The 141,068-nt window shown below is 53.3% G+C and overlaps 9 non-coding genes and 2 pseudogenes across 9 annotated transcripts; 4 read left to right on the top strand and 7 right to left on the bottom strand.

The window, feature by feature from the left end:
* The first annotated feature begins 6,119 nt into the window (after positions 1-6,119).
* On the top strand, positions 6,120-6,319 carry LOC142016225 (small nucleolar RNA U3; annotated as a pseudogene).
* Positions 6,320-9,775: 3,456 nt separating this feature from the next.
* On the top strand, positions 9,776-9,857 carry TRNAS-AGA (transfer RNA serine (anticodon AGA)). Its single transcript has one exon. It is a non-coding gene; the product is annotated as a tRNA-Ser (tRNA).
* Positions 9,858-21,240: 11,383 nt separating this feature from the next.
* On the bottom strand, positions 21,241-21,322 carry TRNAS-AGA (transfer RNA serine (anticodon AGA)). The gene has a single exon. It is a non-coding gene; the product is annotated as a tRNA-Ser (tRNA).
* A 4,190-nt stretch (positions 21,323-25,512) lies between these two features.
* Positions 25,513-25,712, bottom strand: LOC142016256 (small nucleolar RNA U3; annotated as a pseudogene).
* A 23,291-nt stretch (positions 25,713-49,003) lies between these two features.
* Positions 49,004-49,075, bottom strand: TRNAQ-UUG (transfer RNA glutamine (anticodon UUG)). The gene has a single exon. It is a non-coding gene; the product is annotated as a tRNA-Gln (tRNA).
* Positions 49,076-61,997: 12,922 nt separating this feature from the next.
* Positions 61,998-62,079, bottom strand: TRNAS-UGA (transfer RNA serine (anticodon UGA)). Its single transcript has one exon. It is a non-coding gene; the product is annotated as a tRNA-Ser (tRNA).
* Positions 62,080-82,261: 20,182 nt separating this feature from the next.
* TRNAF-GAA (transfer RNA phenylalanine (anticodon GAA)) lies at positions 82,262-82,334 on the bottom strand. Its single transcript has one exon. It is a non-coding gene; the product is annotated as a tRNA-Phe (tRNA).
* Positions 82,335-98,859: 16,525 nt separating this feature from the next.
* On the bottom strand, positions 98,860-98,933 carry TRNAK-UUU (transfer RNA lysine (anticodon UUU)). Its single transcript has one exon. It is a non-coding gene; the product is annotated as a tRNA-Lys (tRNA).
* Positions 98,934-109,666: 10,733 nt separating this feature from the next.
* On the bottom strand, positions 109,667-109,740 carry TRNAT-AGU (transfer RNA threonine (anticodon AGU)). The gene has a single exon. It is a non-coding gene; the product is annotated as a tRNA-Thr (tRNA).
* An 8,593-nt stretch (positions 109,741-118,333) lies between these two features.
* On the top strand, positions 118,334-118,406 carry TRNAK-CUU (transfer RNA lysine (anticodon CUU)). The gene has a single exon. It is a non-coding gene; the product is annotated as a tRNA-Lys (tRNA).
* Positions 118,407-139,285: 20,879 nt separating this feature from the next.
* TRNAL-UAA (transfer RNA leucine (anticodon UAA)) lies at positions 139,286-139,386 on the top strand. The gene is given in 2 exon segments: positions 139,286-139,323; positions 139,341-139,386. It is a non-coding gene; the product is annotated as a tRNA-Leu (tRNA).
* The last annotated feature ends 1,682 nt before the right edge of the window (positions 139,387-141,068 follow it).

The following is a 141,068-nucleotide window of genomic DNA, read 5'->3' as shown; positions in this document are numbered from 1 at the left end:
CAGAGAGACTGTGTGGCAGAGACACCTCCGGCCCAACAGGCAGCTGCAAACGTAGTGGAATTGCTCAGAGGGCTGAGTTTGCTGGCAGTGAAGGGAGCCGGAGGGGACGGGGTGTGTGGGGAGCACCAGGAGGCTCTGAAACTGTTCTGTGAAGAGGATCAAAGCCCCATCTGTGTGGTCTGTGACGGACCCTGGGCTCACCGCGCTCACACGGTGCTGCCCACAGAGGAGGCTGCCCAGGAGCACAAGGGCGGGAAATTCAGTCTTACATTTAAATCGAATCACTGGCTAATTTGATGGCACTTTCCTGACACACTCGTCATTCAGTCCGTGAAGCCTTCCTGGCACAGGAGAGGCTGGAAGGAAATAACGGATCTCTCAGTGCGGGAACAGAGGCAAACTCTGCAGTGTCAAAGGAGAGCTGGTGTGGGGCACTTCCTGTGAGGTACTAAACCCTTCTGCAGGGCAGCCCCCGCTGGGGAACTGGGGCCGCTTGGGACCGAGGGGAAGGGGTTAAGGGACAGTGAGGCTAAATCCTAAGGGCTGGGGTGTGGTTTACGCCAGAGAGCTGCCTTTGGGCTGGAGGAGAGGAAATTGGGAACTGGAGTTGCTATCAGTGATTTATATCATAGAATTGCCTGATATTACCTGTGTTTCCATCTCAGTAGTAGTGAGAGACACTGAGGAGATCTGAACTTTGTGCAACACACTTATACACACTTATACACATCTACACCTATACACCCTTGACTCCACCTGCTGGGGAGCAGAATGTGAGGTGTATTGGTGTCGTGATTGTGATCTGTGGTAGATGGTGGAAAGGCTTCTACCCCCCAGTGTCAGGGGTTCACATCACATCCCAGGCAGTTTCTTTCCTGCCTGGATATTGATTTTCTCAGCCAATACAGCAGTTCTCTCCCAGCTTGCACTGATGTCTTGGCCTTTGGTAGCACACGGCTGTTCTTGTTCTCCGATTTGGTGGAAGCAAAGACAGTACAAATGGATAATTCCATCCTCTTTGGAGTGTGGCAGAGGATTTTCTTCTCTTCATTTCTATCCTCCCCTGCCCAAGGAGGAGAGAAGAAAACTTTTCCCCAGCTGACTGTCCCCCTTCAGTGCTCTGCAGCTTCAGGGCTTTCTGCATTCGCTCCAGCTGTTCACTGGGCATGTACATGAGCTATGATTATCCAGGGGACGGTGAGAAATGTGGAGCTCGGTGCTCATCCGACTCACTTACACAAGGACAAGAGATGGAGAGTTCAAAAGTGTGATGGGAAAAGTGTCATTGAGAAGGGGAAGGTGATGGTTTGTGTTAAATAAACCTGGGGCCTGCCGGAGGGGAGGTGGCAGCCTGGCTGGGGTGTCTGTGGCTGTCTGCAGGGCAGGCATGATGGTAACCCCCTGAACAGTATGGAACATACATGCTATTGGGAGAAAGCTTTTGCACATGCTGGGGATAGGAGCGGAGCAGTCACTGAAGCAGGCAGCTTGTGCGCCATTACCTGTGCAGGGGCTCAGAGCTGGGGAGAGCAGTAAAGGTGGAACAAGCCTGCACTGCTGTGAGGAAAGGGACACTGAGGCAGTCCTACTGAGGAGTTTAAGTCAGATTGCAAGAGGCAGAGTCCTGAGCTCTGTGCTTTACACCAGAGGACCGGCTGCTTGTGTATAACTGACTCTTCTCTCCCCCAGCTTACATGCTGCACTCTGCCTTTATGGCTTGTTTCCATCTGCTCCCTCTCCTGGGCCTGGCAGGGCTGTGACTGTGCTGCTGGACCTCCTGTGCACTGGGGATGGAGCCTGGGAACACCATGTCTGCCTCTCCTAAGTGCTGTGGGTGCAACCAATGGCAAGAAGAGAATCCATTGAGGGTCTTGCATTTTGCTTTCCTGGTTTATTGAAGGGGTCCCTGGGTGGTGGCAGGAAACATTGAGCAGATATGAACATTGTTGGTTGGAAGGTTTGTTTCTGTTTCTCCTCCTTGTGAAAAAGGTAAATTGGAGAAGCTGTTGCACCACTGCTCTTGATGAAGTTTTTAGAAGTTCTTTGTGCCCTTTGCTTGCCCGTTCTTCGAAGGGAAACTTGCTGATGCACTAGCTCCTGTGAACACTTCATAAAAGCACCAAAACTCCAGTGTGTATTTTCTGCAGTGTCGTGGTTAGCACATTGGTTGAACTTGTAAATAATTGCTTGTTCTAAGCCAGGTAGAAACAGTCCTGCTACCTGTTCTGTGGGGCCAGCTCATTTCTGGAAGAATCCTTAAGAGCTCTGCCTTCTTCCTCATTGGTTATTTTTTTCCTTTCATGAAACTTTAATATCTAAGGATGGGGGAGAATATGAGCCAATAAGAGCTCCCATCACTTGGGTGCTTGGTTGCCACCTCCTAGCAAAGATGATGATAGAAGAATTCCAACCCTCAGGGTGGCAAACTGGCAGTTTCTCCTTCATCCATTTCTTTTCAGCTAAAGTCAAAGCACGTCCCAGCATTAGGTCAGGGTGACTGTGTATAAAAACCTGCTGTGCTGAAGAATGGCTGTTTGTTGTTGAAAGAGTTGTTCTACAGTTGTGTATGGAAACTGTCTGCCTGACTCATAAAATATTAAAGAAAATTAGTGGCTCAAGAGCATTCTTTCCAGCAGTGTCGGGATGGCTGCGTGGTCTAAGGTGCCAGATGTAAAATACTGTCTTTCCTTTCCCTGGATGTTCTGGCCTCCAGAAGGAAAGGTGGGTTCAAATCCATATCCTGAGGCGAGTGGCTTTCTCCACATGCTGAACTGGCCTTGATTCAATGCCTCACCGAACAGTGCACCAGTGGTTGCTTTGGATTTCTGTTAGAGCAGGGGCAAGACTGAGGCAGAATTCAGATATGAACCTCTCGGGAGAGTGAAGGTGAACCTCCCACTCTGGCAGTGTGACCACACAGTCAAGGGGCCAACACCCACCATCTGCACCAGGCTTCTCTTCTCTGCTCTGAGAACTGCATGAATACCAGCTCTGTAATGCAGCACAGGAGCTGTGTCACCAGCCCCACCGGGTAGCTGAGCCTTGGGTTAGTTGGCTGGTCTCAGCCTGTGGCCAGAATGATGCCACGGGAAGGGGAGGGAGACACACACCTGTCTGTGGTGCCTGCAACGCCCTGGGGGTGTGGAAGGGAAGGGAGAAAAGAAAACAGGCTCAGTCCCTCTCTGCTCACACAGGGGATGGGAACTGCTGTGGAGATTTCAATAGCATCAAGGGGCTCAGAAAGAGCCAAAGGCATTAACTTGATCCCATCAAACTCCCTTTTACACTTCCCTGTTTCCATCCCTCCCCTATTGCTCTGCCTGTGGCTTTTAAAGCTGCTCACCCAGCTCAGGCCTTCCCCCTCCTTAGCCACACAGGGGCAGGCTGAGCCTCAGGCTGCTCAAAGGCAACCAAGGGAACAAGGGATCAAACCCTCCCAGACACACAATCCCACCTGACACCATCACAGAAATCACCTGCAATCAGCATCAAACGGCAAACACCCAGCAAACTCACTTCACTCCCACCAAACCACAGTGCACCCACTGGCACCTCTCCAGCAGCGCCTTCTGCTGCTCCCCCTCTTACGCTCCCCTTTCTCAGGCCCCTGGCCAAGACTCCATGTTAAGTCACCACAATTGTTCTGTCCCAAATCAGGCCTAGTTGGCAGACAAACGACTGGGGGGTCCCAGCCACCTTTCCCTTTTTGCTGCCTTACAAAAAGAGACATGGGGAGAAAAATCACCTACTTGAGCAAGTTCCATCTTTGTGCTGCAGTCGCCGTCGGTGTTCCCTGTAAGCTGTGGGCTCGTGCGAGTGCTCAGCAGAGTTTCCAATGCTCCCCAGCCCGTTAGCAGAGCATCCCCAGCTCGGTTTCTTGTTTCTACTGATGGTGCACATTTGCTCAGTCACGAGTGTGCATAAAATGCATTCCACACCTGGATGGAAAAGGTCAGAGGGAACATTGACCCCCAACTCCTGGGACCCGACACCATTTTCATCCCAGCCCTGAAAAATGTCCTCATCAGATTGGGTTGGGCCAGAAAGAGCCGGATCATCGCTTAGTAAATAATATTTGCAGCCCGAGGCAAAGGGCACAGACCAGGCTTTCACCATTTGGGGCCGGAAGACCATGAGCATCAGGATGCCTGAGCTGGGTCCACAAGAGCCTAAAAGATGAGTTGCCTTGATTTTAGCCAAATATGACCACCACCACCAGCTTCGGCTGAATTGGAAACACCACCTGGGAAGTGAGACAAAGACCTTGTCTATATTACACCATTAGGTTAACGTCAGCTGCCCTGCACTGACCTAGCTGTGGAAGTGACAACGATTCCTCAGCTCTCATCCCCTATTAGCCCTCCTCTACTTAAGATACCTTGATGACATTATTATGATTTGGATTCATGGTATAGAGATTCTAGAAGAATTTCACAGAGACTTTTACAATCTCCACCCCACCATCAACTTATGCCTCGATTACTCCGCGCAAGAGATACATTTCCTGGACACTGCAGTACTAATCAAGGATGGTCTGATCAGTACCACACTGTACCGGAAACCCACTGATCGCTATACTTACCTACATGCTTCTAGCTTCCATCCTGCACACATAACGAGATCCATTGTTTCCAGTCAAGCCCTTAGATATAATCGCATTTGCTCTTATCCAACTGACAGAGACCAAAAACTACAAGATCTCTACAAAATATTCATAAACTTGAATTTCCCACCAGGAGAAATAAAAAAAAACAACTTGACAGGACCAGACGAATACCCAGAGACCAGCAACTCCAAGACAGGCCCAAAAAAGCCAAGAACAGAACACCACTGGTCATCACGTACAGCCCCCAACTCAAACCACTGCAATGCATTGTCAAAGACTTACAACCTCTCCTTAATCGGGATGCCACACTCCAGAAGGCCCTTGGTGACAGGCCTGTTCTCTTCTCCAGACAACTTCCCAACCTTACGAGGATTCTGACCAATATCTAGAGTCTATCCCGCAGGAACACCAGTTCTGGGACTTTTCCTTGCAACAAAGCCCACTACCAGCTTTACCCACATATCTATTCTGGAGATACCATCACTGGACCTAACCAGAGTATTCACAGAATCACAGGCACATTCTCATGTTCCTCTGCTAACATCATTTATGCCATCATGTGCCAACAATGCCCGGGTGCTTTGTATATTGGACAGACTTCAAACTCTCTGCGACAAAGAGTTAATGGGAACAAAACAGACATCAAAACACTCCTGATCCACAAAACAGTTAGTCTACATTTTAATGGAGTGGGCCATTCTGTTAATGACGGAAGAGTTTGCGTCTTATTGAAAAAGAATTTTCAGTCTGCTTTGGAAAGAGAAACTGCTGAACTCTCTTTCATATTCTAATTCCACACAGTAACACTTGGTTTCAACCAGGATGCGAATTTTCTGGGACATTATAGGGGCTCTTTTGCATACTTGGTTTAATCTAATTCTTGACCCTCACCCCGCCCTGCCACTCTGCTCTCTTATTTGCTCACATTGATAGTTTTTTTCTGATTTGTCAACCTTGATTACTGTTTTTGGTTCTCTGTGTCTAAAATATTGAGTCTGTTCTGGGCTGGCTCTGGTCTGAAGAAGTGGGTCTGTCCCACCAAAGCTCACCTCATAAATTCTTTTGCTAGTCTTTAAAATGCTACTTGACTGCTTTTTTGTTTTCATTTCAATTGGTGCCTGTTGATTTCAGTGCCTCTCTACTTTCCTTTTACATCACCTGCACAGCTGGCAAGAAGGAACTAACCTGTCAGAGTCCTCTGTGCCTGATACCTGTCACATGAGAGCCTGTAAGAAAAGTGGCAGATTGGGGAAGTAAAAGGGAGAGGGTTTGATTGACTCCAAAGGGCGCTGTATGCTAATCAGGAGGGGTGTGTCTGCAAACAGCCACATGCGACCACCTCTGATACACTGCGTCCCAAAGCAGGTGAATTGGGCTTCAGCGAAAGGGGTGGTTGATTTTAGACTTTTGTCCCTTAGTTGGAGGAGGGTGGAAGCAGCTGTTTGAAAACGTTCCCCATGGGCAGGAATCTTGTGCCTGTTCTGCTGGGTGTGCAGCTGAGGAGTATGTGTTTAAGACTGTACTTTTAGGGATCATTTCTGTAGTGTGTAGCTAGAGAAGTGCATGTGGGTGTTCTTGGTCTTACCAACCATGATGATGAATTGACGTGTTCTCTTTGGAGCATGAGGTAAACAAGCAGTGCTGCTGTTTGTTCTTGATGATTGTTCTTGTTTTCTTTTGGAAGCAAGAAGAAGAGAACCTAGTCTGAGTGGTTGGTTTTTATTGTAAAGTTTAAAAGAAATTTTTAGTGTGGGGAGAATTGCGTTAGCTGCTTTTGCATGAAATGTTCAGGAGCAGAAAGAGTGAAAATGGTGTTTAAAAGTTTGTTTCTTAGTTGTTAAAAGAATTTTATCCTTTTTTGATATACACACACATTTCCTTTGTTACACTATGCTGCAATTTTCACGTGGGGACCTGGTTCTGCTTTTCTACCCTTTTCTCTGTGGCTGGCTGAATCTGAACCACAGAGTGATGTCAAAAGGCAAACTTTCCAAAGCCACCTTCTGACAGATCAGCTTTTGAAAGCGAGCGTCCGCACGCACCACCATGGGGAGGAGGGCTACCAGGGAAGGGGGACCCTCAGAGACAGGGGAGAGGGACAGGGTGGGGTGGCTGGGACCTGGTGGGGGGAGGGGAAGGGGATGCATGGAGCACCCCACCACGCACACATGGACATGTTCTCCCCACACACCATTCAGGTCTTCTGGGCAATCAAAAACAACCTACTTTACTGGGTTGTCCGTGTCTGGGATCTGCAAGTCACCCTAATGGGGGCTCAGAAGCTGGACTTCCCCAAGTGCTTCAGAGCTCTGGATGGGACCCACATTACTATCCAGGCCCCAGAATGCAGCACAGGCATCTTCATCAATTGCAAGGGGTACCATTTTGGAGTGCTCCAGACCTGCGTGGACACCAAGGGACGATTTATGGCATTCTGGGTGGGTTTGTCTGGGTGAGTCCACAATGCCCGTATCTTCCAACTCATGGCTCTGCTGCAGCATGCAGGAGAAGACATCCATCCCAACCTGGGAGCTACCAAATGGGGACACCACTAGCCCCCCGATATAATGCCCAATGCCATTTACCCCTTGCATCAGTGGCTGAGTTGGCCCTACAGGGGACACACTGAGCCCAGCCAGGACATTTTTATTTAGTTCCTAAACTGGGCTTGCAATATTAGGTGGCTGGAGGGCACTTTCAGGTCCCCCTCAGGATACTGGAGGTCATCCCGTGCAATGTACCAGATGTGGTGGGTACATGCTGCTCCCTCCACAACACCGTGGAGGTAAAGCAAGAGCCGTTCATGCAGGGGTGGGTTTTGGGTCTGGCCACGGCTCCAAGCAGCTGGCTGCTTTGCCATGCTGTCAGGCACAGAGGGTCAGGGTGCAGGTCAGGAAGTTCCTCTGGGAGGCCTTTGTGCGGGGGCCCATGTGACCCCCCAACATCCAGCCACCACCACAACTCCCTTCCCACGCACCCAACTCTCGCTATCAACCCCACCCCCCAACACTCCCATACCCTCCCGGCCTCCCAATAGACACCAGGGACAGGGAGTGTTGCTAAGGAAAGTATTTCATGAAACTCTGGCAATGGATTCCAAACTGCATAAACAGAAGTGTAAACGATTAACAAGAGGGATGGGGGACTATAGACAATTGGGGTCCTGGGGTGGGCAGTGGGGGCAATGGAACTTAGAGGAAGTCTTGGAGAGGGGGTGGGGTAACAGAACTCAGAAAGGGCTCTGGGGAGCGGGTGGGAGGCCACAGTCCATATTCTCACAAGGGCTGGGATGGAGCTTGGACCACCAGGAGGTAGGGACAAGGAAGGGGTCCAGTGGGCTCAGGCTTGGGCTCACTGGGGGCTACAGGAAGGGAGGGAGGGGATGGAGGAAGGTTGGGGGGAGCAGGGCACCAATGTCAGGGACTGTGGGTGGATGGGTGGGGGGAACTGTGGGACACTGTGAGGGACATGTGCAGGGAGGAGCTACAGGGGCTGTGGGAGGGACTTGTGATGGGGTGGGAGGCTGAGCCAGGCACGTGGGCACAGCCTGTGTGAGGGTGTCCAGGCTGCCTGCCACCCAATCCCAGGCCTCCTGCTCCATCACCAGCCTCTCCTGCATGACAGCAGTCACGTCCTGCAGGGTGGTGGTGTGAGCACTGACAGCAGCAGCTTCCTCCTCCCCACAGTGGCACCAGCACATGCCCCAGCACTGGCCCTATGTGGGCGCTCTTAGGGGTGCAGTTCCAGCCCCCTCGCCCTCTGGTGTGGGCCTTTCTGGCTTGTGTACAGGCCTTGTCTGGCCCCTGGATGGTGCAGCTCTGGAGACAGAAGGGGACCCAGGGAAAGGCCATCAGTACCATGACCTGGCCCTGGGGGCTGTGTGCCCCACTCCACCTTGTCCCCCCATCTGGCCCGTGGTCCCTGAGGGATCTGTGTGGCTGGGGGGTCCCTGCGAGGGTGGGACATATGCGGTGTAGGTCAGCCTCCCTCCCTGGGCATGCAGCCTGTGGTGCTGTCCACGGGGCCAGGTGCTGAGTGTTGCATGAGGCCCCCACTGAGGCTCAGGGAGCACAGCCATGTGGGGTGCATCCAGACTGGAGCTGGTGGCTGTGTGAGTGGGCCACTGCTGGCCTCCCCTCCCCTTGTGCCAGGCATCCAACATGCACGAAACCGACCTTGGTGTCCCTAGAGGAACTGAAGGGAGGCCCAGGTGGAGGGGGCCCAGATGGAGACCTCTCAGGACACAGAGATGATGAGGGCCCCATTGCTGGAACCCCTGTCATGGCTCTGGGCTTCTGTTCCTGTGCCTGTTGGGTGGGAGCTGCTGCCTGCTACTGGTCCTGACACCTCCTGCAGCCCCCTGGCAAGCGCCATCTGAGCTGGTGGTTTGTAGGACGTGGGTGGTCAGTGCTGCCTCCTTGGGTCCCAGGCGGCCGTTGAGCTCCTGGAAGTGGGGCAGGTAGCGGCCACTGCCCCTCGAGTGGCTGACGTCATCCTGGGCCTGGTAGTTGGCCTGCCACAGTTCCTTCACTTTTCTCCCCAGTAGTTCAGCTGTTCAGGTGGGGTGACCCTCAGAGCTCAGGCCAGAGAACAGGTGGCTGAAGGCTGCAGCATCCTGGCACCAGCCAGTCATGTGGAGCAGCAGCTCCTCATTCCCCAGTGTCAGAGGTCCTTAAACTCAGTCTCACTCCAGGAGGGGCCCTCGTCTGCGTCCCCTGGCTGGGCTCCTGACACACCTCAGATGGGTTGAAGGGGGGTCTGGGGGATACAGGGCTGTGGTCAATGGCCATGGATTGCCCCATGGAACTTTCACTGGGGCAGAATGATCCCCCTCCCCCACCATCTGCTGCCCGAGGGCCACAGGTCCCTCGAATGCTCCCTGGAGACGTAGAATACATTTTGCTGTGTGCACCAAGGCCTGGGCAGATGTGCACCTCCAAGAGAAACACCGGCTGCTGCCTGTGGGGCTCTGCTAATTAGCCGGGCAGCACCTGCATCTCTCCTGAGCAGCCGCCCAAGCACACAGCTTCCAGGGACACTGCCGGGGCCGGGGCTGAGGAAAGGGGAGGGCAGCAAACCCCACCAGCTGTCTGGCAGTGTTCCTGACCAGCCTCGGCCCACCGAGCATTCACCAGGGCCTCTGGCCTGGGGGGCAGAGACAGTCTCACAGCTGTGATGGCCGAGTGGTTAAGGCGTTGAACTAGAAATCCAATAGGGTTTCCCTGCGCAGGTTCAATTTCTGCTCACAGCGAGGCCTGTGTTTTAGCCACATCCTGGAACCAGGACAATACAGCAGTACACACCCTGAGACACTGCCCAGGGGCTGTCTGTGACCAGTGTGTGGAAGAGGCCAGGGGAGTCTGTGCCTGGGGGAAATGCTGACCCTGGGGCGTGGTCACTGCTCTGGCTGCTGCTGGTCCCAGCCTGTCTCCTACGTCAGCCTGACAGTGTGACACTCACCTGTTTAATGCCCTGGCAAGGACTGGGCAGCCCTGGTTCATCTGCAGCCAGAGATAGGGCAGCTGCCTCTAAGGGAAGGGCCTGTTCCCAAGGCTGGCTCAGGGGCTCTGGTCTCTCCCAGCTCCTAAGCTGTGCAGTACACAGCTGGGAAAGGGACAGACACTTGCCCAAGGGGAATGAAAGTCACAATCTCCTCTCTGCCCCAACAGCAATAGGCTGATCTACAGAACCAGACACAGGCCAGTCTCCCTTCCTATGGTTCTCCCACAGGTTGTGGGGACCAGCTTAGTGCAGGGCCAAAAAGGGGGCACAGCATAAAAACTGTCATCACCCCTTTTCTGGGGCAGCCACCATAGCTGGGAGACCCCGGCTCCTCGGCTCTGTGGGGCAGACTCAGTGATGCTCCTTTACTCCTGGAGCCCCTGGTTCTGGGGCTGAAATTTGGCTGGAAGCACCTCTGGGTAATGGACTGCACAAAGGGGAGGCTTTGCGAGTTGTCTGTGGGGGCACTGTGATGTGAGAAGAACTTGCTTTCCCCCAGCTCCAGCTCCTTCAGTGGGTTTGGTGTGTAATTTCTTGCTTTTTTTTTTTTTTTTTTCTTCTCTCTCTCTCTCTCATCTGTTTGAAAAAATGTCTCTGCAAAGAGGCGTGTGAGAATTTTTACCTGGTTTGTGTTTCATGTGTGTTAACAATTTGAGTTTTATGTATATGCTCTTGAATGTTTCATGCCGTTTTTTCCAAATGTATTTGATGTGCTGTGTGGATGAATCTGTGATTTTATTGAATTTTTTGTGTGCTGCATAATTTTTGCCCTTTTAAGGTGTGGGTCGCTGTCTTCTGGAGCAGCAGGGTGGATAGGTTGTAGGCTGAGGGCTCTATAGCCGTGTCTACACATGCATGCTACTTCGAAGTAGCGGCACTAACTTCGAAATAGCGCCTGTCACAGCTACACGCGTCGGGCGCTATTTCGAAGTTATCTTGGATGTTAGGCGGCGAGACGTCGAACTCGCTAACCTCATGAGGGGATCGGAATAGCGCCCTACTTCGACGTTCAACGTTGAAGTAGGGACCGTGTAGTCATTGCGCGTCCCGCAACTTCAAAATAGTGGGGTCCGCCGTGGCGGCCATCAGCTGAGGGGTTGAGAGACGCTCTCTCCAGCCCCTGCGGGGCTCTATGGTCACCGTGTGCAGCAGCCCTTAGACCAGGGCTTCTGGCTGCTGCTGCTGCAGCTGGGGATCCATGCTGCAGGCACAGGGTCTGCAACCAGTTGTCGGCTCTGTGGATCTTGTGTTGTTTAGTGCAACAGTGTCTGGGAGGGGCCCTTTAAGGGAGCAGCTTGCTGTTGAGTCAGCCCTGTGACCCTGTCTGCAGCTGTGCCTGGCACCCTTATTTCAATGTGTGGTACTTTGGCGTGTAGATGTTCCCTCGCAACGCGTATTTCAATGTGGTGCCGCGCAACGTCGAAGTTGAACATGGACGTTGCCAGCCCTGGAGGACGTGTAGACGTTATTCATCGAAATAGCCTATTTCGATGTTGCTACATCGAAATAAGCTACTTCGATGTAGGCTTCACGTGTAGACGTAGCCTATCTGTGTCAAAAGAGACACATTGTAAAAGAAGCTAGAGGGTTCTTTCTTTTCAGGAGAATGAGGCACTTTCTTGCACAGAGAACAGCTGTTATGTAAAAGTACAACAAAAGACAGAACCATCTGCTTCCCACCTGAGGCAACTCCCCCAGCCTTTTCCAATGTGGTCTTCTTGAACATTTTACATTCCTCTAATGCTGCCCTGACTGCACTTGTATCGAGGGCCAAAAGGAAAAGCCCATTTTACCAGCAGAATTTGGATGACCATCAGGCTCTTAATCTGGCAGTGCCGGGCTCAAGTCCTTCTCTGGGCAGCTGGCTGTTAATTTGCTTTGTGCCCTGGAGCCCAAAGAGTCCTGCCTACAGCTGGAGCAGTGGTCCAGGCTCCAGACTGGGGGGTGATGCCCTAGAAAGGAAAACTCACTGGAAATCTTCCATCGTTGTACCGTGCTGAGTACTCTGCACTGTAGCTGCAGAAACCTTGGTTCAAATCCAAGTCATGACAGTAAGAGCACAGGGCTGGTACCGCTTTTATTTTCCCCTAAAGGGCGGTGAAGCACTGCAATGCGTTACCTGAAGAGGTGGTGAAATCTCCATCCCTGGAGGTTTTTAAGCCCTGGCTTGACAAAGCCCTGGCTGGCGTGATTTAGTTGGGGTTGCTCCTGCTTTGGGGAGGAGGCTGAACTCAATGATCTCCTCAGGTCCCTTCCAGCCCCGGGTTTCTGTGGTTCTAAGCCCATAGCCACAGGAATGGGCCTTGAAAACACAGGGTCTGTCTGGTGGAAGCTTTGTGGAGCCAGGTGCTGAGAAAGCCCCGGGCAGAGAGAGGGAGACCTGGGAGACACAGGATCTGCAGAGAAGCAATAAGGACACAGTCCATGCTGCCAGCTGAGGGTGAGAGGTGTCCAGAGGGCAATGCCAGCCGGCCCCAAAGGGTAAGGGGCCAGTGGGGAGGTCTGGAGCCATTGTTCAGGGCTCTGCTTCCTGCAGTCTGAGTTCAATGTCAGAAGCACCTCCTGGGGCTGCCTTACTGAGGCACAGCCCTAAAGCTCTCTGAGCTGCTTCCCTCTCCTGTCCTGCACGAGAGTGAGTGGGGTGACTGGCGCCTGGTGGAGCCAGGTCTTTCGCCCAGCCAGATGGAAGGGTTCAGGCGATCGGTTGGTGCGCTGGAACTTGGCAGTGTGCCCAGAGCTCCCTGGAGTCCTGATGCTGGTGTGATCTTGTGAGCCTGGGGCAGCCCTCCCTGGAAATGCCGTGTCTCTCCTGATGAAGGCTCTGGTGCAGAGAAGTGATTTAAACTCCCCACTCGCATGTACACAGCGCTCTTCTGACCCCAATAGGCCCCATGCCGCCCATCCCTGCAGTGTGGGAAACAAAAGTTTGTGACCAAGAGAAAACAAAGGAACAGGACGGGAGGTGTTACAAGGCAGGTCACAGGCATACAAAGCTTTCAGAAGCCTTCTTCCATGCCGTGCTGGGGAGTTTGCAGGCCTGAAAGTCCCTCTGCAACACACCCCCATCTGGGGTGGGTCATTCAGTGCTTTTCTCAGAGCTCTGATTGTACAAAGGTGACCCCAGAGGGAAGAAGCAGAAACCTGGGATAGATGCAGCCTCCCTCTGACCTTCCTGGTGCCACGTGGCTTGTGTTTCCTCTGTCCCAGCCACAAGCTGCCCAGCGTGTAGCCTGGAAGCCTCAGGGTTATGTGCATGGACATGGCCAAACCGACCTGCTGAGCCTTCAGCTGTACCCTTGTTTTCCCAATGGGCCAACAAGATAGCAGGCGGTACAGGATGAGCCATCAAGCAGGCCAGGCAGCCTTCCAGGCCAAGCCACCTGAGCCATTGGCTGCCCAAGCCCCACCCTGCTGGGGCCAGCCACCCACCCTCTAGCCTGAGCTGCCCGAGCCCCACACTGCCAGTAAGTTTCCCACCCTGTCAGAATGGTCCTTCTTTTGCTCCTATATGTGTGACCTTCAATTGGGCTGTACAGAAACACATATTTCATTGCACTTTGTTCATCAAGGTGTCCAGATTGGTTTGGGTTAGTGACCTGTCTGTACCCTTCATTGTTTACTGCTCCCGCAGTCTTTGCCTGCGTCTACACTACAAAAATAACCATGAAGTTAAGTATGGACACACACCAGACAGCGAAGCTGGGCACTTCTCCATCCCCAGGAATAGAGTAAAGACTTCGACGTTAGCTCCCAAAGGGCAAATGTGTGTAGACTCTCTGCTGCCTACTTCGAAGTCGTGCCTAACTTGGAAGTTAACTCTGAAGTTAGTTTCTAGTGCAGATTCACCCTTTGTGTCCTCTCTCAACTTGGTCCATAATAACTTGATGTTGCCTTCCAGGTCACTCCTAAAAATGTTACATAGCGGTGAGTCAAGAGTCCCTGTAACGCCTCATGAGAAACACCCTCAGCTTGAGTAGGACTCCCTGTTTACACTTACATTTTGAAACCAATTGGTGAGACAGTTCTTTTAATCCATGTCGTCTGTGTTATGTTTATATTGGATCATTCTCGGTTCTTAATCAAAATGTTGTGTGGTACCAAGGCAAGTGCTTTACACCAGAATAAGTCAATTGTATCAACTCTATGATGTTATTCAACCAGCTTTGTAATCTGGTGAAAATCTCAGGTTAGCTTCACAGGAGCTGTTCTCCACAAACCCATGTGATTAGCATTATCTTCCTTTCATTTTTTTATCAAGTCCCATACCAGAAGCTCCATTATTTTTCCTGAAATCAGGTTCTGGCAAACAGGCCTATAACTACCCAGTTCAGTCTGTTTTCCCTGTTTAAACATTGGCACATTCACTTTCTTCCAGTTCCTCACAATCAACATTCATAGTTCAGCAGACTCCTTGGCTAGCTCTTTTAAAACTCTTGGATCCTTTCAGATTTGCTGCATTTAAAATGTCTAAACTTAGTAGCAACAAGGTGGGCAAAGTAAGAGCTTTTATTGAATGAATGTATGCTCCTGTCATGAGTGCAGGGGACTGGACTAGCTGTCCTCTCGAGGTTCCCTTCAGTTCTGTGATTCTGTGTAGGTGAAAGAGACAAGCTTACGCACAAAACTTCATGTTTTTCTCCATTTCAATCTAGTAATAGACCAATACTGATTCTTTTTTATCCTAAAATGCTTAAATAACTCCCTCTTATTGTCCTTAAATTTGCTGCCCATAGAGTTTTCTCCTGTGTCCTTTTGCTTCTATTATCAATTTTCTATCATTCTGCCATCTGATTTCTATTTATTGCTATCAGTTCTTCTCCAGGCGGTTGCTCGTGTCCATTCAGTGGAGATGTGTGTGCGCTTGCTGCATGCGCAGGTGCAGCTGGTGTACTGAAGGTAGCTGGCCCGTGCAGGAGGTGCCCCTCCACAGAAATGTCAAAGCGTTACAGGTGGTTCACAGGGCGTGCGAGATCTTCCGCCCTCACCTTGCAGGTAAAGTGGTTTGGGTCTTCATGGACAATACAGCCATGATGTTTTATGTCAAGCACCAAGGGGGAGCTCAGTCCAGAGGGCTCCGTCAGGAGGCCGTCCGTCTCTGAGCCTGCTGCTCCCAGCACGGCGGTCACTGGGAAGCCGGCCATCTCCGGGTGCGAGGAGTTCCTTGGCTGACCCGCTGGCAGACAGTTCTCCTCTCCTGGGCTCTGAGATGGCCCTATTGTTCTGGACTGTCTGAGGTCACCGCCTCCCCACCGCCTTTAACCAATCAGCTAAGGTCCTTCAACAGGCCCTTGTGATGTCACTGCCACACCCACCCCTGCCCTGCAGGGCTCATGTCCTGCCCCTGGCAGCCCCTTGTGTAAACACCCCCTAAGGATCTGGAGCAAAAAAGGCACATAAGAAACCCAACAACTCCTCCCATCCTCAGTGCCCTCTGGGCTGCAACTCCGGCTCCCCTTACGTCTGTGCTGGGGAGCTGGAAGGTGTTGCTATGGGCAGCCCATGTTGGTCAGCCCCACCAAAGCTCATCACTTCATCAATTATTTCACTCGTCTTTAAAGTGCCATAGGGCTGTTTTTTGGTTTAGGATACAGACTAACACAGCGACTTCCAGTCACCAAAGAGAACTCCTGAGAGAGGGGCGCCCTGGCTTAGCTGATTCCTCTCCATGGTACAGAGACTCTAGAAGAATTCCACAGAGACTTTAACAATCTGTACCCCACCATCAACTTATGCCTTGATTACAACATGCAAGAGATACATTTCCTGCACACTACAGTACTAATCAAGGATGGCCTGATCGGTACCACACTGTACCGAAAACCTGCTGATCGCTCTACTTACCTACACGCTTCTAGTTTCCATCCTGCACACGTGACTAGATCCATTGTTTGCAGTCAGGGACAATCGCATTTGCTCTGATCCAGCTGACAGAGACCAAAAACTACAAGAACTTTACCAAATGTTCATAAACCTGAATTACCCACCAGGAGAAGTAAAAAAACAAGTTGACAGGGCCAGACAAATACCCAGAGACCAGCTACTCCAAGATCGGCCCAAAAAAGCCAAGAACAGAACACCACTGGTCATCACCTACAGCCCCCATCTCAGACCACTGCAACGCATTATTAAAGACCTACAACCTATCCTTAATCAGGATGCTACACTCCAGAAGGCCCTGGGTGACAGGCCTGTTCTCTCCTACAGACAACCTCCCAACCTCATGAGGATCCTCACTAACAGCCACAGTCTATACCCCAGGAACACCAGTCCTGGAACCTTTCCCTGCAACAAAGCCCGCTGCCAGCTTTCTCCACATATCTTCTCTGGAAATACCATCACTGGACGTAACCAGGTTACTCACAGAATCACAGGCACTTTCTCATGCTCCTCTACTAACATCATCTACGCCATCATGTGCCAACAATGCCCAGGTGCTTTGTATATTGGACAGACTTCTAACTCCCTTAGACAAAGGGTCAGTGGGCACAAAACAGACAACAAAGCACTCCAGACCCACAAACCAGTTAGTCAACATTTGAGTGGAATGGGGCATTCTGTCAATGACCTCAAGGTATGTGTGTTACTGAAGAGACATTATCGCTCCGTTTTGGAAAGAGAAACATCCGAGCTGGCTTTTATATTCAAATTCGGCACATTAACACATGGTTTAAATCGTGATGGGAACTTTCTGAGTCACTATAGGGGCTCGTCTGCATACTTGGCTCAATCTAATTCTTGACCTTCCCCCTCACCCCTCTACTCTCTGATTTGGTCACCTTCATTATCTTTTTCCGATTGGTCCTCCTTGCTTACTGTTTTTGGTTCTCTGTGCCTTAAATATTGAGTCTGTTCTGGTCTGAAGAAGTGGGTCTGTCCCACGAAAGCTCACCTAATAAACCATTTTGCTAGTCTTTAAAGTGCTACTTGACTGCTTTTGGTTTTGATAGTGTATAGCGTAGCATGACTTCCTCTTTGTTACTATTTGAGTGTACAAAAATCTTCAAAACAAATTATACAAACTGAAGAAAAACCAAAGCATACCCCCTCTTCTCACCCACCCCCCATCCCCATGAGGGAGCTGGCAGGGAAAAAGCAAGTTCTTCTCACATCACAGGGCCCCCACAGACAACCTGCAAAGCCTCCCCTTTGTGCAGCCCATTGCCCAGAGGTGCTTCCAGCCGAATTTCAGCACCAGAACCAGAACCAGAGGCTCCAGGAGCAAAGGCAGCTCGTGGATGAGGGACTCTGGACACACCACGCAATGCAAAGGAGCATCACTGACTCTGTCCCAGAGAGCAGAGGAGCCGGGGTCTCCCAGCTGTGGTGGCTGCCCCAGAACAGGGGTGATGACAGTTTTTATGCTGTGCCCCCTTTTTGGCCCTGCACTGAGCTGCTCCCCACAACCTGTGGGAGAACCATAGGAAGGGATGCTGGGGGGGCGTGTGCTGGTGGGGGCTCAGGTGCTGGGCCAGCAGTGGCTCCTCTCTGGGGAAGGGGGAAGCGCTATGAAGCCAGGCTGCCTGCAGTGCCCCTGGGGGACCCTGTGCACCCCACTGGGGCACCTGCCAGCCAGGAACCAGCCGCCTCAGCCCAGCAGCAGGGAAGTTGTCACAGGTGCACCTGCCTCCTCCCCCTGCTTGGCCCATCACAAACAGCTCCCATCCCCCAGCTTCCGCTCTGTCCCCTGCGCTCTGGTGCAGAGGCTGAGATTTGGCGACACAGCAGTAGCTGCGGGGGGAGGGGACAGGGGATCGTGCTGAGCCCTGGGCTGGTCGGGTCACAGTTATGCCAATGCACATCAACCCAGCAAACCTGTCCCTCGGCTGAGATCTGGGTACAGAGGGGAAGTGACAGTTGCTACTCATATTGAATAGGAACAGAGAGAAAGCCGGGCTAGTCTGTGTGCTATCAAAGCCAAAAAGCAGTCCAGGAGCACGTCAAAGACTGACACAATAATTGATTAGGTGCTGAGCTTTCACGGGAAACAAAAGCTCTTCACCTCGTAAATTATCTTGTGCACCTTTAAAGTGCGACTGAACTGCTTTTTTCTCAAAATCATAGAATGATACAATACTAAGATTGGAAGGGACCTCGAGAGGCCATCGAGTCCAGCCCCCTGCCCTCATGGCAGGGCCAAGTACTGTCTAGACCATCCCTGACAGACATTAGTAACCTGATCTTAAATATCTCCAGAGATGGAGATTCTACAACCTCCCCAGGCAATTTATTCCAGTGTCTGACCACCCTGACACTTCGGAACTTTTTCCTAATGTCCAACCTAAACCTCCCTTGCTGCAGTTTAAGCCCATTGCCTCTTGTTCTATCATTAGAGGCCAAGAAGAACAAGTTTTCTCCCTCCTCTTTATGACACCCTTTTGCATAACTTAAAACTGGTCTCATGTCCCTCTCAATCTTCTCTTTTCTAAACTAAACAAGCCAAATTCTTTCAGCCGTCCTTCATAGTTCATATTCTCTAGATCCTTGATAATACTTGTTGCTCTTTTCTGGTCCCTCTCCAATTTCTCCACATCTTTATTGAAATGTGGCTCCCAGAACCGGACACAATACACGAGCTGAGGCCGAAGCAACACAGAGTAAAGCGGAAGAATGACTTCTGCCTTGTTCACAACACACCTGTTAATGCATCCAAGAATCATGTTTGCTTTTTTTGCAAAAGCATCACACTGTTGACTCATATTTAGCTTGTGGTCCACTATAACCTCTACATCCCTTTCTGCTGTAGTCATTCCGAGACAGTTTCTCCCTATTCTTTGGTGTGAAACTGATTGTTCCTTCTCAAACGGAGCACTTTGCATTTGTCTTCATTAAACTTCATCCTGTTACCTCACACCATTTCTCCAATTTGTCCAGATCATTTTGAATTTTGACCCTATCCTCCAAAGCAGTTGCAACCCCCACTCCCCAGCTTGGTATCATCTGCAAACATAATAAGCGTACTTTCAATGACAATATCTAAATCCTTGATGAATATATTGAACAGAACAGGTTTTAGTTTTGGCCCTCATATGAGAAATTTGAGTATTATTTTTAGATGTAAGGAGTGTGCCAGCAGGAGCTCGGTATTGCTGAAGGGTTTGGGGAATGTGTCCTTTAGAGAGCGTCTGCATGAAAATGCAAAGGTGTGCTTATGTAATGCCTTGGAAACAAAGCCTGAATGGAACAGGCAAAGCAATGAGCCTTTGTCTATTGTAAACAACATGTTGTTGTAAAGTCACAATCTAGGCAATCACCCAGTGTAAGAACTGAGGAGTCTCATCAATGCTTGAAGTTGTTGTGAGGGTACAGGGCAGTCGTCACTGCTGTGTAAGATATGGATTGCGCAGGGCTCCCTCCATGGAAGCATTGTGAGGTAAAATCCAGGGAGAGAAAGGGGATCTTGGAAAAGGCAGCAGGGCAGGTTCTTGAAGCAGTCGGCAAACACACTTGAGGGGCCTCATTTCTGCCCACTCTGTCAGTGTTGCTCCTGCAGTTGTTTCTTCTTTTGTGTTTGGGCTGTCATTTCTGTCAGTCACTCTACTCCCAGGGAGATCTTCTGTGGGGCAGCTGCCTCAGCCCTTGGCATGCTGCTACTCAGGGAGACAGCCTCTGCTATGGGGCGTCTTCTCCATGGGGCAGCTGTCTCTTGGTCAGGACCTCTGCTGTGAGGTGGCTGCTGGGAGACTTCACAACCCTTGTTTTCAGCACATTCTGTACCTAGAGGGTACAACCATCCTCCACTCCCCTTTGTCTCTGCTGCGTCACCTCCATCTCTGGTGCCTCACTGTGAGTCACCAACACGGCATCGACGAGGAGCCCTGAGACAGGACAGCAGCTCCCCCACCCTAGAGATTGGTGTCTGGTATTTGCCATAGTTCAAATCTCAGGGGGACCTGGTGGTGCTCTACTGTAAATCTCATCTTCTCCAAGGGCTGGGCTATTTTGTCCCCAGGGGTACCTGAGTGAGGTCTTTTTCCTCCTGCTGCATGAATGAGGCCCACTGGAGCCAGGTCTTGGGTTGGGCTGGCTCGTCAACCTGGGTGCAAAAGGTTGGGGCCCCAGAACTCAGCAGCGTGTGTAGAGATAGATGTGGGCTGAGGATGTGTTTCTCATGGCTTCTCCTGATGCCCTCACAAGTGGTCCTGGAGCTGCCAGGCTATTCCCATTGCACACATGGCACTTAAATGAAGGAGCATCAAGACCAGGCTAAAAATTCAAGGGACAGAAGGGGAGAGGAGGAGTCCCAGGCTGGAGCCCAGCTCACCTGTCCTCCTCTAGGCACCTGGAGGTGGGGCAGCTGGTACTGACACCTCGAGGGGAAGGCTGAAAAGCCACAGAGGGCAGTGCAAGAGGAGGGGAGGACCATGACTGCATGTGGCCTGAGAATCTTCATAACATCTCTGAGCCAGGCTGCTCCCCACCACCAACCCCTCACTAAGGACACCCCCAAGCAGCACGTGGTCTGCAGCCATCGTCACAGTGTGGGAGAAAATCAGCCACTCCCTCAGTGGGGCCTCATATCTGTGGGGCTCATTTCAGCTGTGGGGCAGGAGGTGTGTCCTGAAGAGGCTCTGCCCCAGCTGGAGACAAGCACAAAACAAGCCAGAGCTTGCACAGGGTTTGGCACAGTCACATGGAGACCTGCCCCAGCCCCTGTGTCTGGTTCTGCAGATCTGTCTATTGCTGTTGGGGCAGAGAGGAGATTGTGACTTTCATTCCCCCTTGGGCAAGTGTCTGTCCCTTTCCCAGCTGTGTACTGCACAGCTCAGGAGCTGGGAGAGACCAGAGCCCCTGAGCCAACCTTGGGAACAGGCCCTTCCCTCAGAGGCAGCTGCCCACGTCCCACTCTGCAGCTGAGCCAGGGCTGCCCCCTGGCTGTGTTTCAGGTCCTGTTCAGCCCAGGCAGAAGCACTGCAGGGGACACAGGTGCATGTAGGACTCTTGGGCTGACAAAGGAGACAGGATGGGCCCAGCAGCAGCCAGAGCAGTGACCATGCCCCAGGATCAGCATTTCCCCCAGGCACAGACTCCCCTGACCTCTTACACACACTGGTCACAGACAGCCCCTGAGCAGTGTCTCAGGGCCTGTGCTGCTGTATTGTCCTGGTTCCAGGATGTGGCTAAAGCGAAGCCCTCGCTGTGAGCAGGATTTGAACCTGCGCAGGGAAACCCTATTGGATTTCTAGTCCAACGCCTTAACCACTCGGCCATCACAGCTGTGAGACTTTTTCCACCCCCCAGGCCAGAGGCCCTGGTGAATGCTCGGTGGGCCGAGGCTGGTCAGGAACACTGCCAGACAGCTGGTGGGGTTTGCTGCCCTCCCCTTTCCTCAGCCCCGACCCCGGCAGTGTCCCTGGAAGCTGTGTGCTTGGGCGGCTGCTCAGGAGAGATGCAGGTGCTGCCTGGCTAATTAGCAGAGCCCCACAGGCAGCAGCCGGTGTTTCTCTTGGAGGTGCACATCTGCCCAGGCCTTGGTGCACAGAGCAAAATGTTTTCTATGTCCCCAGGGAACATTCGAGGGAACTGTGGCCCTGGGGCAGCAGATGGTGGGGGAGGGGGATCATTCTGCCAGGTGAAAGTTCCATGGGGCAATCCATGGCCAGTGACCACAGCCCTGTATCCCCCAGACCCCCCTTCAACCCATCTGAGGTGTGTCAGGAGCCCAGCCAGGGGACGCAGACGAGGGCCCCTCCTGGAGTGAGACTGAGTTTAAGGACTTCTGACACTCTGGGGAATGAGGACCTGCTTCTCCACATGACTGGCTGGTGCCAGGATGCTGCAGCCTTCAGCCACCTGTTCTCTGGCCTGAGCTCCGAGGGTCACCCCACCTGAGCAGCTGAACTACTGGGGAGAAAAGTGAAGGAACTGTGGCAGGCCGACTGCCAGGCCCAGGATGAGGCCAGCCACTCGAGGGGCAGTGGACGCTACCTGCCCCACTTCCAGGAGCTCAACGGCCTCCTAGGAGGCAGCACTGACCCCCCACGTCCTACACACGACCAGGTCAGATGGAGCTTGCCAGGGGGCTGCAGGAGGTGTCAGGACCAGTATCAGGCAGCAGCTCCCACCCAACAGGCACAGGAACAGAAGCCCAGAGCCATGACAGGGGTTCCAGCAATGGGGTCCTCATCATCTCTGTGTCCTCAGAGGTCTCCATCTGGGCCCCCTCCACCTGGGCCTCCGTTGAGTTCCTCTAACCACCAAGGTAGGTTTCGTGCATGTTGGATGCCTGGCACAAGGGGAGGGGAGGCCAGCAGTGGGCCACTCACACAGCCACCAGCTCCAGTCTGGATGCACCCCACATGGCTGTGCTCCCTGAGCCTCAATGGGGGCCTCATGCAACACTCAGCACCTGCCCCTGTGGACAGCACCACGGGCTGCATGCCCAGGGAGGGAGGCTGAGCTACACTGCATATGTCCCACCCACGCAGGGACCCCCCAGCCACACAGATCCCTCAGGGACCCCAGGCCAGATGGGGGGACAAGGTGGAGGGGGGCACACAGCCCCCAGGGCCAGGTCATGGTACTGATGGCCTTTCCCTGGGTCCCCTTCTGTCTCCAGAGCTGCACCATCCAGGGGCCAGACAAGGCCTGTACACAAGCCAGAAAGGCCCACACCAGAGGGCGAGGGGGCTGGAACTGCACCCCTAAGAGCGCCCACATGGGGCCAGTGCTAGGGCATGTGCTGGTGCCACTGTGGGGAGGAGGAAGCTGCTGCTGTCACTGCTCACACCACCCCCCTGCAGGACGTGACTGCTGTCACGCAGGAGAGGCTGGTGATGGAGCAGGAGGCCTGGGGTTGGGTGGCAGGCAGCCTGGACACCCTCACACAGGGTGTGCCCAAGTGCCTGGCTCAGACTCCCACCCCATCACCAGTCCCTCCCACAGCCCCTGCAGCTCCTCCCTCCACACGTCCCTCACAGTGTCCCACAGTTCCCCCCACCCCTCCACCCACAGTCACTGACATTGCTGCCCTGCTCCCCCCAACCTTCCCCCATCCCCTCCCTCCCTTCCTGTAGCCCCCAGTGAGCCCAAGCCTGAGCCCACTGGACCCCTTCCTTGTCCCCACCTCCTGATGGTCCCAACCCCATCCCAGACCTTGTGAGAATATGGACTGTGGCCTCCCACCCGCTCCCCAGAGCCCTTTCTGACTTCTGTTACCCCACCCCCTCTCCAAGACCTCCTCTAAGTTCCATTGCCCCCACTGCCCACCCCAGGACCCCATTGTCTATAGTTCCCCATCCCTCTTGTCAATCGTTTACACTTCTGTTTATGCAGTTTGGAATCCATTGCCAGAGTTTCATGAAATACTTTCTTTAGCAACACTCCCTGTCCCTGGTGTCTATTGGGAGGCCAGGAGGGTATGGGAGTGTGGGAGGGGGTTGATAGTGAGAGGTGGGTGCATGGGAAGGGAGTTGTGGTGGTGGCTGTATGTTGGGGGGTCACATGGGCCCCCGGACAAAGGCCTCCCAAAGGAACTTACTGACCTGCACCCTGACCCTCTGTGCCTGACAGCACGGGAAAGCAGCCAGCTGCTTGGAGCCGTGGCCAGACCCAAAACCTACCCCTGCATGAACGGCTCTTGCTTTACCTCCACGGTGTTGTGGAGGGAGCAGCATGTACCCACCACATCTGGTACATTGCGTGGGATGACCTCCAGTATTCTGAGGGGGCCCTGAACGTGCCCTTCAGCCACCTAATATTGCAAGCCCAGTTTAGGAACTAAATAAAAACGTCCTGGCTGGGCTCAGTATGTCCCATGTAGGGCCACATCAGCCATTCATGCAAGGGGTAAATGGCACTGGGCATTATATAGGGGGGCTAGTGGTGTCCCCATTTGGTAGCTCCCAGGTTGGGATGGATGTCTTCTCCTGCATGCTGCAGCAGAGCCATGAGTTGGAAGATACCTGCATTGTGGGCTCACCCAGACAAACCCACACAGAATGCCATAAATTGCCCCTTGGTGTCCACGCGGGTCTGGAGCACCCCAAAATGGTACCCCTTGCAATTGATGACGATGCCTGTGCTGCACTCTGGGGCCCGGATAGCAATGTGGGTCCCGTCCAGAGCTCTGAAGCACTTGGGGAAGTCCAGCTTCTCAGCCCCCATTAGGGTGACTTGCAGATCCCAGACATGGACAACCCAGTAAAGTAGGTTGTTTTTGATTGCCCAGAAGACCTGAATGGTGTGTGGGGAGAACATGTCCATGTGTGAGTGGTGGGGTGCTCCATGCATCCCCTTCCTCTCCCCCCACCGGGCCCCAGCCACCCCACCCTGTCCCTCTCCCCTGTCTCTGAGGGTGCCGCTTGCCTGGTAGCCCTCCTCCCCGTGGTGGGGAGGTGCCCCAAGCATGCCCTACCTCCAGCAGAACAGCCGCACTGGTGGCCCTGCCCACCCCCAATTGGTGGCCAAATGACTGGTGGCTGTCCAGGGTAGTGAGTCTCCACACAGCAATGGCTACCCCCTTGTGCAAGGGGAGTGTGGGCTGCACCTGTGTGTCATGGTGCTGGGGGGCCGGGGAGGGCCAATGACTTAGCTCCAGCAATAGCCACTTTGTCATACTGAAGTTGTGGGGCCAGCGGGTGTCATTCCAGTCCCCCAGAACCAGCCTGTCCCATCACGCGCTGCTGGAGGGCTCGTCCCACAGGGCCGGACAACCCAGGGGAGGGAGAACAAGCGTCGCCCCAGGGCAGTGGCCTGTGCCAGGGCAGCCATTAGGCTAGAGCCCTGGAGCTGCTGGAGGGCGGCAGCTCGGAGCAGTGCCTACAGGCTGACCATGGCCTGGATGGGTCGGGCATCAGGGAGTCTCTGGGGGCCATTGTGTGCCACCAAGTGGCTTCTCCATGTGGTTGAGTTCTTGGTGCTCTGTGTACAAGCCAGCCCTTGGCATATGCAGAATGAGTGTGTTTTGGAGGAGCCCTTTAAAGTAGCACCAGGCTGCAGCCCCCAGAAGGGCTTATCTGCCTTGCTAGCGCAGCCACGGCATTTTCTGGCCCTTTTCTCCCAAAAGAGCACCCTGAGACATGTGGCTGCTTCCTGGCAAACCAAGGGCCTGGTCTTTTCAAAGAGCGGCTCACAGTCTCCTTTCGCTTGGGGCGTGTGGACGCTCACTTTCGAACGCTGATCTGTCAGAAGGGGGCTTTGGAAAGTTTGCCTTTTGACATCACACTGTGGTGTAGACTCAGCCAGCCACGGAGAAAAGGGTAGAAGAGCAGAACCAGGTCCCCACGTGAAGATTGCAGCATAGTGTAACAAAGGAAATGTGTGTGTACATCAAAAAAAGATAAAATTCTTTTAACAACCAGGAAACAGAAACCTTTAAACACCATTTATATTCCCTCTGTTTCTGAACATTTCATGTAAAAGCAGCTAAAGCAATTCACACTCTAAAAACTCCACAATAAGAACCACCCACTCAGACTAGGTTCTCTTCTTCTTGCTTCCAAGAGAAAACAAAAACAATCATTGAGAGCAAACAGCAGCAGTGCCTGCTTACTTCATGCTCCGAAGAGAACTCTTCAAATCATCACCCGGGTTAACAAGACCAAGAACACCCACATGCACTTCTCTAACTACAACCTACAGAAATGATTCCTAAAAGTACAATCATAACCGCATGCTCCTCAGCTGCACACCCAGCAGAACAGGCACAAGCTTCCTGCCCATGGGGAACGTTTTCAAACAGCTGCTTCCACCCTCCTTGAACTAAGGGACAAAAGTCTAAAACCAACCACCCCTTTCGCTGAAGCCCAATTCACCCGCATTGGGACGCAGTGTATCAGAGGTGGTCGCACGTGGCTGTTTGCAGACACACCCCTCCTGATTAGCATACAGCACCCTTTGGAGTCAATCAAACCCTCTCCCTTTTACTTCCCCAATCTGCCACTTTTCTTACAGGCTCTCATGTGACAGGTATCAGGCACAGAGGACTCTGACAGGTTAGTTCCTTCTTGCCAGCTGTGCAGGTGATGTAAAAGGAAAGTAGAGAGGCACTGAAATCAACAGCCACCAATGGAAATGAAAACAAAAAAGCAGTCAAGTAGCACTTTAAAGACTAACAAAAGAATTTATGAGGTGAGCTTTGGTGGGACAGACCCACTTCTTCAGACCGCAGCCAGACTAGAACAGACTCAATATTTTAGACACAGAGAACCAAAAACAGTAATCAAGGTTGACAAATCAGAAAAAAATTATCAAGGTGAGCAAATCAGAGAGCAGAGGGGCAGGGCGGGGTGAGGGTCAAGAATTAGATTAAACCAAGTATGCAAAAGAGCCCCTATAATGTCCCAGCAAATTCACATCCTCGTTGAAACCAAGTGTTACTGTGTGGAATCTGAATATGAAAGAGAGTTCAGCAGTTTCTCTTTCCAAAGCAGACTGAAAATTCTTCGTCAATAAGACGCAAACTCTTCACTCATTAACAGAATGGCCCACTCCATTAAAATGTAGACTAACTGGTTTGTGGATCAGGAGTGTTTTGATGTCTGTTTTGTGCCCATTAACTCTTTGTCGCAGAGAGTTTGAAGTCTGTCCAATATACAAAGCACCCGGGCATCGTTGGCACATGATGCCATAAATGATGTTAGCAGAGGAAAATGAGAATGTGCCTGTGATTCTGTGAATAATCTGGTTAGGTCCAGTGATGGTATCTCCAGAATAGATATGTGGATAAAGCTGGTAGTGGGCTTTGTTGCAAGGAAAAGTCCCAGAACTGGTGTTCCTGCGGGCTAGACTGTAGATATTGGTCAGAATCCTCGTCAGGTTGGGAAGTTGTCTGGAGAAGAGAACAGGCCAGTTACCAAGGGCCTTCTGGAGTGCGGCATCCTGATTAAGGATAGGTTGTAGGTCTTTAATAATTCGTTGCAGTGGTTTGACTTGGGGGCTGTAGGTGATGACCAGTGGTGTTCTGTTCTTGGCTTTTTTGGGCCTCTCTTGGAGTTGCTGGTCTCTGGGTATTCGTCTGGCCCTGTCAATTCGTTTTTTTTATTTCTCCTGGTGGGTAATTCAAGTTTATGATTATTTTGTAGAGATCTTGTAGTTTTTGGTCTCTGTCAGTTGGATCAGAGCAAATGCAATTGTATCTAAGGGCTTGACCGTAAACAATGGCTCTCGTTATGTGTGCAGGATGGAAGCTAGAAGCGTGTAGGTAAGTATAGCGATCGGTGGGTTTCCGGTACAGTGTGGTACTGATCAGACCATCCTTGATTAGTACTGTAGAGTCCAGGAAATGTATCTCTTGCTTGGAGTAATCGAGGCATAAGTTGATGGTGGGGTGCAGATTGTAAAAGTCTCTGTGGAATTCTTCTAGCGTCTCTATACCATGAGTCCAAATCATAAAGATGTCATCAAGGTATCTTAAGTGGAGGAGGGCTAATAGGGGATGAGAGCTGAGGAATCGTTGTCACTTCCACAGCTCGGTCAGTGCAGGGCAGCTGACGTTAACCTAATGGTGTAATATAGACAAGGTCTTAGTCTCACTTCCCAGGTGGTGTTTCCAATTCAGCCAAAGCTGGTGGTGGTGGTCGTATTTGGCTAAAATCAAGGCAACTCATCTTTTAGGCTCTTGTAGACCCAGCTCAGGCATCCTGATGCTCATGGTCTTCCAGCCCCAAATGGTGAAAGCCTGGTCTGTGCCCTTTGCCTTGGGCTATAAATATTATTTACTAAGCGATGATCCGGCTCTTTCTGGCCCAACCCAATCTGATGAGAACATTTTTCAGGGCTGGGATGAAAATGGTGTCGGGTCCCAGGAGTTGGGGGTCAATGTTCCCTCTGACCTTTTCCATGCAGGTGTGGAATGCATTTTATGCACACTCGGGTGTGAGCAAATGTGCACCATCAGTAGAAACAAGAAACCGAGCTGGGGATGCTCTGCTAACGGGCTGGGGAGCATTGGAAACTCTGCTGAGCACTCGCAGGAGCCCACAGCTTACAGGGAACACCGACGGCGTCTGCAGCACAAAGATGGAACTTGTTCAAGTAGGTGATTTTTCTCCCCAAGTCTCTTTTTGTAAGGCACCAAAAAGGGAACGGTGGCTGGGACCCCCCAGTCGTTTGTCTACCAACTAGGCCTGATTTGGGACAGAACAATTTAGGTGACTTAACATGGAGTCTTAGGCAGGGGTTTGCTGTTTGATGATGTTGAACATCGACGTTGCCAGCCCTGGAGGACGTGTAGACGTTATTCATCGAAATAGCCTATTTCAATGTCGCCACATCGAAATAGGCTACTTCGATGTAGGCTTCACGTGTAGACGTAGCCATTGGCTCCTATTCTCCCCCATCCTTAGATATTAAAGTTTTATGAAAGGAAAAAAAAAACCAATGAGGAAGAAGGCAGAGCTCTTAAGGATTCTTCCAGAAATGAGTTGGCCCCACAGAAGAGGAAGCAGGACTGTTTCTACCTGGCTTAGAACAAGCGACTAGTTACAAGTTTGACCCATGTGCTAACCACGACACTGCAGAAAATACACACTGACATTTTGGTGCTTTTCTGAAGTGTTCACAGGAGCCAGTGCATCAGCAAGTTTCCCTTCGAAGAACGGGCAAGCAAAGGGCACGAAGAACTTCTAAATACTTCATCAGTAGCAGTGGTGCAACAGCTTCTCCAATTCGCCTTTCTCACAAGGAGGAGAAACAGAGACAAACCTTCCAACCAACAATGTTCATATCTGCTCAATGTTTCCTGCCACCGCCCAGGGACCCCTTCAACAAACCAGGACAGCAAAATGCAAGACCCTCAATGGATTCTCTTCTTGCCATTGGTTGCACCCACAGCACTTAGGAGAGGCAGACGTGGTGTTCCCAGGCTCCATCCCCAGTGCACAGGAGGTCCAGCAGCACAGTCACAGCCCTGCCAGGCCCAGGAGAGGGAGCAGATGCAAACAAGCCCTAAAGGCAGAGTGCAGCGTGTAAGCTGGGGGAGAGAAGAGTCAGTGATACACAAGCAGCCGGTCCTCTGGTGTAAAGCACAGAGCTCAGGACTCTGCCTCTTGCAATCTGAGTTAAACTCCTCAGTAGGACTGCCTCAGTGTCCCTTCCTCACAGCAGTGCAGGCTTGTTCCACCTTTACTGCTCTACCCAGCTCTGAGCCCCTGCACAGGTAATGGCGCACAAGCTGCCTGCTTCAGTGACTGCTCCGCTCCTGTCCCCAGCATGTGCAAAAGCTTTCTCCCAATAGCATGTATGTTCCATACTGTTCAGGGGGTCACCGTCATGCCTGCCCTGCAGACAGCCACAGACACCCCAGCCAGGCTGCCACCTCCCCTCCGGCAGCCCCAGGTTTATTTAACACAAACCATCACCTTCCCCTTCTCAATGACACTTTTCCCATCACACTTTTGAACTCTCCATCTCTTGTCCTTGTGTAAGTGAGTCGGATGAGCACCGAGCTCCACATTTCTCACCGTCCCCTGGGTAATCATAGCTCATGTACATGCCCAGTGCACAGCTGGAGCGAATGCAGAAAGCCCTGAAGCTGCAGAGCACTGAAGGGGGACAGTCAGCTGGGGAAAAGTTTTCTTCTCTCCTCCTTGGGCAGGTGAGGATAGAAATGAAGAGAAGAAAATCCTCTGCCACACTCCAAAGAGGATGGAATTATCCATTTGCACTGTCTTTGCTTCGACCAAATCGGAGAACAAGAACAGCCGTGTGCTACCAAAGGCCAAGACACCAGTGCAAGCTGGGAGATACCTGCTGTATTGGCTGAGAGAATCAATATCGATGCAAGAAAGAAACTGCCTAGGATGGGATGTGAGCCCATGACACTGGGGGTTAGAAGCCTTTCCACCACCTACCACAGGTCACAATCACTACACCAATTCACCTCACATTTTGCTGCCCAGCAGATGGAGTTAAGGGTGTATAAGTGTAGGTGTGTATAAGTGTATAAGTGTGTTGCACAAAGTCCAGGTCTCCTCAGGGTCTCTCACAACTACTGAGATGGAAACACAGGTAATATCAGGAAATTCTATGATATAAATCACTGATAGCAACTCCAGTTCCCAATTTCCTCTCCTCCGGCCCAAAGTGTCAATCAAATTAGCCAGTGATTCGATTGAAATGTAAGACTGAATTTCCTGACCTTGTGCTCCTGGGCAGCCTCCTCTGTGGGCAGCACCGTGTGAGCGCGGTGAGCCCAGGGTCCGTCCCAGACCACACAGATGGGGCTTTGATCCTCTTCACAGAACAGTTTCAGAGCCTCCTGGTGCTCCCCACACACCCCGTCCCCTCCGGCTCCCTTCACTGCCAGCAAACTCAGCCCTCTGAGCAGTTCCACTACGTTTGCAGCTGCCTGTTGGGCCGGAGGTGTCTCTGCCACACAGTCTCTCTGCACTGAGGGCAGGAGGGGGCTGGATCGTCCCCCCCAAGCACTGGCTGAGGCAGGCTGGGCAGAAGTTGTACCCATGCTCTGTAATCACGGGGTCCTTGAAATGCTCCAGACAGACGGGACACGTCGCTTCCTCCTGGAGACTTTTCACAGGGCTCACTGCAGCCCTGGCTCCCTCTGGGCTGGGGAACAGGGCTAGTTTCAGCTTCCTCAGTTCAGACTAGGCCCGGCCTGCAGAAAATACTGGGCATTCCCCTTCCCGGAACTGACTCGGCTCTTGGCTGGAGTGGGCAGAGCCAGCTGGTGTCATTGTAGCCCTGGGGGCTTTGGGGAAAAGCCGACCACACTTGGGCGCCCAGACTGCAATCTGCCACTTGTGCTGCTGTGGCAGGTCACTGGGGCTGAACGTGGACACCAGAATCCCCCACTCCTGATAAGCTGCCAGAACTGGGTGTGTCTAAGGGGTGATATTCAGCCCTAGGCAGAATTCAGTGAATTTAATATATAGTTCTGACAGAATTAATATTTATAGTATTTTACGTTTATCTCCTGACACGCTCCCAGCTGCAAAGGTTTTATCCATTTCAATGGGCAGAGCCGTGGGAAGCTCTGCATGGTAGGAGGTGAGACAATACGGTGCTCAGACAGTAATTACTGAACGGCAGCAGACACCCACTCCAAACTCCAAACTTTGTAACCGTTAAAACCAAAACTGTCAAGAGCACATCTGGAACCCTCAGAACTCCACAGCCTGAAATCCAACTCTGCCAAGGGCTCCCGTCGCCTCATTCCTCTGGGCCCTGTCTGTGCCCTTCAGTAATTCCAAACCGGAATTTCAGTTTCTGGAGTGAAATGCATATTTACTGGCATCTACTGATCACAGAATCATAGAGTGCTAGGACAGGAAGAGACCCTGAGAGGTCATTGAGTCCAGCCCCCTGCCCTCATGGCAGGACCAAGTACTGTCTAGACCGTCCCTGATGACACTTATCTAACCTGTTCTTAAATATCTCCAGAGATGGGGATTACGCAACCTCCCTTGGCAATTTATTTCAGTGTTTGACCACCCTGACAGTGAGGAACTTTTTCCTAATGTCCAACCTAGACCTCCCTTGCTGCAGTTTAAGCCCATTGCTTCTTGTTCTATCCTCAGAGGTTAACAAGTACAAGTTTTGTCCCTCCTCCTTATAACATCCTTTTAGATACCTGAAAACCGCTATCATGTTCCCCCTTAATCTTCTTTTTTCCAAACTAAACAAGCCCAATTCTTTCAGCCTTTCTTCATAGCTCATGTTCTCTAGACCTTTGGTCATTCTTGTTGCTCTCCTCTGGACCCTCTCCAATTTCTCCACATCCTTCCTGAACTGCGGTGCCCACAACTGGACACAATACTCCAGCTGAGGCCTAACCAGCGCAGAGCAGAGGAACAGAATGACTTCTCGTGCCTTGTTCACAACACACCTGCTCACACATCCCAGAATCATGTGCGTTTTTTTTTGCAACTGCATCACACTGTTGACTCATATTTTGCTTGTGGTCCACTAGAACCCCTAGATCCCCTGTCTGCTGTAGTCGTTCCCAGACAGTCTCTCCCCATTCTGTGTGTATGACACTGATTGTTCCTTCAAAAGTGGAGCACTTTGCATTTGTCCTTATTTAACTTCATCCTGTTTACCTCAGACCATTTCTCCATTTTATCCAGATCATTTTGAATTATGACCCTATCCTCCAAAGCAGCTGCAACCCCTCCCAGCTCGGTATCATCTGCAAACTTAATAAGCGTACTTTCTGTGCCAATGTCTAAATCATTGATGAAGATATTGAACAGAACCGGTCCTAGGACAGACCCCTGCGGAACCCCACTTGTTATACTTTTCCAGCAGGACTGAGAACCATTAAGAACTACTCTCTGAGTACGATTATCCAGCCAGTTATGCACCCACCTTATAGTAGCCTCATCAAAGTTGTATTTGCCCAGTTTTTTGATAAGAATATCATGTGAGACCATATCAAATGCTTTACTAAAATCTAGGTAGACCACATCTACCACTTCTCCCCTACCCACAAAGCTCATTATCCTATCAAAGAAAGCTATCAGATTGGTTTGACGTGATTTGTTGTCTACAAATCCACACTGACTGTTTCCTATCACCTTACCACCTTCCAAGTGCTTGCAGATGATTTCTTTAATTTCCTGCTCCATTATCTTTCCTGGCATTGAAGTTAAGCTGACTGGCCTGTGGTTTCCTGGGTTATTCTTATTCCCCTTTTTATAGATGGGCACTATATTTACCCTTTCCCAGTCTTCTGGACTCTTTCCTGTCTCCCATAATTTTTCCAAAGATGATAGCTAAAGGTCAGATACCTCCTCTATCAGCTCCTTGAGTATTCTAGGGTGCATTTCATCAGGCCCTGGTGACTTGCAGACATCTCCTTTTTGAAGTGATTTTTAATTTGTTCTTTTTATATTTCAACTTCTAACCCTAGTCCTTTCCCACTAGCATTCACTATGTTTGGCAATCCTTCCTCAGACTTGTCAGTGAAGACCGAAACAAAGAAGTCATCCACCCTGAGACTCCGGAACAATAAAGGAACATAAAAAATAATAGCTGTCTGTCTGTCTGTCTGTCTCTTGAAAATTTTAGGCCCTGCATGGCTCAATCTCATTTTTGAATTGTTTTCCTAAATTCTGGGGTCTCAGAGGTGTGTCACTGTGCTGTGAAGGGCACAACCCCAGCTGGGTGCACAAAAGAATGAGCTAAGTCCCCAGAGGAGAGGTGCGTTGATGGCTCTTAGCCAGGACTGTCAGGGAGGAGACCCCATATACTGGGTGCCCCTGGCGTCTGAATGCCAGAGGAGAGGATGTGCTGTATAGCACACAGGGCTCTGTGGTGCAATGGAAAACAAGTTGGACTGCTAAGCTGCCATGGCTGTGTGGAGTTAAGGCCAGTCATTCAAAGGCTGTGGGTTGAAATGCCACCAGAGTCACTGTAATGCGCATTGCCTGTTGGGAGTGCTGGGGAAGATGGAAGGGCAGGTCCTTCACACAGCAGGGATCTACTCTCCAGAGACCTCAGCTCTGTCCACTCCCTCACTGGTGCTGCCACAGTTGTCACATGTTTAGGCTGTTATTTCCGCCCGTCACTCTGCTGCCAGGAAACTCCTCCATGGGACAGCTGCCTCATTCACCCGCATGTCACAACTCAGGGGGCAGCTCCTGCTATGGGGAATCTCCTCCACGGGACAGCTGCACCTTTACCCAACATGACAGCCCCACTGCGAGGGACCCCTGCCATGGGGCGGCTGCTGCATTCCCTGGCCTCCCTCCTGGGAGGTTTCATGGCCCCTATTCTCAGCACACACGCCCACTGTGGATCCCCCATTCTCTGCTCCCCTTCTTCTCACTGTGGTACATCCATCTCTGGGGCCTCATCATAAGGCAGCAGCCCCCTATCACGGAAAAGCCCTGACACATGAGAGCAGCTCCCCTATCCCCAGAGACTGGTGCCTAGTGTTTGCCATAGGGCCATGTGGTCACTGTCTGGAGTTCCCTTTCTACATTGTCCCAGTTTCCCTCTACTCCGTCTCCGGGGAGTCCAAACTGCCCACCCTTAGATGGAACCACTTCTCCAGCGTGACACCAACTTCCGCACACTGAGACCTTTAATCCCTCCCAACGCCAGTTCCCTAAGTGCCAGGTTGCAACCCTCACACACCAGGGAGTAAACACCTGCTCCGATGAAAGGCTTCAAGTCCCAGCACTGCTACTTTGGGGCTCACCAGAGACGTCTTCCACCCACTTCCCAAAGATCTCAGTTCAGCTCCAGTCTTGTCACTGACGTGTCTTTACTTGTCACCTCTCACACGGCCAGTGTTCCCCAATCGGTGTTCCCCAAAGTGACAGTCAGGGTTCCCCGGTCGGAGTCAGCAACCTGTGGCTCCAGAGCTGCACGGGGCTTAAGGAGTCATTTGCAGGTCTGGATGCTGCCACTGCTGACTCCTCTGCCACTGCTGGAATGGGAGTCAGGCAGGTTCTGCGTTGTCCTACGTCGGGCCCTCCGGACTAGAGTTGGAGGAGCAGAGGTACATTCAAGCCTCAGATTGGGTGAGGTATTTGGGAGCGTTTGGAGCTTAGAGAGGTTAAGCCTGGGGATGAGGGTGTCAGATTTGTGCTGAGAGAGGTTAAGCTTGGGGATGGGGGGGCAGATTTGGGGCTGAGAGGGGTTTAGGGGTTATTAGGGATTCTGTAAAATTCTTTCAAGTTTAAAAGGGTTCTGTGGCCAAGTAAAATTGGGAAACACTGACCCAGGCACTCACACACAGCCGGCGTCCTCTGTCTCCCCCGCCAGCCCCCCTGTGCTCAACAAGGGAGCGCAGCTCATCCCTTCCAGGGTGGGGGTCTCCGCTGATAGCAGGGAGAAAAAGTGGGTGCTGATGTCGAACGTTTGCTCCTGCCTGATGTAAACCATCAGAACAGCCCTTAGGGGTCACAGAACAGGATCAGAAAGGCAAGTGGCCTGATAGTGGCCAAAGCCAAGTGCAGCAAAGCCCAACACCCAGGCAATCGTGGGAGTGGAACGTAGGGTCTCCTCTTTACAAGGCACCTGCTTTAACCAGCTAATTCATAGAGCCTGTCATCATCAACAACAGCCATGAGCTCAGCGCCCATTGCTGCCCGACACCTCCCTCACAATTTCCTTCCATCTTTCCCTGTTCCGTGTGGAGTGGCTCAGTTTGCGTAACGACCTCTGCACCCATCTACTGCGTCATCTCCCCAGTCTCTGTGGGCTCTGCCTCTCCTACAGAAATAGTCTGTTACTGCAAATACCAGGGGCGTGACTGCTGGTTCATCGTTCATTCTGCAGATCCACCCAAACAGCTGTAACTTCCGTTGTGTAACCTCCTGGAGCAGGGTCTCTTGGGGGTATTTTCCTGTATAATTTCTGGAAATGTTCCTGTGTTTTTCTCCCACACTGTGTCGTTTGTGAACTGTCCAGAGTGTGAAGTTGGTTTCTTGCTTCAGGACTGTGAAGAGAACTTGGGAATGCCCTTGGAAAGGTGAATTTGGGAGCAGCACTTAGATGAGCACTGGCTGTTTGCTCAAATCCAGGTGTGGAAGAGGCCTTTCCAGGGTGGCTTGTTGGTCTAGGGGTATGATTCTCCCTTCAGCTGGGAGAGGGCCTGGGTTCAAGTTGCAGACAAGCCCATTTTCTGCCTTTCTCTGATAACTTACATGGGCAACTGGGGCCCCAAATCCTCACACGCATCTTTCTTCTTCCTTTGCTCAGTGCAATGGATCAGCTGCTTGTCACTGGATGGCTCAGCTCTGTCAAGATGAGGCTCTGCCAGTGACTCCACCCTTCATGCCAGAGTCACAAACAGGGCACATCTCCACGACTCCCTCCCTTTGGAAGGGGCAGGACAATGAGGGATTTTGGCAGATGCTAATGAGGCGCTGACATGAATATGCAGAGCCTCATTAGCATAATGGTGGACATGCAGTTTGTGAAAGTGACGCTTTGGACGTGCAGGCTGCACACGCAGACTGGGGCCCCCCAGGCTCCCAAAGCCCCTCTTCACAAACAGCTGCTGCCAGTGCTGGAAGCTCCCGAGAAGTGGAACCTTCATTTGAGCACTTGGAGCTCTGTAGGAGTCGGGGGGGGGTGTCACTGGTTTGCTCACTGGGCCCCGTCCCCTCCACACTCCTCGCTCGGCCTCCTCCCTCTGAGGCCCCACCTGTGCTCTCCCCTCACTCCCGGTTCACCTCCTCCCATCCCTGCTCTGCCTCTTCCACTGCAGTCTGCCTGCTGCTCCCACCTCTCCTCCCACCGGCCCACCCATCTGCTGCTCTCTCCCCTATCCCCCCCAGGCCTCCCCACCTGCTGCTCATGGCTCTCCCTGCCCTACTCCAGGGGCTGCCCACTGCCCAGGGAAGCCCCAACATTACATGGCGAAGGACCCCTGTTTAGCCTCTCCCTTTGGAGAGCGGTGGGTGCCGCTCGTTCACAGGTCGTACCCCTCAGCCCGGGTGGGTGCTGCTCGGTCATTGGTCGTACCCCTCAGCCCGGGTGGGTGCGTTCAAACAGCTCTGGCTCGTGAACACACCCGGATGGGGCACTCCCCGAACAGCTCCACAAATAAATCACAGACATGGCCAGTAATTAAAAGCATAAAAATCTGCCCCAGAGCCCCAATGTGAACCCCTCCTCCCACAGACACTGACTGTCCACCATCTCCTCTGCAGCTGCTCTCAGAAATGAAGCGTCTGCCAAAGCAGCGCGTGCTACAGACCTCTGCAGTTCACAGAGCCACCCCTATAGCATGTCCATCACCTGCCCAGGCAGCTCAATGAAAGTCTGAGCCCAGGGAGGTGATACAGGCAGCGGAACCTGGTCAGAGGACACCAGGCTCTGCAAAGCCAGGCTGCCAGGCACCAGCACCCCCAGGCAGTGGCACTGTGATGCAGGCAGGGACTCCCTTACAGCCCTCCCACAAGACTGGACCTGCACAGCTCCCTGTGCCTGCTGGAACCTCCCCATCCATAGCAGCCAGGCCACTTAGTCAAGATGCCCCAAGGGCTCACCTAGAGCTTGAAACCGCCACCGTGGCCTTGTTAGCAGCTGTGTCTAAAGAGCTCAGCCAGCTGATAGGAACTGGTTTTACAAGTGTCTTCTTAAGAAAGGAGCCAGGGGAGCGGCAGGGACAGATGGACTCAACAATGAGGTGACTGGGGAAGAGCTTCTGCTTGTCCTGTGGGGAATTAGCTCAGATGGCAGAGCGCTTGCTTTGCGTGCAAGTGGTAGTGGGATCAATACCCCCATTTTCCACCGAAAGTTGCTTTTCTGCAGCCTTTTCTTCCAAGGCAATGTGAGACCAGGCCCCCTTTCTCTTCCTGCTTGGCTGCTCCTCAGGAAGCTCTCAATGTAGAGGGGGCATTTGGAGCTGTCTCTGCTTGGCTGTGTGCAATGGCACAAAAGAGTGTTCGAACATCTCCTCTCCCACCTGCTGAGAAGAACAGCTCTGACCTGGAGGCTGAATTTGAAGGAGGAAGCCATGGCCATGGGCTGCCTCAGGTGAGAGAAAGTGGTGATGCACATGTGAGCCATGTAACTAATATGGTGATGCCCCAGAGCGGGTGGCAGTGAGTTGTAGGTCAGTCATTCTGGTGGGCAGGTTCAGCACTGCACATGCAGAAGGTTCTGGAGTTGGGGTGACAGCTGTGGGGTCTGCTCCTCTGGGCTCTGTGCCTGTGGGTAGGAGAGCAGACAGGACAGCTGCTGGTGCAAGGCCATGTGCTCTGGGTGAGCTGGAGCAGCTGAACTCAGGAGCAGGCAGAATGCTGGGGTCCCTCCATGGGAAGGACGTTGCAGCAGCGGGTGATGGTGTTACCCTCTGCCAGGGAACATGGGGCATGTTAATCTCGTGATCAAGGCAGCGGAGGGAGGGGATAGGCAGGGTCTGTGGGGACATCTGGCAGGGGCCTAGGACAGGGGGTGAGGGGCAGCAGGGTCAGAGGGAATTCCCAGCCAGGGCTCAGGGTAGTGGGGACTGCGAGACAGAGTGTGAGGGGGGGATGCCAGGTTGGGGTTCAGGGTGGTGGGGGAGGGGCAGAGGGGATGCCCAGTTGGGATTCTGAGCAGTGGGGGAGGGGTAGCAAGCTAATTCCAGAGCCCCCGTGACCCTGCAGCTGCCTCTTGCTCCTTTCTGAAAGGGCCCTTGTGAGCTGTCACTGTGCAGGCCGGCTCGCTCAGTTGCTCATTCCTATGAGCAGATGGGAACAAGGGGACTTCGAAGTAGGCAGGGTCCTGTCGAAAAGCAGCCCCGTCGGGACGAGACGTGCGGCAGTGAGACGCGTCAATTTCGAAGTGCCGCGGCCGCCTGCATGCTAATGAGGGGTTGAATATGTATTTCAGCGCTTCATTAGTAAACTTTGAAATGGCCACTTTTTGGCTAGTGTAGACACGGCCATAGAGACGCTCCAGTTTGGTCAATGTAAATCGCAGTGAGGCGTTGCTGGTGCATGATGGCATATATTATATTAGTAGATGTGCAGATAAAGGAGCCGCTGATGGTGTGGTTGCTGTTCGGTCCTGTGATGATATTTATGGTGTAGATTTGCGAGCACAACTGGCAGCAAGGTTTGTTGCAGGGCTTGGTTCCCAGTTTAGAGTTACTCTGTTGTGCCCTATAGTTGCTGGTGAGGATTTGTTTCAGGTCGGCAGGCTGTCTGTAGGCAAGGACAGACCTGCCTCTCAAGGGCTGTGGGAGTGAGGGATCATTGTCCAAGATGGTTTGCAGATCACAATTGATACATTGGAGAGGCCTTAGGTAGTGGCTCTATGTGACGGCCAGTGGTGGTCTCTTGTTTTCTTTGCGAGGCCTGTCTTGAGGCAGGTGGCTTCTGGGTACCCGTCTGGCTCTGTCAATCTGCTTCCTCACTTCCTCAGGTGGGTCTTGTAGTTTGAGGAAAGCTTGGTAAAGGTCTTGTAGATGTTTGTCTCTGATGGAGCAGAGCAAATATGGTTGTACCTTAGTGCCTGGGTGTGCGCAATGCATCGTGTAGTCTGCTCTGAATGGAATCTGGAGGCGTGTAGATAAGCATAGAGGTCTGTGGGTTTTCGGTATCGGGTGGTATTTATGTGACCGTCGCTTATCTGCACAGTAGTGTGCAGGAAGTGGATCTCTTGTGTGAACTGGTCCAGACTAAGGCTGATGGTGGGGTGGAAACTGTTGAAATCCTGGTGGAACTCTTCAACAGCCTCCTTCCCAACCAATGAAGCAGTTGTAGATGTCCTTGTGCTTTCAGCGAGTGTTCTCTGCTATTAATCTTAGTGTCTGAATATGCTGTATGGTACTTTTATCTTTCCCAAATCCCACTTACTTGCCTGTTGAATGTTCCTTTATCTTTGATCTCAATCTCTCCATCAGTATCAGCAGCAGCAGCTTGCGTCGGTGACTTGTTAGGGAATCCTTCTGTGCACTTCCCTTCTTGTGTATCGTCACCAGCGCGGATGTTGTCCTTTCCTTACTGGACTTTCCTTCCTTCCATGCTACGTTACATAGTCGGTGTATTTCCTGACTCATACTTTCTCTGCTGTATTTGATCATCTCTCCCATGATCTTATCATTTCTAGGGCATTTGTTTTTCTTTAGTCGTACCACTAATCTTTCTACCTCTTTCCTCAAAATATCAGATAAAGCTCTGCTGTCTGCCCACACCTGACCCCCTGCCAGCCCCAACATTTGGGGCTGCCCAGCTTTGATGGTGTTTAGATCTTATAAGGCACCGGAGGAAGCTCAGCTTGTGCTGGGTGGAGTCACACAGACCAGGCAGAGCTGTGAATGACTGAGCCCAGTAGCACCAGCCCCCCTGCAGATCATGAATCTCCATCCAGGCAGGAGGAAGTGTGGGGAAGGCTTTGGCAAAGAGAAGTCAAGTGCAGCTGGTGTGTGTGTGGGAGGGGGGTGGTTGGTTTGGCCTTTGTCTAAAACTGTGACATGTGATAGCCATCTGTGGACCTAACCTCCAAATATTTATTGAGCTCTTTTTTCAACTCTGTTAGAGTCCTGGCCTTCACAGCGTCCTCTGGCAAGGAGTTCCACAGGTTGACTGTGCGCTGTGTGAAGAAAAACTTTCTTTTATTAGTTTTGAACCTGCTACCCATTAATTTCATTTGGTGTCCTCTAGTTCTTATATTATGGGAACAAGTAAATAACTTCTCTGTGTTCACTTTCTCCACACCATTCATGATTTTATAGACCTCTATCATATCGCCCCTCAGTCTCTTCTTTTCGAGACTGAAAAGTCCCAGTCTCTCTAGCCTTTCCCCATATGGGACGCGTTCCAAACCCCTAATCATCCTAGTTGCCCTTTTCTGAACCTTTTCTAATGCCAATATATCTTTTTTGAGGTGAAGAGACCACGTCTGCATGCAGTACTCAAGATGTGGGCATACCACAGTTTTATATAGGGGAAGTAAGATATTCTTCATCTTATTTTCTATCCCTTTTTTAATTATTCCTTACATCCTGTTTGCTTTACTGACTGCCGCTGCACACTGCGTGGATGTTTTCAGAGAACTATTCACTATAATTCCAAGATCCCTTTCCTAATCTGTTGTAGCTAAATTTGCCCCCATCATGTTGTATGTATAATTGGGGTTATTTTTCCCAATGTGCGTTACCTTACACTTACCCACATGAAATTTCATTTGCCATTTTGCTGCCCAAGCACTCAGTTTGCTGAGATCTTTTTGAAGTTCTTCATGGTCTGCTTTGGTTTTGACTGTCCTCAACAGTTTGGTGTCATCTGCAAACTTTGCCACCTCACTGCTTACCCCTTTCTCTAGATCACTGACGAAGAAGTTGAACAAGATTGGTCCCAGGACTGACCCTTGGGGAACGCCACTAGTTATTCTCTTCCATTGTGAAAATTTACCATGTAGTCCTACCCTTTGTCTCCTGTCTTTTAACCAGTTCCCAATCCATGAAAGGATCTTTTCTCCTATCCCATGACCACCTAATTTACATTAGAGTCTTTGGTGAGAGACTGGTTCAAAGGCTTTCTGGAAATCTAAGTATACTACGTCTACTGGATCCCCCCTGTCCAAATGCTTGTTGACCCCTTCAAAGAACTCTAATAGACTGGTAAGACAGGACTTCCCTTTACAGAAACCATGTTGCCTTTTGCTCAACAAATCATGTTCTTCTGCGTCTCTGACAATTTTAATCTTTACTATTGTTTGTACGAATTTGCCCGGTACTGACGTTAGACTTACCAGTCTGTAATTGCTAGAGACTCCTTTAGAGCCCTTTTTAAATATCGGTGTTATATTAGCTGTCTTCCAATCGTTGGGTACAGAAGCTGATTTAAAGGGTAGGTTACAAACCACCGTTAATAGTTCTGCAATTTCACATTTGAGTTCTTTCAGAACCCTTGGGTCAGTACCATCCAGTCCCAGAGACTTGTGACTGTTTAGCTTATCAGTTAGTTCCAAAACCTCCTCTAATGACACTTCAATCTGGGACAGTTCCTCAGATTTGTCACCTAGAAAGGACGGCTCAGATTTGGGAATCTCTCTAACATCCTCAGCTGTGAAGACTGAAGCAAAGAAATCATTTAGTTTTTCTGCAATGGCATTATCTTCCTTGATTGCTCCTTTTATGTCCCTGTCGCCCAGGCTCTTTTAGCAGGCTTTCTGCTTCTAATGTACTTACAGAACACTTTACTATTGTTTTTTGAATTTTTGTCTAACTGTTCCTCAAAATCTTTTTTGTCTTTTCTTATGACATTTTTACGTTTAATTTGGCAGTGTTTATGTTCCTTTCTATTTTTGTCACTAGGAGTTGACTTACACTTTTTAAAAGATGCCTTTTTATCTCTCACTGCCTCTTTTACATGGTTGTTAAGCCACGGTGGCTCTTTTTTAGGTCTCTTACTGTGTTTTTTAATTTGGGGTATACATTGAAGTTGGGCCTCTAATGTGGTGTCTTTGAAAAGTTTCCATGCAGCACACAGGGATTTTACTCTAGTTACTCTACCTTTTAATTTCTATTTAACTAACCTCCTTATTTTTGTGAAATTCCCCTGTTTGAAATTAAATACCAGAGTGTTGGACTGTTGCGGTGTTCTTCCCAACACAGGAATATTAAATGTTTGTATGTTATGGTCACTATTTCCAAGCTGTCCTTTAATAGTTACCTCTTGGACCAGATCCTGTGTTCCACTCAGCACTAAATCAAGAATTTCCTCTCCCCTTGTGGGTTCCTGTACCAGCTGCTCCAAGAAGCAGTCATTTAAGCCATCAAGAAATTTTCTCTCTAAATCCCTTCCTGAGGTGACATGTACCCAGTCAATATGGGGATAATTGAAATCCCCCATTATTAGTGAATTTTTTATTTTGATATCCTCTCTAATCTCCCCTAGCATTTCAGCATCACTATCACTGTCCCGGTCAGGTGGTCGATAATATATCCCTAGTGCTATATTCCCATCAGAGGAAGGCATTGCTAGCCATAGTGATTCCATAGAACATTTTGATTCATTTAGGATTTTTATTTCATTTGATTCTATATTATCTTTCACATACAGTACCACTCCGCCACCCGCTGGGCCCATTCTGTCCTTCCGATATATTTTATATCCCGGTATGATCGTGTCCCACTGATTGTCCTTATTCCACCAGGTTTCCATGATGCCTATTATGTCAAACTCCTCCTTTCATATGAGGTACGCTAATTCCCCCATCTTATTGGACAAACTTCGAGCATTTGTCCAAAAGCACTTTAAAAAACTACCACTATTCATATGCCTGCCCTTCCCTGATGTATTGGATTCTTTTACATGTGATTGTTTCTCATCTGATCTGGCCCATACTCTATCATCTCCCTTCTTCTCTTTCTGACTGAATTCTAGTGAATCTCTATCAATGGAGTCTCGCCTAAGAGAAGTCTCCGTCCGATCTATGTGCTTCTCTGCACCAATCGGCTTTCCTCCATCTCATAGTTTAACCACTCCTCTACGACCTATTTAATGTTTAATGGCAGCAGCCTGGATCCACCTTGGTTTAGGTGGAGCCCATCCTTCCTGTATAGGCTCCACCTACCCCAAAAGTGTCCCCAGTTCCTAATAAATCTAAACCCGTCTTCCCTACACCATCGTCTCATCCACTCATTGAGACTCTGAAGTTCTGCCTGCTACCTGGCCCTGTGCGTGGAACTGGAAGCATTTCTGAGAATGCCACCATTGAGATCCTGGATTTCAGTCTCCTTCCACCAACCTAAATTTGGCCTTCAGGACATCTCTCCTGCCCTTCCTTATGTCATTGGTACTTTCATGTACCACGACAACTGGCTTCTCCCCACTACTGCATATAAGTCTGTCGAGATGCCTCGAAAGATCTGCAACCTTTACACCAGGCAGGCAAGTCACCATACGGTTCTCCCGGTCATCACAAACCCAACTATCTATATTTCTAATGATCGAATCACCCACTACTAACACCTGCCTCTTCCTAACAACTGGCGTTCCCTCCCCTGGAGAGATGTCCTCGGCACGAGAGGATACCATAGCACCCTCTGGAAGGAGGGTCCCAACTATGGGATGGTTTTCCTCTGCCCCCATTGACTGCTCTCCTCCCCTGAGCCTTTCATCCTCCTTAATAGCATCGGGGCTGTCAGATTGGAGATGGGACAGCCCTACTACATCCCAGAAAGCCTCATCAACATAGCTCTCTGCCTCTCTTATCTCCTCCAGTTCAGCCACCCTGGTCTCCAAAGCCCGCACTCGGTCTCTGAGGGCCAGGAGCCCCTTGCATTGAGTGCACACATAAGCCACTCACCCACAGTGTAGGTAATCATACATATTACACTCGACGCAATAAACAGGATAGCCCCCGTTCTGCCGCTGGTCTTCTGCCTCCATTTCCTCCTCTGATTTAATTTAATGCCATATGGGGTTCTTAAGTAAAAGTTGCAGATGGGGATGTTATAAAAGATTTTAGGACATTAGAAGCAACTAGCTCCCTCTAAGCTCCCCCTCTAAACTCCCCTCTCAAAACTCCCTCCTGTTAGCAGTTGGCCTGTTTGCAAGAGCCCTGGTCGCATGCGCCCTGGTAGTTTACCAGCGGGGTTTAAAAGGCTGTGTCCTTCCTGATATCCCCTCCCTCTGGCTACAGCTCAGCCAATCAGCACAGAGGTTTAGTTTTCAAACCTAATCAAGGCTCACAGCTTCCAACTGCCAGCCTGAGCACACGGCCTTTCAAACAGACAGCCCAGCACTCCAAACAAACAGACAAACACAAGCCCAGAACCCCCAAACACAAACACCCATACACTCTAGACAGCCACTTACCTCAAGGTGCTGTAGTTTGCTCCCTCCTTCGCTATGAGAGCCCCTCTCAAAAATCCCACCTGTTAGCAGTCGGCCTGTTTGCAAGAGCCCCAGTCTGAAGGTCTTGTGCTCCAACCCCTTCACCATTTTTGTTGCTCTTCACTGAACCTGCTCCAGCAAATCCACATCCTTTTTATACTGGGGGGGCCAAAATTGGACACAATATTCCAGATGTGGCCTCACCAGTGCCGAATAAAGAGGAATAACTATTTCACAGAATCGCAGAATCATAGGGCTGGAAGGGAACTCAGGAGGTCATCTAGTCCAGCCCCCTGCTTCAAGCAGGATCAACCCCTACTAAGTCATCCCAGCCAGGACCTTGTCCAGCCGGGACTTAAAATCCTCAAGGGATGGAGAATCCACCACCTCTCTAGGCAACTCATTCCAATGCTTCACCACCCGCCTGGTGAAGAAAGTTTTCCTAATATCTAACCTACACCATTCCCTCTTCAACTTCTGACCATTACACCTTGTTCTGCCATCTGATACCACTGAGAACAGTTTCTCATCCTCCTCTTTAGAGCTCCCCTTCAGGAAGTTGAAGGCTGCTATTAAATCACCTCTAAGTCTTCTTTTCTGGAAACTAAACAAGCCCAAATCCCTCAGCCTATCCTCATAGGTCTTGTGCTCCAGACCCTTAATCATTTTTGATGCCCTTCGCTGAACCTCCTCTAGCAAATCCACATCCTTTTTATACTGGGTGGCCCAAAACTGGACACAATATTCCAGATGTGGCCTCACCAGTGCCGAATAAAGAGGAATAACTACTTCTCTAGTTCTGCTCAAAATGCTCCTCCTAATGCACCCCAGTGTGCCGTTAGCTTTCTTGGCTACACGGGCACACTGTTTACTCATATCCAGCCTTTCATCCACCATAAACCCTAGGTCCCTTTCCATCATACTGCTGCTGAGCCAGTCAGTCCCCAGACTGTAACAATGTTTGGGATTCTTCCCCAGCAGGTGCAGGACTCTACACTTCTCCTTATTGAACCGCATCAGATTTCTTTTGGCCCAGTCCTCCAATTTATCCAGGTCCCTCTGGATTCTCTCTCTACCCTCCAACGTATCTACCTCTCCCCCTAGTTTTGTGTCATCCACAAACTTGCTGAGGGTGCCACCCAGTCCCTCATCCAGGTCCTTAATAAAGATGTTGAATAACACTGTCCCCAGAACCGAGCCTTGCGGCACTCTGCTTCAAACAGACCGCCATCCAGATATTGAGCCATTGACCTGATCATCAAGCCAGCTTTCTATCCATCTTATAGTCCAACGATCCAATCCGTATTTCCTTAACTTATGGACAAGAATGTTGTGGGAGACCGGATCAAAAGCCTTGCCGAAGTCAAGGTATATCACATCCACTGACTTCCTCATGTCCACAGAGCTTGTTACCTCGTCATAGAAGCTGATCATATGGTGAGGCAGGACTTGCCCCTGGTGAATCCATGTTGTCTCCTTTTGATCACTTTCCCCTCTTCCAAGTGCTCCAAAATGGATTCCTTAAGGAGGCCCTCCATTATGTTCCCAGGGATTGAAATAAGGCTGGCGAGTCTATAGTTCCCTGGATTGTCCTTCTTTCCTTTTTTAAAGATGGGCACTACGTTTGCCTTCTTCCATTCATCTGGTATCTCCCCTGACCTCCAAGAGTCTTCAAGGATAATGGCCAAAGGTTCAGCAATGACCTCTGCCAATTCCCTCAGTACCCTGGGGTGCATTAAATCCAGACCCATGGACTTGTGCACATCTAGTTTTTCTAGATAGCTCAGAACTTGTTTCTTCCCACAAATGGCTGCCGTCCACCTTCCCATACTGCATCATCTAGGACCGTCCTGGGGAAGTTGACTTTGTCCGTGAAGACTGAGGCAAAAAAAGCGTTGAGTACTTCAGCTTTTCCTGCATCATCTGTCACTAGGTTACCTCCGTCACCCAGCAATGGCGCCACACCTTCTCTGATAACCTGTTTATTGTTCACATGCCTGTAGAAACCCTTCTTGTTACTCTTCACATCCCTTGCCAGCTGCAGTTCCAATTGTGCTTTCGCTTTCCTGATTAATGCCTGGCATTCTCCAGCCATATGTTTATACTCCTCCTTAGTCAACTGTCCATGTTTCCATTTCTTGTATGCATCCTTTTTGAGTTTAAGCCGACTAAGGATTTCCCTGTTAAGCCAAGCCGGTTGCCTACCATGTTTCCATTTCTTACTATGTAGCTGGATGGTTTGTTCCTGTGCCTTCAGTAAGACTTCTTTAAAGTACTGCCAGTTCTCTTCAGCTCATTTCCCCTTCATCTTCATTTCCCAAGGGATCCTGCTCATCCAGTCTCTCAGGGAGTCAAAGTCTGCTCTTCTGAAATCAAGGGTCTGTATGTTACCCATCACCTTTCTTACTTTTGTCCAGATCATGAAATCTACTATCTCATGGTCGCTGCAGCCCAGGTTCCCGCCCACTTCTATTTCTTCTTTTAGTTCTTCCCTCTTTGTGAGCAGCAGGTCAAGTTGCGCACGACCCCTAGTCGGTTCCTTCAGCACTTGTACAAAGAAGTTATCTCCAACGTTCTCCAAAAACTTCCTGGATTGTCTGTGTGCTGATGCATTCGTCTCCCAACAAATGTCCAGATGATTAAAGTCTCCCATGAGAACCAAGGCCTGTGATTTGGAAGCTTCACTTAGCTGCCTGAAGAAAGCCTCATCTATCTCATCTCCCTGATCTGGTGGTCTATAACAGACACCAACTACAACATCACCTCTGGTACTTCCACCTCTAAGCTTCACCCAAAGACACCCAACTGGATTTTCTCCTTCCTCATACGGGAGCTCTGAGCAATCACACTGCTCCCTCACATAGAGCGCAACTCCTCCTCCTTTTCTCCCCTGTCTGTCCTTCCTAAACAATTTATAATCTTCCACGACTGTGCTCCGGTTTTCTGAATCATCCCACCAAGTCTCCATTATTCCAACCATCTCATACTTGTTTGACTGTGCCAGGGCCTTTAATTCTTCTTGTTTGTTCCCTAGGCTTCTGGCATTAGTGTACAAGCATCTTAGAGAAGGGGCCAATTGCTCCACTTTCTCCTCTTCACCCAGGAAGCCCACTTGATTGTTTCCTCCTCCTTCCCCACTTACCTCAGGGATTGTGTCACCTTCCCCCGACAAACCAAGTTTAAAGCCCTCCTCACTAGGTTTGCAAGCCTGTCCGCAAAGACGCTCTTTCCTCTTTTAGTGAGGTGGATCCCGTCTCTTCTCAGCAATCCCTGTTCATGAAACAGAATCCCATGGTCAAAGAAACCAAATCCTTCCCTGATACACCACCTATGCAACCACGCATTTACCTCTGTGATTCAACGATCCCAATGCGGACCCCCTTGCTTCCACAGGGAGGATAGATGAGAAGACCACTTGTGCTCCGTATTCCTTGATCTTCCTTCCTAGGGTTACGTAATCTGCTGCGATCTCATCAAAGTTGTTCTTGTCTGTATCATTGGTTCCTACATGAAGAGATCCCTTATTTGTTTCTAGTGCCGCCTTGAAGGGCACAAGAGAAACACCATGTAAGAAGGTAAAAACAGGTATAGGGCTCCTCCTGAAGGCGAACCCTCAGACAAACTCCCTGTTAGTTGCTCCTGTTCGCTGCTCACAGGGGGTCACTGGGGCTGCCTTCTTGTAGAGCTGCTAGCTGGTTAGGCCTGGCTCAAAGCCTTTGCCTCCAATCTGATCAGCCCTTGAAGGCCCACCTGGAAGAAAGCTCTACCAATTCGCACCTTGCAAACACGCCAAACTGCCAAACACGCCAAACTGCCAAACACGCTTTCCAACTGCCCCTCTCTGCAAAACAAAACAAATGCACAGACACCACAGACAGAAATTCAACCCACCAGCTCACAACGCAGCCCCCCAAATGCCATACTCACCTGAGCTCCTCTAGGATGCTCTCCCAGGCAAACTCCCTGTTTGCTGCTCCTGTTCCATGTGACTGTGCCTAATCCTGTGCAAGCTCTGGCTTGTTTTGTGCTTGTCTCCAGCTGGGGAACAGCCTCTTCAGGACACATCTCCTGCCCCACAGCTAAAATGAGCCCCACAGTTATGAGAGCCCACTGAGGGACTGGCTGATTTTCTCCCACCTTGTGACGCTGGCTGCAGACCACATGTTGCTTTGGGGTGTCCTTAGTGAGGGTTTGGTGGAGGGGAGCAGCCTGGCTCAGAGACGTTATGAAGATTCTCAGGCCACATGCAGTCATGGTCCTCCCCCCCTCCTGCACTGCCCTCTGTGGCTTTTGAGACTTCCCCTAGAGGTGTCAGTACCAGCTGCCGCACCGCCAGGTGCCCAGAGAAGGACAGGTGAGCTGTGCTCCAGCCTGGGACTCCTCCTCTCTCCTGCTGTCCCATGATTTTTTAGCCTGGTCTTAAGTGCCATACCTGCAATAGGAATAGCCTGGCAGCTCCAGGACCAGTTGTGAGGGCCTCAGGAGAAGCCATGAGAAACACAACCTCAGACTGCATCTTCATGCACTGGTGAGTTCTTGGGCCCCAAAACATCGCAGCCAGATTGGTGAGTCAGCACAACCAGACACCTGGCTCCAATGGGACTCATTCATGCAGCTGGAGGAAAAAGGACTCACTCAGGTACTTCTCAGGATAAGATAGCCCACTCCTTGGAGTAGACAAGGTCTACTGTCAGAAACACCCAGGTCCCACTGAGATTTGAACTCAGATTGCAGGATTCAAAGTCCTGAGTGCTGCCCCTTACACCATGGGACCCATAAGCAAAAGTGCTTTCTGAGCACCCATGACTCTTTCCTGGCTGGTGTTGTGGAACCCCGTTCCCCTGGGGTACAGTGTCCCCCAAAGGTCTGAGGCTGGAGGTCAAAGCAGTGAGGTAAGAGTGAGATCTAAAAGGAAACTTTATGATGCGTGCATGCAGGTTGCCAGCTTCCAGAGAAGTGCGAGCCCTGAGGACCACTTCCAAGGACTCTTTATCCAGTTTGTTTTGACAGTTTAGTCATTAATTGTCTTTTTTAACATATGAAAGTCTCGGCAGAATTGCCCTGAGCCCTGTCTGTAAGCACCAGCTGTGCTTGAGGCCAGTTTACACTACAAAGGTACATGATAACCCAGACAGAGGAGCCTACAGTCTCCAGGGGACAAAGTAGGGACTTCAAAGAAGTGCAGATGACCCCCTGGTATCCTCTTCCAGAGTGAGGCCTCCTTGGTGTGAAAAAAACTCTTTGAGCCCTTAGGGCAGTTTTTCCCCCACAGTGCAGAAAGAGGAGTTGTGGCAATGATTTGTCTCTTCATCTGACACTCTAGTAACATCATCTCTGTCTCATGCCTTGCCAGGGAGGCGAGGCCATGCCACCCAAGCCTGAGTCCCCTCCCGGCTGAGCCAGCGCAGAGCCAGGCTGGCTAGTAGCAGAGTAAAGTGGGAGCCACATCTCTTTCACCTCAGAGTCAAGCACGGCTGCCGAGCACCAAGAGCTAGTGACAATACACAAGAAAGTAAATGCATTGGAGTGCAAGAGCAACAGAATGATTGCCCGAACCAGTCATCTCGGCAAGGGGCTGATAATGATACTGAAGGACAGACTGAGATGGCAGATAGAAGAACAACCACTGGACGAGCAAGCGGGATTCAGGAAAGAGAGACGGACCAGACAGCCAATGTGGGAACTAAGATTGAGAGCAGAGACAGCTTGACGGAAGATCAAGAATATCTCTGGCTGCTTTGTTGATTTTCAGAAGGCATTTGACAGTCATGATAAGAAAGTCACTTGGGCAGTGTTGGAGTCATCCAGAGTGGATACCAGACCGATAGGGTTGCTGAAGGGTATCAACGATGATGAAGAGGCAGTGGTGAAAATGAGTTAAGAGCTGGGAAGTCGGTTGAGCACGAGTAGAGGTAGGAAACAAGGAGATCTGATATGACTGAGTATTTTCATCAAGCCCCTAGAAAGATCGATGGACAAGATCGAGGAAGAGGCAGAAGGGATATCTGTGCAGGGGAAGAAAAACAACAACTTGAGGTTTGCAGATGATATGGTTATCACTGCAGAAGATGAAGAGAAGCTAGAACGGTGCAGGCACTAGAGGAGGGAAGGAAGAAGTACAGACTGATTAGGAACATGGATAAAACAAAAACAATGGTATTTGGAGATGAGGAGATAGGAAGGAAGATCAGCATAGACGGGCTTGAACTAGGGAGTGTAGAGAAGTTCAGGTATCTGGGAAGCAACATAACAGGATCTAGACTGTAAGAAGAAAATCGCCACAAGAATAGCGAAAGCAAGAGCGAGTTTGAAGGCGATGGCTAAGATCTGGAAAAGCAGAACAATTAGCTTAGGAACAAAGCGAAGCATCTTGAAAATGCGTATTCAGCAGCATGTTGTACGGATGTGAGACGGGGTGATAGCTGAAGTTTTAACGAGAAGGTTATTGGCATTTGAGAGGAGTTGTTCTAGAGAGATGGAGTTTCAGGGGAGAAGCCAAACAAGCCAGTTTAGATTCTGTAGCCCACTGGGCTTTCGTGTTAGCCACGCATGCAAAAGGCCCCCCGGGTTGAAAGCGGATGGAAACGCATCATTTCATTCTTTGCACATCCCCTTTCTGTTCTGTCGGGGCACCCAGAGATGATGCTGTTGAGAGTTGCTCATCAACACGTGCAGGAGGCTACTTTTTTCTCTGAACGCTGCTTTCAGCTCAGCTCCCTCATTCTCTCATGCTCCTATTAGGGAAATCCCAGAGTACAAACACTCCCTGGGATAGAGTGTGACACCACAAACCAGACTGTCTTCTTCTGTCATAGCAGACACCCTTGGGGGCAGGTCTGGCAGGGGCAGGGGCAGTGACTCCAGGGCCTAGGGCTCAGTGATAGCTTGAATTGGGGAGCCAGAAAGCTTCAGTCCTTGAGGCAATCTCCCAGTTATCTGTGTATTGGTGAGAAGGACACAGAACACAGATGGTGGCAGCTCCTCTGTGAGTCCTTGAGACAGCCCCAAGGAGCCTGTGATGTTCAGGCCCCACTGATACTTCCTGGTGAGCTTGTGACAGTCCCTCTCCTGCTCCTCCACTTTCACAGAATGCTTTGGGGGAGATGGGTGGCAAGACATCAGGGTCAAAAAGTTAACCCATCAGCAAGACAAGAGCCCTGCCATCAGCTTCTACCAGAGGGAACTTGCTGGGCTCTCCATACAGTCCACTGCTCTGCTATGTGAGTTCTTGAAAGGTAGCCACTAGCTGCTCCCTCCGTCACTTTCTCCAGGGTGGCCCTTCCAGGTGCGCCAGGGTAAGGGCCACCCAGGAGCTTTGCATTTCAGGGGAGGAACAGGAGAACCCAGGTGACATTGTGAGGTGCACTGGTTATCGTATTGTCTTGCCTGCAAATGTTCCCCAGCTAAAAGCAGGAAGAAACCCAGAATCTCCTTTCTATCTTGGCAGGTGTTGCTACTTCTCTGGCTGGCCTCTGACCTGACATTCCCTGTCCCTCTCAGTGTTGGCAAGCAGACAGCCTGCAGAACCTTTCAATGAGACAGGGACCACTTTTCTAATTAATGAAACAAAAGCATCAGGCAGCAGCCTTGTCCAGGGAGCCTGTCATCTCCTCACATGCTGCTGTGTGCAAAGCCTTGAGAAGAACCTTTGACCACTTCCTTCACTCCTTTTACTCGGCGACTTCCTTCACCCTTGGACTGAGAAGGACTCAGGCTCTCCCTAACCAGCCCTTCCCCAATGGCCAGAGAGGATGTTGGTCACAGGGTTCTCATCTTTGCCTCATTGCATGGACCCCATCACCCAAATTCTTGCTGCCCAAGTGCACCCATGAGAGTCAGACTCGCCAGCCCATGCACCAGATGAAGGCTTCATAATCACGACCTCAACCTGGGGTAGGGGCTTCCTAGTGGACCTGGGCCAGGTGAGGTTCAGAAGTCCCTGGACCCAGCCTCCCGAAGCTCAGAGCCACCTGCCCTAAGCCCACACTTCACAGCACTCCTCACACAGGAAGGAGCAGCAGGAGGACTCTCCTAAGGGCACCAGCCCTCCACAGCAGCTCCATTGGCTTTCTCTGCGCCTCATTTCCTCGCCAGCTCTTCTGGCCTCAAGGGCTCCCTCTGTAGGAAGTGGGGAAGTCGTAGAAACAGGGATCCAGTACCTCAGCCAAATGTGCACAGCCACAACCTTGCAGAGACTCTTCTGGCACCTTAGAAACCCCATTCAGCCCGGTTCAAGTGCTGCTGGGTGTGTCTACACTAAAAAATTAGGTTTAAGGAGTTCAGGTGAATTTTGTATTGCCTAATTGTAGTAAGAGGGAAGCCAACCCTGGAGAAAAAAAGAGACATTTGCAGGCTGACAACACTGGGCTCTGGGAGAGAGGAAAACCAAAAGTGGGAGAATATGGATGTGGAACTGACTCCAGCTCACCAGCTAACACCCCACATATGCAAGCAGTTTGAGGCACCCGCCAAGCAAAGTGAAGGCTCCAGGGTTTTAAGTGGAACAGTGTCAGATGTGTGTGATGAGAAGGGAATATGTATATTTGCGAAAAGGGTCCTGAGTCCCAGATCCCAGCCACATGCCTTGGCACAAAGAGCAATGGCCCCTGCATGAGGTGTGTCATGGGGATAAGAGTTACCCCCACAAAAAGCACCACACCTCAGAAAAGAAAACCACTGTGACGTAACCCAAGAAACCAGCCACACACCCAGCTCAGCAGCCCCAGCTGCCCTCCCCAAACTCCCAGTGAGGCCCAGCACACACCGAACAGCCCTCCCTTGGCCTGGCTGGGCACCCACAGACAATGTTCCCTCCAGCCTCTTCCATCCATGTGTGGAATACATTTCATATGCTCTGAACTATGTACCGATGTGCACCACCAATGGAAACAAAAGCCTGAGTGGTGAGAGCTCTGCTAATCAGCTGAGTGACATTGGAATCTCTCCTGAGCAGTTGACCAAGCCCACAGCTAATGGGGCACAGGGCCTCAGACACAGCACCACACCCAGCCCTGCCCTGATTTGGCCCTGGGATGCACTGAGTGAGGGAGCCGACTGCCCCTGAGCTCAGCCCACGCTGGAGGCAGCCGGGCAGCTTGTGATTTCTCACACAAGGCAAGTGCTCCTCATGCTCTGTCACAGGGTCGAAGGAGTCGAGTGCAAGTCAATGTGTGTCAGTCAAATATGTGTGTCAAGTGTTCACAAGTGCCTGACTCCAGACTCTGTGTTTCCCTTGAGTGGGTCTCGGTGGGAGACGCAGCTTCAAACCCCTCTCCTCACACACACATTGTGACCACAGGAACCAGCCTCATTTCAGCCTCTCCAGTCACATGAGATAAGTCCGTGTTCAGGATCTCGCAGAGGCTCTTTCCCACCCTCCCCTCATGGGCAGAAGAAATCGCGGCATTTCCACACACACCAGCCTGGCAGGAGGGCAGAGCTGGGTGACGCCAACCGCCCGTCTCCTCTCACTGGGGTGTGGAACTCCCGGAGTCGCTCTGAGCACACCCCAGAACTGCAGCACCGATGAGCTGCTGCGAACGTACCGACAGTGAGCGTCGAACTCCTGCCTCGGTTTCCCCAACCAGTCAGGTGCACAGAGCTGCCGGAGATGGGCCATAAGTGACACAGGGGCTCCCCTACTCCCCCTGCCTGTGCGCACAGCTGCCAGGTGAGGAGAGAGGCTGGTGGGCAGGCAAAGCCAAGGGCCCCGTTCCACGGACTCAAACCCTGTCAGCTCCTGCGATGTGAGAGCGACTCTTCTCCCTTCGCCTCCAGGAGAGAACTGCAGCCGGCTGGGTGTGCGCCTGGAAAAGGCAGCAGACATGGAGAGGGCAGAGCTGGGGGTAAATGGAAGCAAATGAATGGGTCCCTCTTGGGGCGTGTCTGTTATCAGAGCTGGTCCATGCACAGGGACAAATGGGGACGAGGCCGTGTGCTTTTGGGGGCCCTGCAGCAGCTGCCACAATCAGCCTCTGCAGCGGGAGTTCTGGGCTGGTTCCCCAGGGTTCAGAGCCAAGAACAGTGGCAGAAGAATTTTACCATTAGGCTTCTGGAAAGGAGCCCCCCAAAAGGCAGAGAGCCGGGATCTGAACGGACAAGGTAGCTTGACTCTCCCCTTATCCTCCCCCATTTTCACTTCCTTGGGGCAGAGGGTGTGAACACAGCAACATGATGTGTGGAGACTTGCAGCTCCTGGTGACCAACTGTGTCCGTCCTGGGCCCATTTGGCCACATTTAGGGGGTTCTCTCTTCGTCAGGCAGTGCTGTGGCCCTTGGGGAGCATGTGAAGTGGTGCCGAGGAAGCATGCTGGCCTCATCACCCACAGGTTAATGGACTGAAGCCATTTTCTGCTCGCCATGGGCACCATATTCTTTTGATTCAGGCTGGAACCCAGAGGGGGCCAAGACCCTGCCCCAGCACTGGGCCACCTAAGCTATCAAACCAGACACACGAGTGGCCTTCCTCCAGCTTCGAGAGCTGCAAGAGGCTTTTAACCCACTTGGTCTCCAAGCATAGGCTACTTTTGCTAAATGCGTTTGTGTCCTGAGGACTTTTGGGTTGTGCCCATTGAACCACAGCAGCCCTTGAGTAGATGCAGAGGGAGCACACGTCCGTCAGCGTGGTGTGCAAGGCCAGCACATCTCACTTGACGTGTCCTTGCTTTACATGCACGTCACTTTAAAGTGCTTCTCCACAAATGCGAGAAGTTGAACTAGTAAGATGGGTGGACGCGAGTACCTGGTATTAAGGGGGAGATTAACATAATAGGCATCACAGAAACCTGGTGAAATGAGGACAATCAGTGGGATGCAATCATTCCAGGATAGCAAATACATTGGAAGGACAGAACAGGTGTTAGCCGATGGCCAAGGATGTTTGGTGAGGTGCCAGCTATGCCCGTTTTATACCATCCGTGACTTTAACCGCCAGGACGCACTGTCCCTTCGTGGCGGGCAGCCCGGGCTAGGCTGACGGATGCCCCAAGGTCCTAAACACCCGTGACTGTAACTGCTAGAGCTCAGAGCCCCTTCGCAGTGGGCAGTCAACACTGACTGACAGGTGCCCCAATGGCAGCACTAAGAGCCTTTCCACACCCGTGACTTTAACCGCTAGGACGCACTGTCCCTTTGCGGCGGGCAGCCCGGGCTAGGCTGACGGATGCCCCAAGGTCCTAAACACCCGTGACTTTAACTGCTAGAGCTCAGAGCCCCTTCGCAGTGGGCAGTCAGGATTGACTGACAGGCGCCCCAAGAGTTTGCCCCGTGGAGGCGGCGCAACTCAACGCTAGGCTCTTAGTACTCTCACCTAATGGCCAGGCTTTATAGCCAAAACGGCTGAGGTTCTTTAATTGTGTTGGCTGCTTTACAGTAAACCAGAGAAACAAGTCAGGCTTATGCACAAACGGTTACCAAAATTTATTAACCTAGATTCTAATCATGTGGTTACAAAATTGCTAGTGCCTACTTATTTAAATGTATAGATGTTACACACACAAACAAGTTACAAAACTGAAGCCACGATCCCAAAGAAAGAAAACAAAGTATAGAGTCTATTTCAAAATATGTGTACACTAAAGATAGGAGATCAGGTGTGGGTGCTTCTTACCCTCCTTGCATCTCTCGATTCCAGCGGTGCCAAGCCAGGATCGGTCACTCAATTCCGCGGAAAGATGAATAAGGGACAAGGCTTAGGGACCCTTTTAGCTGCAGAAGCCTTGGGAGGCTGTCACTTATCTGACCAGCAGATAGATAGTGAAAAGCACTCAAAAATCATGGTGCTGTAGGTCCCATACTTATACCTCTGTACTCCTTTATTCTCTTTCTCCTTTCTTATGCCAAATTGGGGCTGGTCTGTCTGGGTGACGCCAGCTCTCGCAAGAGTAGTTTACACTTGCAAGGGAGAGAAACAATAAGTTTCGACTACTGGACATTCCTTTTATTAGGGTAAATATTTTCCCACCTAGGATGTTGGTGTGTGTGCATCACGTTATTTAGTAGGGGCTAAGAGCCATGTCTGTCACAGCTTCTCTGTCTGCTGTGACCCTAATCGTTGTATATGTTCCCAGAGGCACATTGTAGCAGCACACCTGTGCTTCTCACAGCTTCAAAGGCTGTGCTGGAATTTATGTTAAGTGCCCTGTTGTTTTGGCTCCCTTGTGTTCCCAGCAATGCTGGTCTGAGAGGGGGCTGGCTGTCTGGCTACAACTCCAGGGGGACAGACCCTAACTGTGCCGAGTAAAGTTATGGGAGAACCAAAAGGAGCAACAATGTCACATTTTCACTTTTCCCTGTCGGCCCAGATTCTGCATAACCGAGAGCAGCCTCAGCACGGCTCTCAGGTGTGCTCACCTGTCACAGCTCACTGGAAGTGGCTCAGGATCAGTGGCCCATCAAAGTACAGCTACACCCGCATCTCAGTGGGTGGCTGTCATCACTGAGAGCATGAGAGAGTGCAGCTCCCAGGAGCGTTTTCTTCTCACGAGTGCTTCCTAAAAGCTGAGTGCTTGAGTGGCCACACAACAGAAATTCAAATGCTGCCCAGCTGATTAGCAGAACACCCACAGCTGGCAGCGAGTGTTTTTATTGGTGGTGCCCATCCGCACTTGCTTTCGTGCACATACGATTTATTCTGCACATGGAAAGATGAAATGAAAAGGAACGCTGCTCTCACCCCTTTGTCTGTCTGTCCCATCCCTCCCTTCAGGAGTGTGGGTCGTTTCCTACAGGAGTCGTTCCCTCCCCCACACTCTGCGGTCTCTGCTCATGGCATCTCACTTGCAGTTCCCCCATCCCCCTGTGCCCAGGCAGAGAGGTGCCAGGGATGGGGTCGGTGGCTCTCAGCAAAGCCCAGGTGGTGCGTGAGGGAACTCCTTTAAGAAGTGCAGTGAGACGGGAGCATAGAAGTATCAAGAGGGTAATAACAAGACCACCTGGGGCTTTGTTTGGTAACAAAGGTGCTCAGCACCCAAGTGGTGGCCACCAGGACTCCAGCATTTCTGTAGCTGGCGGGATATGAACCTGCACAGGGCAATCCCCCCGGTGTCTTTGTCCCTCAGACTCACCACAAACCCCTCTCTTGCAGTGTCAGCCCTTGGTCCTCGCCAGAGGTTTGCTGGGAACTTCCAGCACATTGGGAAGTCCAGGTCACACGTCTCATGCCATGTGGCAGTGGTGACTCTGGGTGGTGCTTGGAGCACAGTGCGCCACCCCAGGGCACTCACACTGCAATGGAGACAGGCACCTCTATGGTCAGTGCCTGTCAGCACCATGTAAAGCATCCAAATGTCCATTGTGGGTCAGGCCAAAGGTCTATCAGGCCCCGTGTCCTGTCCTCTGGGAGGGGCAACACCACGTGTTCCTGAAGCCAGCAGGCAGGTACCACTGGGGGTTGAACAAAGGATCTCCCCTTTACTAGGCAGCTTCTTTACCAACCAGGACATGGTGCCTGCTCCAGCTAAGCTCTGCCATCTGCCCGCACCTGACTCCTGCCAGCCCACCCCAGGGCCTGCCTGGCTTCAGTGGTGTTTGGATCCTGTCAGGCAGAGGCTGGAGCAGTTTTACTCCCAATGGGGGTGACTCATTGCACAGCCTAGAGAACCAGGTCAGTGTCACTGTGTGACTCAGGGCTGGAAAACCCACACCCCCTCCTGAGTAAGAGGGACACTGACCTACCCCTGGTGCAGACAGTGCCCTGCCAACCAGACAGCTTTTCCCACGGCACTGCTGGTGCTGGTGGTGGTTGGGCAGTGCAGACTCAGCACACAGGTGGGCTGTGACAGCTGCAATGGGGAGGCTGGTGCCAGCGCTGGAAGCTCCCTAGGAGTGGGAGGGGCCCTGGTTTGCTTCTTCTGGTCCCTCTGAGGCCACCTGTGCTCCTCCTCCTCCCATGACACCTCTTCCTCTCCCAGCTCTGCCTCTTCCCCTGAGCTCTGCCCCCAGCAGCCTGCTGCTCTCTCCTCTCCTCCCCACAGGCCTCCGGAAGAAGAGGCACATGTAGACACAGCCACAGGATCCCCCCGGGCAGGGGCTGCACCCACAGGCTGTCTCTGCTCTGACACAGCCCCGGGCAGGGCCAAGGTCTCAGTGTGTGACTGTGCAGTGGAGAGGGAGGGGGAGGGCGGCTGCCAGGGGGGAGGGGTGGCAGGTGTGGGGGGAACCCGGCTGGGCTTGTGGCTGAGGGAGGAGGGGAAAAGGGCAGTGGGGGGTCGGCAGGGTCTGAGGGGACAAGGGGCTCAGGGCAGTGGGGAGGGGTGGGAGCGACAGGGTCTGAGGGACACACTGCAGGGGCCCAGGACAGCTGGCACGGGGCAGACGGGGCTGAGGGGACCCCCCTAGCTGGGCTCAGAGCAGTGGGGGATGGGTGACAGAGGGAGAAAGGGGAGGCCAGGCTGGTGGGGGAGGGGAGAAAATCTCATTCAGGGGCCAGGGGCCCTGCAGCTGCCTGTTGCTCATTTCCAGAAGGCCCCTTGGGAAGCTTTTCCTCACAGGGCTGCGAGCTCTGCTGTTTAGAGTGTGGTGCTAATAGCCCCCAGGTCAGGGGTTCAAGCCCCGTGCAGGCCTTTATAGGCCTTCCTTGGTTTCCCTTAATCTGGGCAGGAGGCTGAGAGCCTGGCAGGGAACAGGACAGAGTCACTGCCCTGGACCAGGTCACTGTCCCCAGCCAGGGAGATGTAGGAAACAGGCTCACAATTCCCATGAACGGCAGCTGCTCACTGGGCTGGACACCAGGAGCTGCCTGGCTCTCGGACACACCATGGATCTTTCTGGCACCCGGAGGAAAGTGTAAAATAAGGGACAATGATGTCATCATTTCTTCTCTCCTCCTGCACCTACACTGAAGGCAACAGCAATGTTGGAAAGACAAAGACAGCTTTAGATTCGGCCTAACTGGAAAAGCAGCCCAATAAGCACAGACTACGAGAAGTTAGGGGAAGGGAAACTTTCCCATCTAGCTCAGCACGAGAAGATTTAGGAATTAGATGAGAATTTGCCTTTTCTTTCTTTTGTAACAGTTTTGGACGCCTGCACCAATACCACCGCTAAACACCCACAACTGATCTTTGTGTGGGGCAGAAATACTTCATAATGGTTCATCTGAGCTGCGACAGTGTTGCTTGATGTCTGGGGAGTCTATGCTGGTAACAAGCACGAAACTGGGCCCCGTCTGGTAGCTCCAGGTTTCCCCAGGTGCAGTGGTGGCAGCAGCTCAGGTCTCACCCTTCCTGTTCTCGTACTCTAGGAAAAAGACTGGTGCATTTTCACACTTTTGATTTTCTGAGGCACTCACGAAGGATCTCGGTCTGATAAGAGAGTCTACAGTTTTGTCATGTTACCCTTGGGTCATAAAGAGTCGGCAGCAACAAGAGCCGGGTTCATTATCTTTGGGTCCCTTTTCATCTGTCTCACGTAGAACCAACTTGAGCCCCCACCCAGTAGCCAGGGAAAGTCAAACACCCCTGGGCGCCTCGGAAAGGCCATGCTTCCTCACTCGCAAGCAGAGTCTGAGTGGAGAAAATAAGCTTTTAATGAAAGAGTCAGAAAAGTCTTACGGCATAAGCTGGTGAAAATACCACACCCACAGTTCATAACCAACCCTCAAGTGACTGTCCCAGCTCAAGTAGATGGAGCAGCGCCCTTTGCCTCTCAGGCTCAGCAGTCCTACACTGTAAACAGCCAATCCACACACCCAAACTTTCTCCCGACCCACTTCAAATGTCCCACTCACAACTCTGTGCAGTACGGGCAGGCCCTGACACATCACTTTAGCTGTGCCTACACCAGCCCCTTCCTAAAACCAAAGCGGAAGACGGTGCTTTTGAAGAGGGGGGTGGGGGGGGCCTTTTGCTAGGCCCGCGTCTAAACAGCAGTGCGCAATATGGAAGTGGCACTTTTCAAATTCCATGTCCACCATTATGCTAATGATGCACTGCATATTCATGGCAGCAGCTCAGTAGCATCTTCCAGCCTCGCTCATTACCACACCCCTACCGAAAGGAAAAGTCGAGTGTTCGACGTAGCCCTGCATGCATTCCCTGGCTGAACTGGGGGTAATGCAAACTTTGGGTGCAGCTGAAGGCTCAGCAGGTGGGTTTGGCCATTCCTGTGCACATAACCCTGAGGCTTGTGGCTGGGACAGAGGAAACACAAGCCACATGGCACCAGGAAGGTCAGAGGGAGCTGCATCTTTCCCAGGTTTCTGCTCCTCGCCTCTCGGGAAACCTTTCAACAAGCAGCGCTCTGAGAAAAGCACTGAATGACCTGCGCCAGCTAGGGGTGGCTGCAGAGGGACTTACCTGCCTGCAAACTCCCCAGCACGGCATGGAAGAAGGCTGCTGAAGGCTTCGTATGCTTGTGACACACCATGTAACACCTCCCGTCCTGTTCATTTGTTTTCTCTTGCTCATAAACTTTTGTTTCCCACACTGCAGGGATGGGTGGCAGGGGGCCTATTGGGGTCAGAAGAGCACTGTGTACATGCGAGCGGGGAGTTTAAATTGCTTCTCTCTGCACCAGAGCCTTCAGCAGGAGAGACACGGCATTTCCAGGGAGGGCTGCCCCAGGCTCACAAGATCACACCAGCATCAGGACTCCAGGGAGCTCTGGGCACACTGCCAAGTTCCAGCGCACCAACTGATCGCCTGAACCCTTCCATCTGGCTGGGCCAAAGACCTGGCTCCACCAGGCGCCAGTCACCCCACTCACTCTCGTGCAGGACAGGAGAGGGAAGCAGCTCAGAGAGCTTTAGGGCTGTGCCTTAGTAAGGCGGCCCCAGGAGGTGCCTCTGACATTGAACTCAGACTGCAGGAAGCAGAGCCCTGAACAATGGCTCCAGCCCTCCCCACCTGCCCCTCACCCTTTGGGGCTGGCTGGCATTGCCCTCTCGGCACCTCTCACCCTCAGCTGGCAGCATGGACTGTGTCCTTATTGCTTCTCTGCAGATCCTGTGTCTCCCAGGACTCCCTCTGTCTGCCCGGGGCTTTCTCAGCACCTGGCCCCACAAAGCTTCCACCAGACAGACCCTGTGTTTTCCAGGCCCATTCCTGTGGCTATGGGCTTAGAACCACAGAATCCTGGGGCTGCAAGGGACCTCAGGAGAACATTGAGTCCAGCCTCCTCCCCAAAGCATTTCAGCTGTGGGGCAGCAGATGTGTCCTAAAGAGGCTGTTCCCCAGCTGGAGACAAGCACAAAACAAGCCAGAGCTTGCACAGGGTTAGGCACAGTCACACAGAGACCTGCCCCAGGCTCTGGGGCTAGTTCTGTAAATCAGTCAATTGCTGTTGGCGCAGAGAGGAGATTGTGACATTCATTCCCCCTTGGGCAAGTGTCTGTCCCTTTCCCAGCTCTGCACTGCAAAGCTCAGGAGCTGGGAGAGACCAGAGCCCCTGAGCCAGCCTTGGGAACAGGCCCCTCCCTTAGAGGCAGCTGCCGTATCACTGGCTGCAGCTGAACCAGGGCTGTCCACTGCTTCCCAGGGCATTACACAGGTGAGTGTAGCACTGTTGGGCTGACAAAGGAGACAGGCTGGGAACAGCAGCAGCCAGAGCAGTGACCACACCCCAGGGTCAGCATTTCCCGCAGGCACAGACTCCCCTGACCTCTTCCACACACTGGTCACAGACAGCCCCTGGGCAGTGTCTCAGGGTGTGTGCTGCTGTCTTGTCCTGGTTACAGGATGTGGCTAAAATGCAGCCCTCGCTGTGAGCAGGATTTGAGCCTGCACAGGGAAACCCTATTGGATTTCAAGTCCAAGGCCTTAACCACTCGGCCATCACAGCTACAAGGCTGCTTTCTTCCCAAGGCCAGAGACCCTGGTGAATGCTCGGTGGGCCGAGGCTGGTCAGGAACACTGCCAGACAGCTGGTGGGGTTTGCTGCCCTCCCCTTTCCTCAGCCCCGGCCCCGGCAGTGTCCCTGGAAGCTGTGTGCTTGGGACGCTGCTCAGGAGAGATTTAGGAGCTGCCTGGCTAATTAGCAGAGCCCCACAGGCAGCAGCCGGTGTTTCTCTTGGAGGTGCACATCTGCCCAGGCCTTGGTGCTCAGAGCAAAATGTATTCAACGTCCCCAGGGAACATTCGAGGGAACTGTGGCCCTGGGGCAGCAGATGGTGGGGGAGGGGGACCATTCTGCCCAGTGAAAGTTCAATGTAAAATTGGAATAATCACAGCTTTCTAATTCAGAAAATATCGTTGCAACAAGTTGCAAATAGAAGAACATTTTCATTTCATTTCATTTCGCTCCCCGACCAGACACAGCAGTGGCTGTCAGTGACCACACCCTGGGCAGTGCCGTGGACAGAGGCAGGCGGTGGTTGGTTCCTGGCATGGGTCTCACTCCGACTGGCTCCCCAGCAGTGCCTGCAGACTCTGGCTGGCAGTGCGTGGGGTGAGGGGAGCCCCACATGGATAAGAACCTAAGAAGGGCCGTACTGGGTCAGACCAAGGTCCAGCCAGCCCAGTATCCTGTCTGCCAAAAGTGGTCTATACCTGGTGCCCCAGAGGGAGTGAAGTGGACAGGTCACGATCTCTCTCCTGCCATCCATGCCCAGCCCCTGACAGACAGAGCCCAGGGACAACATTCCTTCCCAGCCTGGACCTAACCTCCATGAACTGATCGAGCTTTTTTATCCCTGCTATAGCCCTGGCCGTCCCAGTCTCCCCCAGCAGGGAGAGCCACGGGGCGGCTGTGTGCCGGGTGAAGAGCTTCCTGTTAGTTGTTTTACGCCTCCTGCTCATTCATGTCATTCGGTGGCCCCCAGTTCTTATATGATGGGAACAAGTCAATCATTTTCCTTGTTCACTTTCTCTCTCCTCTCTCAGACCTGCTCTGACCTGGCTGGGGGAGAGCCGAATCCTGTCTGGCCATCGCAGCAGGGCCCTGGGCAGCCCCCCACTCAGGGACAGAGCGGCCCCACGGGGGTGTCTGAGAACAACACACTAGGGGCACGGGGGGTGGGTATTGTCCTCCCCTGGGACCATTGTACCTCCCCCTCCCCCAGCTGGGTCCATTGGACCTCCCCTTTCCCTCCCTGGAGCTATTGCACCTTCCCCTTCACCCACAGGGGCCAGTGAACCTCCCCCGCACTGGGACCATTGTAGCTCACCATGCTGGGGACACTGTTCCACCCCTCCCCTGCTGGGGCCAGTGTACCTCCCCCGCACTGGGACCATAGTACCTCTCCCTCCCCCTGCCTCTGGGGCCTTGGTACCTCCATCCCTGCTGGGGCCATTGTACCTCCCTCCCCCTGCCTCTGGGGCCATGGTACCTCCATCCCTGCTGGGGCCTTTGTGCCTCCCCCCACTGGGACCATTGTAGCTCACCACTCTGGGGACAACTTACCTCCTTCCCATGCTGGAGCCATTGCACTTCTACCCACCCCCCAGGGACATTGTACCTCCTTCTCCCCCACTGGGGCCATTGTACTTCCCTTCCACTGGGGCCATTGTACCTCCCCCCCACTGGGGCCATTGTACCTCCCTCCCGCACTGGGGCCATTGTACTTCCCTTCCACTGGGGCCCTTGTACCTCCCTCCAACTAAAGCCCTTGTACCTCGCCCCACTAGGAGTGCTGTTATGTCGGAAGGGGTTAATGGAGGCCAGCACTGCATTGGTTCATCTCTGAGCGACTGCAGAGGGCCATGTCCATGCTAATCAGAGCCACAAAAAAGGGGGCTCAAAATAACTGGTCCGGTCTTCCTCTGGAGAGTGGCCGCACAATCCCCACTCTGAGGAAGGAAAGGGCCAGGGACTGAAAAATCCAGCACCATGAGGACAACATTTTCGGAAAAAGGGCCCCTGAGGCATCTACCCACATTCTGGCTGTGGCCACACTTGGCCAAAACTTTGAAATTGTCATGCAAATGGCCAAATCAAAGAATACTAATGAGGCACTGAATTGAATGGTTAGCACCTCGTTAGCATTCGCATGCTTCTGGCTGTAGCACGTGTAAAGTGTGGCTTTCAAACGTGTGTGGCTCTGCGCAGCTATATGGGGGGGTACTCATTAGTATTCTTGGATTTGGCCATTAGCATGGCCATTTCGAAGTTTTGGCCAGGTGTGGCCACAGCCTTATTTCTGAAAGATTCTTTTGGCAGAGGCGCTTTTCCTCATCTGGGAGAGGGAGACAGCTGCCAGAGAAAGTGCTGTGTACTTCTCATTTAACATGGGAGGAAAGTGTTTTGTGTGGAGCTGCCCTGTGGGATTTTTCAAACGAGCCTCAACTTTGCCTTAAAAACCTGCTGATGCGTAGACATAGACTAGCATGTGCTTTTGCATTAGTTTTTGAAAGGAGGGGCTCTTCTGTGGGATGCTGTGGAGCATCTACACACAGAACACAGCCTTTCAATAGGGCTTCAATGGGGCAAATTGAAGAGGAATTTGGAAAGAACATGGTGCTCCTTTCAAAATCCCTCTTCCCTTCCCCTTTCAGGAAGAGCCGCTTCCACTGAAAGGCTCTTTTGAAAGAGAATGAATGGAGATGAGCTGTGCGTCGCTCTTCTGAAAGAGGGGGTCCTCCATGGTGCTGGCTGGCTGTCACGCGGAGATGCCTCTGCCAGCACAAGCAGGGCTCTGTGTTCAGTGTGTCCAGCTGCATTAAAAGATGCAGGGACCCAGAAACCCCATGGATTGAAGCTGAGAGGGTGCTAGCAGCAGGGACAGCACAAGCTCCCACCAGGAAACCATCCAGTGCACTCTATGGCTCCCCACACCAATCCTGTGGCAATCCATGGCCAATGACCTGGAGCCTTGAATCCCCCAGACCCTCCCCTTCAACCCATCTGAGGGGTTTCAGAAACCCAGCCAGGAGTGAGGCCAAGGCCAAGGAATTCTGGTGCTCTGAAGGGATGAGGAGCTACTGCTCCACATGACAAGCAGGTGCCAGGATGCTGCAGTTTTCAGCCACCTCTTGACTAGCCTGAGCTCCAAGGGACACCCCACCTGCAAAGCAGACCAACGACGGAGCAAAATGAAGGAACTGTGGCAAGTCGACTGCCAAGCCCATGATGCTGCCACCATCTGCCCCACCTCCAGGAGCTGAACAGCCTCGTGGGACCCACCTGGGATACCACCAGGTCAGATGGAGCCCAAATGGATAAGAGGCTGTCTGGACACCCTCACACAGGCTGTGACCACCCAGCTGGCCCAGCCGCCCACTCTCTCACCAGCCACTTCTACAGCCGCTGCCCAACATGTCCTCCACAGTGTCCCACAGCTCTCCCCACACATCCGCCCACAGTCCCTAATGTACCTATTGGATGCCGGGGGAGTGGGCAGGCATAGCCTGCCCATGGCTACAAGGCCCCTCTCACAATGAGAGGGGACCCATTAAAAACAGCCCGGTTCCAAGTAAATACGGGGGACAACGAAAGAAAAACCAGGAGCGGGAGTGAGGGTCAAAGGTTTAAAATGAGGGAGCCAGAGGGGGACACCGAGCAGAGGACCCCGGACAGCGCCCACCGTTCCTCAAAGGCGTCCAGGGAGTTGGTGGACGCCGCCCAGAGGAACTCTGCTTGGATTCGTGAGCGGAGGGAGGAACGGAAGTAGGCCCCACAGTCGCAGGTCACCCCCCCTGCCAGCCTCCCCTCCCTGGTTTTGTAAATGGCCATTTTGGCCGTGGCCAGGAGGAGGCTGACGAGGAGGTCCCGCGACTTTGTGGGGCCACGGATAGGGTTTGAGAGGATGAGAAGGTGTGGGGAGAAGTGCAGCCAGAACCTCAAGAGGAGGTTCTGGAGGAGCCGGAAGAGGGGCTGCAGCCTGGCGCACTCGATGTAGATGTGCGCCAGGTTCTCCTTCGTGCTGCAAAAGGTACAGGTGTCCGGGATGGGGGTGAACCGCGCCAGGTACACGCCCGTGCTCACCGCTCCGTGGAGGATTCTCCAGCTGATGTCCCCGGCGGGCCGCGGGACCAAGGTGGAGTAGAGGCCGGCCCACCGGGGCTCCCCACCCTCCGATGACGGCAAGAGGTCCCACCATTTGTGATCGGGGCGGGACATGAGGGTGGGGAAGTGGAGCGTGTGAAGCATGAGCGCGTACAGAAGGTGTCGAGGCGCGGTTCGGAAGGGGACTGGCTGGAAAGTGTGCAGCCAGCTGAGGTGATGGGGGGGAGGGGGGCGGGCAGGATCGCGAAGCTGGGGGCCCACGAAGAGGTCCGGAGGGCTAGGAGTAGGAGGGGGGCGGTGTGCACCCTCTTGCAGGACCCGGCCGAGGTAACTGTGAGCGGTGGAGGGCAGGGCAGCCTTCACCTCCTGGAGTACGAGACAGCGGGAGCGTAGGTCGGAGAGCCCCATGCGCCGGGCGAGCGCTGGGGCCTCCATCCAGTCCCCCGCTCATAGTCCAGGAGGTCTCCGACCCTGGTGATTCCACCTAGGACCAGCCTCCGGCGCACCGTGCGAGACTCCACCGCCTGCACACGAAGGTGGGGGTTGTGTAGCAGGGGCTCCGCGAGGAGGTCTTCTCCCACGGTGGCCCCTAAGGACCTGGAGGCTGCAAGCAGCCGCCAAGTGCGGAGGAGGTCCTGGTAGAAGGCCGGCAGCTCCGAGAGGCCTCGCGGACGGTCTCTGCAGGATAAATAGAGGCGCTGCCGGTCGCATCGGAGCCCTCGGTAACGGCGGAGGAAAGCGTGCGCCAGCGTGCTCCACGCCGGACTATCTGCACTGTTGGTCTTGAGAAGCCTCTGCAGGGCCCGGAGGCGGAAGACATGGACCTGAGTGCGCGTGCAGGTCAGGCCCTGTCCCCCCTCCTCCGGGGGGAGATGGAGTACCCCTGCAGGGACCCAGTGCAGTCCTGGCCAGAAGAACTCCAGGATTAACCTCTGGAGCTGGTCCAGGAACCCGGGGGGTGGGATCAGGGTGCTGAGGCGGTGCCAGAGCATGGACAGGACTAGTTGGTTCAACACCAGCGCTCTCCCTCGGAGGGAGAGACCCTGGAGTAGCCCTGTCCACCTCCGCAACCGCTCAGCGACCCTGCTCTCTAGGCCTTGCCAGTTTTCTGGCGGAGAGGGATGCGTGGCGGAGAGAAAGACGCCTAGATAGAGCAGCGGACCCGCGCTCCACCGGATTGCCTTAAGCGCGGGTGGGAGGCGGCTCATCTACCATCCGGACCCGACCACCAGGCCAGAGCTCTTGACCCAGTTGACCCTGGCGGAGGAGGCTGCCGAGTAGGTAGCTTGGCAGGCCTCCAGACGCGCCAGGTCTCCCGGGTCCTGGACCGCAAGGAGCACGTCGTCGGCGTACGCCGACAGGACTAGCCGCAGCCCTGCCTCTGGAAGCGCCAACCCCGTCAACCTTCGCCGAAGGAGGCAGAGGAAGGGCTCGATGGCCAGAGCGTACAGCTGTCCTGAGAGCGGGCAGCCTTGTCGTACTCCCCGTCCGAAGCTGACCGGAGCGGTCAGGGTCCAGTTGAGCTTGACCATGCACTCCGAGGCAGCGTACAGCACCCGGAGAAACCCGACGAAGCGGGGTCCGAAGCCGAAGGCCTGCAGGGTGCCCAGGAGATACCCGTGGTCCACCCTGTCGAACGCCTTCTCCTGGTCCAGGGACAGGAGGGCGAACGACAGACCGTCCCTACACCCAAGCTCTAAGAGATCCCGGACCAGGGACAAATTCTGCAAGATGGTGCGGCCTGGGACGGTGTAGGTCTGGTCGGGGTGGACCACGTCCTGCAGCACGGACCCCAAGCGACGGGAGATGGCTTTGGCAATGATCTTGTAGTCCGTGCTGAGGAGCGAGATGGGACGCCAGTTCTTGAGGTCGCGGGGGTCCCCCTTCTTGGGTAGCAGGCTGAGGACTGCACGCCTGCACGAGAGGGGGAGCACCCTGCTTTGCAGGGCCTCGGCCCAGACGCCGAGCAGGTCTGGGCCGAGGACGTCCCAAAACACGCGGTAAAACTCCACGGTCAGCCCGTCCATGCCCGGGGATTTATTGGTGGGCATGAGACGGAGGGCTTCCAAGAGCTCGGCAGAGAGAGAGGAAGCTCCAGCCGGTCCCGGTCGCCTGTGCTGACTGACGGGAGTTGGTCCCAGAGCGCCCTGCAGGCATCGGCGTCGGTCGGATCCGGGGAGAAAAGGGCGGCGTAGAAGGCGCGAGCCCTCTCGTGCATCTCCACCGGATCCGTAAGAGGTGTGCCATCCTCCGCCAGAAGGCAGAGGATATGTTTTTTGGCGCCCCTCTTTTTCTCCAGGGCGTAGAAGAAGCGGGAGCCGCGGTCCATCTCCCGGAGGAGTTGGATTCGCGACCTCACCAAGGCCCCCTGTGCCCGATGGGCGTCGAGGGTCCTGAGCTCGTCCCGCTTCTCCTGGTACGTGCCACAGAGGGATGGATCTCCGGTGCTGGCGGCTAGACGCCTCTCCAGCTCAAGGACCTCCCGTTCCAGCTGCCCTATCAACGCATCCCGCCGCCGGCTGGCCCCCCGAGTATAGTCACGGCAGAAGAGCCGCGCGCGCACCTTTGCCAGGTCCCACCACCGCCGTGCCGAGGGAAAGGCATGCCGCTGCTCGCGCCAGGCCAGCCAGAACTCCCGGAAGGATGCCACAAAGCCCACGTCCTCCAGCAGGCTGTTGTTAAAATGCCAGTAGGCCGACCCCCGCTTCCCCGGCAAGAGGGAAGCCTTCACGGCCACCAGGTGGTGGTCCGAGAAGGGGGCCGGCCGTACGCTGGAGGCGTGGGCCTGGGAGAGATGGTGCCGCGAGATGTAAATGCGGTCCAACCGGGAGTGTGCAGGTTTATGGCCCACCACCCGGACGTAGGTGAAACCGGCGTCCTCATCCAGGTGGTGGCTGCGCCAGACGTCCACCAGGGAGCAACGGTTAATGAGCTCCCTGAGGACGTCCGCAGCGGCCTGGCACTTCTCGGTCCCCCTGCGGTCCCGCTCCTCGAGGGTGCAGTTGAAATCCCCGCCGAGGACCAGGCACTCGCGAGGATCGATGGTGTCGAGGAAGGCTGCCGCCTGCCGGAAGAAGGAGGTTCTCTCCGGGCCGAGTGTCGGGGCATAGATGTTGACAAGGTGGAGAGGCAGCCCCTCCACCCGCACCCGGAGATACAGCAGGCGGCCCGGCATGACCTCGACGCTCCCCAGCACCTCGGGCTGCAGGTCTGGGGAGAACAGGGTCGCTACCCCGGCCCGCTGGGCCGAGAGATGACTAAAGTGGACCCCGTCTCCCCACTCCAGCCGCCACTTGGCTTCAGCGGCCAGAGTAGTGTGGGTCTCCTGTAGAAAGGTGATCGACTACCCGCCCTCTCGGAGGAAGGAGAGCACTCGGCACCTGCGGAGACCCGACCCGCAGCCCCTGACGTTTAGTGTGGCAAAGATGAATGGCGCCATTTGGAGGGCTGGGGAGGATCCTCGCCAGAGGGAGCGTCGGCGGTTCCCGTGGGGCCATGCAGCAAACTGTGAGCCACGCCGAAGGTGACGAGGGCATCGCGGAAGCCACGGGCCAGTTGGTAGACCGCGGCGTCCCTCTTCCCGGTCCCCTTGCCCTCCCTCAGAAGGGCCCTCACGGACTCTAAAGCAGAATGGAAGTCTCCCCACCGCTGGAGGGCGAGAGTAACCTTGCTCTTGGAGCCGCGAACGTCCTCCAAGAACTGGCGCATCTCACCCGCCAGCGCGTGGGGTGCCGAGGCCTCGGGGTCTTGAGAACCCGTCGGCCTCGCGTTCTTTTGGGCCCCTCGGCCAGAGAAGAGGTTGGGGTAGGGACTGGGGCCTGAGTTTGGGAGGGATGGGGGCGGCGGAGGGAGACCAGCCCCGGAAGTGCTGGGAGAGGGCAGTGCAAGAGGGGCCTCCCGAGGAGTTACGACCTCGGGGGCAGGTATGACTGGGCAGGGGTAGAAAAGAGGAGGAGGGATGGGGGCAGGGGAGGTAGAGATCGGTGGGGGAAGGGAGGGGTCGTGGGGGGGAAGGAAAGGAGGGGGTGGGGGGAGGGGAGGAAGGGGAGGGTTTAGAGTGGGGGGGATTGCGGGTTCTGGAGCGGGGCATTAGCCGGGAAGGGGTGTGGCAGGGGTGGCAAGCAGTGAGGCCAAGGTGGGAGCAAGGGCGGAAACACGGGCCAAGGAGGTCTCCAGGAGCGGGGCTTCCTCAGGCTATGGCAGGGTAGAGGTTGAGGTGCCGGCACACTCAGCGGGAGGCGCCAGCAGGTCGGGGGAGAGGGTGTCGGGGTTTTTGGTTCCAGGGATGAAGGGGGGGGGCAAGGGGAGTCCTGATTCCCCTGGGGCATCCGGGGGCTGGCTGACCTCCGCCGGGGGGTTGTCCCTAGTTGAGGGAGGGGTTGCCCCTTGGGACAGCTCAGGGCAGAGGGAGGTGGCAGTCAGGGTATCACTGGTAGGAGGAGAGGGGGAGGGTGGGAGCGGGAGTGGAGAGTCCATGGGCGGCCCACAGGCCTCCAATAGCAGGCCCTCCACATCCAGGGCCACCGGGGTGAGGCCCAGGGCCTCGACCTCCTGCGAGAGGAAGGCGAGGCCGGGAGCCACCTCCTCCGGGAGCTCCATTACAGCCGCCTGGGTAGCGGCCGGAGGGGTGTCGGAGGAGGGCGCGGGCACAGGAAGGGCCGTCTCGGCCTCTTTTGGCTCTGGCTCCGGGGCCGAGGGGGTGTTAATCTCCTCGGCCGCCGCGGCTGCAACCTCCGTCACCCCCGGCAGATGGTTGGTAGCCGGGGGTTCGGCGGGTGGAGCGGGGCTGGCAGATCTCTTGGGTGCCTTGCGCGGCACCTCCACCCCGTCCTCCGGCGGGGTGGGGTGCCGGACGCGCGCCCCCCCTTTTTTCCTTTTCCCCCCCACCAATACCCACCCCTCCGAGGAGGCGGGCTGGGCAGTAGAGGAGGAGGGGCCAGGGGATAGGGCCGACAAGGAGGGAGGGAGGGAGGAGGGGGGTGGGGCGGCGAGGGAGAGGGGCGACCCGCCCTGGGGTGGGCCCTCTTTTGGTCCTGCCGCCGGCCCTGCCTCCCTCTCCTCCACGGGCCTGGCTTTTGTGCCCGCTCGGGCGCCGGCGCCCGCTTCTTCTCTCCCGGCACCATGCTGCCGGGCGCCCTCCGACGCCCGAGCGGCGATGGATCCGTCCGGGCCTAAAAGAGGAGGGGCGGTCCCAGGGCCTGTCACGGTCGGGGCGCCGCCGGTCTCGTGGCTGACGCCCCCCGGGTCGGAGGAGGTCCCGGGCTCCTCTTCTTCGTGCCGGGCCAGGGGGCAATCGCTCCGGACATGCCCCGCCGCCCGGCACCCAAAGCACCGGGCCTCCCCCAGGGTGTAGAAGACCCGGTACTGGGCCCCTTGATAGGGCACCAGTATAGTCCCCTCCTGGGCCACCCCGCCCTGTGCTGCCGCCGGCGGCAGTTGGACCCGGGCCTGCCGGCGGAAGGAGAGCACGTGCCGGAGGGCGGGGTCTTTGCAGCCTAGGGGGAGGGGACTCAGGACCGTCAAAGGCCGGCCCAGGGCGGTGAGGAAAGGCAGAAGGGCGGCGTTGGGAAGGAAGGGCGGGACGGACGAGAACACCACCCGCACGCCCAGGTCTTCCAGCGGCTCCAGGGGCACGTGCACGCCCCCAACCGCCAGGCCCCTCTCCACCGCCTCCTGGGCGGCGGCCTCCGAAGCCAGGAAGAAGACGATCTTCCCGAACATCTGGGAGCCGCCACCATGGCCGCGGACCCCACCACCCGTGCCAACGCCAGCACGTAGGTCTCCATGTGGGGCGAGGCAGCCACCAGGAGGCAGCGGACCCCGTGCATCCTGGTGAGCGCGGGGAAGGGGCCGCGACCGTCGGGGATGGTCGTCCTGGCGGAGGCGGAAGGAGCAGGGTGCAGGGCGGCGGCCGCCGCCTGGGCATACAATCTGGGGGCCGAGATGTCGGGGCCCCCAGGGGTGGTGGAGGGAGCAGGGGGAAGGGGAGAAGGGGAGGCTGCGGCGAGTGCTTGGGCAGCGGGGGGGAGAGTCCCCGCCACGGGGGGTTTAGCCTTCCGGGCGGGGCTCTTGCCCTTTCTTTTCCCCTGGCCCTTCCTGCCCTTTTGCGGGGGTGGGTGCGGGGCCAGGTTGCTGGAGGACGCCGCGGCGGAGGTGGTGGGAACCCCGGAGCCTGCGCCCGCGCCCTCAGCCAACATGGCGGCAGAGTCTTGGGCGGCCCTGGATGAGTGGGCCGCCGTTTCGGGGGTGGGAGGGGTGACAGTGGAAGACAAGGGGAGGAGGGGGTCACCGGATGACCCTCCGGCGGGTGTGGGGGTCATGGTGGCGGGTTTGTGAGATGGGGGAAGTTTGTTGGGCGTGGGGCCTTTAAGAGAGAGCGGGGGAGGGGAGGAGAGTGGAGGGGAAGGAAGGGTGGAGGCGTGGCTGCCCCTCCCCCACCGGCCAGGCTGAGGACCCAGCCAGGTGGGGGAAGGGCAGAGCGAGGGCAGTGAGGTCAGGGGAAGGTGAGACCTAAGATGGCCGCTGCTCCCAGCACAAGATGGTCAGATGGCTCCTTTTCTGCACTGGGATGTGAGGGATTAAAGTTTATGTGTGTGTGGTGGGGGGTTGGGGCTCAGGCGCTTGGGTGAAGTGAAAAATAAAAGGGGGTGGGAGGGGGCGTGGGCACAGCCAACCTGGGGGAAATGGGGGGGTGGGGGTGCCCACGTGCGCCTGAGGGGGGGGGGCCCACAGCAGCTGCTGCAGAGCCTTTAAGAAACCAGGGGGAGAAGGAAGGGGCAGCTGGTTAGAAGGGGGCCCAGGTGGAGGAGGGGCCCCCAGCGGCGGCTGGGTGTGGGTGGGGGGGCAATAAGGGGGGGGGTGGCTGCAGGGGCGGGGCAGGGGCACACCCTAACACCCCCCCCCCCCCCGGCTATGCAGCCACCCCTCTGGAGCCCCAGTGGAAAGGAAGGGCCCTGCCCAAACTCACCCCTCCCAAGCCACTCCACAGGAAGAGGCCTGTGGAGGGGGCCCAACCGCTGCTTTCAGAAGCCCCTTACCTTTCCTGGGGGGTGAGGATGCAGCAGCCGCCGGACGAGGAGGTGGGCCGCCCAATTGGGGGGCAGCAGCAGCCCCCCCGTCCCTGGCAGCGCGGGGAACAGGGAGCAGGAGAACGCAGCGCCGCCGAAGGCCGGGAGGAACGTGTCTCCCAGAGGTCATCTGCATGAGAATGCAAAGGTGTGCATGGGTGATACCTTTTCAGGCAAAGCCTCATGGGTAGCAAGTCAGCCGTGAGATTTGTTCTATTGTAAACATGTATTTGTGAAATCACAATTTAAGCTGACACTCAGTGTGGGACTTGTGAGATCTCACCAGTGCTCTGGGTTGTTGTGGGGGACAGGGCAGTCGCCTTAGCTGCCTAAGACATTGATTACACAGGGCTCCTTGGCTTAAAACATTGTGAGAAAGAGGGGGAGGGGCATTGGTTGAGCCAGCTTGTCGAGTGCCATGGCCTTGCCTCTGCCTTGGCTGTGTAGCTATAAGCCTGATTTAACTAGTCCTCCCCACCTGTTGAAAAATAGACTTGGGTATTAGGGTGTTTGTGAAACCACGGCTACGTCTACACGTGCCCCAAACTTCGAAATGGCCATGCAAATGGCCATTTCGAAGTTTACTAATGAAGCGCTGACATGCATATTCAGCGCTTCATTAGCATGCGGGCGGCAGCGGCGCTTCGAAATTGACGAGCCTTGCCGCCGCGCGGCGCATCCAGACGGGGCTCATTTTCGAAAGCACGCCACCTACTTCGAAGTCCCCTTATTCCCGTGAGCTCATGGGAATAAGGGGACTTCGAAGAAGGTGGCGTCCTTTCGAAAAGGAGCCCCGTCTGGCCGCGCCGCGCGGCGGCAAGGCTCGTCAATTTCGAAGTGCCCCGGCCGCCCGCATGCTAATGAAGCGCTGAATATGCATTTCAGCGCTTCATTAGTAAACTTCGAAATGGCCATTTGCATGGCCATTTCGAAGTTTGGGGCACGTGTAGACACAGCCCACATGTAAGAGATACCAGCAGCTGAAATCACAGAGTGGCAGCTGAGGCCCTTCACAGCTGAAATTGCAGGGTTCTCCTTTAGGGCAGTTCCAAGCAGTGGGGTTGGGTGCATGATGATGGAGGGTGGCTGATGAGAGGAGCGGCAGGCTATGGTTGGTGGTAGTGAGGGGAGGCTGCAGACAAGTGAACAGCTAGTACTGCCCTGGTGATGTATCTGTGGGCTCTGCGTTCAGGACTGCATGGCAGAAGGTACATTCTGTAACTGTGTGTGGGGTAAAGGGCCAAGAGCCCCAGCAAGAGACTGGGTTCTTCTGCATGTGGGGATGGGATCTGGGTGAAGGGGGTTTGTCTCTTCTTTGCTTAGATACACTGCGTCTGTCACTGTAACCTGGGGGTAGGTTATGGTCATTAAACAAGCCATTTCTATCTCAGACTCTGTGCTTGCGAGGGGGGGAAAACTGCCTTACAGGCACCCAGCACAGGGGTGAAATTGTCCCAGGCCACTGGGTGGGGGCTCGAGCCGGTTGGTCGTATCCTTTACAGGAAAACCCCACAAGAGTTGAACCCGGCCTTTCTGGCAGGCATCTGGCATTAATAGAAGGGTTACACTAACATGGCTGCCCTGCTCCCACCCAGTCTGCCCCCAACCCCTCCTTCCTTTCTTGCAGCCCCCAGTTAACCCAAGCGTATTGGACCTGACCCTTGCCCCCACCTCCTCATAATCCCAGCCCCATCCCAACCTGGTGGGAATGTGGAGTATGGCCCCCTGTCCTTTCCCTAAAGACCTCTCACAGGCTATGTCTACACGTGCCCCAAACTTCGAAATGGCCATGCAAATGGCCATTTCGAAGTTTACTAATGAAGCGCTGAAATGCATATTCAGCGCTTCATTAGCATGCGGGCGGCAGCCACGCTTCGAAATTGACGCTCCTTGCCGCCGCGCGGCACGTCCAGACAGGGCTCCTTTTCGAAAGGACGCCGCCTACTTCGAAGTCCCCTTATTCCCATGAGCTCATTGGAATAAGGGGACTTCGAAGTAGGCGGCGTCCTTTCGAAAAGGAGCGCTGTCTGGACGCGCCGCGCGGCGGCAAGGAGCGTCAATTTCGAAGCGCGGCTGCCGCCCGCATGCTAATGAAGCGCTGAATATGCATTTCAGCGCTTCATTAGTAAACTTCGAAATGGCCATTTGCATGGCCATTTCGAAGTTTGGGGCACGTGTAGACACAGCCACAGTTCTGTTGCCCCCCCCAACCCCCGGACCTTATGCCTGAGCAAATGCACACCATGAGTAGACACAAGAAACGGAGGTGGACATGCTCTGCTAACCAGCTGGGAAGCATTGGAATCTCTGCTGAGCACTCACACAAGCCCAAACCTTACACAGAACACTGACGGCAGCTGCAGCACAAATATGGAACTTGCTCAAGTTGGTGATTTTTCTCCGCAAGTCTCTTTTTGCAAGGTGCAAAAAAGGGGATGATTTCTTGTACCCCTCAGGGTTTTCTCCACCAATTAGGCCTGATTCTGGATAGAACAATTTAGGTTCCTTATGTCAGGAATGTGCCAGCAGGAACTCAATGCTGCTGAAGGCTGGGAGGGATGTGTCGCCCAGAGATCATTTGCATGAGAATGCAAAGGTGTGCATGTGTGATACCTTGCAAAGAAAGCCTGATGGGTAGCAAGGAAGCAATGAGATTTTTTCGATTGTAAACACATTGTTGTAAAATCACAATTTATACTAACACTCAGCAGAAGAATTGTGAAATCTCACCAATGCCCCAAGTCATTGTGGGGGACAGGGCAGTCGATGTAACTGCCTAAGACATGGATTGCACAGGGCTCCCTTGTTTAAAGTATTATGTATTAGTGGGGATTCAGTCAAAATGCAATGTAATTCGTGCTGTTATTTATTGCTTGGTTCTCCACATACATATATGTATGTATCTAAGGCCATGTCTACACATGCCCCAAACTTTGATATAACCATGCAAATGGCTATTTTGAAGTTTACTAATGAAGTGCTGAAATGCATATTTAGTGCTTCATTACCAGGCGGGTGGAAGTGGCGCTTTGAAATTGATGGGCTTTGCCACTGCGCAGCGTGTCCACACGGGGTTCCTTTTCAAAAGGACGCCACCTTCTTCAAAGTCCCCTTAATCCCATGAGCTCAGGGGAATAAGGGGACTTTGAAGTAGGCGGGGCCCTTTCAAAAAAGAGCCCTGTCTGGACGCGCTGTGTGGTGGCAAGGCGCGTCAATTTCAATGCGCCGCTGCTGCCCGCATGCTAATGAAGTGCTGAATATGCATTTCAGCGCTTCATTAGTAAACTTCGAAATGGCCATTTGCATGGCCATTTCGAAGTTTGGGGCACGTGTAGACGTAGCCAGGGACAAACAGGTGGCATGACCAGTGGGTAGCTGGTCGGAGGAGTAGAAGGTGGACAACTGGCAGAGGGCTGGAAGGAGCAAGCAGAACACTGGACGGGAGCAAAGGTGACATAAGGGAACACATCAGCGTGAGGTGTCAGTGCCCACATGGACTGGACCAAGTCATAAGCGAGGCATTTGAATTCCGAGGTGCAGAGAACGTCAGGTGTGTGGTTTGACTGTATTGGACTGGTGAGCCTCACAGGCCAAGGACATTGCTCAATGCAGTTGACCTGGGCCAGTTACTTGAGGATTGGTTGTGAACTCTGGGTGTGATAATTTTCCCAAGCTGTTGCTAATTGACTTTTCTGCCTCTTTTCTTAAAAGTCCTTTTCTACACTCAGACTCTGTGCTTGCGCGTGGGGAAGCATTGCCTGTGCGAGGTGCCCAGGGGTGTGAGAATTTCCCAGCCTACTGGGTTGGGCTCAAGCTGGTTCTGCGTGAGATGGATGAAAAGGAAGCCCTAGCTGTTGAACCCAGCCCTGGTTGCTCCCAATTCCTTCCATCAGCAGGGTTACACTCTGTATGAGGTCTTGGACAGGGGGCTGCAGCCAGGGGAGCGTAAGAGGGAGAGCAGGAGATGGTGCTGCTGAAGAGGTGCCCGTGAGTGTACGATGGTTTGGTGGGAGTGAAGTGAGTTTTCTGGACTGTGTGAAGTTTGATTCTGATTGGGGGTCATGTCAGTGACGGTGTCAGGTGGGGTTGTGTGTCTGGGAGGGTTTGATCCCTTGTTCCCTTGGTTGCCTTTGATCAGCCTGAGGCTCAGCCTGCCCCTGTGTGGCTAAGGAGGGGGAAGGCCTGAGCTCGGTGAGCAGCTTTAAAAGCCAGCGGCAGAGCAATAGGGGAGGGACGGAAACAGGGAAGTGTAAAAGGGAGTTTGATGGAATCAAGTTAATCCTTTGGCTCTTTCTCAGCCCCTTGATGTTATGAAACTCCGCACAGCAGTTCCATCCCCTGTGTGAGCAGAGAGGGACTGAGCCTGTTTTCCTTTCTCCCCTCAGGGGGCTGCAGGCACCACAGACAGGCGTGTGGCTCCATCCCCTTTCCATAGCCTTGTTCTGGCCACAGACTGAGCCCAAATAACTAGCCCAAGGCTCAGCTGCAAGGTGGGGCTGGTGACACAAGGGGATACAACCCCTTTGGTGCATTACAAGCCTGGCATTCGTGCAGTCCTCAGAGCAGAGAGCAGGAGCTTGGTAGAGATGGTGGGTCTTAGCCACTTGACTGTGTGGTCACACTGCCAGAGTAGGAGGTTCGCCGTCACTTTCCCAAGAAGTTCATGTCCGAATTATGCCTCAGTCTTGCCACTGCTCTCACAGAAACCTGGAGCAGGGGCTGGGGCAATGTCAGCAGAGACATTGAAAAGAGGCCAGATGGGGATGTCAAAGAAATCAAATTGATGTCATTAATGGGATTTGAACCTACACTTCTCTTTAGAGAGCAGAACACCCATGGAAGGTGAAGAAAATAGATCAAAGCAGGGGCTTTTACCCACTCAGCCATCCTCACAGAGCTGAAAGCAACACTCACTCTACACAAGTTTTCTTTAATATTTTAGGAGTCAGGTTGACAGCTTTCTGCACCCAACTGCAGCACGTCTCTTTCAACACCCAGCAGCCCTTCTCCAGCACAGCTGGTTTTTACACACAATCACCCTGACCTAATACTGGGACATGCTTTGGCATTAGCTGAACAGAAACAAATGAAGAAGAAACCGCCAGTTTGCCACACTGAGGGGTGGAATTCTTCTATGCTCATACTTGCAAAGTAGGTGGCAACCAAGCACCCAAGAGACGGGAGCTCTTATTGGCTCTTATTCTGCCCCATCTTTAGATATTAAAGTTTCATGAAAGGAAAGAAACCACACTGAGGAGGAAGGCAGCGCTCTTCAGGATTCTTCTGGAAATGAGTTGGCCCCACAGAAGAAATAACAAGAGACAGGAGCACTGTTCCTGAGCAAGTGACTACTTACAGGTTAGGCCAAAGTGCTAACCACGACACTGCAGCACACACTGACAGTTTGGTGCTTTTCCGAAGTGTTCTCAGGACCCAGTGCATCAGCCAGATTCTCTTTGGAGAATGGGCAAGCAAAGGGCACCAAGAACTTTTCAAAACTTTGCCAATAACAATGGTGCAATAGCTTCTCCAATTCCCTATTTCACAAGCAGTCGAAACACAGCCAGACCTTCCAACCATCAATTTTCATACCCCCTCGATATTTCCTGCCACCGCCCAGGGACTCCTTCAACAAAACAGGAAACCAAAGTGCCAGACCATCAATGGCTTCTCTTCTAGCCACTGCTTGCACCCACAGCACTTAGGAGAGGCAGCCACGGTTTTCCCAGGCTCCATCCCAGTGCACAGGATGCCCAGCAGCACAGTCACAGCCCTGCCAGGCCCAGGAGAGGGAGCAGATGGAAACAAGCCATAAATGCAGAGCAAATTAAGCTGGGGGAGAAAAGTGTCAATTAAGCACAAGCAGCTGCTCCTCTTGTGTAATGGACAGCACTCAGGACTCAGACTCTTGCAATCTGAGGTAAACTCCTCAGTAGGACTGCCTCAGTTTCCCCTTCCACACAGCAGTGCAGGCTTGTTATGCCTTTACTGCTCTACCCAGCTCTATGCCTGTGCACAGGTAATGGCTTATGAGCTGCAGGTCCTGTGACTTCTCTGCTCCCATTCCCAGCATGTGCAAAAGTTCCCCTGAAAATCATCCATGTTACACACTGTGAAGAGGTTTCCCATCATGCCTGCCCCACAGACAGCCACAGGCCCTCAAGCAGGACCAATGTTTATTTGACACAACTATCATCTTCCCCTTCTCAATAAGACTTTTCCCAAAACACTTTTGAACCCTGATTCTCTTGCCCTTCTGGAAGTGAGTAACATGAGCTGTGAGCTCCACATTTCCTTCCCCTCACCTGGATAGGTGTGTCTTATTTATACCCCCTGTGCACAGCTGGAGCGAATGCACAAGGGCATGAAGCTACAGAGCACCTGAGGGGGAGAATCAGCTGGTGAGAGGTTTTCTTCTCTCCTTGGGCAGGTGGAAACAGAATTGAAGAGAAGAAAATCCTCTTCCACATTCCAAAGATGATGGAAATAGCAATTGGTAATGTAGTCGCTTCTGCTAGAGCTGAGGACAAGAACAGTCATTTGCTGCCAAAGGCCAACATGTCAGTGAAAGGTGTGAGAAGATTGCTGTGTGGGATGAGACAATCAATGCAAGAACAAAACTGGCCAGTATGGGCTTTGAACCCATGACACTGCACTGTAACAGCTCATTATAAACCAATAGAGCTCATCAGGCCCCGAGAAACAACTTTCCTTCCTTCTGTCCCACAGTTGAAGGAGTTAAGTGTCTAAAAGTCAAATGCATGTGGCAAAGTGTTCACAAGTGCCTGACGAAAGTGTCTCCCTTGCCCTCAACTGTGTGTTCAGGTCTCTGTGGGGAGACACAGCTTCAAACTCCTCTCCTGACACACCCACTTTTTGACAACAAGAAACAGCCTCAGTTCAACCTCTCCAGTCACATGAGAAAAGTCCGTGCTCAGGATTTCTCTCAGAGGCCCTTTCCCGCCCTCTCCCTCTTCAGCTCCTGTGATGTGAGATCAACCCTCCTCCCTTGGCCTCTGGGAGAGAACTGCAGCCAGCTGGGTGTGTGCTCCTGGAAAAGACTCCATGCGAGGAGCAGCAGCTGAGGTGGAGAGGGCAGAGCTGGGTTAAGTGAAAGCAAAGGAGTGATGGTCCTTTGGGGGTTTGTCTATTATCAGAGCTGTTCAATCCATAGGACAAAGGGGTGGGGGTGGCTGCACTAGAATCATAGAACAGGGATAGAATTGACCTAAAAAAGCCATCAAGTCCAGCCCCCTGCCCGAGGCAGGACCAGACCCATCAGATCAGCCCCTCCAGGGTTTTGTCAAAACGAGACTAAAACACTTCCAGAGGTGGAGACTCCACTACTTCCCTGGGGAGACGATTCCAATGCTTCACCACCCTCCGAGTGAAAAAGTTTTCCTAATGTTGAACCTGGACCTTCCCAACTGCAACTTGAGTCCCTTGTTCCATGTTCTGCCATCCGTGACCACTGTGAACAGCCTCTCTCCAGCCTCCCTTCAGTAAGTTGAAGGCTGTTATAAAGTCCCGCTTCAGTGTTCTCTTCTGCAGACTAAACAGTCCCAATTCCCTCAACTTTTCTTCACAGGTCACATGCTCCAGCCCCCTTGTTATTTTGGTCGCCCGCCTCTGGACCTCTCCAGTGCATCCACATCCTTCCTATAACTGGGGGCCCAGAACTGGACACAGTACTCCAGATGCGGCCTCACCAAACCTGAATAAAGAGGAATAATCACTTCTCTGGATCTACTGGCAACCCTCCTCTTGATGCAACCTAATGTGCCGTTAGCTTTCTTGGCTACAGTGGCACACTGTTGACTCATGTCCAGTTTCTCGTCCACTCCAACTCCCAGGTCTTTTCCTGCAGAACTACTACTGAACCAGTCAGACCCCAGCCTTTAACAATGCTTGGGATTCTTCTGGCCCAGGTGCAGGACTCTGCACTTGTCCTTATTGAACCTCATCAGATTTTTTGCAGCCCAGTCTTCCAATTTGTCAAAGTCACTCTCGACCGTAGCCCTACCCTCCAGCGTATCTACCCCTGCCCCGAGCTCATTGTCATCCACAAACTTGCTGAGGGTGGAATCCAACCCCTCATTCAGGTCATTGATAACTATGTTGAACAGACCAGGATCCAGAACCGAACCGAAGTGGAACTCCACTAGAAACCGACCGCCATCCCGACATTGAGCCGTTGATCACTTCGCACTGGGCCCAACCTTCTAGCCAGCTTTCTATCCATCTTACCGTCCGTTTATCCAATCCACATTCCTTTAACTTGCCATCCACACCACCTGTGAATGCTGAAGTCGCCTCCCATCAGGTCTCTTGATTGCTCCCTGCCAGCCACTCAGACTGTGTCATTTTTTTTGGGCCTCTGCTCATAGCAGCCAGAGAGGAAGGACAGGCTCCCTGGCCAAGGCTGTTGGTGGATGGTTTTTGTTTCACTTAGAACAAAAGTGTTCCCTTGGCTCATTGAAAGGTACCGCAGGCTGTCTGATTGCTGGCACTCATAGGGGCAGGGAAGGCCAGGCTCCAGGCCAGCCATACAAGCAGGAACACATGCCAGGACACAAATGACATCCTGTGTTTGTTGCTGATTTCAGCTTGGAAACTTTTGGGATAACCAGTGCACCACAGAATCTCAGCTGGGTTCCTCTGAGCCTCCCCTGCAATGCCATCCACCTGTGTGGCATGTGCCGAGACACATGGATAGGCCAACCTGGAGACAGTGGTGGTGAGAGGCCCTAAGAGCTGCCTTTCACTAGCTCAGCGGGTGGAGCAGTGGACTTTCGGGAACTCTCAGCAAGTTCTGTGTAGTTGACTGGATGAGAGTGGACACAATGGGGTCTTTTCACCCTCCCCTTGCTGAGGAAGAGCAGGAGAAGAAAGGAGCAGCCTGCAACCACCAAGGTGTCCAGAAAGGTCTGACAATGTCCTTTCCAGGAGCGTTTGCCAGCAGCAAGGACCCAAGTAGTCACCAATTGCTCTGGGGCCTTTGTTAGGAAAAGCTCTGCTGAAGCCTGGGATTGAACCAGGGACCTTTAGAGCTTCAGTCTAATGCTCTCCCAACTGAGCTACTTCAGCAGCTGCTGCAAAACTCCCACGTCAATGTTGGAAATGTTTTTCTCAGCTATTGTTGCCTTTGCGAGTGTCCTTGAGAGGCAGGAGGAATATTGGCAGCTTCCTTCAGCTTGAGTTCCTCTTTTGCCCCATTTCTGCCTTACTTCCTGGTTCACCCAGTGGCCGCAGGGGACTGCAGGATACTGATGGTAAGGAAGAAGATGGGATCTGACCCTTTCACCACAAGAGTATCTTACCCCATCCTGGCCACTTATCCTCAGGATCATTGTGTGACCGGATGGTGCCCAAGCTTTTGGAGAGGGGCAAGAAGTAAGCAGGGACACTTGTGTGTAAAGGCCAAGAGTTACAAAGCAAAGCAATCCCAGGAAGAGTCTTTCAAGAAGTGACCCATCGGGATGAAGCATCCAGAGGTCCTCAAGTGCTCTCGGCCATCCTCCCTGTTGAAGGAAAAGGTCCAGGATCATTGAACCATGGAGATGAATGTGTGGTCGTGCAGATCAGGTCGGAGAGAGAGCTATGGTTTCTTCAACCGTGGGATTCTCTTCTGGGCATACACGTTGCAATTAGGAGATGGGATGACTTAACAAAGGGGCAGAAAGAGTCCCAGTATGGGGTCAGGAACAAGGTGAGTGGGTTAAGAGAGCTGTTCCCAGGTAGAGGAGTTAGCTCAAGTGGCAGAGCGCTCAAACCCTTGTCCTGGTATAAGTGAATAACACAAATTCAGAGCTCCTCCTTTCCTGGCTCTGTGTAGATCATTTATAGGTCCAGGGCAAAAACGGAGCTGATGTGGAAAGACATGACACGACAGAGCGCTGAGGAGGACAGTGAGTTGGCAAAGGGTTTTTTTCTGCCCTCTTGGGGCATATGGGGATGGAACTGAAGAGAAAAAAATCCTCTCTTGCTCTCTGAGGGTGACAGAAACATCAATTGCTCCTCTCCAGACCTGAGGCCAAGAAGAGACTTTTCCTGCCTAAGGCCAGGAGCTCAAAGGAGACAGAGAGGGAGAGAGAGAGAGCAGAGCCCTGGCTGGGCATCTCCTGGGATCATGATTCTACCTAGCTGAAATAGCTATTTTGAAAAAGGTGCTTCAAAACAGGTTCCATTGTTTGTAGATGCTGAATGTCCAAATAGCAGAGCAGTATTTCCAAACCCATGTTGTGTGTAGCTCTGCGATATCGGAATCAACAGCTCTGGAATCCCTCTCCTGGAATCGCTTATTGAGGCAGAACACTGCTGTGCACACACAGCCTTTGTGTCCCTCAGCCGTAGCCATGGGCAGCCACAGGGGTGCTGTGGCCTCTGGAATAAGATCGGTGAGTCAGAAATTATGTTCAGACACGGGAATTAGCTCAGTTGGCAGAGGGCTCATTTAGCGTGCGAGAGGCTTTGGGATAAATGCCCACGTTCTCCAACAGAAGTGGTGTCTTTTTTCCTTCTTTTCCAAGGCAGCGTCAGGCCGGGAGCGAAGCTTCTCCAGTGCCCTCTTCCATTTCCCTCCATTTTGCTCCCTGCAAAGAAACAGCCCATTTGGGTTCGAAAGCTGCTGGGCCCCGGCCTCCTTGGCCTTAACGATTTCTCTTTAAAACAAAGGTTAACCTGGGTCATGTGCTGTGATGACCTAATCTTTCAGATGTGACCAGTTCCCCATTTCTAGGGAGCTTCCAGCACTGACCACAGTTTCCCCAGTACAGTAGTCCCAGGACACCTGTCCTCTGGGTCCTCACCGGCCAAGAGCCTTCCCCAAGCAATGTGGACCATAAAAGCCCTGTGGTTGCCATGACAATCTGGGCACTGCAGTAGGTCTTCCAGAGGTGGGGGACAGTTTTTTACACCCCTGAGAGACACCACCCACTTGTCTAGCGCGGATCTGTGCAAAGAGTCACCCCCCTTGGGAGCTAAACCTCCCCAGCTCCTCTGCCGGATGGGATCTAAACTCCAGCAGAGCGAAGCAGGCCCAGGTGTGGCTGGCAGGAGTCAGGTGTGGGCAGACAGCAGAGCTCAGGCTGAGGCAGGCCTCATGGCTTAGCTGGCTAAAACACCTCCCTTCTCAACAGGAACCCCTGGTTTCCTGTCCCAGGGGTGCCCAACTACTGCCCTTTCAGGAAACCTGCCAGGACATTGTACCACACGGATGTGAGATATAACCCCCAATGCCCATTCTGCTGGTTTCCAAGATGCTGACAGGGACTCGTAAGAGAGCTGCTGAGACTTCAGTGCTCCTCTGCTGAGGTCCAGGGATCATAGATTCAAGTCTATTGGTCAGTAATTATTGTTTGTGTTCCTTCATGCTGGTCCCTGCGTGTCAGCAGCCACCCCACATGCTACTGGCGCCTGGGGGGCGGGGAGGCTGTTTGTGGCTGTGTCCTGGCCAGGGCTCTCCCCACCTTTGGTTCTCTGTGTTTTTAAGCCTCCCCATGGAGTTGTGAGCATTAGTTGCCTCCTGCTCCAGCTTCCCAGAGGAGGGGAGTTGTGGTGGGCTGCAGCCTGCAACTCCTGCTCCCTCCTGCTTTCCCCTGACTTGTCAGCCTGGCCCTGGGCCTCTTTCCTTTCGCATCAGAGGGACGAGGGACAAAGCTGAGTTGAGGTGCAAGGGCCAAACTTGCGGGCGTGAGGTGAAGCTGTGAGAAAAGCAATGCCTGAGAGTGTGTGAAGAAAGGGGAAGACTTTATCTTATTGTTAACCCCAATATGAGCAGCTGGCAGGACTCTGACCAGGGATGCCATGGGAGGGACCTGTGAAAAACATATCGTTTGTCACAGAAGCTGCTCTTGTTTCTGTGTTGGAAATCATCTCATTCTTAGGAGTTCTAAATCTGCCCTTCCCCAAGCAACGTGGACCACAAAAGCTCTCTGATTGCCAGGATATGTGCACTGGGGGAGGTCTACATTGTATTGCGGGGGGGTGACAGTTTTTACATGGAGTCATGGAGTGACACCACCGAATTTTCTAGCCCAGACCTGTCCAAAGAGTCACCCCCCTTGGGAGTTAAACTCCACAGGCTCCTCTGCCTGACAGGATCTGCACTCAAGCAGAGCTAAGCAGGCCCAGATGGGGGGGCAAGGAGTGAGGTGGGGGCAGACAGGAGAACTTGTCTGGGAACAGGCACCATGGCTTAGCTGGCCAAAGCACCTGCCTTGTAAGCAGGGGTTTCTGGGTTTGAGTTCTAGTGGTGCCTGATTACCATCCGTCTTTGGGGTTGGCTACTGTGGTCAAAGTTGCCACCAGCGTGGTGCTCTGCTCTCTCCAATGCTGATATCACTTGGCTGCGTGCATGTGTTCCCTCTGTGTGCTGCCCTGGCTCTGCAGGTAGCTGACACAGCAGACTTGAAGAGAACCCCCAATGACCACAGAGTCTAGTAAGGTGCAAAGACACGTCGGCCAGGTTTATTGCTGTATTGGATACAGTAGAAGTTCCCTGTAGTTTTCTTAGTCTAAGTCAGGGCATACTACAAATATGCAACCACGGTCAATGGACTCGGCTCAGTCAGTGGTGGGACTTTCCACTGCCCCCTCGGCGGGACCCAGACCACATCCCAAGATTACATTCTTATACACAGCTACAAACTACTTACTCATCACTCCTGACGTATTGAGGTGCACCCTTCTACGTAATCAGGTGCCGCCTCTCACCTTGTACATGGTGGTTTGAACAAAACTCTATCCATCATATTACCCTTCTGCCCCTGTCATTGGGATGGGTCGGCCTGTTCTTTCTTATCTGTGGAATGGTCCAGGGTCGGGTGTTCTGGTACCATGTTCCTTTTTTCAACATGCTAAGTAGATAGGTTTCTGCAACATCAACCCTCTTCTTGCCAACTTCTGTGAGCAATGCATTCCTTCTGCTTACAGCTGCACTTTGCTTTCTGTTAGCAAAGTTTTGACCATTACTTTGGTTCAGGCCTCATACTAGGCCTGTACTTACTACATTCCCCCACTTTTTGTCCTTTTATGGGGAGGATGTTTACCCATCGTCCCAGAAAAGCATAATGTATGGACTAAGGATAACCCAGTGGGCTAAACACTGTTGTGTGGTTATCCGATGTCATCATCCATACATTCATGCCCCATCTGTCTTTTAGTCTGCACATTCCCTCGTACGACTATTAGGCAGTTTTTATTATCCAATTATTTTTTAGTCCCTTATGATGGGCCTGGGAATGTTAGGCCCGGGACCTTGAGTTCGTGGGGGTGTGTCAGGCACCTATTGTCCTACTGAGGGCTTCGTGGGGATACAGAGACTATCCCAAAGATACAAATGTGTATTATGGAATATATGTGCATATGGAATATTTAATATATAGGTTTTATAACTTGGTGATATACCAATGTAGGTTACGGATATATATGGATATATATATGGAGTGTATATGCACATATGTCTCATTTACCAATGTCCCTACACTATTCGCATAGTAAACGTTAACTGGCTCTTGTACCCGTCTAGGCACTGCCATCATGAGGTTTATACTCTTGTTCTCCTCATGATTCTGTCGTGGGATTTTATCAAATTCAGCAAATTGCAAAAAGATCGGCCTCATGTGATTTATGCCCTGTTGTTGTCTTTGGTTCATGATGGATGCCTGGTCTAAGATACGTGGCCAATTGTGAAGCTGTAACTGTAGCAAACTTTGCTGTACAATCTCTATTACCCTATTGCCATAGGCTGTACAGGCAACTGCCAGTGAAACGTCATTGTTTTGTATGCTGTTGATAAGAGACAGAATAGTAGCATTTAGGTGTTTAAACCCTTGTGCAATTAAATGCATATTGTCAATAGTGATTGCATGCTGATCCAGTAATAGACTACTAATTCCTCCCCCAGTTTTAACTGCTTTGCCTATTCCATTCACCACAGTGTTGATTTTTAAATTGAGATTTTCAATATCTGCCGAGTTCCATAGGGACATGCCAAGGCTAGACCCTCCCAGGGCTGTTCCCAATATATCCCCTGTGTCTCTATGTTGTTGTGGGGTATTTTGAGAGCCCTTCCAAAGTTGTAGCTGCATTTGCATCTCAGAGTTAAACCAATCCTTATAATGGCTAGGACATTGCCTTGGCATGCCCATACCTGTAAAATCCAGTCTAAGTGGCATATAAAGCCATCCTACATTCTCCACCATATATTCCGTCGTCGGGTGTAGGAAGATTCTGGATGTGGGCCATGGTTGTATAAATGGGCATCTTCCTTTGGGGTAGTATCCATGTGTGGAGGTGGGGAAGAGGATGGTGTTGGGGCTGCTGTAGGACAGGCATCCTCACAGACCTGCACATGGTAAATACATTTACTGGTACTCGGGGTTATAGACCAAGTCCCTGTGTATGTACCTGCATCCCTTAATTGTATACTGCGAATGCGAATAGATGCACTCCACTTATTTTGCACATTTGTAAATTCCACCCTATTTAGCCAATCCCCATATGTTTTTACCTGTCCTTTAATGTAACTGATTACTGGGCTTACTGCTCGAAACCAATCCAGATATACTGTATTGGTTTGAAGCACGTGTGGTTGTATAATGCATGTTAGAGTAAGATCCTCCCCCACCATACCTGTAACGTATACCTCCATAATTTGCTTTGGCGCCACTAGAGCACGCTCGACATCCGGAGTTGCTCGTTTCCTTTCCTTATTTGTATGATGCTCATGGGGTTGTGGTGTACTACCTGGGTGAGAACGGGCGATAATCCCAATGGATTTACAGTTAACAACAACATCAACCTTCCAGCAGCATGCATACTCCCCCTGTGTCTCTGTACTTAAAATCAGTTCCTTTTCAATTCGTCTTCGTTCATTTTCAAGCTTTGGGATGGGAACGCGTTGAGTTTGGCTGCCGTTTTTAACTGTCCATCCCCACGCCATCAGAATCGGGAAGGGCGAAAACCTGAGGATGTTTTCCATTTGTCGCTTTCCTTGAGTTTCACACACCAGCTTTAATACAGTCCCGATAGGGTGCTGCTGACTTGCTGTCTCCCATCTGTCAGGGTTATCTGCTGTCCCGGGTTACCGAATGTGTTCGGTTGATCTTAATGACTTTAACCAGTCCCTTTGAGTCCTGGGCTATCACCAAAACTCCTGCCAAGGTCCATATCCATGTTGGCATCTTAACCTGTAAAAATACAAAACAACACTCGCTTCTCTCTTACAGATATATATATATATTTTTTTAAGCAGTAATACTTCATAGCCATTTTATGGAGGCTAAAATAGGTGCCTCCATCAATCCCTGTTTTAGACTTTCCCATGCCTTAGTTGCCTCTTCTGTCCAGGTCCACTGTGGTCCTTTGAGTACCTCATACAGGGGACCTGCCTTTTCTGCGTATTCTACCATAAATTCTCTGCAAAAGTTAGTGAGTCCCAGAAAGGACTGCAGAGACTTGGTGTCTACCGGCATGGGCAGGTTAACAAGACACTTTACTCTTTCCTTATCAACAGACCTTCCCCCAGAACTGAGTCGAATTCCAAGATACTGCACTTCTCTCTGTTTAATCTGAGACTTCGAGGGGTTAAGTTTTAAGCCGTAAACTTGGCAGCTAGTCAACAGCTGTTTCAGGAACTCTTCATGCTCCTGCTCTGTTTTACTGACTATTAAAATGTCATCTACATACTGAACAGTTCTTCCCGTTTGTAATAGCCCCTCTTTCTCTAGCATATTTCTCACTGCTGTATGGAAAATAGTTGGTGCGTCACAGTACCCTATTGGCAAAACATTCCAGCAGTATTGCATGCCTTGGAATACAAAAGCTGTTCGATACTGAGACTCTGGGTCTAAAGGTAGACTCCAAAAGCCATTTGCCACATCAAGTACTGAGAACCATTCCATGTCAGGGGTGACCACCTCCAGCAGCTCGGGGTACGCTGCCACAACAGGAGCCCCCCGTTTGGCAGTCTTGTTTAACCCCCGATAGTCAATAGTTAATCTCCATGTACCATCAGGTTTTTTTGACTGGCCAAATTGGTGCTGCGTTAGGCGCTGAACACCTAATTAAATTTCATTTTTCCAATTCTGTTATTATTTGCCTTAATGAGTCCTTTGCTTCCTGAGGTATTGGGTACTGCTTTATAGATGGGGGTGTATCTCCCTCCAATGTAACAGAGGTCTGCATTTTACCCGTATCTAGGGAGTCTGCTGCCCAGACAGTTTGAATTTCAGTCCACCATCTCTCCCAGCCTTTTGGTGCGGGAGGCGGTTGTTTAGGCTTTATGGCTTTTACTGTCTGTGTAGCCAGTCCCATAGGGATTAGATTGGTATCAGTTGTACTTTGCATTACAGTGAGAGTTTGTCTAATACACATATTTGGAAAGTCCAAAATTAATCCCAGTTGTTTAATGGTTTCTGCCCCAATTAAGTTCTCTCTCCCTGAAATGGCTCACTTCTCATGAATGGTATGCATCCCAAACTGCAGGGGAAGGATTTTCACATCATATGTTTGGTTAGTTCCAGATATTCCCTGTATTTGCACAGACTCTCCAGCTGGGTATGCATCAAAACTGTCTCTTACTATAGGAATTCCAGCCCTTGTATCCAGTAGAAAATCTACTAGCCCTTCCCCGACTCGAATGCTTAAATGGGGGCGTCCCCATACATCTACCGTCATGGGTTGCTGAAAGATGCATTCTGAGTCGAGGATAGGGCTGTCCTATGCTATGGTATCGGTAGCAATTGGGTCGTTCAGTCCTGAAGTCAGGACCGTCGCCCTGGCTACCTTCGTCCCCGTCTTATCTTTTTCCTGTTGAGACTCCTTGCCAAACATGCATGCCTGCAGCTGTGCCTGCAGCCTCTCAATCTCTCCTTTCAAGTTCAAGTTTTCCTGTTTTAGAACTCCAGGAGGTACCCACGAACTCTCTCTATCACCTCCTCTAACTCTATTTGGTCCTCGACCTCTCCAACCCCGGCCACAACCATGGGGAGAGTATCCAGGACCCTCTGTCTTCCATTGTCCTAACTGAGTACGCAGCTCATTAACAGGAGTTCCTTCCTGCTGCTTAATTGCCGTCTCCACCTTTGCAATCCATTCGTCCCAGGGTACCTCTTTACCTCCATTCTCACACCAAGCATTCATCCAGTCTAATACACCGGGAGACAGCGCCTCCAAAACAATTTGCTTCAAATCTTCCACGTTAGCAGACCCTGCTGTTAATCTGAGATACGTTTGAATTCTGTCCGCCAGTTTGGCTGGAGCCTCCCCCTGCAATCTTGCAATTCCTTTGAGAGTAGCTAACTCACTGGACAACTTAAAGTGCTTCTGGACCACACGTTTAAGCATCTGTGCCACAACATCATCAAAACCGAGGGTGTGACAGTCCAGGGGTCCCAACAGGGTTTGCACCAAGATTGGTTCCTGCAGCGTGTCAGTCCCGACTGCTCTGAGTGACTGCGAGAGCCTCTAGGGAGCCATGCCAGAAACTCACTGAAAAGTTCAGAGGAGGGAGGTCCAACAGCTCCAGCCAGCGCAGTTAGTTCATTAATCTGTAAAGCGTCGAGCCTGGCTGCAGAGCCGCTCACGCGCGGGGGATGGGAGCAGGTTCCTGATCTCTTTCCCTGGCTGCATCGTTACGGCGGGGCCAGGGCTTCCTTAAATGCTCAGTTAAATTTTTCATTACAGTTTCCACTTAACCCCATAACTTTAATGCAGGGGGGGTCTGTGACCGCGGGGGATCATCGGGTCCTATTTCTGTCCCATTTTCACCCATTTCTCCTGTTTTTACTGGAGCTGATCTAGGTTTTGGGGAGGGCTTATCCAGAACCTGGCTTACATCATAAGGTGGCGGTTGCGGTGCGGTAGCCCCTGCCCATGGGTCACAAAAGGGTGGGTCACCAGGGCCATTCCACAGGTCCCCAGTGCAACGCCCATCCCAACTGTCCCAAGTTCCTTCTCTTAATTTGGCAAGAGCCACCTGTTTCCATTTCTGTCCCCATTCCTCAGGCACTGGAACAGCACCTGAATTACATTGAATCCCAGGGGATGGCACTTTTTGCTTCTGCAGGTTTTCTACAGCTGTCTCCAATTGTTTATTTTCCTGCTTTACTTGCTCGAGCATATCATGAGTCTGGATCGCCTGCTGCCCTGCTAAAAGAGCTTGGGCTTTCCAGTGCTCAACTGCACGGGTTACCTCTTCTACTTCCCCTGTTTTTTCTGTTACTTGTTTGGCCAACAGGCCAGCATGCTGTCTAAGCCATCTTACAGCCATAGACATAAGTTGCAAGGTTCTTGCTTTTTTACTTTTATTACTATTTTTAGAGCCTCTGTTTCTACCATCGCTCTACATATGCCAGTCCATGTTTCCCCACTCTCTTTTTTAAATTCATATGGGCCCCCTTTACTGGCAATCCAGAGGGTCCAAGAGTTATCAAACTCCGTGGGGATCATAAGGGAAGGGATCAGGGGGTTCCCTAGCTCGAGGTTTTCTGCCATGTTAGATCGCGATTCCTACAGCGGGCAGCTTGCTTACTCACCAGGTCGGCGGTCGGGGTCACCAGTGTCGTCAGAGTTGGGGTCATCACGTGTCATCACGTCGGGGTCACCAGTGTCGTCAGAGTTGCCACCAGCGTGGTGCTCTGCTCTCTCCAATGTATCACTCGGCTGCATGCGTGTGTTCCCTCTGTGTGCTGCCCCGGCTCTGCAGATAGCTGACACAGCAGACTCAAAGAGAACCCCCAATGACCACAGAGTCTAGTAAGGTGCGAAGGCGCGTCGGCCAGGTTTATTGCTGTATTGGATACAGTAGTAGTTCCCTGTAGATTTCTTAGTCTAAGTCAGGGCATACTACAAATATGCACCCACGGTCAATGGACTCGGCTCAGTCAGTGGCGGGACTTTCCACTGCCCCCTCGGCCGGACCCAGACCACATCCCAAGATTACATTCTTATACACAGGTACAAACAACTTACTCATCACTCCTGACGTATTGAGGTGCACCCTTCTACGTAATCAGGTGCCGCCTCTCACCTTGTACATGGTGGTTTGAACAAAACTCTATCCATCATATTACCCTTCTGCCCCTGTCATTGGGATGGGTTGGCCTGTTCTTTCTTATCTGTGGAATGGTCCAGGGTCGGGTGTTCCGGTACCATGTTCCTTTTTTCAACATGCTAAGTAGATAGGTTTCTGCAACATCAACCCTCTTCTTGCCAACTTCTGTGAGCAATGCGTTCCTTTTGCTTACAGCTGCACTTTGCTTTCTGTTAGCAAAGTTTTAACCATTACTTTGGTTCAGGCCTCATACTAGGCCTGTACTTACTAGAGCTACTGTTAGTAAAGAGGACTGGTGCATGTTAGATATGACCCCCAAATGTACATTCTCATGATTTCCATGATGCTGACAGGGACTCATAGCAGAGCTGCTGACAGCTCAGTGCTCCTGGCTCCTCTATTGGTGGGGGCAGGGTCCTGGGGGGTGGGGAGGCTCTCTCTGGGGGCCTGCAGGCCAGGGCTTTCCCCACCTTTGATACTCTGTGTTTTTCAAGCCCCCCCATGGAGCTGTCAGCATTAGCAGCCCCCTGCTTCAGGTTCCCAGAGGAGGGGAGTTGTGGTGGGCTGCAGCCTGGGATGACTCCTCCCTTCCGCTTTCCTCTGACTTCTGAATGCTGGACTGAATGCTGGACTAATCTCGACCTTCACAGCCTCCTCTGGTGAGGAGTTCCATTGGCTGGCTGTGAGCTGTGTGAAAAATGCTTCCTCTTTGGTTCTGGTAGAGCTGTTGTCTATTAATTTCATTCAGTGATGCTCGTTCTCGTGTTGTAAGGAGTAAATAGTGTTTTCATATTTATGGTCTTGTCAGGGGTGGTGTATTCAGAACCCCCTTTATGTTTCACAGGGCAGCGTAAACTTGCGGCCACAGTCAGTAGTCCAAGTGCTGTCTGCAGAGCAGCGTGGCCTTGCGGACAGAATCAAGGCAGCAAGGTCCTTAATGGATGGGCGCTTTGGAAGGGGGCGGGGTCACAACCACAGACCCCACAGCAGGGAGCTGGTTTCTCGCTAAATCACATGGCTAAGCAAGTCCAGCAGTCTCTGCAGCTGTGCCAGGATTGTGTTCCCAGCACCCCCACAGAACGTGAAGTTTGCGTCAGTTGGGAACCGGCTGTTTTCCTGGCAGAAGGCCCCTTCTGCAGCCTGGGAAGCAGCAGGAGCATCTGAGCTCCTGGAGCTCCTTTTGAAAGGTAAGTCCTGGGGTTGGGGGGCAGCTGAGGTGGATTAAGCCTGGCTGTTGGTTGGGGCCGTGGCAGGGGAGTAGCGGGATGAAGGCTGCGGGGGGTTAAAGCTGCAGGTGGTGAAGTTGAGCCAGGGCCATGCAGCCCTGCAGAGGATTGATCTGGAGCTGAACATAGTGGGGGTGAGTCAGAGCTGCACGGTGGGTGGTGATCCAGAGCCATGCAAGGGCTTGAACTAAGACTGCACAAGGCCAGGTGTGGTGAGCCAGGGCCAAGGGGGCAGGATTTTGAGTTTGCTTAAGGTGCATTAACCAGTGAAACCTAAACCTCCCACACACCTGAACCACTGAAACACAACCTCCCCTCTGCCCCGTGCACCCTGAATTACCAAAACTCAACCCCCCCGCCAGCCCTGCGGCCCCAAACCTAAACCTCCCACACACCTGAGCCACTGAAACGTAACCCCCCCCGCTGCCCTGTGCACCCCGATCTGCCAAAACTCAGCTCCCCGCATGTGACCACTATTATTCTAATGAGGTGCTCCATATGCATGGCAGAGCTTCATTAGCATCTTTTGAAATGGCTCATTAGTATCCCCCTTTTGAAAGTGTAGCCACGGCCTAAGTGATCAGCTCTTCTGAGAAAGTTTTGATATCGATTTCATAGTGCTGAGAATTACTTTTTTTTAAAGCACGTGTGAGGAGAGAGAATAAATCTGGTGTTTAAACATTTCTATGTTCTGAAGTTGTTGAAAGAATTCTCGTGTTCTGTTCTGCACACACACATTTCTTTGTGATAACCTGTTGCAAATGTTTAGGCTGGAGCCTGGTTCTGCTTTTCTACCTTTTCCCCCACAGCTATGTCTGCACTGGAGAGTTTTTTTTTTCAAAAAAGCTGCAGCTCTTTCAAAAAGTCCTGTGGAGCATTGACACACGAAGCCTGTGGCTACACTGCCCAGCCCTTTTGGAAGTGGCATGGAAATGTGGCCAATAGGAAATGCAAATGAGGTGCAGATTTAAATATTGCGTGTCTTACTTGCATAACCACTCAGGACCTCAGTTCTGGAAGAGCTGAAATTGAAAGTCCCAGTTGTGAGTGCAGCTGCTTCCCTCTCCTCTAGCAGCTGAGCCGGTGAAGGACTCCCCCAGTTTTTATAAGGGCCCCCACCTGCATGTGGCAGGGCAAGCAGTGGCTTCAGGGTGCGAATGAGGGGAGGGCAAGGTACCACACAGCAGCAGGTCAAGCTCCTGTAGTGGAGTCGTTATTCCATTTACCTGACGCACAAAAGGTCCTTCCTTCAAAACCAGGCAGAAGCCTCAATGCCTCTGTTTTTCGAGCTCCCCCTTATGCCCACAAGGGCTCGTCTCTTTCTGCCATAACCTTTCCCTCTGATAAGCCCAACGCCCCTGTGACAGGAGTTGAACCAGACCCTGCTCTGCAGCAGGAGAGCCCAGCAGGTGCATTGCAGCGAGTGCACAGAAACCGTGTCCCTGCACGTACCTGAAGGCTTTTCCCTCACTGATGTCCCTGGCGAGGAACCACAGAGCTGTCTTTGCCTCTCAGCCAACAGAAGCTGTGCCAGGCAAGTGCCCCTGCCCTCTCCCACACCTTCCCTCCCAGCCCCAGCCTGCTCCTGAACCTGCCTCCCACCCCAGCCTGCTCCCCATCCGCCCCCTCCCTCACAGCCTGGCCTGGCAGAGAAGGGGCCAAGCCAGCTGGAGTTGCTGTGCTAACGGAGCAGCTGGAAAGGAGCAGAGCATGTCAGGAGCAGACACAGAGGCTGCAAACCCTGCCGATGGCCGGCCATGGCCCTGGTCCGTATCCACCCAGCAGGGACACATGGAGAGAGCCGGTGCAGGGCCCAGCCCCAGAGCAGAGACTGACCATGGCCGGGCTGTGCTGCTCTCAGGACAGGGCACAACAGGGCCCTGCTCACCCCAGGAAGCAGCACTGCAGGGTACAGGAGTGAGCGTAGCCCTGTTGGGCAAAACCTGCCCCTCCTGTGTCCCCGGCCGGCCAGCGAGTGGCAGAAAGGTTCCTGGCAGGGTGAAGTTGGGCCATACAAAAAGGTTGCAGGCATGTTGGGTGAGGTGGCTGGGGGTGAAGGCAGCGGACTGCTAATCCATTGTTCTCTGAATGCACGTGTGCAAATCCAGCTCTTATCGAACCTTTCCAGTCACCAGCCGGCTGAGCTGTGTTGAGTTCCAGGCTAGTGTGTGACGCCACTTCCACTACAGCTGAGCCTGCCGCCTCCCAGCTCCTGTGCTGGGCAGACTCCAAGCACAGGCCATCTGTGTGAGCCTGAGCTGAGCTCTGGCTGCAAGGGGTGGGATGATTTCATTTGCCTCACAGACCCCAGGCTGTCTCCAGTGTGAGCCCAACAGTGCTGTGTTCACCTCAGTCCCCTGCAGTGCTGCTGCCCAGGGAGAGCAGAGACCCAAACACTGCCAGGGTGCAGGGGTGCAGTACCCAGCCAGACATGGGGGCCAGGTGGGGGCAGCCCTGGTTCAGCTGCAGACAGCGACATGGGCAGCTGCCTCTGAGGAAGGGCCTGTTCCCAAGGCTGAATCAGGGGCTCTGGTCTCTCCCAGCTCCTGGGCTGGGCTGGGCAGTGCAGAGCTGGGAAAAGAGCAGATACTTGCCCAGGGGAAAGAATGTTTCTCTGCCCCAACTGCAATAGGTCCTTCCACAGCACCAGCTCCACGCCCTGGGGCAGGTCTCCATTCAACTGTGCCACCCTGGGCAAGCCCTGAGTTCTTCTGTGCTTCTCAGCAGCTGGGGATGCCTCTTTGGGACATATCTCCTGCCCCACTGCTAAAAGGAGCCCTGCAGTAAAGAGGCCCCACTTGGAGATTGGCTGATTTTGTACCACCTTGTGATGCAGGCCTCAGCATGCAGGCTGCTTTTGGGGTGGGTTTGGTGGAGGGGAGGAGCCAGGTGGGGGGGCTCTTTATGGAAGTCCTCTGGACACATGTAGTCATGGTCCCCCTTCTTCTTCAGCTGTCCTGAGGTGCTCTGTGGCATTAGAGCCATCCCACGGATGTGTCAATACCAGCAGCTGAACCTCCAAGTGCCCAAAGGAGGACAGGTGAGCTGGGCTGCTGCCCGCAGCCATCAGGCCCACCAAGAGTGGGTCCATGTCTGGGGGGCCCTATGGGAGTACTTTGACTGGGGTGGTCCCAGTGAGCACCACCCAGGCCACCCCTGGTGCACCCCCTGCACACTCACACCATGGCCTGCACACCGCCCCACCACCCACTGACCACCCCCACCACCCACTCACTGTCCCCATCACCCACACACCAGCCCCACCACATGCACACCGCCCCCACCACCCACTGACCACCCCCACCTCCCGCTCACTGTCCCCATCACCCACACACCAGCCCCACCACATGCACACCACCCCCACCACCCACTGACCACCCCCACCACCTGCTCACCGTCCCCATCACCCACACACCAGCCCCACCACATGCACACCGCCCCCACCACCCACTGACCACCCCCACCACCTGCTCACCCTCCCCATCACCCACACACAAGCCCCCAACACCCACTCACCACCTGCACCACCCCCTCACTGTCCCCATCACCCACACACCAGCCCCACCACCCACTGACCACCCCCACCACCTGCTCACCGTCCCCATCACACACACACCAGCCCCACCACCTGCACATTGCCCCCACCACCCACTGACCACCCCCACCACCCGCTCACTGCCCCCACACGTAACACGGGTGTGTGTGAAAATAAAACTGATTCCTTGTTAAACAACCAAAAAGCTCACCTCTGAGTGTGGAACATAACAAACACCATCATAACTCAGTATGGACATGGGGGAAACGAGATACACTAACTATTTACACGGGGGGACGGGGCACATGGGACTGCCCAAGGGTGTGGGTGCTGATGGGCGCTGGTGGCCGTGGCCTAATCCGTGGGCTGTCGTCTGCCAGGCCCAGGCATGCCAGGGTCATGCCCTGGGGGGTGTGTGCCCTGTGGGGTACGTACCTGACAGTCCAGCGCCATGGTCAGGGAACGCCCGTTGGGCAGGTGCCTGGCTGGAGCCATAGGAGGGGATGTCCAGCACAAGCTCAGCCTCATTGTTGGACCACTTGGACGGTGGGTGACTGGCTCCTGCTCTGGCCCTGGGGGTGCGGGGCTGGGCTCCGGTCCAGACTCAGGCTCCACGTCCTGCTGGGTCTCCTCAGCCATGGCGTCAAGGAAGGCCGGGGAGAGGAGGTGTCGCTGGGGCCCAGGATGGTGATGAGCTCGCAGTAATAGGGGCAAGTGGTGGGAACAGCCCCCACACCGCCTGGCCGAGTCCTGCGCCCAGGCGTAACCCTGCTGAAACTCCTTGACCTTACGCCTGATACGGTGAGGGGTGCGGGCAGGGTGCCCGTGGGTGGTCAGGCTCTTGGCCAGCTGGGGAACACTTCTGCGTTCTGCTGCTTGCTCCCCATTACGTGGAGCATCTTCTCCTCACTCAGAGCCCCAGAGGTCACGGAGCTCAGAGTCAGTCCAGGAAGTGCTCCTAACAGCCGACTGCTGCCATTGCGGACCCCACTATTTCGAAGTAGAGGGACGTGGAATGTCTACACATGTCCTACTTCGATGTCAGATGTCGACGTAGGGCTCTGTTCCCATCTTCTGATAGGAGCTGCAGCTTTGACATCACACTGGCTAACATCTATTGCAGCTTTGAAGTCGCGTGTCTCACGTGGAGATGTGGCACATGCTATTTCGAAGCTGTGCTTGCTACTTCCATCTCGCTTTCTCGTGTAGACACACCTTTTGTGTTCTTTCCAAATAACTACAAATTGCCCCATGTGCCCTTTCCATGTGAGAGCCATCTAGTGACTCACACTCACCTTTCCACTGCCCTGGCGAGACGGGCGGCAGGAGTGAAGAATCAGAACATTCCAAGCAGAAATCTCCATCCCTCCATTGAACACAAACCATCACTGCCCCTGTCCAATAACACTTTTCCCATCACACTTTTGAACCCGCAATCTCTTGTCCTTATGGAAGTGAATAACAAGAGCTCCTCATTTCCTCACCATCCCCTGGACAGTTGGAGCTGATTTGGACACCCAGTGCCCACCTGGAGCCAATGCAGAAAGATGCGAAGCTACTGAGCACTGAAGAGAGACACTCAGCTGGGGAGAGGATTTCTTCTCTCCTCCTTGTGCAGTTTGGAATAGAGATGAAGAGAAGAAAATCCTCTTCCACTGTCTGAAGATGATGGAAATACCAGTTTGTACAAGAGATGAGAACAAGAACACACATTTCCTGCCTTAGGCCAGGACGTCAGGAAGAGCTGTTTGAGAATTGCTCAATCAGCTGAGAGCATTAGTACAAGAAGGAAAGCGCCCAGCATGGGGGCTTGAACCCATGACCCTGAGATTAAAAGTCTCATGCTCTACCAACTGAGCTAGCCAGGCCACAAGGAGAAACATGTCTCATGAGGAGTCACAGAGGAGAAGGAGTCAAATCTGCATGTCAGCTGGCTCTCAGTCAAATGTGCGTGGCAAAGTGCTCACAAGGGCCAGACTCCAGTCTTTGTTCTTTGGGCTGCCGGAGGTGCGATGCAAAGAAAACAGACTGTTGGAGTGAATCTTGGCCAAGCCTCTCACTGCTGCTGCGAGCTCTCCCGCACACCTCACACACCTACGGCCATTTCTGCACAACAAATTAACGCTGACACCGTTTCCCCCAGCGCAGAGCCGGTGCAGGCAGTCGAACACGTTTCTTTTTCATACAGAGAGAACACGCAGCTGAAGAGAGTTTTCCGTGGGAAATTGCTTGTTAGTGACTCTCCAGAGAAAGGGGCATTAGTGGCTCACAGGCGGTTGTGCTTTTCAACGCTGGGCGAAGGGAGCAGAAAGGGGGACCTGATTCACTGACCCTTCAGTTCCACTGGGGAGGGCAGAACCCTAACCGAGTGTTTTCCTGCCTTCAGTGTGCCCAGCACCGGGTGGATCAGGCTCTGACCTGCCCCAGATGAACGTCGGTCGCCCAGCGCAGTTAGTTGTGGGGCAGGAGAACGGGACAAAGAGGCTCCTCCTCATGCTCGTTTTCCTCACCCTGATTCCTCTCCAGCCCCGTGGGCAGAGCTGAGGAAGGAGAGTCCCTGCGGCAAAGCCCCGCGGGTGTCTGAGATGTCACCTGCCCTGCAGCCGGTCCCGCGTGGCTGTTGTCATGGCCTCTCTGTGAGGTCATCACCTTCCAACTTCTTTTAACCAATCAGCTGAGGTGCTGTAAGAGGCCCTTGTGATGTCACTCCCACACCTACCTGTACCCTGCAGGGTTCATGTCCTGCCCCTGGCAGCCCCTTTGCATGGCTGAGCTTCCACCCCTGTGTCACCCCCACTCACTCAGGGACATTCTGGGGCTCAACTCGGCTGCACATGGGAACACCAGAGGCTGCTCTGTGCCACAGGCTGTTTGCAGAGATCATCTCGTCTGACCTCCTTGCACATCACAGGCCTCCTGTATGGCGCAGTCGGGAGCAGGGCACCAAAGCGCACACCAGACAAGCACTTGGTCGGCACTGGAAGGTGCCCAGGGCTAGAGAAAGCCTCATGCCCCTGGGGCATCTGGAGGACATTAATGCAGTGACCGGAAGGGAAAGGACCCAAAGTCCACTCTTGTGGGTCTGCATCATAATTCACATGCAGAACAACTCTCTGCTCCCGTCTGCACATTTCACAGTTTTATTTCTCTCTCAAGCTGAAATTGAATTCTTTGAGCAGTGAGTTCTACAATTCCTAATCGGTCTAGAGTAATGACCAATAGATAGATAGATAGATAGACACCAAAAATCCATCAATCTATCTATCTAATTGGGAATACAACTACATGTCATAAAATTCCTTCTCTTTAATTTTAATTAAATTGAATTCCCCTTTAATTGCAGCAAGGGAGATTTCGGTTGGACTTTAGGAAATATTTCCTGTCAGGGCAGTTAAGCACTGGAATAAAATGCCTTGGGTAAAGGCAAAATCTCCATCTTTGGAGATATTTTAGAAGTTGGATAAATATCCAACGGGGAATATCTAGATCAAGGGTAAGGAAACTTTTTACTTTGGTCCCCACTTTTCATCTCTGAAATTAGGAGCTACCCCACAACCTCTCGAATGTGATCAAAACCTACAGAAATTTCAGTGATGTTCATAGGTTTAAACGCCCCTTTGGGCGTGTGAAAGAAAACAAGTCTGTAAAATAGAAGAACTTTTTTGTCAGTGTATAAATGTGATGACACAGACATAGAAACAGTAACAGATTTCATTATTTTTCATTAGATGGATGAGCCTGAGACCCAGCAGGTAACTGGGCTGTGCCCCCCTTCTGAAATTTCATGCCCCCTGAGGTTTGCTCACCCCACGATAGATGGTGCTTGGCCCCGCCATGAGGGAAGGGGTCTAGACTGGATGACCACTTCAGGTCTCTTCAATTCTAGAGCCCTATGAGTCTGTGACTCCCACTGGCCCTGGCCCTGGCCCTGCTTCACTTCTTAAGACTTTTCAATTTCTATGCCCTGTTCCTTAGCCTTGGAGTGTCAAGTATTCTCTTTAGTGGCCAGCACATCCTGTGCAGCCCCTGGGGGAGGCACTGAAGGGGGAACTCATATCTGCCCTTGACTGCAGGAATTGCCCCTGCGTTTCCCATTGGCCAGGAAGGGGGAACCGCAGCCAATAGGAAGTGGTGTGTGGTGCCTACGAATGGCAGGGAGTGCACGGAGCCACTTTCCCCTCACCCCCAGGAGCTGCTGCTAGTGGGAGGTGAACCTGCTTTAACCCACTGCGCCACCCCATGGCTGCACCAAAGTTTGATATGCCCCAATCTACGCTGCTGCACAAGGGATACTTCAGCTACCCAATGCACTGCAGCCCCTAGAGGGTTTGCTGGAGACAAAGGACTGTCTAAGCAGAGTCCCTGACCCTGTACATCAGGTCTGGCATCCCCAGGGCCTCTCTGTTCCCTGCCAGCATGGCCCACACAGCACAGAAGGAACACAGGGCTGAGACTGGGGACTCAGGCTGCCGTAGCAATGAATGGAATGAAACGGGAAATGCTGAGGTGTCCTATGCAGCATTGCAGTCAGCATATGGGTAAGGATGGCCCTGCCACCATATGCTTAGCTGGCAGAGAGCAATCTAGAGCTCTGATAGGAGGAGACACCAGCATGCACATGTGGTGAGGCTGGCCAGCCTGTTGGAAAGGGGCTTTGGCCATCTCCATCCCTCCCCTCGCTTGGCTACTTACTTCATAGGGTGTCGTAAGGAGGAGGGAGAAAACTTGCTCTTCTTGGCCTCTGAGGATAGAACAAGAGGCAATGGGCTTAAGCTGAAGCAGGGGAGGTTTAGGCTGGACATTAGGAAAAAAGTTCCTAAGTGTCAGGGTGGTCAAACACTGGAATAAATTTCCTGGGGAGGTTGTGGATTCTCCATCTCTGGAGATATTTAAGAACAGGTTACAGAGCCGTCTATCAGGGATGGTTTAGATGGCACTTGGTCCTGCCATTGGGGCAGGGGGCTGGACTCGATGGCCTCTCAAAGTCCCTTCCAGTCCTAGTGTCCTATGATTCTATCACTGATTCACCTGACTGAGAAGCACCTGGGCCCTGGACACAGCCTGACCAGCCTTTCCCCATCCCAGGAGATGATGTTGATCACAAGGTTCTTCTCCAGTCCTCATGGTGTTGACCTGACGGACAAAATTCTTGCTGTCCAAATACACCCGACCGGGGCAGGGTCTCCAGCCCATGAGGCAGAGGAAGGCTTAATAGTCACCACCTCTACTAAAGGGACAGGCTTCCAAGTGGGTCTGGACCAGGGGAGGCTGGGGCTTGCCTGGACACAGCTTCCCAAAACAGAAAGCCAGCCCCCCATAAGCTCACACTGCACCGCACACTACCCCAGGAAGGGGCAGCAGGAGCACCCTGCCAAGTGGCACCTGCCCTCCACAGCAGCTCCAGTGGTTTTCTTTGCTCTCCATTTCCTCCCCAGTTCTGCTGGCCTCAAAGCTCTAGGAATCAGGGAAGTCATAAACACAGGAGACCACTGCCCCAGCCAGTCATGGCCCCCAGCACTTCTGCAGAGGTTGTTGTGGAACTCTGCAAATCCTCTTCAGAGACATTCAAGTGTCTAAGTGTCTGGCTGTGCCACACAAATTAGTGCAGAGATGTTAAGGGTGGTGGGACCTCATTCCTCTGCTGGGGTGGGATGCTCAGCAGGGTCAGATACGTACCCTACAGGGGACACACCTCCGTGCCACAGGGCAGGGGCAGCAGACATGACCTGGAGCCCACACACCCCCAGGGGACCCCGACCCGCAACTGCCCAGCCACAGCAGGGTCCCAGGATGGTGGCATGGCCAACAGCACCCTGCTCAAATTGCCACACATTCTGGGTGCACATGGCCCAAGCTCAAAGACCCACCTGGCCCTGTGTGAGCCAGGGCTGCCCATTGCAACAGCCTGTCCCTGGAGAAAGAAGCTGGGACTTGGGGCATGTGCCTCAGTCTGTGAGCTGCACCCCAGAAAGTCCCTTGCTGCATTGCAGAGCTTGTCTACATGAGCCGGTGGCATCAACTCAGTTCCATTCTTATTACATCAGCCCAGAGGCTTTCCAATTCAGGCGGCCTGGATTCCCACTCTGCCAGCTGCCAACTCCTCCCGGGAGCCACAGATCTGATCCCAGGGCAAGAGGCAAATCCCCTGGGACCATATCCCAGCCCCAGCTCCCTGCGTGGGGCAGACACAGCAGGGCTCACACTCAGGAGAAGAGCCGCCCTTGGCCCCAGCACACACTGTCTGTGCTGCCCAGGGAGTGAATTGCACTAAGGGAGCCTGTGAAGCGAAGGGGCCTCACCACAGACCTGCAGCCCTCGCCAGTGCAGACGTGAGGTGCCCCCCACTCCTGACCTACAGCCCCTAACAACCCTGGGAAGCCTCTTACTCATGACTTGCAGCCCCTACCAGCCCAGCTCTGTGGTGCCCCTCACTTCCCACACGCTGTCCGGATACTGGGCTTGAGGGCACCTCTGAGCTGGGCCCCCAGTGCCAGTCCTGTCTACACAGCTCCACACTCCCTGCAGGTGAGTGACTGTCGTGAAGAGGATCCAAAGGGCAGCTGGTCCCTGTGAGAGGAGTCTGGGCCAGGGCTGCCTGTGGGATCTCCTGGAAAAGCCAAGAGCCCCTGTGAGGCCATTGACTGGCTGCCAAGTCCCCGGCCCTGCTCAAAGGTTTCACACAGGGAAAGCTGTAAAGTCAGCCCCACCCCCAGGGCACAGGGATTTGCACTGGGCTGGTAATAGAGCAAAGGGGTTGTGTGGAGGGTCACAAGTGGGGCTGAAGGGCAGAAGGAGACAGAAAGGCAAAATGTTCCTCTCGTTACGCTGCATCAAACACTCCCCCTGTCGAGCTCCAGCTGGGGCAGCGCAGCCCATCCCCCCTCCGTGAGAGACAGGAGATAACTGTGCCCCAGAGCTGGGCCCTCCTCGCCCCACCCCTGGGGTGTGAACAGGGAGAAAGGAGGGAGTGGGGAGCACAGAGTGAAAGTGAGGGGGGGACTCAGGCTGAGGGAGCAGAGGACGGGCAGGACTCCAGGCTCTGCTGGTGGGATCCTGCACTGGGGCAGGTGGGGAGAGAGGAGGCTTCCCTCAGGCACAATGTCTGTGCTGGGGAGTGGGAAGGGCTGGTTGTGGGCAGTTCATCACAGTGGTTCAGCCCCACAAAAGCTCAGCACTTGATAAATTAGGTCAGTAACCTTTAAAGTGTTGCAGGGCTGGTTTCTGGTTGGACACAGACAAATACAGACACCTCTGTGTCAGGAGACACAACTTGCCAGAGGGGGGCACCAGGGCTTAGCTGGTTAAAGCACCTGCCTAGTAAACAGGAGATCCTGGGTTCAACTCCCAGTGGTACCTTGGGGAAAGTCTTCAACAACATTTTCCTACCTGTGTCTGGGGAACAGAAAAGCCCTCCCTTGGCAATCCCAGCCATTGGTGGGGAAGGTAAAGGCTGATGGGAGAGGGGCATTAGGAAAGCATCCAGTCACAGAGCAGAGTTCAGGCAAAGGGAGCTGGGACTGGTGTTGGGAAGGTGACTCCTCTGGCTGCAAGAACAGAGTCTGATCCTCCCAGCGCTGGGGCTCTCTGGGGCTGTCTGTGCACACAGAGGGTGGCAGTGGGGCAGGGCAGGAGAGGGAGAGTTACTCTCCTCTCACATCCTTTTGTTTGTCACTGACAAAACCCAAACGAGTGAGGAGAAAAGTCCCAGAGAGGCTCTGAGGCTCCCCTGGCCATGGACCTCCCAGGTACATGGGGATGAGGAAAGCAGCACCCAGTGGTGCCTGGCCAAACATTTCTGGCTGCCTCTCACCTGCTTTGCAGCACCCCTGGGCTGTGCTGGGAAGTTCAGAGCTGCAGGAGGCGGCTGCCGTCCTTCTGGAGGAAGAAGTAACAGACACTGACAGGTGGACGGCTGAGGTGGCTGCAGAGGGGCCTGGGGAGCATGGGAGGAACCCCAAAGCCCTCTGTCTGTTACTAAGGCAGGGAGGTGACACCCTTGATTCTTGTTATTCACCACCAGATCTGTGCAGCCCAGTGCTCAGCACTAAGTCCTGGGCCACTGAGCACGAGGGAATCCCGGTCACAGTGTGTGCTGCCTCCTGGCCCTCTCCAGACAGGTCAGTGCTAACCAGCTCCTGCAGCACTTTTGTGACACAGACACAATTGCCTGAGCCGGCAGGAGCTACGTTCTGCCCTGTCTGCGGGAGCAGCTCCTGCCCCAGCCCTGCCACTGCAGAGACACCCCACGCGAGTGAGCGACAGGGAGAGTCTCACTCCCAGGTGCTCACACCCAGCTCTGCCCCCCCCAGTGGTAATTCCCCCTCCCCCAGCTGCCCCCAGTGCTGAACTGATGCACCCGCACTGCCGGGGAGCAGCCTGGGACCCCTCCTGTGGCTTCCCTTTGCTTCCCCTCGAAATGTCCTTGTCCTGCTGGGAGCAAAACCCCTGCAGGGACATGAATGGTGCAGGTGGGAGCCGGGCAGGATCCCCCCAGGCAGGGGCTGCACCCACAGGCTGTCTCTGTTCTCACCCAGCCCCTGGGCAGGACCAAAGTTTTCAGCTGGTGACTGTGCAATGGAAAGGGAGGGGGAGGTCGGGTGCCAGTGGGGAGGGGTGGCAGGTGTGGGGGGAACCCAGCCAGGGGTTATGGCTGAGGGAGGAGGGGAAAAGGGCAGTGGGGGGTTGGCAGGGTCTGAGGGGACAAGGGGCTCAGGGCAGTGGGGAGGGGCGGGAGAGACAGGGTCTGAGGGACACACTGCAGGGGCCCAGGACAGCTGGCAAGGGGCAGCCGGGGCTGAGGGGACCCCCCTAGCTGGGCTCAGAGCAGTGGGGGATGGGTGACAGAGGCTGAAAGGGGAGGCCAGGCTGGTGGGGGAGGGGAGAAAATCTCATTCAGGGGCCAGGGGCCCTGCAGCTGCCTGTTGCTCATTTCCAAAAGGCCCCTTGGGAGGCCCTTCTCTGCAGGCTGGAGAGCTCAGCTGGCCAGAGCCTGGTACTCAGAGCACCAAACTCGTGAGTCCCAGCCCCATGCCGGCCACTGAAGGGTCTTTCCTGTTGTCCTTCACCTGACCCCTCTGGGCAGGAGAGCAACAGAGCTGAGGGAAACAGGCTGAGTGGCTGGCAGGGAGCAGGCCAGAGTCACCACCCCCGGCTAAGGGAGGGGCTGCAGCTGGGGTGTGGGCCAGGAGAGGATTCCCCAGTTCTTCAACACGGCAACACACACCTCACACAGGAAGAGACACCAGGAACCCAAGGCCAAGGGAACCAGCCGTCCCCAACAGCTGCTGCACTGGCTTTCTCTGCTCTGCATCACCTCCCCAGGCCTTCCAGCCTCACATCAGACTGTCAGGCAAAGCCTGAGAAAGGAAAGTGCTCCCTGCAGGCCTCCTGTCACTGCCTCTGACTATACAGTGGTTAAGTACTCTGCATTGTGGCTACAACAACCTTGGTTCAAGCCGTAGCAGTAATAGCGCAGTGTTTGGGTCGTGCTGCTTTTAGTTCACCAGGAGGGTGGTGAAATACTGCAGTGCTTTACCTAGACGGGTGGTGCAATCTTCATCCCTAGAGGTTTTCAAGTCCTGGCTTGAGCAAGCCCTGGCTGGGGTGATTTAGTTGGGGTTGGTCCTGTTTAAGGCAGGGGTCTGGAGTGGATGACCTCCTGAGGTCCTTCCCAGCACTAGGATTCTATGATTCTAATCTCATCTCCACAGGAATGGGCCTGGACAGCTCAGTCTCTGACTGGAGGAAGTGCCGTGGGGCCACGTGCTAAGGAAGCCCAGGGTGGGGAGAGGGGGTCCCGGGAGAAAGAGCAGCTCCAGGGAAGCAATGAGGGCAGAGTACTGCTGCCAGCTGAGGGTGAGAGGTGCCCAGCGTGGAATACCAGCCTGTTCAAATGCGTAAGGAGCAGCTGGGGAGGTGTGAAGATCACCATTCAGGGCTCTGCTTCCTGCAGTCACAGTTCAAGGTCAGAGGCACCTGCTAGCGCTGCCTTGGCAAGCTCTCTGTGCTGCTTCCCTCTCTCATCCCATGCGAGAGGGAGAGCAGGGTGACTCAGGCCTGCTGGATCCAGGTGTTTGGCTGAGCTGGCTGGAGGGGTTGGGGCAATGGGTTGGTGCTGTAGAACTAGGCAGTGGGCCCAGAGATGCCTGGAGTCCTCATTCTGGTGAGTCTGGGTCCATCCTCCCTGGAAATGCTCGATGTTGCCCCTGCTGAAGGCACTGGCCACTCTCAGGGCTTGATTTGATCCCAGTTCTCTGACTCCCAATCAGGAACTAGGTCTGGGACAGTGAGAATCAGTTTAACCGCCCTGCTCACATACAAAAATGTTCTTCTGACCCCACAGGCCACCCAACCCTTTAGTGTGTGAAACAAAAGGTTTATTCTGAAGAGAACACAACTGAACAGGATGGGAGATGTTAAATGGCAGGTCACAGGCACACAAAGCCTCCCAGACCTTCCGATTCCAAGCAGTTCTGGGGAGTTTGCAGGACTGAAAGTCTCTCCGTGATCCAGCCACAGCTGGGGTGGGTCTTTCGGTGCTTTTCTCAGTGCTCTGGTTGGAGAACAATTACCCCAGAGAGAAGAAGCAGGAATGAAGACAAGCTGGGGAAGATGCAGCTCCCTCTTGTCTTCCTGTTGCCATGTGATTTGCGGTTCTTTTGTCCCAGGCAAAAGCCGTTCAGCATGTGGTTCTGTGCATGGGCATGGTCAGAGCTACTTGCGTAGCCTTCAGCTGTGTTCCTGGCTTTCTCATTGGGCCAACTGGATAGGAGATGCCACAGGAGGGGCCATTGAGCAAGCTAGGCAGTGCGTTGCCCAACTGGCTTTGAGCGTGACCCAGAGACAGAGCAGAAGTTCTGAAACACAGACTTACAGACAGACAGACAGACAGACACAGCCATCACCCAAAATAGAAAGTCTGCACACACAGAAATGAGCTTGTAATATGTGAATGATTCAAACATTTCCCCCCTACCTTACCGCCTCTATTTAGGACAATTGCCTCAGATCTGCCTCCTACACAAGCTGGCTGGGGCTTCGTGGTGTCCAGTGGCTCACATCCAGCCATGCCCAACACTATGAACCACTCCCCTGGCTCAGCTGCAAAGGGTCAGTGCTTCTCAGTACCCTGAGGCTGACAGGGAGCCCCCTCAAACCCACTTCTGCTCACTCAGCTTTGCCACAATGGAGTGGTGGGTCTTGCCCTCTTGGACACAGCTTTGCTTCTTTCCCTTCCACTCCGACACCCACGTCTGCTCCTGGGCTGCCATGAGCCACCCCGGACATGCCATGAGACAGACACAGGATTCTTACTTCCCTCAGGCAGCCTCACCTCCACAGGCTTTGGCAGAAGAAAGGGTGGTGCTCCATTTATGGGCCTAAAGCACTCAGCTTCCCCCCCCGCCCTCCTTCCTCAGCTTGGCTTCCTTCTTCCCCTACATTCCTGCCTCACTTCTTCCTTCAGCAACTCAAGCAGAGGAGGCCAGCAGGGAGAGCCGACCTCCACAGGAGAACCTCCAAGGGCAGGGAGGCCAAGATTCAAGCCTCCTAGAAGTGACTGGTTTATCTCCTGCAGCTTCCCCATGTTCACAGCAAAGGCAATGCTCAGCTGAGGTCTCCATCTTCTGTCACACAGGAGCTGGGCTTATTAGAGGGACAGGTGGGGGCAGAAGGAGGTGAGGGGAGAGAGAATAAGGAAAACGTTGAGGCTTCTACTTCTTTTTGAGCAAGGGACCTTTTACATGTTAAGCAAATGTGACAACCACTACACCACAGGAGCTCTTGGGGCAAGACTTTTCCATCCCTCCAATTCCATTGACATTCTGTCAGGCACACAGGGCTGGAGAGCCTTAAAGAAATTGTGGGGAGCCCTTCACAGGCTCAGCTGCTGGATCCGAGGGCTGCAGCTGCGTTCAGGAAGTATGACTGGGGCTTCAAGGGGAGTGTGATACACCACAGCTGGGAAGAGGAGCTAGTAACCCCCATCTCCCTCCTGTGTGTGTCAGTGTGATCTGAAATGGAAAGTGGCCCAGTGAGGAAGTGACTGTCTAGGAAGGAGAACTGCAGAAATGGAGTTAGGGTTCACTGCAGGACCACAAGCTAAATATGAATCAACAGGGTGATGCTGTAGCACAAAAAGCAAACGTGATTCTGGGATGTATGAACAGGAGAGTTGTGAGCAAGATGTGAGAGGGGGCACAGTACATGCTGTGCTGTGCAGGTACTTCTCTTCCCACAGCCCACACCTCCATGTGCTTCCCCACCATCCTGGCCATGTTCTGCCTTTCTGGGACTTTTCTTCTAACTTGTTTGGGTTTTGTCAATGACAAAGGGATGTGAGAGGAGAGTAACTCTCCTTCTCCTGCCCTGCCCAGACAGCCCCAGAGCTGGGAGGATCATCCTCTCTTCTTGCTGCCAGAGGAGTCACCTTCCCAACACCAGTTCCAGCTGACTTTGCCTGAGCTCTAGTCTGTGAGTGGAGGCTTTCCAATGCTCCTCTCCCATTAGCCTTCACCTTCCCCAGCAATGACTGCGATTGCTTAGGGAGGGCTCTTCTGTTCCCCAGACAGATGTAGGAAAACATTGCCACAGATGTGCAGCAAGGCACCACTGGGAGTTGAACCCAGGATCTCCTGTTTACTAGACAAGTGCTTTAGCCAGCTGAGCCAGGGTGCCCACCCCTTTAACCTGTGGGTTTTGACAAAGAGGTATCTGCATAAGTCTGTGTCTTCAACCAGAAACCCGTCCTGCAGCACTTTAAAGGTTACTGACCTAATTTATCCAGTGCTGAGCTTTTGTGGGGCTGAACCACTGTGATGGATGCCCACAACCAGCCCTTCCCATTCCCCAGCACAGACATTGTGCCTGAGGGAAGCCTCCTCTCTCCCCACCTGCCCCAGTGCAGGATCCCACCAGCAGAGCCTGGAGTCCTGCCCGTCCTCTGCTCCCCCAGCCTGAGTCCCCCCCTCACTTTCACTCTGTGCTCCCCACTCCCTCCTTTCTCCCTCTTCACACCCCAGGGGTGGGGCGAGGAGGGCCCAGCTGTGGGGCACAGTTATCTCCTGTCTCTCACGGAGGGGGGATGGGCTGCGCTGCCCCAGCTGGAGCTCGTCAGGGGGAGTGTTTGATGCAGCGTAACGAGAAGAACATTTTGCCTTTCTGTCTCCTTCTGCCCTTCAGTCCCACTTGTGACCCTCCACACAACCCCTTTGCTCTATTACCAGCCCAGTGCAAATCCCTGTGCCCTGGGGGTGGGGCTGACTTTACAGCTTTCCCTGTGTGAAACCTTTGAGCAGGGCTGGGGACTTGGCAGCCAGTCAATGGCCTCCCAGGGGCTCTTGGCTTTTCCAGGAGATCCCACAGGCAGCCCTGGCCCAGACTCCTCTCACAGGGACCAGCTGCCCTTTGGATCCTCTTCACGACAGTCACTCACCTGCAGGGAGTGTGGAGCTGTGTAGACAGGACTGGCACTGGGGGCCCAGCTCAGAGGTGGCCTTGAGCCCAGTATCCGGACAGCGTGTGGGAAGTGAGGGGCACCACAGAGCTGGGCTGGTAGGGGCTGCAAGTCATGAGTAAGAGGCTTCCCAGGGCTGTTAGGGGCTGTAGGTCAGGAGCGAGGGGCACCACACGTCTGCACTGGCGAGGGCTGCAGGTCTGTGGTGAGGCCCCTTCGCTTCACAGGCTCCCTTAGTGCAATTCACTCCCTGGGCAGCACAGACAGTGTGTGCTGGGGCCGAGGGCGGCTCTTCTGCTGAGTGTGAGCCCTGCTGTGTCTGCCCCACGCAGGGAGCTGGGGCTGGGATATGGTCCCAGGGGATTTGCCTCTTGCCCTGGGATCAGATCTGTGGCTCCCTGGGGGAGTTGGCAGCTGGCAGAGGGGGAATCCAGGCCAGCCTGAATTGGAAAGCCTCTGGGCTGCTGTAATAAGAATGGAACTGAGTTGATGCCACCGGCTCATGTAGACAAGCTCTGCAATGCAGCAAGGGACTTTCTGGGGTGCAGCTCACAGCACTGAGGCACAAGCCCCAAGTCCCAGCTCCTTGCTCCAGGGACAGGCTGTTGCAATGGGCAGCCCTGGCTCACACAGGGCCAGGTGGGTCTTTGAGCTCGGGCCATGTGCACCCATAAAGTGTGGAAATTTGAGCAGGGTGCTGTTGGCCATGCCGCCATCCTGGGACCATGCTGTGGCTGGGCAGTTGCGGGTCGGGGTCCCCTGGGGGTGTTTGGGCTCCAGGTCATGTCTGGTGCCCCCGCCCCGTGGCACAGAGGTGTTTGCCCTGTAGGGTACGTACCTGACCCTCCACTGCCACGGTTGAGGGTACCCTGGTGGGTGGATGCCTGGCTGGTGCTCTGAGAGGAGAGCTCTATGAGGAGCCCCCCCTCCTTGGTGCTGGATCCCTCCTCTTCCATCCCAAGGGGTGGCTGCTCGGGTGGGCCCTGGGGTGCAAGGCTGGCCTCAGGGATGGACTCCAGATCCCAGGCCTGCTGGGACTCCTCAGCTGCTGTGTCCAATGTGGTCTGGGGGGAGGAGGTGTTCTGGGGGATCAGGATATCCCTGAGCTCCCTGTAATAAGAGGAAAGTGGTGGGGGCAGCCCCAGACCAGCTGGTCGACTCCCAGTCCCGGGTGTAATCCTGCCGCAACTCCTTCACCTTGCTACAGACGTGATCTGCAGTGTGGGCAGGGTGACTCTGGGTGGCCAGGCCCTTGGCCAGTCAGGTCAATGCTTCTGCCTTCCGCTGCTTGCTCCCCATCACATGGAGCGCGTCCTCCTCACCCCAGAGCCCCAACAGGTCTCACAGCTAGGCCTCTAACCAGGAGGGGCCCTGCTGCTTTTTGTCCCCCCGTTTGGGTACTGGGAGTCCCTGAGTCCCCCTGGGGGGGAGCCCCGGGGGCTGTCAGGGGGCTGGCTCGATGAATTGGTGCTGGGTGTTCGGGTTGAGGTCCGTAGAGGGCTTGCAGGCGAGCACATGTGTGTGCTGCTGCCTGCATGCTCTCAGCTTCCTGCCACAGGAAATGCAGGTCCATGGTGCATTAAGGGCTGCTGTGCACAGTGATCATAGAGCCCCGCAGGGGGTGGACAGCACGTCTCAACCCCTCAGCTGATTGCTGCCATGGAGGTCCCTGCTATTTCGAAGTAGTGGGACGTGGATCGTCGACAGATGCCCTACTTTGACGTTCAGTGTCGAAGTCGGGGGCTTTTCCCATCTTTGGATAGGAATAGCGATTTTGACGTCTCAACTCCTAACGTTGATTTTAACACTGAAATAGCGCATGGTACGAGCAGACACAATGCGCTATTTTGACGTTGTGCTGGTTACTTCAAAGTAACCGACGAGTGAATTGTTTCCAAACCAGGTTTCATTGGAATCGTTACCAATTAGAAAGCCAATCAAAAGTCATGAGCAGCTCGAACGGTTCATGGTCTCACTTTTATGCCAATTTAACCCAGCTAAATACACACAGGCTTATAACCCACACACACTCCCTCCCATCAGCACACTCCCCTGCTGGGGCTGGCCAGACCCCAGGGAATGTTGGGTGCTTGGTTGAGGCCAGAGTCCAACGTGTCCGGCAGCCCATTGTGCCGAATGTCTGGATCCTGCCTCCTGTGGCAAACTAATGTACTATTTATCTTCTGAGTAGGAGGCCGTGGAGAGGGAGGGATGTTCAGTTCATTGGTCGAATCCCTCAGCCCCGGTGGGTGCTGCTCGTTCATTGGTCGTACCCCTCAGCCCAGGTGGGTGCTTCAAACAGCTCTGACTTGGAAACACACCCAGATGGGGCACTCTGAAAACAGCTCGAGAAATAAATCACAGACATGGCCTGTAATTAAAAGCATAAAAATATGCCCCAGAGCCCCAATGTGAACCTCTCCTGCCACAGACACTCACTGTCCATCATCTCCTCTGCCGCTGCTCTCAGAAATGGTGCATCTGCCAAAGCAGCGCGTGCTACAGACCTCTGCAGTTCACAGAGCCACCCCTGTTGCATGTCGATCACCTGCTCAGGTAGCTCAATGAAAGTCTGAGCCCAGGGAGGTGATACAGCAGCGGAACCTGGTTTGAGGACACCAGGCTCTGCAAAGCCAGGCTGCCAGGCACCAGCACCCCCAGGCAGCGGCATTGTGATGCAGGCAGGGATGTCCTTAGAGCCCTCCCGCACAGCTGGACATGCACAGCTCCCCATGCATGCTGGAACCTCCCCATCCAAAGCAGCCAGGCCACTTCATCAAGATGCCCCAAGGGCTCACGCAGCAGCTGTGTCTGAACAGCTCAGCCGGCCCGCTGCTTGGAACTGGTTTTACAAGTGTCATCTTTGGAAAGGAGCCAGGGGAGCTGCAGGGACATATGGACTCAACAATGAGGTGGCTGGGGCAGAAATTTTCTTTAAGCAGAGGGGAATTAGATCAAATGGTAGAGCAGTTGCTTTGCATGCAAGAGGTTGTGGGATGGATTTCCCTGAGAGTGGTTTTATGCAGCCTTTTCTTCCAAGGCAATGGGAGAGCAGTGCCCCCTTCTTTCTTCTGACTTTATTGTCACTCCACCAGTTCCTGCTGGCTTGGCCTGTCCCCTGGTTCAGCAACCCACTGGCCTGGCCACTCTTCCTCATCCAGTAGCTTAAAGCTGAAAACTAAGAAAGCAGAGCCCTGGAGGCCTTCTAATCCCACCACCTCCAAGGGAAGGAAGGGAGTGTTGGGGGGAAGACTCGGTATCACATCTTGAGGAAAGGTTGCAACCCAAAGTTATTCAGAAGGTTTTTAGTTCCTGCTGAGCATCCCACCCCAGCAGAGGAATGAGGTACCCCCACCCTTCACATCTCTGAACTAATTTGTGTAGCACAGCCAGACACTTAGACACTTGAATGTCTCTGAAGAGGATTTGCAGAGTTCCACAACAACCTCTGCAGAAGTGCTGGGGGCCATGACTGGCTGGGGCAGTGGTCTCCTGTGTTTATGACTTCCCTGATTCCTAGAGCTTTGAGGCCAGCAGAACTGGGGAGGAAATGGAGAGCAGAGAAAACCACTGGAGCTGCTGTGGAGGGCAGGTGCCACTTGGCAGGGTGCTCCTGCTGCCCCTTCCTGGGGTAGTGTGCGGTGCAGTGCGAGCTAATGGGGGGCTGGCTTTGTGTTTTGGGAAGCTGTGTCCAGGCAAGCCCCAGCCTCACCTGGTCCAGACCCACTTGGAAGCCTGTCCCTTTAGTAGAGGTGGTGACTGTTACGCCTCCCTCTGCCTCATGGGCTGGAGACCCTGCCCCAGTCGGGTGTATTTGGACAGCAAGAATTTTGTCCGTCAGGTCAATGCAATGAGGACTGGAGAAGAACCTTGTGATCAACATCATCTCCTGGGATGGGGGAAGGCTGGTCAGGCTGGCTGCGTCTACACGTGCACGCTACTTCGAAGTAGCGGCAGTAACTTCGAAATAGCGCCCGTCACGTCTACACGTGTTGGGCGCTATTTCGAAGTTGAAATCGACGTTAGGCGGCGAGACGTCGAAGTCGCTAACCCCATGAGCGGATGGGAATAGCGCCCTACTTCGACGTTCAACATCGAAGTAGGGATGTGTAGACGATCCGCGTCCCGCAACATCGAAATAGCGGGGTCCTCCATGGCGGCCATCAGCTGGGGGGTTGAGAGATACTCTCTCTCCAGCCCTTGCGGGGCTCTGTGGTCACCGTGGGCAGCAGCCCTTAGCCCAGGGCTTCTGGCTGCTGCTGCTGCAGCTGGGGGTCCGTGCTGCATATACAGGGTCTGCAACTAGTTGTTGGCTCTGTGTATCTTGCACTGTTTAATGAAAGTGTGTCTGGGAGGGGCCCTTTAAGGGAGCGACTTGCTGTTGAGTCCGCCCCGTGACCCTGTCTGCAGCTGTGCCTGGCTCCCTTATTTCGATGTGTGCTACTTTGGCGTGTAGACGTTCCCTCGCTGTGCCTATTTCGATGTTGGGCTGAGCAACGTCGAAGTTGAACATCGACGTTGCCAGCCCTGGAGGAAGTGTAGACGTTATTCATCGAAATAGCCTATTTCGATGTCGCAACATCGAAATAAGCTATTTCGAAGTTGGGTGCACGTGTAGACGTAGCCGCTGTGCCCAGGGCCCAAGTGCTTCTCAGTCAGGTGAATCAGTGATAGAATCATAGGACACGAGGACTGGAAGGGACTTTGAGAGGCCATCGAGTCCAGCCCCCTGCCCCAAGGCAGGACCAAGTACTGTCTAAACCATCCCTGATAGACGGCTCTGTAACCTGTTCTTAAATATCTCCAGAGATGGAGAATCCACAACCTGCCCAGGAAATTTATTCCAGTGTTTGACCACCCTGACAGTCTGGAACTTTTTCCTAATGTCCAGCCTAAACGTCCCCTGCTGCAGCTTAAGCCCATTGCCTCTTGTTCTATCCTCAGAGGCCAAGAAGAGCAAGTTTTCTCCCTCCTCCTTATGACACCCTATGAAGTAAGTAGCCAAGCGAGGGGAGGGATGGAGATGGCCAAAGCCCCTTTCCAACAGGCTGGCCAGCCTCACCACATGTGCATGCTGGTGTCTCCTCCTATCAGAGCTCTAGATTGCTCTCTGCCAGCTAAGCATATGGTGGCAGGGCCATCCTTACCCATATGCTGACTGCACTGCTGCACAGGGCACCTCAGCATTTCCCGTTTCATTCCATTCATTGCAACGGCAGCCGGGCACCTGAGTCCCCAGTCTCAGCCCTGTGTTCCTTCTGTGCTGTGTGGGCCATGCTGGCAGGGAACAGAGAGGCCCTGGGGATGCCAGACCTGATGTACAGGGTCAGGGAGTCTGCTTAGATAGCCCTTTGCCTCCAACAAACCCTCCAGGGGTGCAGTGCATTGGGTAGCTGCAGTATCCCTTGTGCAGCAGCATAGATTGGGGTATATCAAACTCTGGTGCAGCCATGGGGTGGCGCAGTGGGGCTAAAGCAGGTTCACCTCCCACTAGCAGCAGCTCCTGGGGGTGAGGGGAAAGTGGCTCCGTGCACTCCCTGTCATTCGTAGGCACCACACACCACTTCCTATTGGCTGCGGTTCCCCCTTCCTGGCCAATGGGAAAGGCAGGGGCGATTCCTGCAGTCAAGGGCAGATATGAGTTCCCCCTTCAGTGCCTCCCCTGGGGCTGCAGAGGATGTGCCGGCAACTAAAGAGAACACTTGACACTCCAAGGCTAAGGAACAGGGCATAGAAATTCAAAAGTCTTTAGAAGTGAAACAGGGCCAGGGCCAGTGGGAGTCTCAGACTCATAGGGCTCTAGAATTGAAGAGACCTGAAGTGGTCATCAAGTCTAGTCCCCTTCCCTCATGGCAGGGCCAAGCACTATCTATCGTGGGGTGAGCAAACCTCAGGGGGCATGAAATTTCAGAAGGGGGCACAGCCCAGTTACCTGCTGGGTCTCAGGCTCATCCATCTAATGAAAAATGATGAAATCTGTTACTGTTTCTATGTCTGTGTCATCACATTTATACACTGACGAAAAAAGTTCTTCTATTTTACAGACTTGTTTTCTTTCACACGCCCAAAGGGGCGTTTAAGCCTGTGAACATCACTGAAATTTCTGTAGGTTCTGATCACATTTGAGAGGTTGTGGGGTAGCTCCTAATTTCAGAGATGAAAAGTGGGGACCAAAGTAAAAAGTTTCCTTATCCCTGATCTAGATATTCCCCATTGGATATTTATCCAACTTCTAAAATATCTCCAAAGATGGAGATTTTGCCTTTACCCAAGGCATTTTATTCCAGTGCTTAACTGCCCTGACAGGAAATATTTCCTGATGTCCAACCGAAATCTCCCTTGGTGCAATTAAAGGGGAATTCAATTTAATTAAAGTTAAAGGGAAGGAATTTTATGACATGTAGTTGTATTCCCAATTAGATAGATAGATTGATGGATTTTTGGTGTCTATCTATCTATCTATCTATTGGTCATTACTCTGGCCCGATTAGGAACTGTAGAACTCACTGCTCAAAGAATTCAATTTCAGCTTGAGAGAGAAATGAAACTGTGAAATGTGCAGACCTGAGCACAGAGTTGTTCTGCATGTGGATTATGATGCAGACCCACAAGAGTGGACTTTGGGTCCTTTCCCTTCTGTTCACTGCATTAAAGTCCTCCAGATGCCCCAGGGGCATGGGGCTTTCTCTAGCCCTGGGCACCTTCCAGTGCAGACCAAGTGCTTGTCTGGTGTGCGCTTTGGTGCCCTGCTCCCGACTGTGCCATACAGGAGGCCTGTGATGTGCAAGGAGGTCAGACGAGATGATCTCTGCAAACAGCCTGTGGCACAGAGCAGCCTCTGGTGTTCCCATGCGCAGCCGAGTTGAGCCCCAGAATGTCCCTGAGTGAGTGGGGGTGACACAGGGGTGGAAGCTCAGCCATGCAAAGGGGCTGCCAGGGGCAGGACACAAGCCCTGCAGGGTACAGGTAGGTGTGGTAGTGACATCACAAGGGCCTCTTACAGCGCCTCAGCTGATTGGTTAAAAGAAGTTGGAAGTGATGACCTCACAGAGAGGCCATGACAACAGCCACGCGGGACAGGCTGCAGGGCAGGTGACATCTCAGACACCCCCGGGGCTTTGCCGCAGGGACTCTCCTTCCTCAGCTCTGCCCACGAGGCTGGAGAGGAATCAGGGTGAGGAAAACGAGCATGAGGAGGAGCCTCTTTGTCCCGTTCTCCTGCCCCATAACTAACTGCGCTGGGCGACCGACGTTCATCTGGGGCAGGTCAGAGCCTGGTCCAGCTGGTGCTGGGCACATTGAAGGCAGGAAACACTCGGTGAGGGTTCTGCCCTCCCCAGTGGAACTGAAGGGTGAATGAATCAGGTCCCCCTTTCTGCTCCCTTCGCCCAGCGTTGTAAAGCACAACCACCTGTGAGCCACTAACGCCCCTTTCTCTGGAGAGCCACTAACAGGCAATTTCCCACGGAAAACTCTCTTCAGCTGCGTGTTCTCTCTGTATGAAAAAGAAACGTGTTCGACTGCCTGCACCGGCTCTGCGCTGGGGGAAACGGTGTCAGCGTTAATTTGTTGCGCAGAAATGGCCGTAGGTGTGTGAGGTGTTCGGGAGAGCTCGCAGCAGCAGTGAGAGGCTTGGCCAAGATTCACTCCAACCATCTGTTTTCTTTGCATCTCACCTCCGGCAGCCCAAAGAACAAAGACTGGAGTCTGGCCCTTGTGAGCACTTTGCCACACACATTTGACTTAGACCCACCTGACATGCACATTTGACTCCTTCTCCTCTGTGATAGGACATGAAAAACTTCTATGCTTGTAGCCTGGCTAGCTCAGTTGGTAGGGCATGAGACTCTTAATCTCAGGGTCATGGGTTCAAGCTCTATGCTGGGTGCTTCCCTTCTTGCACTAATGCTCTCAGCTGATTCAGCAATTCTCTACCAGCTGTCACTGACCTCCTGGTCTAAGGCTGGAAATGTGTGTTCTTGTTCTGGTCTCTTCTATAAACTGGTAATTCATCATCTTCAGAGAGTGGAAGAGGATTTTCTTCTCTTCGTCTCTATTCCCACCTGCACAAGGAGAAGAGAGGAAATCCTCTCCCCAGCTGAGTGTCCCTCTTCAGTGCTCTGTAGCTTTGCATCTTTCTGCATTGGCTCCAGGTGGGCACTGGGTGTACAAATCAGCTCCAACTATCCAGGGGATGGTGAGGAAATGAGGAGCTCTTGTTATTCACTTCCATAAGGACAAGAGATTGCGGGTTCAAAAGTGTAATGGGAAAAGTGTTATTGGACAGGGGCAGTGATGGTTTGTGTTCAATGGAGGGGTGGAGATTTCTGCTTGGAATGTTCTGATTCTTCACTCCTGCCGCCCATCTCGCCAGGGCAGTGGAAAGGTGAGTGTCAGTCACTAGATGGCTCTCACATGGAAAGGGCACATGGGGCAATTTGCAGTTATTTGGAAAGAACACAAAAGGTGCGTCTACACGAGAAAGCGAGATGGAAGTAGCAAGCACAGCTTCGAAATAGCATGTGCCACATCTCCACGTGAGACACGCGACTTCAAAGCTGCAACAGATGTTAGCCAGTGTGATGTCAAAACTGCAGCTCCTATCAGAAGATGGGAACAGAGCCCTACGTCGACATCTGACATCGAAGTAGGACGTGTGTAGACATTCCACGTCCCTCTACTTCGAAATAGTGGGGTCCGCAATGGCAGCAGTCGGCTGTTAGGAGCACTTCCTGGACTGACTCTGAGCTCCGTGACCTCTGGGGCTGAGTGAGGAGAAGGTGCTCCACGGAATGGGGAGCAAGCAGCAGAACGCAGACGTGTTCCCCAGCTGGCCAAGAGCCTGACCACCCGCGGTCACCCTGCCCACACTCCTCACCGTATCAGGAGTCAGGTCAAGGAGTTGCAGCAGGGTTACGCCTGGGCGCAGGACTCGGCCAGCTGGTGTGGGGCTGTTCCCACCACTTGCCCCTATTACTGCGAGCTCATCGCCATCCTGGGCCCCAGCGACACCTCCTCTCCCCGGCCTTCCTTGGCGCCATGGCTGAGGAGACCCAGCAGGACGTGGAGCCTGAGTCTGGACCGGAGCCCAGCCCCGCACCCCCAGGGCCAGAGCAGGAGCCAGTCACCCACCGTCCAAGTGGTCCAACAATGAGGCTGAGCTTGTGCTGGACATCCCCTCCTACGGCTCCAGCCAGGCACCTGCCCAACGGGCGTTCCCTGACCACGGCGCTGGACTGTCAGGCACGTACCCCACAGGGCACACACCCCCCAGGGCATGACCCTGGCACGCCTGGGCCTGGCAGACGACAGCCCACGGATTAGGCCACGGCCACCAGTGCCCATCAGCACCCACACCCTTGGGCAGGCCCATGCGCTCCGTCCCCCCATGTAAATAGTTAGTGTATCTCGTTTCCCCCATGTCCATACTGAGTTATGATGGTGTTTGTTATGTTCCACACTCAGAGGTGAGCTTTTTGGTTGTTTAACAAGGAATCAGTTTTATTTTCACACACACCCGTGTTACGTGTGGGGACAGTGAGTGGGTGGTGGGGATGGTCAGTGGGTGCTGGGGCTGTTGTGTGGGTGATGGGGACAGTGAGGGTGTGGTGGGGGTTGTCAGTGTGTGGTGGGGGCGGTGTGTGGGTGATGGGGACAGTGAGCGGGTGTTGGGGAATGTCAGTGGGTGGTGGGGGCGGTGTGCAGGCCGTGGTGTGAGTGTGCAGGGGGTGCACCAGGGGTGGCCTGGGTGGGGCTCACTGGGACCAACCCAGTCAAAGTACTCCCATAGGGCCTCCCAGACATGGACCCACTCTTGGTGGGCCTGATGGCTCCGGGCAGCAGCCCAGCTCACCTGTCCTCCTTCGGGCACCCAGAGGTGCAGCTGCTGGTACTGACACATCCGTGGGATGGCTCTAATGCCACAGAGCACTTCAGGACAGCTGAAGAAGAAGGAGGACCATGACTACATGTGTCCAGAGGACTTCCATAAAGAGCCCCCCCGCCTGGCTTCTCCCCTCCACCAAACCCACCCCAAAAGCAGCCTGCACGCTGAGGCCTGCATCATAAGGTGGTACAAAATCAGCCAGTCTCCAAGTGGGGCCTCTTTACTGCAGGGCTCCTTTTAGCAGTGGGGCAGGAGATATGTCCCAAAGAGGCATCCCCAGCTGCTGAGAAGCACAGAAGAACTCAGGGCTTGCCCAGGGTGGCACAGTTGAATGGAGACCTGCCTCAGGGCCTGGAGCTGGTGCTGTGGAAGGACATGTTGCAGTTGGGGCAGAGAAACATTCTTTTCCCTGGGCAAGTATCTGCTCTTTTCCCAGCTGTGCACTGCCCAGCCCAGCCCAGGAGCTGGGAGAGACCAGAGCCCCTGATTCAGCCTTGGGAACAGGCCCTTCCTCAGAGGCAGCTGCCCATGTCACTGGCTGCAGCTGAACCAGGGCTGCCCCCACCTGGCCCCCATGTCTGGCTGGGTACTGCACCCCTGCACCCTGGCAGTGTTTGGGTCTCTGCTCTCCCCGGGCAGCAGCACTGCAGGGGACTGAGGTGAACACAGCACTGTTGGGCTCACACTGGAGACAGCCTGGGGTCTATGAGGCAAATGAAATCATCCCACCCCTTGCAGCCAGAGCTCAGCTCAGCCTCACACAGATGGCCTGTGCTTGGAGTCTGCCCAGCACAGGAGCTGGGAGGCGGCAGGCTCAGCTGTAGTGGAAGTGGCATCACACACTAGCCTGGAACTCAACACAGCTCAGCCGGCTGGTGACTGGAAAGGTTCGATAAGAGCTGGATTTGCACACGTGCATTCAGAGAACAATGGATTAGCAGTCCGCTGCCTTCACCGCCCAGCCACCTCACCCAACATGCCTGGAACCTTTTTGTACGGCCCAACTTCACCCTGCCAGGAACCTTTCTGCCACTCGCTGGCCGGCCGGGGACACAGGAGGGGCAGGTTTTGCCCAACAGGGCTACGCTCACTCCTGTACCCTGCAGTGCTGCTTCCTGGGGTGAGCAGGGCCCTGTTGTGCCCTGTCCTGAGAGCAGCACAGCCCGGCCGTGGTCAGTCTCTGCTCTGGGGCTGGGCCCTGCACCGGCTCTCTCCATGTGTCCCTGCTGGGTGGATACGGACCAGGGCCATGGCCGGCCATCGGCAGGGTTTGCAGCCTCTGTGTCTGCTCCTGACATGCTCTGCTCCTTTCCAGCTGCTCCGTTAGCACAGCAGCTCCAGCTGGCTTGGCCCCTTCTCTGCCAGGCCAGGCTGTGAGGGAGGGGGCGGATGGGGAGCAGGCTGGGGTGGGAGGCAGGTTCAGGAGCAGGCTGGGGCTGGGAGGGAAGGTGTGGGAGAGGGCAGGGGCACTTGCCTGGCACAGCTTCTGTTGGCTGAGAGGCAAAGACAGCTCTGTGGTTCCTCGCCAGGGACATCAGTGAGGGAAAAGCCTTCAGGTACGTGCAGGGACACGGTTTCTGTGCACTCGCTGCAATGCACCTGCTGGGCTCTCCTGCTGCAGAGCAGGGTCTGGTTCAACTCCTGTCACAGGGGCGTTGGGCTTATCAGAGGGAAAGGTTATGGCAGAAAGAGACGAGCCCTTGTGGGCATAAGGGGGAGCTCGAAAAACAGAGGCATTGAGGCTTCTGCCTGGTTTTGAAGGAAGGACCTTTTGTGCGTCAGGTAAATGGAATAACGACTCCACTACAGGAGCTTGACCTGCTGCTGTGTGGTACCTTGCCCTCCCCTCATTCGCACCCTGAAGCCACTGCTTGCCCTGCCACAGGCAGGTGGGGGCCCTTATAAAAACTGGGGGAGTCCTTCACCGGCTCAGCTGCTAGAGGAGAGGGAAGCAGCTGCACTCACAACTGGGACTTTCAATTTCAGCTCTTCCAGAACTGAGGTCCTGAGTGGTTATGCAACTAAGACATGCAATATTTAAATCTGCACCTCATTTGCATTTCCTATTGGCCACATTTCCATGCCACTTCCAAAAGGGCTGGGCAGTGTAGCCACAGGCTTCGTGTGTCAATGCTCCACAGGACTTTTTGAAAGAGCTGCGGCTTTTTTGAAAAAAACACTCTCCAGTGCAGACGTAGCTGTGGGGAAAAAAGTAGAAAAGCAGAACCAGGCTCCAGCCTAAACATTTGCAACAGGTTATCACAAAGAAATGTGTGTGTGCAGAACAGAACACGAGAATTCTTTCAACATCTTCAGAACATAGAAATGTTTAAACACCAGATTTATTCTCTCTCCTCACACGTGCTTTAAAAAAAGTAATTCTCAGCACTATGAAATCGATATCAAAACTTTCTCAGAAGAGCTGATCACTTAGGCCGTGGCTACACTTTCAAAAGGGGGATACTAATGAGCCATTTCAACAGCTGCTAATGAAGCTCTGCCCTGCATATGCAGCACCTCATTAGAATAAGAGTCGTCACGTGCGGAGAGTTGAGTTATGGTAGTTCAGGGTGCACGGGGCAGCGGGGGGGTTACGTTTCAGTGGTTCAGGTGTGTGGGAGGTTTAGGTTTGGGGCTGCAGGGCTGGCGGGGGGTTAAGTTTTGGCAGCTCATGGGAATAAGGGGATTCGAAGTAGGAGCCCCGTCTGGACGCGCCGCACGGCGGCAAGGAGCGTGAATTTCGAAGCACCGCTGCCGCCCGTATGGTAATGAAGCGCTGAATATGCATTTCAGCGCTTCATTAGTAAACTTCGAAATGGCCATTTGCATGGGCATTTCGAAGTTTGGGGCACGTGTAGACATAGCCAGTGAGTGCTGCTTTTAGCTCTGTCAGGATGGCTGAGTGAGTGAAAGCACCTGGTTCAAAATATGGTCTTTACCTCCCATGGGTGCTCTGCTGTTGAAAAAGAGGTGCAGGTTCAAATCCCACTTGTGACATCAATTTGATTTTTTCAACATCCCCAACTGGCCTCTTTTCAATGTCTCTGCTGACATTGCCCCACCCCTGCTCCAGGTTTCTGTGAGAGCAGTGGCAAGACTGAGGCATAATTCAGACATGAACTTCTTGGGAAAGTGATGGTGAACCTCCTACTCTGGCAGTGCGGCCACACAGTCAAGTGGCTAAGACCCCCCATCTGTACCAAGCTCCTGCTCTCTGCTCTGAGAACTGCACAAATGTCAGGCTTGTAATGCACCAAAGGGGTTGTATCCCCTTGTGTCACCAGCCCCACCTTGCAGCTGAGCCTTGGGTTAGTTGTTTGGGCTCATTCTGTGGCCAGAACAAGGCTATGGAAAGGGGATGGAGCCACACGCCTGTCTGTGGTGCCTGCAGCCCCCTGAGGGGGAGAAAGAAAAACAGGCTCAGTCCCCCTCTGCTCACACAGGGGATGGAACTGCTGTGGGGATTTTCATAACATCAAGGGGCTCAGAAAGAGCCAAAGGATTAACTTGATTCCGTCACTCCTTCCATCACACTCCCTCTTAAACTTCCCTGTTTCCTTCCGTCCCCTATTGCTCTGCCACTGGCTTTTAAAGCTGCTCACCCAGCTCAGGCCTTCCCCCTCCTCAGCCACACAGGGGCAGGCTGAGCCTCAGGCTGATCAAAGGCAATCAAGGGAACAAGGGATCAAACCCTCCCAGACACACAATCCCACCTGACACCATCACTGACATGACCCCCAATCAGAATCAAACTTCACACAGTCCAGAAAACTCACTTCACTCCCACCAGCCCATAGTACACTCACGGGCACCTCTTCAGCAGCGCCATCTCCTGCTCTCCCTCTTACGCTCCCCTGGCTGCAGCCCCCTGTCCAAGACCTCATATACAGTCTAACCCTTCTGATGGAAGGAATTGGGAGCAACCAGGGCTGGGTTCATCATTGAGGGCTTCCTCTTCATCCATCTCACACTTGAGCCCCCACCCAGGAGGCTGGGAAATTCTCACACCCCTGGGCACCTCGCACAGGCAATGCTTCCCCACGCGCAAGCACAGAGTCTGAGTGTAGAAAAGGACTTTTAAGAAAAGAGGCAGAAAAGTCAACTAGCAACAGCTTGGGAAATTTATCACACCCAGAGTTCATAACCAATCCCAAAGTAACTGGCCCAGGTCAACTGCCTTGAGCAATGTCCTTGGCCTCTCAGGCTCACCAGTCCAATACAGTCAAGCCACACACCGGACTTTCTCTGCACCTCCGAATTCAAATGCCCCGCTTATGACTTGGTCCAGTCCATGCGGGCACTGACACCTCACGCTGATGCGTTCCCTCATGTCACCTTTGCTCCAGTCCAGTGTTCTGCTTGCTCATCCCAGCCATCTGCCAGTCGTCCACCTTCTACTCCTCCTACCAGCTGCCCACAGGTCATGCCACCTGTTTGCCACTGTGGGTCTAGTCTGAGGCAAAACCCTGTGATTTAAAATTTTGATATCTATAAAAGGACAGCCTCATAGAAAGGCATTAATACCCAGCTCTACCTTCGAACAGGCAAGAGGGACTGGTCAAACAAGACTTTAAAACAGGGAATCCTGTGCAATCCATGTCTTATGCAGTTACATCGACTGCCCTGTCCCCCACAATGACCTGGGACATTGGAGAGATTTCACAATTCTTCTGCTGAGTGTTAGCGTAAATTGTGATTTTACAACAATGACTTTACAATCGAAAAAAGCTCATTGCTTCCTTGCTACCCATCAGGCTTTGTTTGCAAGGTATCACACATGCACACCTTTGCATTCTCATGCAAATGATATCTGGGTGACACAATCCTCCCAGCCTTCAGCAGCATTGAGTTCCCGCTGGCACATAAATGACATAAGTAACCTAAATTAATCTATCCAAAATCAGGCCTAATTGGTCTAGAAAATCCCTGAGGGGTACCAGAAATCATTCCCTTTTTGGCACCTTAGAAAAAGAGACTTGGGGAGAAAAATCACCTACTTGAGCAAGTTCCATATTTGTGCTGCAGCCGCCGTCAGTGTTCTGTGTAAGGTGTGGGCTTGTGTGAGTGCTCAGCAGAGATCCCAATGCTTCCCAGCTGGTTAGCAGAGCATGTCCACCTCGGTATTTTTATGTCTACTCATGGTGTGCATTTGCTCAGACATAATGTCCGGCGGGGTGGAAGGGGGCAACAGAACTGTGAGAGGTCTCTAGGGAAGGGACAAGGGGCCATACTCCACATTCCCACCAGGGTTGGAATGGGGCTGGGATCATGAGGAGGTGGGGGCAAGGGAGGGGTCCAATACGCTTGGGTTAACTGGAGGCTGTGAGAAAGGAGGGAGGGGTTGGAGGCAGATTGGGTGGGAGCAGGGCAGCAATGTTAGGGACTGTGGGCGGATGTGTGGGGAGAGCTGTGGGACACTGTGGAGGACATGTTGGGCAGGGGCTGTAGAAGTGGCTGGTGAGAGAGTGGGCGGCTGGGCCAGCTGGGTGGTCGCAGCCTGGTTGAGGGTGTCCAGACAGCCTGTTATCCAGTTGGGCTCCATCTGACCTGGTGGTATCCCAGGTGGGTCCCAGGAGGCTGTTGAGCTCCTGGAGGTGGGGCAGATGGTGGCAGCATCATGGGCTTGGCAGAAGACCTGCCACAGTTCCTTCATTTTGCTCCATCGTCGGTCTGCTTTGCAGGTGGGGTGTCCCTTGGAGCTCAGGCCAGTCAAGAGGTGGCTGAAAACTGCAGCATCCTGGCACCTGCTTGTCATGTGGAGCAGTAACTCCTCATCCCCTCAGAGCACCAGAATTCCTTGGCCTTGGCCTCACTCCTGGCTGGGTTTCTGAAACCCCTCAGATGGGCCGAAGGGGAGGGTCTGGGGGATTCAAGGCTCCAGGTCATTGGCCATGGATTGCCACAGGATTGCTCTGGGGAGCCACAGAGTGCACTGGATGGTTTCCTGGTGGGAGCTTGTGCTGTCCGTGCTGCTAGCACCCTCTCAGCTTCAACCCATGGGGTTTCTGGGTCCCTGCATCTTTAAATGCAGCTGGAAACCCTTACCATAGAGCCCTGCTTGTGCTGGCAGAGGCATCTCCACGTGACAGCCAGCCAGCAGCATGGAGGACCCCCTCTTTCAGAAGAGCGATGCACAGCTCATCTCCATTCATTCTCTTTCAAAAGAGTCTTTCAGTGGAAGGGGCTCTTCCTGAAAGGGGAAGGGAGGAGGGATTTTGAAAGGAGCACCATGTTCTTTCCAAATTCCTCTTGAATTTGCTCTATTGAAGCCCTACTGAAAGACTGTGTTCTGTGTGTAGATGCTCCACAGCATCCCTCAGAAGAGCCCCTCCTTTCAAAAACTATTGCAAAAGCACATGCTAGTCTATGTCTACGCATCAGCAGGGTTTTTGAGGCAAAGTTGGGGCTCTTTTGAAAAATCCCACAGGGCAGCTCCACACAAAATACTTTCCTCCCATGTTAAATGAGAAGTACACAGCACTTTCCCTGGCAGCCGTCTCCCTCTCCCAGATGAGGAAAAGCGCCTCTGCCAAAAGAGTCTTTCAGAAATAAGGCTGTGGCCACACCTCGCCAAAACTTCAAAATGTCCATGCTAATGGCCAAATCCAAGAATACTAATGAGTACCCCCCCATATAGCTGTGCAGAGCCACACACGTTTGAAAGCCACACTTTACACGTGCTACGGCCAGAAGCGTGCGAATGCTAACGAGGTGCTAACCATTCAATTCACTGCCTCATTAGTGTTCTTTGATTTGGCCATTTGCATGACAATTTCAAAGTTTTGGCCAAGTGTGGCCACAGCCAGAATGTGGGTAGATGCCTCAGGGGCCCTTTTTCTGAAAACGTTGTCCTCATGGTGCTGGATTTTTCAGTCCCTGGCCCTTTCCTTCCGAAGAGTGGGGATTGTGTGGCCACTGTCCAGAGGAAGACCGGACCAGTTATTTTGAGCCCCTTTTTTGTGGCTCTGATTAGCATGGACATGGCCCTCTGCAGTCGCTCATAGATGAACCAATGCAGTGCTGGCCTCCATTAACCCCTTCCTCCATAGCAGCACTCCAAGTGGGGCGAGGTACAATGGCTTTAGTTGGAGGGAGGTACAAGGGCCCCAGTGGAAGGGAGGTACAATGGCCCCAGTGGGGGGAGGCACAAAGGCCCCAGCAGGGATGGAGGTACAATGGCCCCAGAGGCAGGGGGAGGGAGAGGTACTATGGTCCCTGTGGGGGAGGGAGGTACAATGGCCCCGGCAGGGGAGGGGTGGAACAGTGTCCCCAGCATGGTGAGCTACAATGGTCCCAGTGGGGGGGAGGTACTCTGGCCCCTGTGGGTGAAGGGGAAGGTGCAATAGCTCCAGGGAGGGAAAGGGGAGGTCCAATGGTCCCAGCTGGGGGAGGGGGAGGAACAATGGTCCGAGGGGAGGACAATACCCACCCCCTGTGCCCCTAGTGTGTTGTTCTCAGACACCCCCGTGGGGCCGCTCTGTCCCTGAGTGGGGGGCTGCCCAGGACCCTGCTGCGATGGCCAGACAGGATTGGGCTCTCCCCCAGCCAGGTCAGAGCAGGTCTGAGAGAGGAGGGAGAAAGTGAACAAGGAAAATGATTGACTTGTTCCCATCATATCAGAACTGGGGGCCACCAAATGACATGAATGAGCAGGAGGCATAAAACAACTAACAGGAAGCTCTTCACCCGGCACACAGCCGCCCCGCGGGTCTCCCTGCTGGGGGAGACTGGGACGGCCAGGGCTATAGCAGGGGTAAAAAAGCTCGATCAGTTCATGGAGGTTCGGTCCAGGCCGGGAAGGAATGTTGTCCCTGGGCTCTGTTTGTCAGGGGCTGGGCATGGATGGCAGGAGAGAGATCGTGACCTGTCCACTTCACTCCCTCTGGGGCACCTGGTATTGACCACTGTTGACAGACAGGATACTGGGCTGGCTGGACCTTTGGTCTGACCCAGTACGGCCGTTCTTAGGTTCTTATCCATGTGGGGCTCCCCTCACCCCACGCACTGCCAGCCGGAGTCTGCAGGCACTGCTGGGGAGCCAGTGAGAGTCAGACCCATGCCAGGAACCAACCACCGCCTGCCTCTGTACACGGCACTGCCCAGGGTGTGGTCACTGACAGCCACTGCTGTGCCTGGTCGGGGAGAGAAATGAAATGAAATGAAAATGTTCTTCTATTTGCACCTTGTTGCAACAATATTTTCTGAATTAGAAAGCTGTGATTATTCCGATTTTACATTGAACTTTCACTGGGCAGAATGATGCCCCTCCCCCACCATCTGCTGCCCCAGGGCCACAGTTCCCTCGAATGTTCCCTGGGGACGTCAAATACATTTTGCTGTGTGCACCAAGGCCTGGGCAGATGTGCACCTCCAATAGAAACACCGGCTGCTGCCTGTGGGGCTCTGCTAATTAGCCAGGCAGCTCCTACATCTCTCCTGAGCAGCCGCCCAAGCACACAGCTTCCAGGGACACTGCCGGGGCCGGGGCTGAGGAAAGGGGAGGGCAGCAGAACCCCACCAGCTGTCTGGCAGTGTTCCTGACCAGCCTTGGCCCACCAAGCATTCACTAGGGTCTCTGGCCTTGGGAAAAAAGCAGCTTTGTAGCTGTGATGGTCAAGTGGCTAAGGTGTTAGACTCAAAATCCAATAGAGTTTCCCTGCACAGGTTCAAATCCTGCTCACAGCGAGGGCTGTGTTTTAGCCACATCCTGTAACCAGGACAAGACAGCAGCACACACCCTGAGTCACTGCCCAGGGGCTGTCTGTGACCAGTGTGTGGAAGAGGTCAGGGGAGTCTGTGCCTGGGGGAAATGCTGACCCTGGGGTGTGGTCACTGCTCTGGCTGCTGCTGGGCCCAGCCTGTCTCCTATGTCAGCCCATCAGTGCTACACTCACCTGTGTAATGCCCTGGGAAGCAGTGGGCAGCCCTGGTTCAGCTGCAGCCAGTGACAGGGCAGCTGCCTCTAAGGAAAGGGCCTGTTTCCAAGGCTGGCTCAGGGGCTCTGGTCTCTCCCAGCTCCTGAGCTGTGCAGTACACAGCTGGGAAAGGGACAGACACTTGCCCAAGGGGGAATGAATGTCACAATCTCCTCTCTGCCCCAACACAATAGACTGATCTGCAGAACCAGACACCGGGCCTGGGGCAGGTGTCCATGTGACTGTGCCTAACCCTGTGCAAGCTCTGGCTTGTTTTGTGCTTGTCTCCAGTGGGGGAAAAGCCTCTTCAGGACACATCTCCTGCCCCACAGCTGAAATGAGCCCCACAGTTATGAGACCCCACTGAGGGACTGGCTGATTTTCTCCCACCTTGTGATGCTGGCTGCAGACCACGTGCTGCTTGGGGGTGTCCTTAGTGAGGGGTTGGTGGTGGGGAGCAGCCTGGCTTAGAGATGTTTTGAAGATTCTCAGGCCACATGAGGTCATGGTCCTCCCCTCCTCTTGCACTGCCCTCTGTGGCTTTTGAGCCTTCCTCTTGAGGTGTCAGTACCAGCTGCCCCACCTCCAGGTGCCCAGAGGAGGACAGGTGAGCTGGGCTCCAGTCAGGGACTCCTCCTCTCCCCTTCTGTCACCTGAATTTTTAGCCTGGTTTTGATGCTCCTTCCTTTAAGCGCCATGTGTGCAATAGGAATAGCCTGGCAGCTCCAGGACCAGTTGTGAGGGCATCTGGAGAAGCCATGAGAAACACAGCCTCAGACCACATCTATCTCTACACACGTTGCTGAGTTCTGGGGCCCCAACCTTTTGCACCCAGGTTGACGAACCAGCCCAACCGGAGACCTGGCTCCAGTGGGCCTCATTCATGCAGCAGGAGGAAAAAGACCTCACTCAGGTACCCCTGGGGACAGAATAGCCCAGCCCTTGGAGAAGACGAGATTTACAGTGGAGCACCACCAGGTCCCACTGAGATTTGAACTATGGCAAATACCAGACACCAATCTCTAGGGTGGGGGAGCTGCTCTCCTGTCTCAGGGCTCCTCGTCGATGGCGTGTTGGTGACTCACAGTGAGGCACCAGAGATGGAGATGACACAGCAGAGACAAAGGGGAGTGGAGGGTGGGTGTACTCTCTTGGTGTAGAATGTGCTGAAAATAAGGGTTGTGAAGCCTCCCAGTAGCCACCTCACAGCAGGGTCCTGGCCTACAGGCAGCTGCCCCATGGAGAAGACTCCTCATAGCAGGAGCTGCCTCCCTCAGTAGCAGCATGCCAGGGCCTGAGGCAGCTGCCCCACAGGAGATCTCCCTGGCAGCAGAGTGACTGACAGAAATGACAGCCCAAACCCAAGAGAAGAAACAACTGCAGTAGCAACACTGACAGAGTTGGCAGAACTGAGGTCCCTCAAGTGTGTTTGCCGACTGCTTCAAGAACCTGCCCTACTGCCTTTCCCAAGATCCCCTTTCCCTCCCTGGATTTTACCTCACAATGCTTCCATGGAGGGAGCCCTGCGCAATCCATATCTTACACAGCAGTGATGACTGCCCTGTACCCTCACAACAACTTCAAGCATTGATGAGACCCCTCAGTTCTTACACTGGGTGATAGCCTTGATTGTGACTGTACAACAACATGTTTTTTACAATAGAGAAAGCCTCATTGCTTTGCCTGTTCCCATCAGGCTTTGTTTCCAAGGCATTACATAAGCACACCTTTGCATTTTCATAGATATTGTCATAGAAAGTACGCAGATGATACCAAGCTAGGGTGGGGGTTGCAACTGCTTTGGAGGATAGGGTCAAAATTCTAAATGAGCTGGACAAATTGGAGAAATGGTGTGAGGTAAACAGGATGAAGTTTAATGAAGACAAATGCAAAGTGGTCCGTTTGAGAAGGAACAATCAGTTTCACACCTACAGAATAGGGAGAGACTGTCTCGGAATGACGACAGCAGAAAGGGATGTAGAGGTTATAGTGGACTACAAGCTAAATATGAATCAACAGTGTGATGCTTTTGCAAAAAAAGCAAACATCATTCTTGGATGCATTAAGAGGTGTGTTGTGAACAAGACAGAAGTCGTTCTTCCGCTTTACTCTGTGCTGCTTTGGCCTCAGCTCGAGTATTGTGTCCGGTTCTGGGAGCCACATTTCAAAAAAGATGTGGAGAAATTGGAGAGGGACCAGAAAAGAGCAACAAGAATGATCAAGGATCTAGAGTACATCAGCTAGGAAGGACGGCTGAAAGAATTGGGCTTGTTAAGCTTAGAAAAGAGAAGATTGAGAGGGACATGAGAGCGGTTTTAAGTTAAGTAAAAGGGTGTCATAAAGAGGAGGGAGAAAACTTGTTCTTCTTGGCCTCTGAGGATAGAACAAGAGGCAACGGGCTTAAACTGCAGCAAGGGAGGTTTAGGTTGGACATTAAGAAAAAGTTCCTAAGTGTCAGGGTGGTCAAACACTGGAATAAATTGCCTGGGGAGGTTGTGGAATCTCCATCTCTGGAGATATTTAAGATCAGGTTAGACAGATGTCTGTCAGGGATGGTCTAGACAGTACTTGGCCCTGCCATGAGGGCAGAGGGCTGGATTCGATGGCCTCTCGAGATCCCTTCCAATCCTAGTGTTCTATCATTCTGTGGAAAAAGCAGTTCAGTCGCACTTTAAAGATGCACAAGATAATTTACAAGGTGAAGAGCTTTTGTGTCCCATGAAAGCTCAGCACCTAATCAATTATTGTGTCAGTCTTTGACGTGCTCCTGGACTGCTTTTTGGCTTTGATAGCGCACAGACTAGCCCGGCTTTCTCTCTGTTCCTGTTCAATACGAGTAGCAACTGTCACTTCCCCTCTGTACCCAGATCTCAGCCGAGGGACAGGTTTGCTGGGCTGATGTGCATTGGCATAACTGTGACCCGACCAGCCCAGGGCTCAGCACGATCCCCTGTCCCCTCCCCCCGCAGCTACTGCTGTGTCGCCAAATCTCAGCCTCTGCACCAGAGCGCAGGGGACAGAGCGGAAGCTGGGGGATGGGAGCTGTTTGTGATGGGCCAAGCAGGGGGAGGAGGCAGGTGCACCTGTGACAACTTCCCTGCTGCTGGGCTGAGGCGGCTGGTTCCTGGCTGGCAGGTGTCCCAGTATGGGGCACAGGGTCCCCCAGGGGCACTGCAGGAGGCCTGGCTTCATAGCGCTTCCCCCTCCCCCAGAGAGGTGCCACTGCTGGCCCAGCACCTGAGCCCCCACCAGCACGCGCCTCCCCAGCATCCCTTCCTATGGTTCTCCCACAGGTTGTGGGGAGCAGCTCAGTGCAGGGCCAAAAAGGGGGCACAGCATAAAAACTGTCATCACCCCTGTTCTGGGGCAGCCACCACAGCTAGGAGACCCCGGCTCCTCTGCTCTCTGGGGCAGAGTCAGTGATGCTCCTTTGCATACCCACAATGCATTGCGTGGTGTGTCCAGAGTCCCTCATCCACCAGCTGCCTTTGCTCCTGGAGCCTCTGGTTCTGGTGCTGAAATTCGGCTGGAAGCACCTCTGGGCAATGGGCTGCACAAAGGGGAGGCTTTGCGGGTTGTTCGTGTGGACACTGTGATATGGGAAGAACTTGCTTTTTCCCCGTCAGCTCCTTCATAGGGGGTGTTGTTTTATCTGCTTTCTTTTCACTTCATGTGTTTCTTTTGTTTTTTTCTCAAGGTTTTTGTGTTGGGAAGTTTGTAAAATTTTATCCTGTTCTTTAATACCCAATTCTTGGTGGTTCCTTACTACTTCCTTTTTCCTATCAGCTCTTTTACAGGGGGTGCTGTGTGATTTGGTTTCTTTTCAGTTTGTGTACATCTTTACTCTTTTGTTAAAAGTTTTGATGTAGTGAAACACATAAGATTTTTTCCTGGTTTTTGGTGGGTTTTTTTGTGAGCTTTTCCAGCTGCTTGTGAGTAACAGAAAAAATTCTCTGTATAGTTCATGCACGTTAGCAGTTTGTGTTTCATGTACATAATTTTTCTGGTTTTTGCATTGATTCTAGTTTTTGCAAAATATGCTTGTTATGCTGTGTAGATGGTTCAGTGATTTTTTTAAACATTTTGGCTACATCTACACGTGCCCCAAACTTCGAAATGGCCATGAAAATGGCCATTTTGAAGTTTACTAATGAAGCGCTGAAATGCATATTCAGCGTTTCATTAGCATGCGGGCGGCAGCGGCGCTTCGAAATTGATGCTCCTTGCTGCCGCGCGGCGCGTCCAGATGGGGCTCCTTTTCGAAAGGGCCCCGTCTACTTCGAAGTCCCCTTATTCCCATGAGCTAGTACTGCTCTTAGTTCTCCCAAAAGGGCGGTGAAGCACTGCAATGCGTTGCCTGAAGAGGTGGTGAAATCTCCATCCCTGGAAGTTTTTAAGCCCTGGCTTGACAAAGCCCTGGCTGGGATGATTTAGTTGGGGTTGCTCCTGCTTTGGGGAGGAGGCTGGACTCAATTATCTCCTGAGGTCCCTTCCAGCCCCAGGATTCTGTGGTTCTAAGCCCATAGCCACAGGAATGGGCCTGGAAAACACAGGGTCTGTCTGGTGGAAGCTTTGTGGGGCCAGGTGCTGAGAAAGCCCCGGGCAGAGAGAGGGAGTCCTGGGAGAGACAGGATCTGCAGAGAAGCAATAAGGACACAGTCCATGCTGCCAGCTGAGGGTGAGAGGTGTCCAGAGGGCAATGCCAGCCAGCCCCAAAGGGTGAGGGGCAGGTGGGGAGGGCTGGAGCCATTGTTCAGGGCTCTGCTTCCTGCAGTCTGAGTTCAATGTCAGAGGCACCTCCTGGGGCCGCCTTACTAAGGCACAGCCCTAAAGCTCTCTGAGCTGCTTCCCTCTCCTGTCCTGCACGAGAGTGAGTGGGGTGACTGGCACCTGGTGGAGCCAGGTCTTTGGCCCAGCCAGATGGAAGGGTTCAGGCGATCGGTTGGTGTGCTGAAACTCGGCAGTGTGCCCAGAGCTCCCTGGAGTCCTGATGCTGGTGTGATCTTGTTAGCCTGGGGCAGCCCTCCCTGGAAATGCCGTATCTCTCCTGCTTAAGGCTCTGGTGCAGTGAGAAGTGATTTAAACTCCCCACTCGCATGTCCACAGTGCTCTTCTGACCCCAATAGGCCCCCTGCCGCCCACCCCTGCAGTGTGGGAAACAAAAGTTTATGAGCAAGAGAAAACAAATGAACAGGACGGGAGGTGTTACAAGGCAGGTCACAGACATACAAAGCCTTCAGAAGCCTTCATCCACGCCGTGCTGGGGACTTCTTAGGCAGGAAATCCCTCTGCAGCACACCCCCAGTTGGGGTGGGTCATTCAGTGCTTTTCTCAGAGCGCTGCTTGTTGAAAGGTGACCCCAGAGGCGAGGAGCAGAAACCTGGGAAAGATGAAGCTCCCTCTGACCTTCCTGGTGCCATGTGGCTTGTGTTTCCTCTGTCCCAGCCACAAGCCTCAGTGTTATGTGCACAGGAATGGCCAAACCCACCTGGGCTACGTCTACACGTGCCCCAAACTTCGAAATGGCCATGCAAATGGCCATTTTGAAGTTTACTAATGAAGCGCTGAAATGCATATTCAGCGCTGCATTAGCATGCGGGCGGCAGCGGCGCTTCGAAATTGATGCGCCTTGCCGCCGCGCGGCGCGTCCAGACGGGGCTCCTTTTCGAAAGGACGCCACCTTCTTCGAAGTCCCCTTATTCCCATGAGCTCATGGGAATAAGGGGACTTCGAAATAGGCGGGGCCCTTTCGAAAAGGAGCCCCGTCTGGACACGCCGCACGGCGGCAAGGCGCGTCAATTTCGAAGCGCCGCTGCCGCCCGCATACTAATGAAGCGCTGAATATGCATTTCAGCGCTTCATTAGTAAACTTCGAAATGGCCATTTGCATGGCCATTTCGAAGTTTGGGGCACGTGTAGACATGGCCCTGCTGAGCCTTCAGCTGCACCCAAAGTTTGCATTACCCCTGGTTCAGCCAGGGGATGCATCAAGGTCTACTTCGAACCCGCAACTCTTCCTTTCGGTAGGGGTGTGGTAATGAGCGAGGCTGGAAGATGCTACTGAGCTGCTTCCATGAATATGCAGTGCATCATTAGCATAATGGTGAACATGGAATTTGAAAAGTGCCACTTCCATATTGCGCACCGCTGTGTAGACGGGGGCCTAGCAAAAGGACCCCCCCCCTTGTCTTCAAAAGCACCATCTTCTGCTTTGGTTTTAGGAAGGGGCTGGTGCAGGCACAGCTAAAGTGATGTGTCAGGGCCTGTACGCACTGCGCAGAGTTGTGAGTGGGACATTTGAAGTGGGTCGGGAGAAAGTTTGGGTGTGTGGATTGGATGTGTACAGTGTAGGACTGGTGAGCCTGAGAGGCAAAGGGCGCTGCTCCATCTACTTGAGGTGGGACAGTCACTTGAGGGTTGGTTATGAACTCTGGGTGTGGTATTTTCACCAGATTATGCCATATGACTTTTCTGACTCTTTCATTAAAAGCTTATTTTCTCCACTCAGACTATGCTTGCGAGTGAGGAAGCATGGCCTTTCCGAGGCGCCCAGGGGGGTGTGAATTTCCCAGGCTACTGGGTGGGGGCTCGAGTTGGTTCTATGTGAGAGAGATGAAAAGGGACCCCAAGATAATGAACCCGGCTCTTGTTGCTGCCGACTCTTTATGACCTAAGGGTAACATGACAAAAATGTAGACTCTCTTATCAGACCGAGATCCTTCGTGAGTGCCTCAGAAAATCAAAAGTGTGACAATGCACCAGTCTTTTTCCTAGAGTACGAGAACAGGAAGGGTGAGACCTGAGCTGCTGCCACCACTGCACCTGGGGCAAACCTGGAGCTACCACACGGGGCCCAGTTTTGTGCTTGTTACCAGCATAGCCTCCCCAGACGTCAAGCAAAACTGTCGCAGCTCAGATGAACCATTATGAAGTATTTCTTCCCCACACAAAGATCAGTTGTGGGTGTTTAGCGGTGGTATTGGTGCAGGCGTCCAAAACTGTTACAAAAGAAAGAAAAGGCAAATTCTCATCTAACTCCTAAATCTTCTTGTGCTGAGCTAGATGGGAAAGTTTCCCTTCCCATAACTGCTCGTAGTCTGTGCTTATTGGGCTGCTTTTCCAGTTAGGCCGAATCTAAAGCTGTCTTTGTCTTTCCAATATTGCTGTTGCCTTCAGTGTAGGTGCAGGAGAAGAGAAGAAATGATGACATCATTGTCCCTTATTTTACACTTTCCTCCAGGTGCCAGAAAGATCCATGGTGTCTCCAAGAGCCAGGCAGCTCCTGGTGTCCAGCCCAGCAAGCAGCTGCCTTTCATGGGAATTGTGAGCCTGTTTTCTACATCTCCCTGGCCAGGGCGGGTGAGCTGGTCCAGGGCAGTGACTCTGTCTTGCTCCCTGCCAGGCTCTCAGCCTCTTTCTTGGCCTCTTGCCCAGATTAAGGGAAAACCAAGGAAGGTCTGTAATGGCCTGCATGGGGCTTGAACCCATGACCTTGGGGCTATTAGCACCACACTAAACAGCAGAGCTAGCCAGACTGTACAGAAAAGCTTCCCAAGGTGCCTTTTTGGGAATGAGCAACAGGCAGCTGCAGGGCCCCTGGCGCCTGAATGAGATTTTCTCCCCTCCCCCACCAGCCTGGCCTCCCCTTTCTCCCTCTGTCACCCATCCCCCACTGCTCTGAGCCCAGCTAGGGGGGTCCCCTCAGCCCCGGCTGCCCCTTGCCAGCTGTCCTGGGCCCTGCAGTGTGTCCCTCAGACCCTGTCTCTCCCACCCCTCCCCACTGCCCTGATCCCCTTGTCCCCTCAGGCCCTGCTGACCCACCACTGCCCTTTTCCCCTCCTCCCTCAGCCACAAGCCCTGCCGGGTTCCCCCCACACCTGCCACCCCTCCCCACTGGCAGCCGCCCTCCCCCTCTCTCTCCACTGCACCGTCAGCAGCTGAAACCTTGGCCCTGTCAGGGTCTGTGTGAGAGCAGAGACAGCCTGTGGGTGCAGCCCCTGCCCAGGGGGATCCTGCGGCTGTGTCTACATGTGCCTCTTCTTCTGGAAGCAGCATGGTTGTGAGCTGTCCAGAAGATGCTAATGAGGAGCAGATGTAAATTGCCTGCACCTCATTAGCATATGGTGCATAATTCAGAGTCCGGAAAAGGCTCTTGCAGACTCCAAAATACATGTGCCAACGTGTGGCCCACAGGGATCTTCCAGAATGAAACGCTCGTCTGCCACTGCTCCTTCCGGCCACCTGCCGCTGCTCCTATGGGCTGCCCACCGGTCGCCGTCATCCACCACCCCTTTTCCAATCATGCTGCTTGGGATCGCCCTGAGGCAGAACCCTGTGATTTCAGCTCTGTGTGGCCTCAGCTGCCACTCTGTGACTTCAGCTCTCTGTAGTCCCAACTGCCACTCTGGCTATGTCAATACTTGCCAAAAACTTTGAAATGGCCATGCAGAAGGCCAATTAGAAGATTACAAATAAAATGCTGAAATACATATTCAGCACCTCATTAGCATGCAGGCAGTCCCAGCACTTTGAAATGGATGCAGGTCCCTGCTGTGCAGCTCGTCCAGACAGGGCGTCTTTTTGAAAGGACCCTGCTTACTTCAAAGTCCCCTTTTTCCCACTTACTCAGAGGAATAAGGGGACTTTGAAGTAAGCAGGGTCCTTTCAAAAAGGAGCCCCATCTGGGCAAGCCAAGTCAATTTCAAAGTGCTACAGCCACCCACATGTTCATGAGACCCTCAATATAGATTTCAGCACTTAATTAGTAAACTTCAAAAGAAGCATTTTGAAGCTTTTGGTTTGTAAAGACACAGCCTCTGTGATTTCAGCTTTTAATATCTTTCGTGGAGGGTTTCACAACCACTCAAGTATCCAACCCCATCTTCCAACAGATGAGGAAAACTAATCAAACAACAGTTATTGCTATATTACCAAAACACTCAGGAACCAGACTCAACCACGAGCTCTCTGACTTCAGCAGTAGGCATCCTTCAGTCTGCACAGACTATGGATCGCGCCCTTTAAAGTTTCAATTTAAGACTTCATTTACAGTGTCTATTGTGACTATAAAGACCCACACGAGAGTGACGGTCCTTGCTGCATCTCTTGCAGATGTAGTGGGTGTCTGGCAAGTCCTTATTGTGCTTTCTGTGCGCTCGCTTCTCCTCTGCTAGCTGTCTGATCTTCATCTCGCCCCTCTGAAGGCCCTTGTGTAACCCCTGCCTCCATCTGCCGCGGTCGTCTGCTAGTTCTTCCCAGTTGTCCAGCTCGATGTCTACCTCCCTGAGGTCTCTCTTGCAGACATCTTTGTAGTGCAACTGGGGGCATCCGGGAGGTCTTTTGCCAGAGGCTAGCTCACCATACAGGATGTCTTGCGGAATCCTTCCATCATTCATCCTGTGGACGTGGCCAAGCCTGCGGAGTCGACGCTGCCTGAGGAGGGTGTGCATGGCTGGGATTCCAGCTTGCTCGAGGACGGCTGTGTTGGTCACTCTGTCCTTCCATGATATTCCAAGGATGCGCCTGAGGCAGCGCAAGTGGAAGACGTTCAGCCTCTTTTCCTGATGGGCATACAGGGTCCAAGTCTCGCTGCCATAAAGGAGGGTGATGAGGATGCAGGTTCTGTAGACTTGCATTTTGGTGTGAGTGTACAGCTTGTTGTAATTCCACACTCTCTTGCTGAGTCTGGACAGAGTTGTGGCCGCTTTTCCGATCCTCCTATTTAGCTCAGTGTCCAACGACAGGGTGTCAGTGATGGTGGACCCGAGGTAAACGAACTCGTGGACGACCTCTAACGTATAGTTGTCAATGCTGATTGATGGGAATTCAGCAACATCCTGACTGAGTACGTTTGTCTTCTTTAGGCTGATGGTGAGCCCAAAGTCCTTGCATGCTTTGGAGAACCGATCTAGCACCTGTAGGTGTGTAGTAGGTGTATATGAATTATATTCAAGCTTTAGCGTTTCTGTCAGGATGGCCGAGTGGTCTAAGGCGCCAGACTTAAGACAACCCTTTCTCAGTAATCTGGTCTCTAATTAGAGGCGTGGGTTCAAATCCCACTCCTGACACAACCTTACTTTAGCCTTGTTGTGACCTGGGGGCTGATAGGCCCAGCAACAGCAACAGTGGGTGTAGGTGAGTCAACATTGCACCCCCAGAGGCAGGGAGGCCAGAAGCATATTGGGGTGCCTGGGCAGGAGAGTTTCTTTCAGATCAAGACTTCATCATCCCCTGCTTGATTCAGAGCTGGTGAGGCCACAGCTGGGGCTCATCTACAGGAGCCACCTCCTGGGAAGGGGACATGTAAATGAGGCAGATCTGTGAGTTGCAATGAGGTGCTGTATTGCACATGCAGCACCTCATCTGCATAATCCTCACAGGGCAAACCTCAAAGTTCTCTCACTCCCAAAACATGGACTGAGCAGCAGGTTGTGCGGATGTGAGACGTGGGTGGTAATGAGAGACTCAAAGAGGAGGCCACTGGCCTTTGAGAGGAGTTGTGCTAGAAAGCTCCGGAGAACAGGATTGCTGCAGAAACTCCTGAAGGAGGAATTATACAGGAAGGTTCTGTTAGCCAATGGCTGGGTAACGAGTGGTCTGTGAGCCTTTCCACACCCAAGTCTTTAACCGCTAGGACAGACTGTCCCTTCCCAGTGGGCAGCCAGGGAGGCTGACGGGTGCCCCAAGAGTCTGCTCTGTGGAGGCAGCACGACTCAGCGCTCAGCTTTTACTGCACCTTACCACTGACCAGGCTGATGTAGCCAAACAGCTGAGGTTCTTTGTTTGTGTTCGGCCGAGTTACAGTAACTGGAAGGAGTCAGGCTGAAAGCTTAAATGGTGGCTATTTATAAAAAGCAGAAACAAGAATCTTAATGGTTACAAGGTTATCGCTCTATCTTCCTAACGACCAGTAGGATGATACGTATGACACGCTAATTAGATTACAAGTGAAAAGTTACCCATTAGAGGACCAGACGCCTCAGCCTAAAGAGCTCTTACTATTAAATGTGCACAAAAAACATTACAGGTATAATTCTCCCGCCTGCGTCCTTCCACTCCTGGCGTAGCCAACGTCGTTCACTCAATCCCTTGGGAAGAACAATGCGAGCAGGGTGTCCCCTGGGTCCTCGGGAGGCAAAGACCTTACCTGACCGGCAGGTACAGGTTGTTGGAGCTCAGTTAGAGTGGTCTGCCGGATGCTTCTTTATACCCCTTGGCTCACGCACATTCTGCCTTATCTAAAGGTACCACTTGTGCAGGTTCGTCTTTGTGATGCCAGTTCTTTCAAGGCAGTTGCAATTTAATTTACACTTGTAAGACAGAGATCACAAAATCATTAAAACAGGACATTCTTTTTGTATGGGCAGGAGATTCCTCTTCTGGGACAAAGTGTGGGAGTTTCAATTTTCAGTACCAGCCAAGGGCAAGTTGAGGCCCTGTGGTCAACAGCCAGCCTGTTAGCCCCCTTGTCTGTATTCTTCAGTCCAGGGTCATGCTGACACTGCACATCTGTGTTTTGAAGCATCACAAGACTGGGCTTGAGCTAAGCGCATCTGTGCTTTCAGACATTCTAAGACTGTGCTGTTTCTTTGTGCTTTGTGCTTTGTGCTCAGAGGCACCGAAAAGGGGCAGGATAGAGTAGAGCAGGGGGACTCTGTCTGGCTACAGGACCCCACGGGCTACAAGGGGGGAGAGCCGCATGCACACCTGCCTCAGGCCCTGTGGCTGGTGCTCCAGACTGATCTATTGC

The sequence above is a fragment of the Carettochelys insculpta genome, chromosome 7, assembly GCF_033958435.1.
Source record: "Carettochelys insculpta isolate YL-2023 chromosome 7, ASM3395843v1, whole genome shotgun sequence".
NCBI classification, from domain to species: domain Eukaryota; kingdom Metazoa; phylum Chordata; order Testudines; family Carettochelyidae; genus Carettochelys; species Carettochelys insculpta.
This window is presented reverse-complemented; position numbering and strand designations above follow the sequence as displayed.